Source organism: Nansenia antarctica, assembly GCF_963989245.1.
Source record: "Nansenia antarctica genome assembly, chromosome: 2".
Classification (NCBI taxonomy): Eukaryota; Metazoa; Chordata; class Actinopteri; order Argentiniformes; family Microstomatidae; genus Nansenia; species Nansenia antarctica.
Genome location: NC_137675.1, coordinates 41,138,686 through 41,282,864, shown reverse-complemented (window position 1 = coordinate 41,282,864; position 144,179 = coordinate 41,138,686). Strand labels below are relative to the sequence as shown.

The following is a 144,179-nucleotide window of genomic DNA, read 5'->3' as shown; positions in this document are numbered from 1 at the left end:
AAATGTCGTTGTTTGGTACCTGTACTATAGCAATGACAATAAAGACCATTCATTCATTCATTCATTCATTCATTCATTCATTCATTTGTCAACAGGTCCAGACGCACACATGTGGCTCCTTACATAGAGCTGGGGTGGGCGTGGCTACACACACTGCCACACTAATACGAATAATACCCCCCACCCGACTTTACTAACTAAATGTAGGTATTTAGTGAATGTAAAACTGTTGGATATGATATCGAGTGGGTTCTTCATCGCTTCGTTTGTCGTCCTATGCCAAAAACCGGAAAACAATTATTTTCACAACAAGACTTGTTTGGCTCGATTGTGAGGTTTCACAATTGCCGAGATGGGGACCTATTAATCAAACCCTGTCACATATACTATCAAGGGGGGAAATGTTACATGGAACTAGGTCAAAACGCGCGACTACCATCAGCCTAATTAGATAGATATCTTTACATTAAATATGTCTACCATCATCCGCAGTCAAATGCCACAGGTAATAATTTATTTCTAAATAAACAGGATTATACATCTCGGAAATGTGAATCGCGGTCCGATGACATGGTGTATTTCTATGGGGAGGTTGAACCTGATGCTTCCGTTGGACTGGGACGCCGGGCGCCCTGGGTGTCACCCTGTGACAAACGCGCAGATATGAGTGCTCCGGTGTCTTGCTTGCTAATGGAAGTGCCCAGGTAATAGTTTTGCTATTATTGTCTTCTACTGCTGAGCACCAAAACCCAACTTGGCTGAAGCGCGCTTGAACGGTGGAACGGTGTATTTCTATGTTAAGCATAGGCACAGCACATCGGCATAATAGCGATTTCTTTGTTCTGCTCGTTATAAAGAAAAGTTCTATAATGCATTGAAATGACATTAAACTAAGATAATAAGATGGTTATCATAATTTTCAAATCTTTATTAATAAGTAGTTACACAGAAAGTAAATGACATTTCCGCATTGAATAGAGCGACATAACATTTCTGTAGATGATTCACAATGCATGCTGAAATCAAGCCATATGGCTTTGAAGCTAGTCTGGTCCTGAAATCGCTCCAAACGAAGCCGTGGATAGCCCTTCCCCTTACCCCTAGCCCTCGATGAAATATGAATTGGGACACCCCTACCCTAAACGTGAACACGCAAAACGAAGCCATAGGGGTGAAAACTAAGCCGTAGGGGTGAATTGGGATTGGCCCTTTTGTGTACTGTCCAACTGTGGTTACAATCCTTATTGATATTAATCCTGCCAGTTTCATAATTTCAGCAGTTACTGCACTTTGGCTTGGTAGGGTTATGATTTGTTTGGTTATCAATAAACATTTGTTATCTTAAAACATGTTTATCTCTAGGTTATGGATGGTATTGTCTAGCCAATGGCCACAATAAAAAGTCTTGCTTAGGGCCACACATAAATCCACTGTGGCCTCTCCTGCTGCAGATTCCATTTAATACATCTACTTACAGTACATTTGAGTTTTAACCAAAACAGGCAGACGAGCTCATATAACTCCTATTTTAGAGTTAAGTTCAGAAGAGATTTCAAAATCCTTCTGCTTGTTTATAAAGCTCTCACTGGCATAGCACCAGAATATCTGAAAGATCTTTTTTGCTAGCATATCAGCCCAATTGAGCTCTCAGGTCTTCTGACGCTGGTTTTCTCTGTGTACCACATGTACAAAAGAAGAGATTTGGTGAGGCTGCATTCTCATTTTATGCACCCAAATTGTGGAATGCACTGCCAGTTTACATTAGGGATGCAACCTCAGTAAATATGTTCAAGTCAAGACTAAAAACCCATCTTTTTAATATTGCCTTTAAATGACTAAATAATTAAATTATGATTATATAATGATTGGAACACTTTGAGCTGCAACGTTTGCAGAAAAAGCTCTATACAAATAAAAAGTTATTATTATTATTATTATTTAATACATCTACTTACAGTACATTTAATAGACCTACATACAGTACAGTGAATGCATTACTGTTATGAGTATGGTGTAAGTGTTTCTAGCACCAAATGCTCCATCAAGACTGCAAAATGTTGGAGAGGAGAGAGAAAGAAAGATGCTCTTGGTCAGGTTTAGGTGATTTATTTGGAAACCAGACTGGAAAGGCCCAACAATGAGTCCCCGCCATTAACACAATCAGACAGTACTACAGGTTAACGATATGAGTGCTTCAGAATGTTGTATTAGATAAATCGCACACACACACACACCACTCAAACATCTGGATGACAGAAACAGTCTCCATAATAACCACTTGATACAGCCAGAGGAATGCCAAGCACTTAGAACAGTTACCCACAGTGGCTATACAGATATTTATATTTATTACTCACACTCACACACACACACTCTCTCTAACACACACACTCTCACTCACACACCTCCATAGACATTGGAAATAAGCATGTTGTCTTCTTTTAGCTCTATACTCCAACTGGTTGGATTTGAAATCAAACAATTACTATGAGATTAAAGTAAAGATCCTCAGCTTTGTAAAGTAAAGATCCTCAGATTGGTTTCACCATTTAAAAATGACAGGGATCCAGTAAAACATTGTCTTGACAGGTGTTTCCGGTTAGTCAGGGGTGTTCCGCCACATCATTTGTGCAGGTATAAGAGTAGTCAATGTCTAGTATTGATTCTAGCCTTTACGTTTTCCTTTGCTGCTATTGGTGTCTGTCAACATGAAGAACAAAAAGTTACTGCATGTCAAGGAATCTATTTTTGGCCTGAGAAATCAGAAGGAAACTATATATAATGTTTTCCAATCATTTTGGAGCATTGAAATAGAGGGAGTATTTGGATGCTGTATGTTCTAAACGGTGAAACCAATTTGAAAGAAAAAAAAACATTGAATTAAAGCTGAGAATCTCTACTTTGACCCCATAATAACGCTTTGATTTCAAATCCAAACTGTTGAGGTTAAAGAAGACATCTCCTCTTCACAATACCTTCTCAGATCAGCTTTCAAACATCAATGTTGCTTCTCACTCAATATGCTGCATATTTGTCCAACCTTTACTTTTTCATCTATCTGACCATCCCACCACCTTTCATCCACCAGAACTTTAATCATCCTTCAATCCATCTACCCCAACTCCTATGAATCCACCCAGAAATACTTCAATAATTAATAACAATGATCTCAGTAATTGTTTTATGTCAAATCCAACCTGTCTAGAGCTAAGAGACGACACAATTTTTCCTCTTTCCAATACTTATGTGTGTGTATCCTTTTAAGCAGTTTCATGAACAATTAAAAATCTTCATACATTTTTCATAAATAATTAGTTAAAATAAAAGATGTCTTCTTAACAGTAGGTACCCCGACGTTCCATGTAAAAATGGTCCCATAAAGAAGAACACTGATAACGCCAAAATAAACAAACATGATTCGTCCAACAGTCAGTTTCGGAACAAAAATAGAATAACTACAAATAGAATAACTACAAATAGAATAACTACAAATAAGAAAACAAACAGGACAAGCGGAGAGATTAAACCTTGATACTCCAACAACGTGCAGGACGGACAGGTACACTACATTTACAGACTACTGAACTCTGAACAACTGTACAGGAAAAAGGCGATCAGACTGGAATCAGGGAGACTCTTTGTTCACACACCATCCCAAAGATGACCATGAGACACCTCTTGAAGTCATATTCATATCTCTCAAAGAACTGGGTGGGCATGAGTAATATGGTGTACACCACCTAATGAAGTCTACCAGAGCTGGGTGCAGCTATGACCATATTACTGACACTTATCTGGTCCTCTCAGATCTACACAGGGGGGGAGGGGATATCAAGAAGGATCTACAGGGCTACAAGGGTTGATACGGAATGTGGTGAAAGTCTCACACGTTTGTTCTTGTTGTTTTATACATTTGGAATGGATGACATGGGCGTTCACATACACACATTTTATTTTGTGGAGAGGATGAGAGCGACGATGAGGCCGTAGAGACCCAGGACCTCGGCGAAGATCAGGATGAGGATCATGCCCACAAAGAGCCGGGGCTGCTGGGCCGTGCCTCGCACGCCAGCGTCTCCCACGATGCCGATGGCAAAGCCAGCCGCCAGGCCGCTCAGACCCACACTCAGGCCTGCGCCCAGGTGGAGGAAACTCCTACAGGAGAGAGAGGGGGGGGATTAACAACAGCATCTGGTTTAAAGACCCCCCCGCCTCCAGTCACAATCAAACATTTGAAAGGGTTAGTTTGATATTTTTCAATGAATAGTCAGATGGCTTCTTACTTTGAAAGCAGTCTATGGAAACTGTAATCCATGGCTCATGGAGTTGTTTAAAACAACCACTTAACATACTTAACTAACTTAACTTTGACGCTCATTTTAATATAGTATACTATACATTGATATGAGAAAGACGTGGTTTGGCATGTGCACGCACGACCTGCAAAGAAAGGTCTGCTCGCAAATTTACAGTAGCTTGTTACATTTGTTTCATTACAACACAAGTTAAATCTGTCAAAAACACGATTTTTAGGGTCTGCATTTTGAGTCAACACTGTTGGAGCTACTCTACCGCTCTGATTGCTGTTGTGTAGATGAACAACGTGTTTCCAAGTCTTCCATCACAAAAGGAATGCAATATTTGATCGCTTTCATTTTAAAAGCGTCATACAACAGCATTAGTGATGCTCCGATCTGATCGGCACTGATCGGTATCGGCCGATATGGCCTTGATCGGAGTTCTCAAAACGGCCGATCAAACACGACCGATCAGTTTACAAAATGGCGTCGCCAGTCTGGAAATATTACACAGTGTCGGAAAGAGACAACAAATATGCCGTTTGTAATGCCTGCTCAAAAGAAATACCTCGGGGAGGAACGCACGCAAGGTCTTTCAATACCACGAATATAATACGGCATTTGAAGGCTCGTCACACCAAGGAATATAACGAGTTTAATAAATTGGCGAGCACTAAGGCCAGAGAGAAAGAGTCGTCGAAAGAACGTTCGACGCCACTCACTCAGCTTACTGTTACCGAGACATTGCAACGACAGCAACCATACGGCAACGACCACAAGAAACGAAAGGAAATAAATGCGAAAGTAATAGAATTCATATGCCTTGATCAGCAGCCCCTGTCTGTTGTGGAAGACGCCGGGTTCAAACGCCTTGTTTCCTGCCTGGATCCACGCTATACGCTGCCGGGGCGAAAATATTTCACTGATGTTTGCCTGCCGGAATTATATAAAACTGTCTACACATACATCGGGAGCCTAGTGAAGGACAACATCGCGTCAATCAGCTTCACGACTGACATTTGGAGTTCGAGTGTCAGTCCTGTGTCTATGCTGAGCCTGACTGCGCAGTTTATCAACGCAAACTTTGAGCTGACTAAAGTGGTGCTTCACTCTCAAGAATTCCCTGGGTCACACACCGCAGAGGCACTTGCTGCAGCTTTCACAGACATGCTCAACGCCTGGGAAATCCCAAAGGGAAAGGTGCACGTTATCCTACGGGATAATGCCAAGAACATGGAGAAGGCTATGAGGGACGCGCGTTTACCAAACCTACCGTGCATGGCTCACACACTCCGGCTCGCTGTGCATGAGGGGGTTTTGGCACAGCGTGCCGTCATGTCATCGCAAATGGAAGACGGATCGTCGGTCATTTCAAGCATTCCCAGCTAGCTTACTCCCGACTGTTCAGTATTCAAAAACAAATGAACCCGAACCAGCCACCCAAAAGGCTACAACAGGATGTACCAACCCGCTGGAACAGTACGGTTGCCATGCTAAAAAGTTTACTGGAACAGAAACGTGCCCTATGTGCTTATGCAGCTGATTTTGAATTGCCTTCCACGTTGGCCGTCCATGAGTGGAAATTGGTGGAAAATCTGATTTCAGTGCTAGACCCCTTTGACGAGCTCACAAAAACGATAAGTTCATCAACTGCATCAGCTGCAGATGTTATACCATCCATCAGAGCTTTAACTCGTCTTCTTGAGAAAACAACAGAGAGTGACCACGGTGTGAAGACAGCCAAAGCCACGCTCCTGGAAGCTGTCAAGAGGAGATTCAGTGACATTGAATCTGAGCGCCTGTACACCATCGCTACACTCCTTGATCCAAGGTGAGAACTCCACAGGGAGAGATTCTTATGCGTATTAGCTTTGGCCTAAACATTATTGATAAAAGGGGCTATGCTTAAGTTAAAGGTAAAATATAAATACTGTGTTGTGTTATCCTGTAGTGTACGATGGTTTGCATTTAAAAAGCAGTTAATCTTAACTATAAATAAATAAATAGAATGCTATGGGGCCAAGCCCATGCCTAATTAATTCATAAATAGAATAAAAATGCTATGGGGCCCCGCCCAGGCCTAATTAATAATAAAATAGTTAAGCATAACCTACAAAATGCATTAAATACATTAATTAATGTTGCCTTTTATTTCTCTCATAATAAAAAATAGGTATAAAGACAGATATTTCCCCATCGCACTCAAGCCACAGATGCGCAGGCTGCTTTCTGATGTCCTGGCTGCTGCAGCAGAGCAAGAGACGGACAGTTTGGCAGTGAGTGAGCCCCCACAGAAGGTACATTTACATTTACATTTTTGGCATTTAGCAGACGCCTTATTCCAAAGCGACTTACAATCAATACATTTGAATACTAAGCATGTGAATCAGCAGTCCACCATTCGTTGCAGGAAGAGTACTCTAGCTCGGGCCCGGGGCCACTGATAGAAGGAAAAACCTTCTCCCTATTATCGCCTTCTACTAAAACTTTTTTTTTTATTACTTTTTTTTTTAGGTACCACGAGCTGGCTCCTTGCATGCTATGCATGCTGAACTGTTGGCTGAAGAAGATGGGCAACAGCATGTGTGCGGCAGTGGTGACATCAACCCAAGAGCATCACAGGTTAATCTCTACCTATCAGAGGCAGTTATCCCAGACGGTAATGGACAGCCTCTTGCTTTTTGGAAGGCCAACGAAGGCCGCTTTCCTGCTCTTGCACAAGCAGCACGAGTCTTCCTCTGTGCACCTTGCACAAGTGTAGATAGCGAGCGACTTTTCAGCATAGCAGGACATATTTTAGACGATAAGAGGAACAGGCTGAGTGGCAAAAATGCTGAGATGCTTGTATTTCTCAAGGCTAATCTGCCAGTGATGCTGCTTAATCAGAAGTAAGGTTTGAGTCTGAAATCTCCTTAGGTGCAATGTTTTGTTTTTTTGTTTTATTGATTATTGCTGACTTGCTGTCTTATCTCCTCCTATATGACTTGAAACTGACTGACTTGAAACAGTATTTATTTTATATTTGGCTATAGCCTGTTTATGTTGCAGTTTAGTTTGGGTATGTTTATTGTTCCTCAGGAAATGTTTATTGTTTATTGTTCCTCAGGAAAGCTACAGTATAAGCTCCAAGTTCTCCAAGAGCCCCTAGTTCCTCTCATTCGAGTGGAATGTTGCACATTTGATGTGACGGTGTACATTTTATTTATTATGATTTTTATTTTCACATTTTATTTATTATGATTTTTATTTTCACATTTTATTTGTTTTTCCTGAAGTAAGCTACAGGTGGTTGTGAATTCAATAAAACAGATGGTTGTCAATTCATGATACTTTCTCATCTCCTAATTTCATTTGAATACTTAATATACAATGTCAATGGTGTTAAGAATAATTAAAAACATAAATAATGCTACACAATAAATAGAATGAATGAATGAATGGTCTTTATCAGGGGCGGACTGGGATCAAAAAACAGCCCTGGCATTTGCGACACAACAGCCCTATTTTCAAACGCAACACGCAACACGGATTGTTAACATAAAAAGTCAGAGGACAGATGCCAAACTACCGACATGTTTGCTGTAATTATATGTATTATCAGTAGGCAGTCATCAGTCAATATCTCTTTCAATAGCCTTTTCACACCGAATGTACTTTTTTGTGCTATTTTCGGCCCAATACATGCGAATTTCGGTGCATTCCTACTAGGGGTGCAACGGTTCAGTTGGCCCACGGTTCGGTACGGTTCGGTATTTTGGGTCACGGTTTTCGGTACGGTTCGGTTCAGAAACAAATGCTACTATTTATTTACAAACTGTTACTTTACTTTATTTTGCTTATACATAATATGGAACTTTAACATACACATGTATATGTTATGTATATAATGTATATATAATTGTATATAAACAAAAAACACTTTCAAATGTCCAAAAATAAATAAACACTTTCGAAAGTAAAAGTGCACTTTAGCCTTGACAGCTGGTAGCCCGTATACAAACAGGAGGAAAACAAATTCACACTACAAAAGTAACACTTTCCACATAGCGTTCCAACATGTCATGTGTTGTATTCCAATAGAGTTGCGACATCGTGGATTAATTTGTGTTTTGGTCTAACATATCTTGTTTAATTGTCAGAATATGGTGGGCTGTGGTGCTTTTGTGGAAGAAAGTGACTGCATGTCTGATCTTACCCAGGAGGCGGGACACCGGGGTTATTGCCACTGCCTTCTTGGCGGCGAGATTTACGACGTGCGCAAAGCAGCCGATCTGTGGCCCCAGTCCACCAGCTTCATGGATCGCATTTACGATATTTGCTGCGTTGTCTGTTGTTACGGGAATTGTTATGTTTGGCCTCTCCAACTTCCACTCAGTCACTGCATTTGTTAGTTCCTCTGCCAGGTGCGCGCTGGTATGGCTTTCGTATAGTGGACGAGTTTGCAGTACTGCGCTCTTCATCTCCCAATCCGGTGACATGTAGTGGACCGTGACAGTGAGGTAACTCTCCGTTGCCCGGGAGGTCCAACCCTCCGTAGTCAGTGCAAAGCTCTGTGTTTTTGCCAAATCGTCTTCAATGCCTCTGCGCGTTGTTTGGTAAATACCGGGGATTATTTTGGTGCTGAATGATGTACGGGAGGGGACACTGTAACGGGGCTCGAGAGTTTTTATCAGATTTCGAAAACCCAAATCTCCAACCACCGAAAAGGGCTGCAAATCCTTTGCAATGAACATCCCCACTGCATTGGTTATTTTTTTGTGTTTCTCTGAAGTGGTAGTGTACGTCTGTCCGAACGCATCAGAGAGAGACTGCTGTCTGCTCACTGACGCTACCTGACTGGCTTTCCTGCTCCCAGTCAGTGTTATCGTTGAGTGGTAGCGGCGAATATGCTGGTTCATGTCAAGAGGTGCAACCATTTGCATATGGCACACGCTTTAAGCAGAGCTTGCAGACAGTAATATTTCTGTCCACTGTTTCCCCCCCCTTATTGTCGTATTCAACGGGAAAAGCGAAATGACCCCACACCGCAGACTCGTAGGAATCCGGGGCTTCCTCAAACTGTTGCGGCGCTCTCAGAGCTAATTTACGAACGCAGCCAAATCGCAGCATAAACCGAAAACCGTCACGGTTCACTAGTGAATTGAGCCGTGGAACGCAAACCGTACCGTCCGTAAAAAAAACGAGAACCGTTGCACCCCTAATTCCTACTTCCAACTACACTTGCTCCCTGCATCCAGTTGTTGCACGTTAACTGCATCGCTCTCATCAAATTCCCCCATTCTGAAAATGAAAGCAGTGTAACGTTAACTGCTGTTATAAACGGAATGATGACATGAGGTGCGTGTCCACTGGCGATACAGAGCTGACTACGATAGTTATGGAGGTATACTCCAGTTCTATGAGTGGAGCTCCGCCCCATAGGGGAGCTCTGCTCCTATTGGTTTACCCCGCTACCTAAAGCTCTGCTCCTATTGGTTTACCCCGCTACCTAAAGCTCTGCTCCTATTGGTTTAGGGCCCTGGGCATCCGCGATGCAGAACTGCGTGGATGGCCCGGCCGATATAAAATGTTTTGGGCCGCGGTCTGCTGAAATAAGTTATTTTCAATGAAAATCACCAGAGACAAAATAACAAATATATATATTTTTTTTATATAATACATTCTGAGCGGCCCAGAGTCTCGCGGCCCTCCTGGCATTTGCCAGGCTTGCCCGGTGGCCAGTCCGCCACTGGTCTTTATTGTCATTGCTATAGTACAGGTACCAAACGACGAAATTTAGGAGGGGTGGCTCCCCTGGTGCTAGGAAAGAAAAAAAAAAAAAAGAAAAAAAAAAGCTTCAATTGCCATTTTCGACGCTGTGATCAGTGATCGGTGATATCGGATCGGCAGATCACTGATTCCAGTGATCGGTGATCGGTGATCGGCACCAAAAACCCTGATCGGAGCATCTCTAAACAGCATTCAGCATCTTAAATAGCAAGTGTGATAATAATTGTATACTACATAACTACACCATAAATCGGCTTCCAATGTTATCTGTGATGTACTGTGGCATTAAATCCAGCAACAACATAGGAATGCTCACCTTCTTCTGACATATTTTGGAATAATAACAGATGTCTGCATGAACCCTGTGCATCAGAGGGTACAGCCTTGCATGTATCTCAATGGTAAGTTAAGGCTAATTAGTGGGCTTGCTTCAGCAAGTCCAACTATAGTTAATCAAATATATATATATTTAAAAATATATATTATATTATAATTATAGCAAGCATGCAAAATCAATTTCTGTTCCGATAATGAGCTTACTAACTAACCAGTCAGAACTATGAATGATGTATTGATGCATGTTTACTTTTAGTGCATATCCTCCCTGTTGCTAAAAACACAACGGCTAACAGTGATTGTCTATTCAAATGAAGCCTCATTGTGACATCAGAGTGGGGCCAATGACACACCTAACAGGAATGTCTTAAAAAAGGGAAACCGTTTTGTAAGTACGTTTTGTAAAACAACACAAAACCTACGTTTCACGGTGTCTATTCAATATCCTATAGTACACATACCATACAAAAGCCAGGGAAAGTAGCATTTACACTGGAGGGGGCCTTGCAGTGTTTAATGTTAGGGCTCAGGGCTCATCTTTTCCTGTTAAGTTCAGAATAGATTTCAAGATCCTTCTGCTTGTTTATAAAGCTCTCACTGGCACAGCACCAGTATATCTGAAAGACCTTTTGCTAGAATATCAGCCCAATAGAGCTCTCAGGTCTTGTGACGCTGGTTTTCTCTGTGTACCACATGTACAAAAGAAGAGATTTGGTGAGGCTGCATTCTAATTTAATGCACCCAGATTGTGGAATGCACTGCCAGTTTACATTAGGGATGCAACCTCAGCAAATATGTGACGCGATCTGGTGGTTTTGCAAAACGGGCGCAAAGTGCAAAGGCTTCAAATTTGCGTTCAAAGTTTTTCTGACCAAAAAAAAATCTGATTTCGTTTTTTTGTCATCAGACACAAGTTAAGGTTTTAAACTACCCACTCGTTATTTTTTCGAGCATTTTTACGATAGTTAAATACGTGTACTTAATCAACAAAATAAGCTTATTTTTAGCCTGAGAAATCTTCCCTTGTGGGAGGGGAGGAACTGGATCCAGGTTGTTTCTCATTGGTCGATCGATTTGGCTACGAGAGGAGTCAGGAAGCAGCGCTGCTTTGTTTACACCAGAATGTGTTCGACCAGACTCTAAGGTAAGATCTTCTATGTATGTACATGCCTTTGTTAGTTAAGTTAGTTGTTAGTTACTAGTTGAAACCAGTGTGTTCGTGTATTTAGACATTTCTTTATTATTACCCACTAGCAACTAACTGAAAGCACATTGTTCAGTCTGCAAGCTGAAGCTTTGTTGTTAGCATGCTAGCATTGTAGCTCGGTATTCTGTCTACGTTGTAAGTACGGTTAGTATGTCTACGTTGTACAAGTTGTAAGACTCATGTTCAGTGTGTAATACTGGAATACTGTAACATGTCAAGTGTAATAGATTACAGAAATGTTAAAAGTTTAAAAACATGTGTTCCTGTCTTTGTTCTGAACGAGCTAGCCGCTAGCCGCTAACACTACTCTGAGCACTTTAGGTAATTATCATTGTCATGTATTAGGCTAGCTATTTTATGAACATGGTATGGTAGTATTTTATGAATATGGAGTGCCAGTAACTGTAGGCAATATTTTAATGTACTATCTTCTTTCTGTTGCAGCTTTGAAGACCTCCACCCCACCAGACACAGCAGCTCAACAACTCACTGGCAATATTGTGTTGAATAACAAGAACAGTTGGGCATAGATACAGCATTTTGAACTGTGTCATGATTTAGTATCTATTGATAGTCAATTCACAGACCTTGCATGCTTACCTGTGTATAGTCTGTTGTATGTTCTCAGTTGTTGCCCTCAGTTCCCACTATACTTGTACTTGAAACTTGAAACTGAACTATAAGGCTGGACATTGACTACTGAGCACTACACTATTTCCAGCACAAGACATCAGCAAATTACTCTTAACTCCTCCATAATAATAAGCTGGCTAATTAGCTACAGTAATAACATTGCTAGGTGATCGTTCGATTCTGTATCCCCACCGAACGGGGTGCCAAGAGATCAAACGTTGGAATAACTCAATTTGGTAATTTGTGGTTTATTGCAGTACCGTATAAAATGTTCACCACAGTCAGTAGAAGTAGCAGTAGCATTTGCAGTAGCAGGTTATAAACCTAAATGTAAAACGAAATATAAATGTAGATAACAGTCATGCAATGTAGCCACTGAACTCCTTACGGCTGCTGTCAAACTCCTGGCTCAACCTGCTGTTCTCCTCCTGCAGGGACACCAGAGACTGGGAGTTCACAGAAGCAACTTCCTTCAGCTCCTCAATCTCCTGGCACAGGCTACTGATCTTCAGGTTCTCTGAGCTGAGCTGCTCCTTGGACTTGCTGAGCTCTTCCTGGTACCTGGAATTCTGCTGATTCAGGGACTCCAACTGACTTTGCATCTCCTGTTTGGCACTGCGGAACTCCTCCAGCAGGGCCTCGCTCTTCTCCTGCTGCAGACGGCATTTCTCTTGTGTCAGCTGTTCCAGGGCCTCTGAAGTCTTCCCTGAGGTCTCGGCTGCTTCAAGCTGCTTGGAAAGAGCATTTTTGAGTTGGGCCTCAAGCTGGGTAAGTATATTTTTCTCCTCCGCTTGAGCCAGGACAGTCTCTTTGTATGCCATTGATGCTGATCTCATGCTCCTTGCCAGGTGAGTGTCAGAGCGGTGGACAGCCAGGTCGACTACCTCAATGAGGTTGGGATGGGTTCCACCAACGGTTTTGCCCAGTGGGCCGTCCCAGAGGACGAGGTCTCCCACAATCTTGGTTGGCTGGGGAACAAGACGACCTTCACGGTGACTGATAAGGAGGTCTATCTTCTCAGGACGGACCAGTTCGTCAGTGGCAACGTCAGGGAAGAATTTCTGCAATTGCCTGGGCGAGACCGGCTGGTTCACCTCTGCGATGCTCTCCAGTCCGTAGCAGAGGATTTTATGCTCTGCCACCTTTCCTTTGGGGGTTTTCATCCTCAGTCGCAGAGGGTACCTTTTTGTCACAATCGTCTTCCTCATACCCCCGATACCATGAATAATCAGCTTGATATCCTCGCCGCATAGACCAAGACGACCGGCTGCTTCGTTGGTAATGTAGTTCGTGTCGGAGGCGAGGTCGATCAGAGTGCCGATGAGGCAGCCAGAATTTGTTGTCGCATTCAGCAGCATCATCACTACAGGGTGTTCCTTCTGTCCAACTCCATCTCCAGCATTGGTGCATACAGTCGACGAGACTTTGTTCGAAAATACTTTCTTGTATTTGTCTCTTTGTTCTGGAGTAAGCTCTGCCAGGAATTCCTCCTGCTTGTCGGTTAGGCCAAGCTCCTTCCCTCCAACCTTTGTACTGCTGTCCACCTCACTGCTGTAATCCTTCTTCGTGGTAGGTGGCTTAGGACAGAGAAGATAATTATGGTCTTCTTCTTTCGTGTAACGTCAGAGGTCCAACTCGGTGTCGCGTAGCCATGCCCGCATCTCTGGTTCTAGGTCGAAGAGGCTGGCTTCTGAGGGTGGTCTATATAAGGGGCAGATGGTGATTATGTGGTCGGCGGTCTGCTCTGGGTCACCGCACTCGCATGCAATTATGGTCTGAAATCCCTCCTCTCCGACAGTCTACTTTTGTGCAAAGGTATCTTGGAGTACACACGTTGCCATCCTTAGCGTGAGCCTGCAAGCACTTGAAGCATGACCCAATCTTCTTCAGATGGGCTCTTTTGTCTGCAAGATCTTGACCCTTGAAGGCTCTGCATGCAAATAGTCTGTCGGCGTGAGCGTCGTCTCCACACACAGTGCAGCTTGGATGATCGTCCTCCTGGCCCGTTGTAGACCTTGTGGAAGCCTTCCTCAGGTAATCCTTGAAATGGTCACCTCTCGTGTCTGATGAGCTTTTCTCCACGACATCTTTCTCCATGGGGCTTGGCTCCAACTGGTCCAATTCCTCCAGAATTTCCTCCTGCCTCTTCAGGAATTCCAGGAGGCAGTCAAAGTGGTTTAGTGGAGAGAACATGTTTACAGGGTTGGTTTTGTGCACGATCCACTCTTTTTTAAGTGAACTTGGAAGCTTGCTCTCCAGAGACTGGCAGACCACACGGTTCTTTACGGCGTCTTCTTCTCCAAGTATCTGAAGGTTACACAGCGCTCTCTCCACAGCCTGAATCAGTTCAATAGTTCTTCTGGGATTGTTCCCTTTGATGGAAGGAAGTGCCTGGACCTCGTTGGTGATCAGCCAGACTATCTTCGCCTTGTTCCCATGTTCCCATACTTGTTGTCCAGCAGCCTGAACACATCGTCAGCGGAACCGCAACTGGATAGTACGAGATCCCTTTTGACCCTTTCATTTAGGCTGCTTAGTAGATGGAACTTTCTCACACTTTCTGCTCCCTGTGGGTTACCTAATTGCTGCAAGTCCTCCCATTCGGTTTTCCACCGGTAGTAGTCTCTCATGTCACCGGAGAAAGTGGGTAGCCGTGCCCTTTCAAGGCTGATGTAAGGCTTGGAGTCAAAGGCTTTCCTGACGTTGGGTTCTGGCTTGGGGTCGACAGGCTCGTCAGGGAGAGAGTGGGGAGCTGGTTTTCTTGGAGCCTCCGTTGGGTCAGCCTTGCTGCCCTTTGCTGCACCATCTAATAGCTCCTCTTCCAGCTTGTCAGACAATGCCAGGACCCTCTTCCTTACTTTCTCGTAGTACATTTTCAGCTCCACCACCCTAGAGCTAGGAATCAACCCTTTCCATTCCACCAACATGTCTCCGAGGTCAGTGACCTCTCTGTCCAGTTTTTTATTTCTCACCCTACGGTTCTTGATTGGTTGCTGAGGGTCGGTCTCGTCTTCCTCAGCCTGAAAAATGTCAGACTCAGTGATTTTGGCCTGGGCATGAAACATGTCATTGGCGTAGCCATCCCAAAAGGCATCTTGGGTGGCTCGTTTCACTTCGAGGTATCTTTCCTCACACTCAGCTGTCTGCTTATCGACTTCAACTGCAGACGATTTGATCGTCGCCTCGGTCGATTCCCTCAGAGCTTGGGCATACTCGAGCCCCGCATCGATTACTTTAGAGAAGTCTGCCCTAAAGCACTTCCATTCATTTAGAATTTCGTTTGGTTCCAAGAGTCCACTTTTAGTGAGAGCATTTCCCCTTTTAGTAAATGACATTTGTGATCTTGATCGCACACTCTTGAGTTTTTTCAAGTCCTCCATCTCAATTCCTTTTCCGTTGGCTGGACAAACGACCGTTACTACCAATGGGGTCCTTTAATGGGGACTTTGTTCCACTTTGTTGGTGTTGGTCCTTATCCTAGTTCAACAGGATTTTTTTTTTTTTGGGGTTGACTCGGGTAAGCTCCTGGTCGAAATGATCGGCCATTTGAGTTGATTGTTTGTTTGATGGGGCTTAAGCTTAGCCCAGTGGTTCCAGTTTTAGGTTGGCCGGGCCTGGGTTGGCTGTGCCTCCTTGGTGAGACTGAGAGCCGCGGTTTGCTAGTCCGTGGCTGCTCTTTGCTGCACTAATCCAGTGCAGTGGGCCTCGGTTTATAACTGTTCGGTTCTGTATCCCCACCGAACGGGGTGCCAAGAGATCAAACGTTGGAATAACTCAATTTGGTAATTTGTGGTTTATTGCAGTATAACATGTTCACCACAGTCAGTAGAAGTAGCAGTAGCATTTGCACTAGCAGGTTATAAACCTAAATGTAAAACGAAATATAAATGTAGATAACAGTCATGCAATGTATCAAGTCATTTAGAAACATTCTCTTAATATTACAGAACAACATAACCCAGCAGAGCAGTAAATACATTCGTTTTGTCATTTAGAAACATTCTCTTAATATTACAGAACAACATAACCCAGCAGAGCAGTAAATACATTTGTTTTGTCTTACCGGTAGCGTGTCCCTCTTGACTACTATGATAAACACAAGGCAGTTTCCGCCATTTTATCCCCGAAGCCCCTCCCACATTGTGGATATCCGGGTTTGGAAGTTAACCCCTTACAGTCACCCTAGTGAACGCAACAGTGATAATGTTAGCAATATCTAGCTAAGTACTGTAAACTTCTCTTTGAAAAGTCTATCTGTCCCAGTGACTAACACTAATGTTTTCACACTGATTGTACTTTGCACAGCTTGTCGCACCATTGTTCTGCTGTAGTGCGACTACCATCACTTATACTTATCACTTTATTACTTATTATTGTGACTATGTACCTTGTTGAAGAACCAAAGCAAAATATTTTTATTCTTGTGTACTGAAAAATAAATTCTGATTCTGATTGAAGACTTTTTTGTATCATTAAAAGACTAACAATAACAGTTACAACAACCATAAATAATAATAAGCTGGGTAATTAGCTTAGGTAATACCTTGCTAGGTAATAATGTTATAGCTGTATAACTATAGCTGTCTGACCCAGTGACCAATACTGACAGGTATTGACAGCTGATAGCTGTCAATCTAGAGGGGGAGTGGTTGGGGGTGGGGTTGACCAGCTATTGTTACCGCCCATTACCTGCCTGTGTGAAGGTGTGAAAAAGTCCCAAATCTTTGAACGCCGTTTTCTCAGGAATTAGTTTTCAGGGTTAACAAGTTTCAAATACTCTGATCGTCTTACATTTTTTCCCGATGTCTATGTATGACACATCATTTGTGACATGACGTCATCGAACTGCGAAACGGGCGCAAAGTGCAAAGGCTTCAAATTTGCGTTTTTGCACAAAAAAAAAAAAAATCTGATTTCGTTTTTTTGTCACCAGACACAAGTTAAGTTTTTGAACTACCCACTCGTTATTTTTTCGAGCAGTTTTACGATAGTTAAATACGTGTACTTAGTCAACAAAATAAGCTTATTTTTCACCGGATTTCTCCCGGGAAATCCCCCCTTGTGGGAGGGGAGGAACTGGATCCAGGTTGTTTCTCATTGGTCGATCGATTTGGTTACGCGAAGAGTCAGGAAGTAGAGTGCTGCTGTGAGAAGAGTCAGGAAGCAGCGCGCTGGTTTGTTTACTCCACTAAGACTCGTAAGGTAAGATCTATTATGAGCCAGATCTATTTATGTACATAGCGAATTTGTTAGTTAAGTTAGTTACTAGTTGAAACCAGTGTGTTCGTGTATTTAGACATTTCTTTATTATTACCCACTAGCAACTAACTGAAAGCACATTGTTCCTGGCTGGTTCCATTGTTGTTAGCATTCTAGCATTGTAGCTTGGAAATGTCTGTCTAAGTTGAAAGTACGGTTAGTATGTCTACGTTGTAAAAGTTGTAAGACTCATGTTCAGTGTGTAATACTGGAATACTGTAACATGTCAAGTGTAATAGATTACAGAAATGTTAAAAGTTTAAAAACATGTGTTCCTTTGTTTGTTATGAACGAGCTAGCCGCTAGCCGCTAACACTACTCTGAATACTAGCCTAGTGACTAGGTAATTATCATTGTCATGTATTAGGCTAGCTATTTTATGAACATGGTATGGTAGTATTTTATGAACATGGAGTGCCAGTAACTGTAGGCAATATTTTAATGTACTATCTTCCTTTTGTTGCAGCTTTGATGCCCCCCACCAGACACAGCAGCTCAACAACTCAGAGCCGAGTGGTCATTGTACCTGTCTCTCTCCACAGTGTTATAGTACCTGTCTCTCTCCACAGTGTTACAATACCTGTCTCTACCTGTCTCTCTACCTGTCTCTCTCCTCTCAGCTCTTTAAACACAGAGTACCTGTCTCTCTCCACAGATATATATACACACACACACACACACACACACACACACACACACACACAGATATAAACACACACACACACACACACAGATATAAACACACACACACACACACACACAGATATACACACACACACACACACACACACACACACAGGGTATGGATTAGACACTGACTGTTCTGTCGAAGATGTGACAGCAGCAGTGAAACCAGACAGACCCATGGTGTGTGTTTTCCCTGAGGACATGGTGTATGTTATACCTGAGGACATGGTGTGTGTTATACCTGAGGAGGGACATGGTGTGTGTTATACCTGAGGACATGTTGTGTGTTATACCTGAGGACATGGTGTGTGTTATACCTGAGGACATGGTGTGTGTTATACCTGAGGACATGGTGTGTGTTATACCTGAGGACATGGTGTATGTTATACCTGAGGACATGGTGTGTGTTATACCTGAGGACATGGTGTGTGTTATACCTGAGGACATGGTGTGTGTTATACCTGAGGACATGGTGTGTGTTATACCTGAGGACATGGTGTGTGTTATACCTGAGGACATGGTGTGTGTTATACCTGAACCACACACTCTGGCAATATTTTGTTGAATAACAAGAACAGTTGGGCATAGATACAGCATTTTGAACTGTGTCATGATTTATTATCTATTGATAGTCAATTCACAGACCTTGCATGCTTACCTGTGTATAGTCTGTTGTATGTTGAACTATAAGGCTGGACATTGACTACTGAGCACTACACTATTTCCAGCACAAGACATCAGCAAATTACTCTTAATGCCTCCATAATAATAAGCTGGCTAATTAGCTACAGTAATAACATTGATAGGTGATAATGTTAGCAATATCTAGCTAAGTACTGTAAACTTCTCTTTGAAAAGTCTATCTGACCCAGTGACTAACACTAATGTTTGCACACTGATTGTACTTTGCACAGCTTGTCGCACCATTGTTCTGCTGTAGTGCGACTACCATCACTTATACTTATCACTTTATTACTTATTATTGTGACTATGTACCTTGTTGAAGAACCAAAGCGAAATATTTTTATTCTTGTGTACTGTAAAATAAATTCTGATTCTGATTGAAGACTTTTTTGTATCATTAAAAGACTAACAATAACAGTTACAACAACCATAAATAATAATAAGCTGGGTAATTAGCTTAGGTAATACCTTGCTAGGTAATAATGTTATAGCTGTATAACTATAGCTGTCTGACCCAGTGACCAGTATTGACAGCTGATAGCTGTCAATCTAGAGGGGGAGTGGTTGGGGGTGGGGTTGACCAGCTATTGTTACCGCCCATTACCTGCCGGTGTGAAGGTGTGAAAAAGTCCCAAATCTTTGAAAGCCGTTTCCTCAGGATTTAGTTTTCAGGGTTAACACGTTTCAAATACTCATGTTGTCTTACATTTTTTGCCGATGTCTATGTATGACACATCATTTGAAAGCTTACAATCTGTAGTTTAAGCATATGTAAAAAACAGAAAAATGACTTTGCCCCCTCTTTGGTCATTCCACCAGATCGCGTCACATTTGAAAGCTTACAATCTGTAGTTTAAGCATATGTAAAAAACAGAAAAATGACTTTGCCCCCTCCTTGATCATTCCACCAGATCGCGTCACATATGTTCAAGTCAAGACTAAAAACCCATCTTTTTAATATTGCCTTTAAATGACTAAATAATTAAATTATGATTATATAACGAGGGCAGGAAGCGCTATACAAATAAAAAGTTATTATTATTATTATTATTATCTTACTTGTAGAGGGTGACTTTCTCAGAGATGTTGTTGGCGATCAGCACCGCCACCACCAGGCCGTAGATGGCAATGATACCAGCCATGACCACGGGGATGATGGACTTCATGATGAGCTCTGGCCGCATCACAGACATGGCGGCAATGCCGGTGCCACTCTTAGCCGTGCCGTAGGCCGCCCCCAACGCTAGGAGAGAGGGAGAGAGAGAGTCTTGAATTTCAGGGACTTTTCAGTCAATGTGTTAAAAACGCCTTTTCTTGGCATCAAGAAGGTTGAACTACTTCAACTTAGACGCCCTTCATGCAGTACTTGAGTGTAGTGTTAGAAGATAGCGAGCCCAAAAAGATCGGCTTAGGAATGCTAACAGTCAGAGAAAAAGCGTATTGTAAGGCATAGTACACTAGTTTTCTATCAAGACCATGGCCCCAAGTCAGGGTAGCTCTACCAAGACCATGGCCCCAAGTGAGGGTAGCTCTACCAAGACCATGGCCCCAAGTCAGGGTAGGTCTACCAAGACCATGGCCCCAAGTCAGGGTAGCTCTACCAAGACCATGGGCCCAAATCAGGGTAGCTCTACCAAGACCATGGCCCCAAGTCAGGGTAGGTCCACTGAGGCAATGGCCCTGGACCTTTTTGGGCCCATCAGAGTCAAAAGTACAGTGGAAATGTGCCAAATGTACCACCACCAGTTCAGAGACTTGTGCCTGTTCTGGTCCATAAATAATGTGTGTTTCCTGGGAGCTACCATGGGGACAGTTGAAGGTGTGATGCACTTTTATGACAAACATTAGACCCATCACATTAGACTTAGCCTATTTCCATATCCAGCCCCCACTATTATCCTATCTTATAAAATCCTGAGTCTTGTCTTTGAAGGGTGCATTATTGTAGCTCAACCACCATGCGTCAAATTCAGGTTGCCAGATTGTTGGGAGTTACAGCCTCAAGAAACAAGATGGCCAATAGTCACCTCCTAGCACAGTGGCGCACTAGTTATTGCCAGTGAGCCACATTGGCAGACTCACTGAGAGCCACCAGCTAGCACTGTAGTTAGAAACTTAAGTTTAGTATTCCTGCATAATTATTTTGTAGAACATAGTTTAATCCCTGAAATAAGCTAATTGATTTGCTGCCAAATTGAACATTGTGTGGGATTCATATTGTTGTCCGCCATGTTTACAATTAGTTTGTAAAGTCTTTTAACTGACCGTTCGTAAATTAGTTAACTAACTGATTTCAGAGCACTCTATGACATTGAAACCAGAGCACTCTGAAACCGGAGCAGACTTCCATAGCCTATTTACGAACGCACCCAATGTTAGTGTTAGCTAGCTAGCTATTATAATCAGCTAGCTAGATGATTGTCTAGCTAGCTAATGAGACATATCTCAAGTAAAATGCATCCACAGTAGCCTATATAGAGGTGTAAGCAGGGGTGAAAGTGGTTTGAGTTTCTTACAGGAACTATAGGCTACTACCCCAACCTTCATCGTTTCATATTGTTCTCCTCCTTCCCCCAGCTTCATGCATCCCTGAACACACACATCGTGGTGTTGGTGTCGAAATTAGAAACACTTTAGGGCTGCCAAGTTTCACCAAAAGTTTGGAGTGAGAGTTTTTGGTGGTGGAGCGACCCAAAACTGTGCACGTTTTGGTAGCGGCGGCCCCTCTCTCCCACACAATTATTTGTGCTAGTTTCCTGCAATTTTAAACCAGCACAAGAAATGAAAATAATTGGAACATTTGATCAAACAAGAGAAATTCAGATAATATATCTTAAGTCTTAATAAACAAATACCTACAGAGTCTAAAACAAAATTGGGCCTCATCAAGTGAACTCAACCCCTTGGTCAGCAGCAGAAAGACCCGTGGTCATCATCTTATATACAGTGCATTGCTCATAGATGGCTATCATGTTATACAGTACATACCAGGGTTTTTCCTGGGTCAGAATCAAGCCTTGGAGGTTGATGTTGTGCGCGCGCAGTGCGCCCACATTTTCTTTGAGGGACCCCCAATTGTTGTATTTGTATTGTAAATTGTAATTATTATTATTATTAATAATAATAATAATACGATGCGATTTGAAAGTACCAGTAGGCTACCAGATACGTATGCACATATTTTGCTACCAGGGTTGCCAGATGGAATTGACAATTTCCAGCCCAACCAGTCTAAAAGCTGCCGAATCCACCCGTCCAGTGTGACCAAAAGTAGCCCAATCTGGCAACACGGCTTGCTTATGGAAGCATATAGTGGACTAAATTCAAATGTTAATGCAATTTGAGATTGCATTTGCATGTTCCACTTTTGCATGCATTCTTTCAGACACTATTCAAATTCAAATGCAATTCTAATGAGCGGATGTGTTTCCTAGAACATATAAATGCAATTGCTAATCACATTATTGCATTACAATTTGAATATTGACTCAAATAACGCAGGCAAAAATGGCAAATGAATATGCTATTTTGGGATTGCATAGTCATTTTCACATTAGAATGAAAATTTGAATTTTGTCAGCTACAAAGCGGATGTGTTTACTAGAACATGTAAATGCAATTGCGTATCACATTATTGCATTACAATTTGAATATTGACTCAAATAACGCAGGCAAAAGTGGCAAATGAATATGCTATTTTGGGATTGCATAGTCATTTTCACATTAGAATGAACTTTTGAATTTTGTCAGCTACAAAGCAGCGCATGACTTTGAAAATTAAATGTCAAATGGCTTTGCATTATCATTTTAATATTGACAGCGAATGTGCACATCAGGTACATGAAAATGCAAATCATTAGAATTGCATTTGAATTTGAATATTGTCTGAAAGAATGCATGCAAAAGTGGAACATACAAATGCAATCTCAAATTGCATTAACATTTGAATAAAGTCCACTATATGCTTCCATACGGCGCGACTGTAATCCCGGTCAGACTGTCTCAGTGCCCAGTGCTGCCCACCCAACCACGTCGCGTCGCGTCGGGTCTACTGTAAAGCGGGTTAACATGTCCTTTTCAAAGGTATTAAAATAGACGCAACGAAACATAACGTCAGCCATGTGTTTCCTTGTTGGAAATTATGGATTGTGATTGCTTCTGCACTCTGCAGCAATCGGATTTTGATTGACAGGCAGCTGCATCTCTTCCCCCAACGGCGTTCCGGCACAGAAAGTCTTGCCGGAACGCAGCACCGGACCGTTCCGGCCCACTTTCACCTTTGGGTGTAAGTAGCCCATCTATTGAAATTGATTACTTGGAGTGAGTGTGTGTGCATTTTAAATGGCCCCTCAGTATGTCTGTTACTGTAGCATTAGTTGGTCCCCATTTCTGTTTACCTAGGTAAGCAAATCATATGATGAGATCCTAACTTTTTATTTTTATTTGCCATGCAAATCAACATGCATCACTGTGTCAATAAATTGTTGGAATGTGGTATTTTTTGCTCTAGGCACAAGGTCAGACTCAGACATCGTCAGCGACCCACCCTGGAGCAATTAGGGGTTAAGTGCCTTGCTCAAGGGTACATGCAGCTCCCTCCTGAGGCGGCGATCGAACCAGCGACCTTCCGACGGCTAGCCGGTCTCAAACTCTAGGCTACCGCCTATTTCAGCGCACAAAAAGTACTGGGCCAGATTCGTATAATGTCCAAATTAAGCACTGACTCATATTTAGTAATTTGGTCGACAAACGCTCTTGTATTGTTTCTGCACACATAAAACCCGTGCACTTGGCGTGCGTTAGGCCGAGGTCATACGCAGATTTCGGGGTCCCGTTTTTGGCTCCCCAGCGCCAGAAAAAACAACTACAGGTAAGAATTATTGAAATGTTCCGTTGTCCAATTACATTTTCAACATCGACATGTATTTTTCACGTTTATGATGATCAAACACATTGTGTTGCCTGGATCTCGCTGCTCGGTGACAGTAGGGAGACCTCCCTCCCTACTCCACATCCCTTCCCCCTCCGCCGTTGACAGGTGTGACAGCCAGCAGCATCTCCTACCTTATCAGCATTTATCATTGTGCACCTATTTCAATACAAGACTTGCCGAAGTCTGGATTTTACATTTCTATACGTATATCCGACATCTGTATCCATGTAGATTTCTAAATCTGACATTTGTATCCCTGTAGATCTACAAAAGCCTGGAGGCGACTTCGGTTAACACAAGACCCATTGGGACGACTAGTTTGCAGCAGTGCAGTTTGACCATCTAGCAGCAGTGCGGTTTGATGATAATTACCACTGAACACCATCGCCGCAGAGGCTCCCATCACTGCGAAGAACGGAGAGTATTCAGGGCTTTCTGACATTGTTCCACGCTCTCAGCGAAAAGCTACTAAAAGTAAAAAGTAGTGACTGGATATTTCCTCTCCCTTTATTCAAGTTTCCAGTTACAAATGTCCAACAGAGATAGACACAGGCCTTCAATTCAACCCAATAACGAAACACGAAGCCACTGTAATGTGGATCACGGGTGTAGAGAAGAAAATGGCGATATGGAAAATGTCACATGATCACCCATTTGGTTCAGGTCCATTGTGCTTGCATAGGGGTGTTCCATTACCACACAGACAACTGTCTTCTTTCATGGACATCTGAAATGTGTGTATAAATCACAATATTATTTATATAAGGCACGTGTGATAGGCTTGCAGGAAAACACGACAACGTTTGTAAATATTTCAGTCTACAAACATTTTTGGAACACCTCATTTCGCATTGAACGTGGTATTCCCTTCGGGCTCTCAGGATGTGCTAGTTCTGGCTGTGCGTTCAGACAAAGATGGCTGACGGACAGTAATGGGCGCGTTCAGAGAGACATTTTTTAACAGTCCAAATTACATAGATAAATTAACGCTGCCTAATCTGGTATTAGTCTAGGACCTGGTTTTGACATGTATGCACTTAATTTAGCGGAGAATATTTTAACTGTTCCTGGCTACATAGTGTACAGGTTTTTACTTTTGCCTGCTTGCGGCTCTGTCAGTATTGATTGATTGATTGACTGATTGACTGAGAATGTTTATTATGTGAAGCGCATTTAGTTGCATCTTGTAAGAAATGCGCTATACGAATCAAATTTTATTTGATTTGATTTAATATGATGATCCCAAGGAACAACTTGGGGTCCGTGCGATATTCTCTGTCTGGGGTGAAAACCCCCAAAATGGCCACGCCCTTTTTATCCTACAGGTGAATAGGGCAACATTTTTAGATATCACAATGAAACTTCACAAGTTGATTAGTTACATTAATACAAATATTGTATTGTCATGAATTTTATGTTTTAAGTGTGCAAATGAGGCATTGTCTGATTAAACATGCGCTAAGCCAGGTTAAAGATTATTGTTTCATGAGAATTTTGGATATCACTTTAATATCCTATCAATTCTTTAATCAGAAAATACTGTTAGAAGAAATATTAATAAAATAAAATAAATTGTATTTTTAATTACACACAGTCAACAATACAACATTTGACTGACATTAGTACTGTTTTTATTTTTTTTATTTTTTTACAACAATCCCCTCCCTTGCATTTGCAGTACTTGCAACAGTGTATCCCAGCTACTCGGCAGGGACAGCCATTCTTGCGTGCACATTTGCCAAATTTGCAGGGGTCTGGTTGGCCTTTGGGTTTTGAGATCACAATCTCAGGGACTAAGAAGCTACCGCTTCTTACAAAACCATAGGGCTCAGCATTCAGAATCAGAATCTCTGCTAAATTAAGTACATACATGCCTAAGATATGGCTGTGTTCGAAATGGCATACTAGTATACTACATACTAGCATACTCATTGAGTATATACTGCATACTGCCTACTAAGTTCATAATAAGTATGCCAATACCAGCCGACCATTTACACTGCAGTATGCATACGGCATCCCAGAATGCATTTCGCACCGGCCGGCAGCAGGGATTTTAAATCCTCCATTTTAAACTCTATTGGCTAAAAGCTGTAATTTTGACTCTACAAGTGTTAACATGTCATTTTATGAAGCTTTAATATGTTTTCAGGTGAGAAAGTAACCATATATATATTCCCAAAATGTGTCCAGTTTATCAAAATTACCCGTTTATATATCTGATCTGACGTTTTTTCCCCACTTATGTTCGCTAGCTACACTTAAGGCCGATTTAGACTTCTGCGTAAAATCAACGCCGTAGCCTTGCGTAGTCTTGCCTATGGCGTAGGTTGACGTGCACATCTCCAAAAATTTAAGAACGCTTCAGTTTCTACGCAACCGTAAGCTCTGTGATTGGTCCGCTTGGTAGCACATGATTCCGACTCTCTCGTAGACCAAAATGCGGAAGCCATGACAGAAATGTCATTTACCTTTTCTGTAATTACTCATTAATAAAGATTTGAAAAATTATGATAACCATCGTATTATCTTAGTTTAATGTCATTTCAATGCATCATAGAACTTTTATTTACAACAAGCATAACAACAAAAAGATCGCTATTATGCCGCTTTGTGTACACCGTTCCAACGGAGCCATAGCCGTGCTGTGCATTCCTTATAGCGCGATTCACATTTACGAAATGTACAATCCTGTTTATTTAGAAATAAATGATTAGTTACAGGGAGCCCCATGGCTGTTCGTTGGGTTTAAATTATATTTATGATAGACATATTTAATGTAAAGTTATCTATAAGAACTGTGATTGGTCCGCTTGGTAGCGTCACATTCCGACTCTCTCGTAAATGCGGAAGTCATGACAGAAATGTCATTTACCTTTTCTGTAATTACTTATTAATAAAGATTTGAAAATGTATGATAACCATCTTATTAATCATCTTATTGCAATATGACAACCCTAGTCGTCTTATCTGTACAGTATAGTATAGTGGATAGTGTACATAGCCTTTATTTATGTAAACCAGCTCCTTTCCCTTCTTGTTTTTTTTTCTTGTTTTTTCTTTCCTAGCACCAGGGGAGCCCCCCCTCCCAAATTTCGTTGTTTGGTACCTGTACTATAGCAATTCATTCATTCATTCATTCATTCATTCATTCATTCATTATTATCTTAGTTTACTGTCATTTCAATGCATTATAGACATTTTCTTTACAACAAGCATAACAAAAATACGTTTTTTGATCGCCATTATGCCGCTATGAGTACACCGACCAACGCGACGCGGTCCGCGGACCAACGTAGAACTATAAACTTGGAGAGACCTCGCGTAGGCTACGGCGTAGCCGCACGTAAATTCGACGCAGGAGTATAAATCAGGCAATCTACGTTGCTTAGATATCTTCGCTGGGGAGTTCGACAGAAACATCAAATCAAATCAAATCAAATTTTATTTGTATAGCGCATTTCTTACAAGATGCAACTCAATGCGCTTCACACAATGAACATTTTCAGTCAATCAGTCAATCAATCAATCAATACTGACAGAGCCGCGAGCAGGCAAAAGTAAAAACCTGTACACTATGTAGCCAGGAAAAAATTCCCTTGCAGCCCTCTACACATAGAGCTACTACTAGCCAGTTTGCCTACCAGTACCCAGCGGTGGGCCCCCACACCCCCCCCCCGGGGAGCCCCCGCCGCCCCACGCACCCAGCCCGCCCCACCACCAGCACACCCGGCCCAGCCAAGCAAGCACAGACCAAAGAGGCCCCGCACAAGGACGGCCAAGCAGGTGCCCCGGCGGCGGAACAGACCAGGCACACGGGGAAGCCGGGGGGCCCCAAGGGGAGGCCAAGGACCACCGGCACAAAGCAAGCAAGCAAGGGCAAAAACCTGTACACCATGTATCCAGGAAATATTCCTTGCATATTATCGGCGTACACACTGTCCATAAATTTAGTGTTATATCTGCATCGTTCTGCATCCAGCATGGTCACAGGTCCTGCCAAAAGAGAATCTTAAGCACAGTTATGATGCAACAACACAATAAAGACAATAAAGATGACAGCAATACAACCTGATGGTGGTCCTGGTACACCCTTGTACCGGTTCCAATACTGCTCTAGGTGCTACTGGGAGCTGACAGTGCCTCATCAGCACCCGGGTCCATTTTCCTGTCAACACAAATCTCAAAACACGAGTATGGTGTAATGGCCTAGTGATCCTAGTTCTATAATGTCCAATGTCTCCCTTAGTATCAAAAGGCGACATTGAATAAGTAGGTTTTGAGCTCACGCTTAAAAATGTCTTGAGTTTTAGACAACCTCAGGCCCTCAGGTAGGGTGTTCCACAATCTAGGAGCATATATGCTAAAAGCTGATCCTCCAAATCTCTTTGTCCTAGCCTCTGGCACTATTAAAAGTTCCGTGCCACTAGACTGTAGGGGTCTAGCTGGTGTGTATCTTATGAGCATGTCCACCATGTAATTGGGTGCATCACAATGGAGTGATTTATAGACTAGTAAAAGGATCTTAAAGTCTATTCTATGACTGACAGGGAGCCAGTGTAGTGATCTCAAGACAGGTGTGATGTGCGCTCTTCGTTTGGTCCTAGTAAGGACACGAGCAGCAGCATTTTGAACCATTTGTAGTCTATTAATCATTTTTTGGGGGAGACCTGTCAGGAGAGCATTACAGTAATCTAGCCTACTAGTAACAAACGCATGCATTAATTTTTCAGTGTCTGCCTGGGAGAGAAATTATTGTACCTTAGTGATGTTTCTTAGATGGTAGAAGGATGTTTTAATAGTATTATTAATATGGGTTTCAAAATGTAGATCTGGGTCAATTATGACACCAAGATTCCTAGCCTGACACTTAGTGTTAAGAGCTAGTGTTTTCAAGTGTGCAGATAATTTCTCTCTCCCAGTTTTCTCGCCAATGATCAATACCTCTGTTTTTTCTTGATTGAGTTGGAGAAAGTTTTGTGTCATCCAAATATTAATATCGGCAATACAATCTATCAGGTGGTCGATCATCTTGTAGTCGTTGGGAGTTACTGAGATATAAAGCTGAGTGTCGTCAGCATAGCTGTGGTAGTTAACGCTATGCCTCTCGTACATACATCGTAACATAATACCTAAACAAGTTGTAAAATTATTAGGGGGCCAATATCTTTAGCTAGCTAAAGTAACTAGCTTAATTTATTGTTGTTTTAGCAGTTGGTAAAAGAACAGGATTAAAATAAATATATGAGCAATAACATACCGTGAGCTTGCTACAGCAAGCACAATAACAACCAACTTGTTCCGTCTGAAGCTACAATACTTGGGACCATTCATGACTAGGCTACAGGCAGTCAAATATTAGGCAAACGTATGTATTGTATTAGCATTTTATGCATTTCAAGTGTAATCATGATGACGTAGACATCGAAGAATGCATTTCACCATGTAAATTCCCAATATAGTGAAAATACCTCAGCTCATCCGTGATCAGACTTAGCTGAGGTGCTGCAGCTGAAGAGTATCAAATAGAGTGCAAAAAAGCAGCATCCGCACACTCAAATCTGTAAAACATTTTTTTTAATGTTTTCTGTTTCCAGGCTCTCGGACCATGTAAACAACAGCTGTATGACGAGTTTGTATGACGCAGGTTTACGAGACTGAAGAGACATGCAATGCATTTTGGGGAAGTTGAGTGGAAATAGTATGGTCTCGATCTGTACTTGTGGGCGAATCTAGTATACATACTAGATTTCTTGCATACTCAAATTTCACATACTATACAGTGTGAACGCACTGCATACTCAAAATCTACGTCATATCTAGTATGAATAGTATGCTAGTATGCCATTCCAAACACAGCCACTGAGAGATTTAAGGCTCAGGAAACCTTTGCAGGAGTTTTGAGTTAATTATCTGATTAGAGCTCTCCTCAGGACTGTGTGAGTCTCAGGTCATGTTCTCACAGGAAAATATGAATCAGGAGCCGGAGCAAGTGGATGAGTTTGCAACATTCTTGCATAAATTATTTCTCTGATTTGCGTTCTCACAGCCCTTCATGTAAACAAAGTAACATACGCAATCGAAGCAACAGACGTAGTTGATTGGTCTGAAAAAAAAACTGGCAACCTTTTTATTTTTACGGCAGTCAGCAGTTTTAAACCAACACCTTTTGTTAACGCTGTGTGTCCCGTCTCTTGCATGGTCTCTGTAAAGCTTACATATGTCACACACACATCTCTCACACCACTGGGACCATTTCGATGAAACTTGAAGGTGAATGATGTGTCTTGACATTGAGATCTGTATGGAGTTTTGAAGGTGACACCAATTCATCTTATGACGAATGATTCAAACTTCTTCCAGTACTGAACTACTTCAGCTCTGCCTTCATTCACTCACCAACCAATAAATGGAGTGCAACAGCCACGCGGCCGGGTGCTGGTCGAGAAATCGAGGTGCGTGACAACCTGTGCAACCCCCCTCTGCAACAGTTGGCCAACCTACGCAGACCCCTGGTTGCGTTGTTGTGGAAGAAGGATGAATAAAGCCAGACTGGAGAGCCTCATGAAGCTGGTTAACACTGAGATGTGAGTGGAGCTGAGTTGCCCCTATCTTCTCCAGGACCATAGATACAAATGGGAGGTTGGAAGTTATGGCGCTTTTCCATTACAGGGCCAGCCCGGGCCAGCCCGGGCTGGCCTGCTTCTTTGGCGCTTTTCCATATGTCGGCCCAGGTCGCGTCAGGTCGGGTCGGGTCGCTTCTTTAGCTCCCCTTCGATACCAGGGTCTACATTTTTAGATCCGGATCTTTTTGCCAGGCTGCGTGTGACGTGTGACGCTGCACACCGTTGATTGGTCAATGGAAATCGTCATCCCATGTTCATAGATTTCTTCACTAACCGCCATCTTGAAATACCACATTCGCTCTTGGAAAATGTCACTACAGTTTCTGTAATAGCTTATTAATAAAGATTCAAAATTATGCTGACCATCGTATTATCTTAGTTTAATGTCATTTCAATGGATCATAGAACTTTTATTTACAACAAGCATTACACAAAAATCGCTATTATGCACCGTCTTTGCCCGTGAATAACACCGGCTGTGGAGGTGGTACAAACACAATACTCCTTTGCTAACTTCACCATCGGTCTACGGTCATTTTGAGCCACCGCGCTGACACCCCGAGAAGTTATGCTTTTAACCGTAAACTCGATGAACCGGGAGTTCACCCGGCCGCTGCTGCTTGCAGCACCGCTTGCTGCTGTTTGAAAGTTGACAGCGGGGGCAGAGAAACGTTTTAACAGGGAATTCGCTCCGCGCTGTCGACGTTGATAGGAGTGTAGGATCTACACCATTCAAATGGTTTTGGATTCCCTGTCCTCTCCCCTATCCGGACACGTTTGAATTGTTATCCTAACCCACGGTAAACCGAAGTTATTAACCCGCAAAGGGCACCGTGTTTGTCCGTGAATAACCCGGCACACAATGATACTACAGTTCATAAAGCACCGCATGATACTCGCGAGTTCATCTCGCTTTTCCCCCCGTTGATGTATTAAACAATCTAAGCAATCTAATCAGAGCAGTTGTTATTATGTCATATTATTGATGGATGTGCCATTTTTGATGGACAGCAGTGAACGGATGACTGGATGTCAACTTCAACAATGGAATCCCAAGCTGTGCCGTCCAGCCATTTTCGCCGTTCACTCATGAGTCAAATGCCGGTAGATTCGCGTCTTGTCGGCGTTTCCCTGGTTGCGAGATCTAAACTACTAGAACTGAAATCGGCAGGTAACAGGCACGTAACATCCATATGCTGAATATATAAATACATATATTTGACTACCAGCAAGACACCGGAGCACTCTATAAACGCGGAGATTGGAGCCCCGGGTCAGTCAGCCTTTTCGTAGAAATACATCGCTTCCCAATCCCTGGTTGCGAGATCTAAACTACAAATCTACTAGAACTGAAAGCGGCAAGTAGGCTAACAGGCACGTAACATCCATATGCTGTATAAATAAATATATTTGACTACCAGCAAGACAGCGCTGCACTCGTATCTATCAGCCTGTCTGTATAATGATGTCGTTGAATGCCGATGCTGAGATACAATGATGCTACAGTTCATAAAGCAGACAAGTGAAGGCAGTGGTTTTAAGGGTTCAAAAAACATGACTTTATTATGTGTAGAACAACATATGTGCAGAACAAAATCCAATAGAAATGATTCAAACATGCAGACGATCAGGCAGTAGCCATCTCCTGAACATAACAATGATGCTACAGTGAGGTAAAGTAGTAGCCATCTCCTTACGATAGCCCACATAAGTTTCTTTCTCTTTTCAGCATTCCTCTTTCGAGTATCCTTCCTTCTGTCTTCGCTCTTCTGTCTTCTCTCTTTTCTCTCCAAAAAACCACGGTTAATATTATACCACATGCCGAGGGAAAGGCATAGGATAGCTGCAAGTTCCTCCATTCTGCTATTGTTGCTGTGTTGTGTCTTGTGAAAATATACGTCACCACCATGGCGCGCTGTTATGACGCGTAACTCAGCCTACTATCGCCTACTCCTCCTACTAGTCTGGGTCGGTTGTGTATAATGGAAAACCAGAACTGATCAAAAGCGTGCCAAAGCGGGCTGAACCGACCTGAGCCGAACCGGGCTCGGCTGCTGATGGAAAAGCGCCATTAGTGTACTTTGAGAGAAGGTCTTGATCAAGGGTTGGTTGAACAGGCTGGTAACAAACGGGACGAGAGCAGCTTAGCACTTGGTCGCTTTCATTTTTATTTGTTTTCATGTTTCTAACACGGCAGCAGGTGAGACCTGAGCAAAGTCACTGAGGGGTGGGGGGGGGGGGGAAGATATGGGTGTTGGGGTAAGAACCAGAGCGGGATTGGAAGATTCAATGTTCTGTTGGATGGTGGTGATTTAAGTCTTGAAGAACTCAGTGAATCTGTTACCATACTGTACATAGCTACCGTAACTGTACAGCTCATAACTGTACCTCTAACTACCGTACTTGCCATACTGTACCTATCACCATCACTGTCATGTTTTCTATCATGTTTTTATATCACTATTTGCACTTCTGGTTAGATGCTTAACTGCATTTAATTTCTGGTACTTGTACTCTGCAATGACAATACAATTGTTGAATCTAATGCATTGTTCAAGAGTTGCTGTGGGAGGGCCAGAATCTAGTTAGGTGGAGAAAAACCAGATCCTAGGATTTCCTCTGCCATTGTGTCTATCATGGTAGAGAGGAAGGTGGAGCGGGCTGCTTTCACTGCTTTTAAATAACAAGCCTGGTGGTCTTTATAGGCCAATGAGTGGACAGTTAGGCCAGAACCTTTCACTTGTTAACCATGGGGAGGGCCGTTGGAAGGATACTGGACATATTTCAGTTTGTGTCTGACAGTGTTAACATTATGGTTTAGTTTTAGTTGATGTTATAGTTTTAACAGTGGTACTATTCTTTGGAGGTCACTCAGTCTTGGTGTCATTGTTGACTGAATTTCAAATTAATACCAACTAGCTTTTATACCATTTCTAAAGCCAAATTGTCCCTCCCAAATAAGATACATTTTGGAGGGACTCAGATTTGTTTCTTTAATGTGTTAACTACCACAATTATTTTTACAACATAACTTTTTACAATATCGTAAAATGAATAGGAGGCATGCTTATACTGTATATGATTTATGTCATGATATATAGTACATCACTGATATAAGCCTAGCTGGATGTTATTATTACAGTGATTTTAATTAAGCGCATTTAAATGATCATTATAAGAAATCTTAATCTAGTAAAAGATACCCTCTGTCAAATAGGCATAACTATAATAGGGCTATGCCTTAGACTGAGTGGATGATTAGTCTGGAGCTTGTAAACGTTACACACATTATTTTTGGATGTTAACGTTTTTCTTGTTGCTAAAGACGTAGTTGAATGATACAAAACTGCAAAACGTCAATTAGGATGATTTTATTTTTTTGTAGGAAAAAACTCCAACGCGTGTGACAGCGAGCACAACGCAGCCTACTACCGCCACGTGCACATAGACTGCGACAAAATGATTGCGATCCGGCAACAACGGATTGTTTCCCCCTGCTAGCATGGTGTGGTGATTGGGAGCTCCAGCGGGCGAGAAACAACGTTAGCTTTTATTCAAACCGTATGTTGTACTTTTAGATGCAGCCAGTCAATTGTTTGTTTGAATGACTGTGCAGGTCGTAGGAAACAATCCGTCCATTGAAATGAAGGGACTTCCACCGTATCGCAGTCTATGTGCACGCAGAGGGTCCGTGTTGTGATCAGCTGACTACAGCATCACATGATCACATCCTCTTCCTCTGCTGTTGATTCTCCCTGGCAGCGACTGACTGGGATATAGGTGGCGTTCTTCTATGGGGTAAGTATACAGTACGAATTATAATAAAAATGACTGTTAACTTCTTTGGCAGCACTTCAAATGTTTCACGACAAATGTATATTCCAGCTACCTCTATCAGTTCGTTGGTTTTGTTTAGGTATGTTCTAGGAGTAATGTCCCAATTAAAAGTTTGTTAAGACTTTCAGAATGTATTTGTGTACGTATGAAAAACGTGTAGCCTACGACATACAAATACATATTTTGGAAATAGGCCCGTAAATTGCAAAGCAAAGGGACAGATTAACTCCAGGTTAATTATAGCAAAAATAGTGTGAACCTAATTGATAGATAGGCCTGTGCATTGTATAGACACGGTCTTATTTTTCACATCTTCATGGAGAACATCAGATATTATCTAGAATGAAATAGGCCTAACTAGGGGTCAAAGTCAAATAGGTGTGGAATTATGGTTTCTCATAGTGGTGTGTCTGATAGGGACTGATTGTTCTAGGTCCAAACGTGCCTGTCTTTGATATCCAGATTTATGACAATGTGCCATTTTTACTGATCAGTAAGTGACATTGCTATCTGTAAAAATGCCAGGGCTCTTCCAAGGCTCTGGGTCTGTTCATTCCAGATCGGCTGTGCCTGTGTCTTCACTCCAGGAGAGGTGACGTGGTGTCCTGGGGAAGATGCCGTCCAATAAGTCTGTTTCTGAGGGGCCAATCACACAGTTTATCAACTGCAAAATACTGAGAGACCACAAGCTGCAGAGGTACAGTACACACACACACACACACACACACACACACACACACACACACACACACACACACACACACACACACACACACACACACACACACACACACAGCTGTACATCTTCTCATTCATGGAGATGGTGTGGGTCTGAATCCAATAGAACACCTTTCACAGCTAGAAAGTGCACCTAAAAAATCTGTCATCATCGACCAGAATCTCAAAGGAATGTTTCCAACATCTTGTGGAATCAATGCCACAAAGAATTGAGGCGGTTTTGAGAGCAAAGGGAGGCCCTACCCAGTATTAGTATAGTGTTCCTAATAAAGGGAAGCCCTACCCAGTATTAGTAGTGTTCCTAATAAAGGGAGGCCCTACCCAGTATTAGTATAATGTTCCTAATAAAGGTAAACCCTACCCAGTATTAGTATAGTGTTCCTAATAAAGGGAGGCCCTACCCAGTATTAGTACAGTGTTCCTAATAAAGGGAGACCCTACCCAGTATTAGTATAGTGTTCCTAATAAAGGGAGACCCTACCCAGTATTAGTATAGAGTTCCTAATAAAGGGAGACCCTACCCAGTATTAGTACAGTGTTCCTAATAAAGGGATACCCTACCCAGTATTAGTATAGTGTTAATAAAGGGAGACCCTACCCAGTATTAGTATAGTGTTCCTAATAAAGGGAATCCCTACCCAGTTTTAGTATAGTGTTACTAATAAAGGGATACCCTACCCAGTATTAGTATAGTGTTAATAAAGGGTGACCCTACCCAGTATTAGTATAGTGTTCCTAATAAAGGGAGGCCCTACCCAGTTTTAGTATAGTGTTCCTAATAAAGGGAGGCCCTACCCAGTATTAGTACAGTGTTCCTAATAAAGGGAGACCCTACCCAGTATTATGGCGCTTTTCCACTACCGGGCCAACTCGAGCCGTGCCGGCCCGGTTTATTATCCTTTCTCCATTGCCAACCGAGCTGGCCCAAAGTGAGCCGAACCGGGCCGTTTTAGCTACCCTTCGCGAGCAGGAACTACAGGAGCGAAATGTACTTTTTTGCCAGGCTGCGTGTGACGTGTGACGCTGCACACCGTTGATTGGTCAATGGAAATCGTCATCCCATGTTCATAGATTTCATCGCTAACCGCCATTTTTAAATACCACAACAGATTTCACTCTCGGAAAATGTCACTTACTATTTCTGTAATAACTAAAAAAATATGATAACCATCGTATTATCTTAGTTTAATGTCATTTCAATGCATCATAGAACTTTTATTTACAACAAGCATAACAAACAAATCGCTATTATGGCGATGTGCTGTGCCTATAGATGCTGTTCCTCAGTCCAGCGCGCTTCATCATCCCCCTTCTAAAACTGCCATCTCCCCTTTCCATCCCTTATGTCATTTTATCAATGAACATTGTAACTTCAATGGAATCCCAAGCTGTGCCTTCCAGCCATTTTCGCCGTTCACTCATGAGTCAAATGCCGGTAGATTCGCGTCTTGCTCCCTTTAACACATGTCGGCGTTTCCCTGGTTGCGAGATCTAAACTACTAGAACTGAAAGCGGCAGGTAACAGGCATGTAACATCCATATGCTGTATATATAAATAAATATATTTGACTACCAGCAAGACACCGGAGCACTCGTATCTATAACAAACGCGGAGATTGTATGAGCCCCGCGTCAGTCAGCCTTTCCGTAGAAATACATCGCTCCGTTATATATCTAACGTTACGTGTTTTATGGCTGATCTGTGCATGATAGTGCTGCATTATGTTGATCTATTTATATCGATCTATTCTTGCCAATTCCTTATTACCAGTGGAAAGGGGGAAGGCTAAAACACTTTGAATGGAATAGACAGGACTTTCCGTTCAATGGAGGAAGCATGATACTCGCGCAGAGTTCATCTCGCTTTCCCCCCCGTTGATGTATTAAACAATCTAAGCAATCTAATCAGAGCAGTTGTTATTATGTAATATTATTGATGGATGTGACATTTTTGATGGAGAGCAGCGAGCGGATCACTGGATGTGAGCATGTATTTGACTAATGCCGATAGATTCGCGTCTTGCTCCGAAACCGGAGCTGTCGGCGCCGACAGGATTTTACAGCGTTCCTTCAAACTATCGTAATTCATGAACTATATGCCCAATCTAAAAAATTAAAACAGTTTCTGAAAGCAGAGAAGTTGCATCTTTTGAACAGTTGAACTTTTTTTAGGCTTATTACGGTAGTTCACCAACAAAAAAAAGCACAGTGCTCACAACGTGTCAGGAGAAATAAAAATAGAATCGGGGCTTTAATACATGTCGGCATTTCCCTGGTTGCGAGATCTAAACTAGTCTACTAGAACTGAAAGCGGCAAGTAACAGGCACTTAACGTTACATGTTGTAAGGCTGATCTGTGCACGATAGTGCTGCATTTTGACATAATTCTTATCGCATTTCCCCCCGCTGAGCTGTATAGCGGGGGTAATCTTATGACACGTAACTCCTCCTACAGTCCCGGGCAGTGGCGTTCCGCAAAATCCCGAGGCCCACCCGCAAGGTGGCGGCGGGGGCTCTTTCGCAACGGAGGTTAACTCAAACGGATGTAGCGGTACATTTATTTTAAGGCTGCATAGCCTACAGCATAGACAGTTAGTTAACCCTAACCCTACTACAGCATAGACCGTATGGTTGGCCTGGACAGCTATCAGCTACAGCGCGCTGGCCGTTTGCTCAGAATGACACCGTGTGTGTGACTGCGGACATATCCATACACAAACGGCAACAAGAACAGACCGACAGGCTACACACCACCCCGAGTTAATTTGATTAATAGATTAATACATATCTCTAATAATATCAAATAATAGGCTATTCTAACAATGACCAAAACGTCCTCTCCTCCTGGCATTAGTTTGTGTGAAGTCCTTCACTATGTAACATAGTATGTTTGTTAACCCTCTATGGCACGCATTATGAAGACAGTAGGGGAAAAAAATGTGGAGTGTTTTTTTGTCTTAGAATAGACCAAATAAACATAATCTAAAGACATTTTAAATAAATATTTTTTGGGGGGTACTTTTTGGGGTGCGTTGCCTTGAGGCAACACTGTGCCATAATGGTAAGTAATGAAAAGTAATGACTCATTGTTTCAAATTTGAAGAACATTTATTAAAAACACATGGAAAATACTCAATAGCCTCAACAAGTTAAAATGCATGCCATTTACAATTATACAATTTTTAAAAAGAACTCTTTTTGTAAGATGACATGTCTGAATGTTGCCTGAAGGCAACATTGTACCATTGTGGAACTACCATTGGAACTGCAAACCAAAAACATCACTGCTCAATGCTTATGAAAACTAACGAAGCAGTTCTTCTCTGAGGTGAAGCATAAGTAAGTGCCACACTTACTGCACTGCACTTTCACTATGCCCTTACATCCAGGGTATTTGCACCGGCCCTTTTTTTCCACCCACACAGGCCAGTGGTCAATGCTGTCGTGCCGCACGGGTGCTGGAGGCACTGATGAGGCAGGACATCTCCGCATCTTCTGAGCCAGCTCTTCCTCGACATTCAGTGATGGTCTCCCCCTCTTCTTCCCGACTTTCCTCCCATTTCAAAGGCAATTTGCAATCTCTGCTTTAAAACTCAGCAAGCTGTTCACCTCTTTCTTGGGGATGCCGCAGTCCTTGCAGTCCCTGCGGTACAACAGCCATGCATTCACCAGAGTGAAATCCATCATGTGGAACACGATCTTATGATACCACTTCCTTGACCTGACCTTGGTCCTGTAGAGAGCAATCAGCGAGTCTAGAAGATCCACTCCTCCCATACTCTTATTGTATGCCTGCACAACACTTGGGCAGGTAACCTGCACTGCTTCTTTTTTTTTTTTTATCCCATCTTTGCACAGAGATTGTTGGGTTGGCTGAGGCAAAGGTTGAGAGGAGATGGACAGCACGGTTGTCATGCCATTTCACAGCCCTGAGTTGGACTCCATCATGGCTTGTGGCTTTCTCTTCAAAGGCTCCCCTGCCCTTGTTCTTCATGGCTTCATCCTCGGAGAAGCTGCACCCTGCCAGCCTATTCTGCCGCACTGTTCCAACACAGTGGATCTTTCTCTTTTGGAGAAGGATCTGGAGATCCACACTGGTGAACCAGTTATCAAAAAACAACTTGTGGGATTGGTTGTCTGGGATTATGCTTGCAAGTCGCAGAACGATATTGCCACTTGCCCCAATATCTGGCATGCCATCCATTGGTAAGATTGGGCCTGTGTGCATTTCAAAATTGTAGGCGATCCCGTGGCTGTCTGTCAAGACATATATTTTGTACCCCCAGCGCTTTGGGTTTTTGGGGTTGTACTGCTTCAGGCCACTCTTCCCCTTAAATGGCACAAATTGCTCATCAACACAGAGCTTCTCATCCATTGGAATTGCTTGGAAGCTTTCAAGGAGTGATGTCAGAAGAGGACGCACCTTGTGAAGCTGGTCATGGCCAGGCTGTCCACGTGGAATTTGCTGTGTGTTATCTGCAAAATGGATTTAGCTTTTTATAGCCTCCCAACGAATCAATGCCATGGTATTGGCCACACAGTCAACCCTTGTGGTTGAATTCCAATACATACGGGATCGTGGCAGCCCATAAATGGACATATAGAAACTAGGGCTGTTACGATTCGTCGACGTCGTCGACGTAATCGACTATGTCAATACGTCGACTTGCGTAATGTGCGTCGGTGCGTCGTTTTAAAGCAAAAAAATAAGCAAAAAAAAATAAGCAAAAATGAAATGGCCCATCACAGCAGTACGTCTGCAATGAACGAGCACCTCAAGCGAAAGCATCCTGGAGCTCTTTGTGAAGACAGCCGCAAGATAGCACCACCGTAAGTCACCGTTGTATTTCTGTTCACTTTTCCGGTCGTGTATGAGTGAAAAATGGATAGCTACTAGCTAATGTTACACAAGCAATGTAGCTCACCACAGTTTGTATGTCTTGTCTTCTGGTGTTAGTAACGTTAGCTATGTAGCTGGCTAGCTACGGTAGCCTATTGTCATTGTGGTGCTCGCACCTACTGTACGTTATCTAGCTCGTAGCTCGCATGCTACGTTAGCATCAATTTAGCTAATCATAACATAGCAACGAGAGTAACGTTAGCTAGCTATGTAGCTACTAGCTAGCTATGTGTTGTGGTGATGGACAGACTTCTAAATGGCCATGTTGGCATTCAAGTTGGCTAAACATAGCAGTGAGGTGGAAATTAAGGGGCCTACACATGATAATATAAAAAAAAAAAATTCGAACAGTAAACAAAAAAACGTTAAATTAGTCGTTAGACTAATCGACTAACCGAAAAAATAATCGCTAGATTAATCGTTAGAAAAATAGTCGTTTGGGACAGCCCTAATAGAAACAGATGCCAATAAACTGCTCGATTTCATAGCAGGTAACATTGAGTGGCTTTTCTGGATCACATTGGACAGCGTAGAGGTTTGTCTGGTCCACCATGTTCTCAATGCAGGTTTTAGTTAGCAGGTTGTCCCTGAAGTATTCAATTGGAGACTTCATTTCTGTGGCTTTTGGGAGACTGCCTTTCCATTGTGGGACTGGAAGGATGTTCCTGCAATTTTTCCACTGCAGTCCCTTGACCTTTTTTGGTGCATGTTGAAGAGGAACTGAAAATGAAACACATTTGCTAAGCATGGTATGAAAATAACAGAATTATCAATGCATTTTACATCCTATCTTATACTGGCAATACCTGTCGCTGCACTTCCACTCTCACTGTCCTCATCCTCATTCTCATCCTCATCCTGATCTACGTTCTCATCCTCATTCTCATCCTCATCCTGATCTTCATTCTCATCCTCGTTCTCAGGCTCATAGTCTTCATCACTCTCACTTTCTTCTTGCAAGTTTGCCTGCAGCTCGTCTTCATCACTACTAAATTGTAATTCATCCTCACTAACATCAACTGGGAGTGCTACTCGAACCTTCTTTTTCCTTGAAGAGCCATAGAACATTGTGACATTCATTCTGTAAATGTAGGAAAAATGTGTGGAAAATATAAGCATGTGCTCTGCAAATAAGACTCTGTAATTCACTGTAATAGTACACTACAGTGTACAGTAATAGCCTTAACTTTACTTTACTACAACTAACATCAAATGTATCCAGGTTAAATTGTAGAGATCAAAAGAAAACTGATGACTGTACAGTATATATATACAGTATATATGAACAGTATATATACCTAAATATATATATTACCAGTATATATACTTAAATATATATATTACCAGTATATATACTTAAATACACAATACCACAATGTCATGGTGAATCCATAATGGTACGGTGTTGCCTGAAGGCAACATTAGCAATTTACCATAATGGTACGGTGTTGCCTCAAGGTTTCCATTACTTAATTAGCAAATAAAGTAAATTAAACTATTAGAAAGTAAGCTTTACTTACCTATTATTGTGAATATATATTTTTCAAGGTTGAAAAAGGCCAGGAAAATATGTTTTTAATCGATTTTTGTGGACAGAAATGTCTAAGCTAATCCTTGTGGGAAGGTCTGGAAAAAAGGGATGCTGCATGGCCTTCAGAGAGACATGTGACAAATTCAAACACTGCTATTGGTTCCTTATGACCCTGCCTCTTTTTCCAAGTATTGCATCATAACTGGGGATGCATTGTGTGAATGTAAAAGGCCAAGAATGGGTATGTTGCCTAGAGGCAACAAGGTGCCATAGAGGGCACCATCCATTTGACGTGCGCGCTGGCTTTCAATGCTGAGAATCGCTAGTCTGGAGAGTCTGTCCTGGGACATGGTGCTTCTCAGATAGCTTTTGATAATTTTGAGTTTTGAAAACGATCTCTCGGCCGGGTCAGCCTGCGCCATGCCAGCTGCAGTAACACTGACCTCCACAGCGGTGCAACAGGTGCATCCACGACGTTCGTCCCTGACCCAGTGCTAATTGCATCCCTGCCCGCGTTAGTCGCAGAACCTGCATTGTGTCGGTTTGTGAGAAAATATGAAAAAATGCTATACATTTGGGGAAGTTTCGCTGCATTTTGTTACATTTTATACAGTATTGCTCTTGCCGTTTTTTTGCAGGGTCTTGTGTCTCGCTGCGTAAAAATAATTCAAATAAAAAAGTTTGTATTGTAGTGCCGAGAGACGGGAGTTGTAGGCGGCGTATCAAATGACAAAGCTAAACGTTTAATGAAGGACATGAACGATTGTCAACAACACACTCAAGTGCTAGGCTACTCCTTTGTGTGAGGCCCCCCCCCCCTTTTTTTTCTTTTTTTTCTTTCTTTCCTAACACCAGGGGAGCCACCCCTCCTAAATTTCGTTGTTTGGTACCTGTACTGTAGCAATGACAATAAAGTCCATTCATTCATTCATTCATTCATTCATTCATACACGAGCCTCCCCCTCCCCAAAATACACAACTCACGAGCACCCTGCACACACAGACCACTCATAATGCTTTACCATAAAACACATTGTGCTTTAATAACATAATGCAAACAATAAAAAATGCACTGAAAAGGTTGTTATCATCCTGAACTATCTCTGTTGCTCACCTCACCTCAGTTCTGTCTCTATTGCTCTCCTCTCCTGTTGTCTGTCTCTCTGTTGCTGTCCTGTTGTCTGTCTCTCTGTTACCCTCTTCTCCTGTTGTCTGTCTCTCTGTTGCTGTCCTGTTGTCTGTCTCTCTGTTGCTCTCCTCTCCTGTTGTCTGTCTCTCTGTTGCTCTCCTGTTGTCTGACTCTCTGTTGCTGTCCTGTTGTCTGTCTCTTTGTTGCTGTCCTGTTGTCTGTCTCTTTGTTGCTGTCCTGTTGTCTGTCTCTCTGTTGCTGTCCTCTCCTGCTGTCTGTCTCTCTGTTGCTCTCCTGTTGTCTGAGAGAGAGAGAGAGAGAGAGAGAGAGAGAGAGAGAGAGAGAGAGAGAGAGAGAGAGAGAGAGAGAGAGAGAGAGAGAGAGAGACACACACAAAATCAATACAGCAACAGTCCAAATTACATCCACAAAATAAGAGATAGATGCCCAGATTAAGGCAACACAATCATAAATGGTCCTACCCTTAGAAGGTCTTTTTCCTTGATTTTCTGGCAGCAAAGTCCTTAATGAGTGTAATCCAATGTGCGCAGAATGTCAGACTCAATTGACATCAGGCACAGGTGATTTAGCCTCTCTTGGCCCATTGTGGATCTTAGTTTGTTTTTGACAAGTGCCAGTTTAGAAAAAGACCGCTCCCCGCTGGCATTCGTTCCAGGCAGAGTCATAAACAGTCGGAGTGCAACATCAACATTGGGAAACACTGCCTGTATTTTCCTTCCTCTTATAAGTTTCAGCAGTGACCTCGCTGAGGTGTCCTCATTTTCTTTAATGAATTCCCTGAATTGTCTGATTTCCTCCAAAAAATCTTCCTCCAGATCACCTGCATATTTCTTCTGCAGATTAGCCGCTCTTGTGCGAAGATCTAGCATGGAGATGGATGGAATATTGTTCAAAAAACCAAATGTCTGCTGAATATCTTTGTATGAGTGATACCTCCTCTCTAGTTCCATGACGAGTCGATCTATGACAGTGATATAAACCGTTACTTTAAAGTTGTCTCGGCCTGATCGCTCACAGTCAGGTTCAGTGGATTCATCTGCCTGTTTTTTTCGTCTTCTCTGCCTCTGTGTGTCTGCTTTGTAGTATTGGGACAACGGGGACATGTTTTTTGCAGCACTCTCAAACTTGTCAAAATCGTCCCGAAGACTGGCCACGTAATCCCTCAATGAGTAGACTAAATCAACAGCATTACATAAATCCAGCTCTACTGCCTGTAGAGCTTCGCTAGTTTTGTGAAAGCGCTGCAGTATGGTGTTCCACATAGAACACAGAAAGGCGTTCTCTAATTTTTCCATCTTTGTGTAAAGTGTCGTGGCTTCATCCCGAGTAGTGCCATTTTGGATCGGGTCATTGCTCATCTTCTTCAGTGACTCTTGGATGTTGGCATAGTTCTGGTGTAGTGCTTTTGTTGCTTGCGCATGTGCTGACCATCTAGTATCTGACAAACTTTTCAATGTCTCCAGCCTCTTGTTGTCAATAACATTTAGCCCCGCAGTTATTATCTGCCAACGCGCCGTGGATTTGGAACAAAAATTATAAAGTGTCTGTACAAAATTTAAAAATTCCATTGTCACAGGGCAACAATCTACACCGGCAACTCCCACTAAATTGAGTGTATGCGCTGCGCAGGGTACCCACTCGGCCAAATTATTTATCTTCTTAATGCGTGCTTGCAAACCACTGTAATTGCCGGACATGTTGGCTGCATTGTCATAACATTGGCCTCGGCAGTTATTGATGTCAATGCCCATTTCTTCCAAAACGCCAAGAACAGACTGATAAAGTGACTCCCCTGAATGACTCTGAATTGGCAAAAATTTGAGAAAACGCTCCTCCACGCATCCATCTGGTGACACATATCGTATGATGAATGTGAGCTGGTCTGTGTGTGCAACATCTGGTGTAGAGTCGACACTGATTTAAAAATACTTTGCTATTTTTACCTGACTGATTATCTCAGCTAGGACATGCTCTCCCATCAATTCAATACATTCTAAGCATGTTGTTGATGAGTGGTAAGATGTGGTTCCCTTGCCAGCATTTCCATATTTGTCTATGTGCGCTTTCAAGAATGGATCAAACACACTGATCGCTTCCAACACACCCATAAAATTCCCATTATCAGGCTGGCCAAAGGTTTCACAGTGTCCCCTCAATGGTAATCCTCGCTCTGCAAGAAACTTCACCACTACAACCACTCGCTTTAACACATCTGTCCAATAAGCACACTCGTTGTTAAACTGCTTTTTTAGTTCTGAGTCAATACAGCCAGCAGCAGCGCTGCGCATCACATAGGAAAGCCTGTGGCTTTCGGAACCTTCATGCTCAGCCAGACACACTGCTGCGTTTTTCCAGTCATTGTAGCCTGTTTTGAGTCCTGATTTATGAGCACCGTCTGCAAATAATTTACATGCGAAACAAAATACTTTTCCTTTTGCAGGTGAATAAATTAACCATTCTCGAGGCACGGTTTCGCCATTTGGCTTTTTTCTTTTAAATAGTGTTTTTGAAAAATACCTCTTCTGATGCTTGTGCTGTGTTTCTGAAGCGGCGACATTAGCATCTTCATTTTGACAACATTGTGGCCCCATCTTAATCCAATATGTTCTCATGTCTTCACCAACTGTATCCCACAATCCAGGATCCGAGCTGTAAGTGGTGGTAGGATTTGTGTCTGGACCTGGTGGTCCACGTGTTGCCTCCTCTTCTTGATTGTCCTGCTCGATATCAGTGTCACTGTCAGCTGGTGGTGGTACTGGTAACGTTAGTGCCTCTTCTCCGCGCTCAGCCTCGACAGCCTGCATCTCCCCCCCCATGTTCGCCTCAGCGCTGCTTGTGCTAGCGACACCCGACCCAGAGCTAACCGTTTCGTGGAGAATCTTGGGCAACTTTGCTATATTTAGTTATTTTTTCATTAGTTCTTTTCGTTTTTTGGCCCCACTCATGTGCGTCCGCTTCATTTTTGCAACTTTTGAATTTCTGGTTTGGTTTGGTTTGGTTTCCAAAACGGAAATGGCTAAACGTCACTTTTGAACTTCAGACTTAACAAGCGGATAGAAAATATAGGGGGGCCTCAGGATAGAAAATATAGGGGGGCCTCGCCGCCTCAGGATAGAAAATAATATGTTATTTTATTATTATTATTATATATATATTTTTATTTTTATATTTTTTTATCCAATGTTAGGTGGCCCCCTAGTGGTGGTGGCCCTAGGCTGCAGCCTAGTAAGCCTATGCGTTAATCCGCCACTGGTCCCGGGCCGTTCCTGTATAGTGGAGAACGATTCCTATATGGAACTTTTCAAAAGCGTGCCGAGCCGAACCAGTCTGGTCAATGGAAAAAGCGCCACTAGTATAGTGTTCCTAATAAAGGGAGGCCCTACCCAGTATTAGTATAGTGTTCCTAATGAAGGGAGACCCTACCCAGTATTAGTATAGTGTTAATAAAGGGAGACCCTACCCAGTATTAGTATAGTCTTCCTAAAGTGTTCAGTGAGTGTATTTACACAAGTAAAAAGGGATCTCTCTCAGTATGGCCTTTACAAACAATGTGACATGAACACACCTGACTAAACAGAAACACCTATCAAGCCAATTGTCCAAATAACATTTTGCCCTAAAATAGGGGGTCTACTGTGTCTATAAATGCAAAATTTGTTTTTATTGTTTCTAAATGGTGAAACCAATATTTATACAAATACCCTCAAATAAAAACAATCTGTGCTTTATTTTTATTTTAAGAATGTTTTTTTCACTTTCCAAAGGCCACTGTTTGCGTCTGTATATGAGTCTGACCTTCCTGCCTTTGCTGCAGAGAGGACCTGTGGGTCCGTGAGGGGAGAATCCTCGACCCAGAGAAGCTGTTCTTCGATGAGGAGGGTTATGCAGACGAGAGTGTGGACTGTGGAGGCTGCATCATTGCTCCTGGCTTCATTGATGTTCAGATCAATGGTAAGGCCAAAGACTCAGAGATGAAGTATAGTAGGGCTGCTGCAGGGGCGTGTCCAGGGGGTGGCCTGGGGTAGCACGTGCCACCCCTGAAATCTGATTGGCCACCCCAGGTGCCACCCCCCTGATTGATTGGCACACAGCTGACATGATGTATATAGTTTGATGTAAAGAACTCTCGCAAAAAACACATACGAAATATTGTTTTAAGTACAATAAAGCTTTATTTCTTTTAAGAACGTGCGGTGTGCATCTCCAGCAGTGCGATATCTGTAAACATACTATCTGTAGACTCTCCGCTCAGGGTTGCCAGATGGGATTGACAATTTCGAGCCTAACCAGTCTAAAAACAGCTAAATCCACCAAAACCCAGCCCATCTGGCAACCCTGTCTCCGCTGCTTCAAACTCTTCTACTTGTTGCGCAAAATGGGCCAGAGTTTGTCAAATCCAATGTTGGGCATCTCGTTTCTTAAGTCCTGGTATAGACCCTTTTACAGGCGACGTCATCAAAATATGTGCGCGCATTTAGGCAACGGAAGCGTGGACAAAAACAACATTCTTGATCCAGAGTTAGGTACGCTTAAAATAGCTTACAACGGCTACTAGCATAAAGAAATGGGGGGGCGGGTGTTGTGTTGTTGTTGTTACGGTAGAGGAGAGGAGAGCTCCGGTGAACTGACAGTTTTGTATGTGGAAGTTTGCAATTAAACGCACGGATTGTAAGACAACCTATCTCTTATTATTTCACCACTGTCCAAGTCGGGACGTTACAGTATCTCTAAAATCTATAGCTAATCTATTCTCTGATTTCAATGGAAAACCTATTGTTTACATGAACAATTGTCTAATATGTAGCTAGACTAACATCTAGCTAAGGCAGGCCTAGCCAAAGTAACCAGCGCTTGCTGGTGTTCTATCTGTCTGGTGTTCTATCTGTCTGGTGTTCTATCTGTCTAGTAAACACATGTGTGTGTGTGTGTGATGTGTGTGTGTGTGTGTGTGTGTGTGTGTGTGTGTGTGTGTGTGTGTGTGTCTGTGCGTTATACATAGTCGTCTTGTGTCCTTGTCTTTGGCTTGGGAGGACTTCTGATTTCAAGACACAAACGTCTGAATCTATGTCATGGTATTTGATGTACTGTACATGACCACAGATTGCGTAGTTGTAGGCATCTAGTGATTTATATGCTCTCAATTCCTCACGGGCCTACACGCTAGGCTTCTCCACCGAATAATAATAATACGTTAGACTTATAAAGCGCTTTTCTAGACACTCAAAGACGCTTTACAAACTGAAAAGATTGAGTAGTAAAATAAAAAGAAGATTACTAAATCTAAATCTAAGTGTCTTTGTAGGACAATCTACTCTGTATATTGCAAGTATATCTAGATTTCGGGCGGAGAAGTGGCGAACAAGCAACGCCAGCATCCTCTCTCGACCGGCATGTTTTGAAAAGTGAAAAGTCTTACGAGTATGATCAATGTAATGTTAGCTAGCTACCTCTAAACATGGATTTGGCTGGGCATAAATTAATTAATTTGCGGTGGTAAACACAGTCTGGCTATCTTATCTGTCTGGTTAACTTATCCTGTGTCGTTCTGAGTTATAGGTGTATATATATCTGGCCATTGAATATTAGGCCACTTGCTAATGTCATCTACCCACTCAGTAATAGCACACGGATCTGGGAGTCGCCGACCATTTGACAGAGTTAGTTTGTTTAAGTAGCATTCCCAACTTTGTGCGACTGCGAATTAGAGGTGATTCGCATCGAGTTTATGTGAATCAAGCTGTTTCCATTAAATTTCTCATGCGAATCAGAATGTTTTATGGAAACGCACCTGTTGATATCTGAAAAGTTGAAGAAGATATGCATATTTCAATGTTGGTACATTCCAAATCAACTAACAGAGAAAATGCCTTTCAAACTTTTCATACTTTTCACAGGTAGGTAATGGCCAGGTAATGGATTGGAACAATATATTGTTAACTCCGACCACTCCCCCAGATTTGTTTGTTTAAAGAAAAAAATATGGGAGTTTAATATTACATTTGTATGGTGCCACTCTGTTGTGTTGTGATTGGTAGCACTGGGACTTTTAAACAGGGATTGTAATGTTAGTAGCCTAATTAAAGTATACAATGTGTAGTGGAGACAGAAATGGTAATAAAAAGCACAAAATGGTGCATACATATTGACCAGAATGCAGGGAATTAAGTGTTAAATTCTCAAAATTGTGCCACCCATGCATAACTAGGTGCCACCACTGGGCCACCCCAGTGAAAAAGGTCTGGACACGCCACTGGGCTGCTGCCCTGCACACTCCTAACGCATACCTTTATTCATAGTATATGACTTGAAATTAATAGACAGCCTTACTATGTGCAGGCTGATGAATGCTTCGCTTTTGACTCCCGTGCCATACAAATGTTTTATTATTTATTTTAGTTTTATTACCATGCTCAGCAACATTTGTATTTGCACCAAAATAATGTATTATTGCCTTAATGTTTGTATATTTGAATTTTCTTCAAATAAAAGTCAGGACATCAATGACTGAACAAGGAAGCTCTCACATGTTGCTAAAGGAGAATAGTTTATCAACCTCAATCATTGTCTCTATCCCACAGGAGGGTATGGCATCGACTTCTCACAAGCAACAGATGATGTCAGTGGAGGCGTGGCCTTAGTGGCAAAAAAGATCCTGGAGCATGGTGTCACTTCCTTCTGTCCCACCTTGGTCACCTCCCCTCCCAACATCTACCATAAGGTACCGTCTTTCCCCAATGTCTCCCATCTGTCACATACAGTACCAGTGAAAAGTTTGAACTCATTCAATTTAATGAGAATGTGTGTCCAAACTTTTTTGTTTTTTAAGTTGTTTTTTCTGAGTGGGGTTTCATTTTTATTGTGACAGAGACAGTAGAGATTTGACAGGAAGGATGGGTGAGAGAGAGAGAAGGGATGACATGCAGGATATGTCCGCGGCCGGAATCGAACCGGGAACCCTGCGGTTACATGGTCAGCGCTTAGACCGCTACACCACCTAAGCGCCCCTGTGTCCAAACTTTTGACTGGTACTGTATACAGTATGTCACCAACATAATATGTTTGACTGAAGCTGGTGGCTCTGTTTTCCAGGTCTTACCCGAGGTCCGAGTTCACAATGGAGGAGTGGAAGGAGCTGGGGTGCTGGGTAAGGATCGACAGATCTAGTATCTGACTACCCTACCATAGTGCTTATCTTACCTTATCATTAGAGAGATAAAGAGACAAAAATAATGACCCAACGTCAGCCTACTGTATGTTTTGCTCAAACAATTTACTTTAGGACTTGTTGAGCATAAAGCCTGAGTAGCCAGGAGAAATATGGCTCCCAAACACTTTCATCAGATTTCACATTCTGACGAGTTACAGCCTACTTTTTGATCAATCTATTTGATCAAAAACAGTTTGACAGCATTCTATTACACTTCTATTACACTTAGGCAGGAAAAACTAAGAGCGACAAAACACTGTCCACAGCCTCAGCTAGCACTTCACCTAGCTGCCCAACGATGGAGACTCAGCTAGCCCTTCACCTAGCTGCCCAACTATGGAGACTCAGCTAGCCCTTCACCTAGCTGCCCAACGATGTGTGGCTCAGCTAGCCCTTCACCTAGCTGCCCAACGATGGAGACTCAGCTAGTCCTTCACCTAGCTGCCCAACGATGGAGACTCAGCTAGCCCTTCACCTAGCTGCCCAACGATGGAGACTCAGCTAGTCCTTCACCTAGCTGCCCAACGATGGAGACTCAGCTAGCCCTTCACCTAGCTGCCCAACGATGGAGACTCAGCTAGTCCTTCACCTAGCTGCCCAACGATGGAGACTCAGCTAACCCTTCACCTAGCTGCCCAACGATGTGTGGCTCAGCTAGCACCATCAAACTACCGACTGACCTGGCTCCGACCTCGAGGTCTGAGAGTAGAACGGAGCGGAGGTTTTCCAGGTCAGTCTGTAGTTTGAGGCTTTGGCTCCGATCAACGCATCCCTCGGCTCAATACAATCTACCATGGACTTGCATGCCCGACGAATTGACGAGGTGGAGACCGGCTTATCCAGCTACAGTGACAGGGTCGTACACATGGAGAACGTATATACGCTGTGTTGAAAGTTGAACACGGAGTATTGATTGACAAGGTAGACGACCTGGAAAATCGCTCACGCAGGTCCAATCTGAAGGTGGTCGGTATCCCAGAGCTGATAGAAGGCACCGACCCGGTCAGGTTTATAACTTTTCACCGACACTCTCGGCGCTGATCTCTTACCCACACCGTTGAAACTGGACCGCGCACACAGACTGGGGAGAGCAAACGCTGCAGGAGGGAACAACACTAAACCCAGAGCCTTCATCGTGCCTTTTCACAATTTTATTCTCTCCTCTTTTTTTTTCTTTTTTTTCTTTATCTTACTATTATCTCTGGCTATTTCACCTGTGTATTCATAGGGACCGCACAGCTTTACACCGTTCTATGCTATTTCCTACACCGCCTTTATGTCGACCCATACAACCCCAATTTAAATAATGACCTCCATACCCATTAACTCTGGCAGTTTGAGGGACCATTCAGTTAGATTGATCTCCTGGAATGTTAAATCCATGAATGGGCCAGTCAAACGCTCTAAGATTTTTACTGACCTTAAACATTTGAAAGCTGATATTACGGTATCAGCGGATCAGAGTAGACTACACAAACCCTGGATCAGTCAGGGGTTTCATTCAAAATTCAATACAAGAGCCAGATACTTTACGCCCTCGAACACTATTGCCGATCAAAACAGCAGATGGGTCAAAGATGAATAAGGATTAAAAAAATTGAAATAAATGAAATTGGCTAAAAATGCCAATTTCAGCACTTTCTATCTCTATTTGAGTGCTCTGTATACAACTCAACAACGGAGACTCATTGTAAGAATGCAATTAAACATTTTCAATGAATCGATACCATTGTTGGCATATGAAAGTTTATAGATAGCCATAGTTAGAGCTCAACAAACAATTACTACTCAGAAAAATACCTTTTCATCACAATTAATGTAATATATTTGGGTATTTATACTGAAACGTGCTCATTAGGTGCTGTTGATCACACAATATTCCATGCCAAAAAGAGAAAATAGCTGAAAAATGTCTTAAAATGCTTTACAGTAAAGGTAAAAAGGTTGTTATTGTATCCTAAACTTAGGTCTAGTCTCGTAGTCTAGTCTAGTATCTAGTTTTATACAGTTTTATACAGTTCTGGGGAAGGGTCTGTGGCATATTTAAGCAATATCACACTTGAGGTCGTGCTGTTATACTGAATATCGGTACTCGGCCTGCGGCCTCGTACCTACGACCGAATCACAGCCGTGCTGATATTCAATATAACAGCACTCCCTCTCATGTGATATTGCTTAAATATGCCACAGACCCTTCCCCAGAACTGTATAAAAAGAGACTAGATCTATAGTCTGAATTTAACCTATTATCGACCAAAACGTCTGAGCGCTTGCTTTTGCACTCCTGTGGTCTGTCATACGAGGCATTCTCCCTCTGATTATCTCCGAGGATCAGACTGGCCTCATCAGGGGCCGTTACTCATTTTCCAATATCCGAAGACTCTTGGATGTGATCTTCACTTCAGGCTCCTCTCTCCCTCCTGAGGCCTGTAGGGATTTTATCAAAAGTGATGGTCTTGAAGATACAGATGACAAACGACAGACTCAGAGATCTCTTTCTTAGTTTAATGAATACGACCGGTCGGGAAGAGTAGGGTACAGTCTTCAAAGTATTGGTTCACATACATGAGTTTATATAGTCTTCAGAGACAAAGAACTGTTATTCAGCCTATAGGATTTGTACACGCTCAATTACATAAGCATCCTATATGAATATTAAGCAGTATGGTTCGAGTCCATTAGGTAACACACAGAAACTGGACACTGAGACACATTAGGTCAAAGCTCATCTTTAGAGTGGTCGTAACTCTCTAGTAAAGTCACGGTCTCTTACTAACAACAGATGATAGAGGCCCAAGAAGAAGTCCAACCACAGTTCAACGACATAAATAAAGCTTGTCAACTTGCTAGGGAGAGTTAACATGTGAAACCACTTAGTGACTTAGGACTACTCATTATACAAAATACACTATTTAGTGTTTAGTGAAATATAACAAAACTAAAACTAGATGAATACATAGCTTCACTTTCAGCCATTACCCATCATTCCCTCCTTTTAAACCAAAATTCTGAGATATCAGACATTTTACTTTACTTCAGGAAAACCAAAATAGGGGAAGGGATGGTCCGTCTTCACTGAGTACCTCACAGGTCAATCAGCATCTTTGTGAATGCAAACATTCCTGAGACTCATATGCAAGTGTCCCCAAGAACCCTTTCATTCCCAAAGACACCCCCGTCAGTCCCTCAGCAGGGGAATAGTTAGTTTTCCTTCAGTAATCTTTCTATCTAGGAGGAGAGCTGATGAATTCTAGCTGAACAGTCAAACATATCAAACAGATAAAAACATGACCAAAATGAATCAGGCACACAAAACTTAAATTCCTTTATGTTCGTCTTCGTTACCAAACGTTTACAAGATAGATATGCAGGTAAATATGTTTTAAATCTAAATATGCATATACTGTCTCATACTAATCATTCTCATGTCTGCAACTAACTTCTTAAGTTTATGGTACATATAACAAGTCATAATAAGAGTCACAATGGAGGAGGCCCAAATGATCTGAGCCACCGTAACCCACATTTTTCCAAATGGAATTCCGCTTCCAATGATAGCATGACCCGCTTGGAATGTCTTAATGACAGCATAATGTTTCTTGGCTGTTTGCACATAACCTTTAGCGTCATTAAAGCCTTTTTCAGCTGTTCCAATTTCAACTTTAGCTTTAGCAATTGTAACTCCAGTCAGCAATACATGATTCTTAATATTATCACTTAGAGTTAACAGTATGTCCTCCATTTCATATGTTGTGCCTACTGTCCAATTATGCGGTTCCAAGCGGATGTTAGGAATATGCAAGGTCTGCAAAAGAGATTGTCCCATATATGTTAAAGAACGAGGGTTTGGGGAAACACAAACAGGCCCTATAGAGCAATAATTATCATTAATAATTACTTCACCTGTCCCGCACCAGTGAGTGTGTGATATCTGAACTGGCCGAATGTTTGGGAGATCTTTGGTCACTTCAAAACCAGTGGAGAAATCAGAAATATTAATTTTGGAAACATAGGCGCCATTACAAAACACATTTAGGCCTACTTGTTGACAATGTTTTCTGTCAAACAGGTTATCGCTCTCATCTACATAAGCTTCCATAAGCCATCTACACCAGTGTTGATAGTGGTCCCCACAGGGAAATGGGAGAGCAGTTACACGGCGTACTGTGTATCCAGGGCCGCGGACTAGAGGAAATGTAATAACACCCCTCAGAGTATGTTCTGAGTCAGCACAAACTCTTGATACCGGCAGAACCTCCCCCACAATGTGCCATGGAGCCGGAAGTGTTATTGCAGCCAGGAGTTGGCCTGCGATTTCCGACGGGATATACCCATCTTTCAGATCTGTAATCATAGAGTTCCATTCGGCAATAGTGGCCTGTCCCGCTCGGTAACACTGCTGCTCTCGCTCTGCTCTCTCCAACATCCTGCTGAACGCAATTCTGAAAACATCAACACTCCTGCTGATAACCTTTACAGTCTCACCAAGCATGCCCAAATTGTATCGTGCTGCATTAGCCAAACTCGAGGCGCCATTTGTATTTGCACTGGCCGCCCGATTCACCCACTCACCAGCAAGGACAAGTTCACTTTCTACCCAATTGTGATTGTATTCAGATATAGCTTGAGCAAATGTGTTATAAGTTCCTAGTCCTGCCCCCACCCAACCCTCGACTGATCTTTTCCTTCTCTTGCTTGAGCAGCGAGGAAGACGGGTGAGCAATTTCTCATAAAGATTGTGAATCTCATCAGTTAGACTAGAGAATTCCTTACAAATGTTTAGCCAAGGTGAAAGGTCCATATCTAGTTTTGCCTCAAACACATGTAATATGCTAAGAGGGTACATAGTGTACCATCTAGAGTGTTTAACTAAGCCAGGTGCTGTAATAGGTTTAACTTCTGGACAATACTCAACCCAATCAGGATTGGGCATTTTAGCACTAGCATTTTTAGCCCTAATATCTTTTGGAACTATCCCCGAGGGTCCTATCATATGACATTTCCTTGGAGACTGACCATAGTACACATGGTACAATATTGTTTCCCATTCTGGGGCTTTTTCCCATCTGGAGCTCTCAATCAAAAGATGAACTACAGATGAACCTAGGAAACAACCTTCTAATGGTACTGTATCATTACCCCAAGTAGAGTTATCTGGACCTACGAAGATATAGATAGGCTCTTTATAAATCAAATGGACTACCAAAGTATATCTGGCTTCCTTTACAATTACCCCATATGTGAGTACTGCATCGCTAACATCATGATTAAAATGCCACTCCTTTAATGTAGGGTCACAGTATGTTGAGGGGAGTTTTCTAGTGAGTATATCTTTAAACACATAATTTGGTCTCTCTTTTCTACACCACATTTCTTCTTCCATTAACGGTATACTTGCTTGACGCTTGACACTGTTACTCTGTATCTTAACAGCTGTGTTAACTGTAGTTGGTACCATAACTTCAGCCTGGATATTTGTCTCTAGAGGGTCTAATGTAGTCAATTGTAGGTCTTCTACTGTCGTGTCGTCACTAGTCTCTTTCATTGTCAGATTAGTTTGTTCAGTCAGGTTAGTTTTTAGTAGATTAAACATTCCTAACAGGAGGATAGCCTCCAGCCACCATAAAAGTTTCATTTTCTTGGCTTTCGATCTTCGCAAACTTGTCCAATAGAGGTTTCCCTCCTTTTGCGAAGAGAGGAAGTCAAGACACGCCACACAATTTGTGCGGTACGTATCCAAATCTCGGTCGGAGAGAGTGGGGGGGCCTGTGCTTCTCCGCTGAGAAGCAGGTATTGTGAACGCTCTATATTTCCAAATGGGTGTAATGGCATCAAAAGCACCCAAATTACCAAATGGTTACACAATGGTAAAACAAGTAGAAAGAGTTATAAAACGTATACAAATTATTAGTTAGTTCAAAAGAAAAATCTAAATTAAATTAATTTATTTTTATTAATAAAAAAAACCGTTTTAAAGGCCCCCCAATAGGATTATAGTAGAGCTAAATTTTCCTCAACTAATGTCACCAAAAAGGTATCTAATCTTCCTCCCCACTGCCCTGACCAGACGAAATTTCAAATTTAGGTTCGTCTAGAGGCAGAGGATCGGGCGCTGCGCTTGCAGTTTGTGCAGAAGGAGCTAACTTGATCTGACTTTTGTGGATCCAACTTCTAATTCCCTGTAGTTTCACTGCTGATGGTACTACTAACAGAACTAAGTATGGTCCTGACCATATGGGTTTGAAAGGTCCTTTCTTAACCATTCGTTTCACAAAAACCTCATCCCTAATATTAACGTCGGGGCCCGTTGCAGCTGGAGCCTGGAGGTCGTCGTTGCAGGGGGACCTGGGAAGAGATTGAGAAAGAGTCTTGCAGTACATTAGCAATCTAGATCTCCAGGTGTCCTCATCGGCCGACCTGTCAACATTTCAAAGGGAGAGAGATCAGATTTTCGGTTACACATTGCTCTCATTGACATCAATACAGATGGAAGAGCATCCACCCAAGATAACCCCGGAGACGCAAAGAGGGCCTTCGTGATTTTGTTTTTGATCGAGCGATTGCAGCGTTCTACTAGGCCACTGCTCTGGGGGTGCCATGGGCAATGCAGCCGTTGTTTGATGCCTAACGCTTTGAGTACAGTTTTGAAGATTTTACCAGTAAAATGGGTTCCCTGATCAGAATCCACAGAACATGGAAGGCCAAATCTTGGTATGATTTCAGTCAGTAGAATTTTGGCAACTGTTTTTGCATCGTTAGCCGCAGTCGCAAAGGCTTCTGTCCATCTGGTAAAGTGGTCGATCACTACCAACAGATAGCTTTTCCCTTGTGACCTTTGGAAAGGTCCACAAAAGTCTAACTGAATCTTAGCGAATGGAGCATGAGCTTTTGGCTGTTGTCTCAAAGGGACCTTCAATGTAGGCCCTGTATTACAAGTCAAACATGTGACACATCGTTTCACGTGATCATTAATGTTCCCTCGCAACTTGGGATGCCACCAGGTTTTACTCATTTTCTCAAATGTCCTGCGTGATCCATCATGAGCTAAACCATGATACAATTGAATCATAATGGGCATAAGGGAGTTAGGCAGGACATATTGGTTCTCTGGTCCTCGCCAGATGTCCTCGTCATCTAGTCTACCCTCATTTTCCATCCATTTCCATTTCTCCAGCCTTGGAGCTGAACCTTGGATGTGTTTGAGGTCCTCCAGAGATGTGAGACTCTGGGTCGGCTGGGACGGTTGCTCATCTGTAACTGCTATCTCACAAAAATCCACATCTGCATCTACAGCAGCTTCTCTCGCTAATCCGTCTGCATGTGCATTTCCAATTCTGTGTTCATCCTGATTCTTAGTGTGAGCCTTTACTTTTAGAACTGCAACTTCTTCTGGTTGGCGTATGGCTCTGTGGAGATCCAAAACAATTTCTCCGTGACGAATGGGTGAACCTTCACTAGTAAGAAAACCTCTAGTTGCCCATAGGCTAAGATAATCATGAACAACTCCAAAAGCATATCGGGAATCTGTGTATATATTCACCTTGCAGCCTGCAGCGACATTACAGGCTGCTGTCAATGCTCTAAGTTCAGCAACTTGTGCTGATGCTCCAGGGAGTGAGCCGCATTTTACTAGACGGCCGTCTGCTGTACAGACTGCCCATCCAGTATGGCGACGACTATCCACATAATAGGATGATCCATCCACATAAAGGTTTAAAGCACCTTCAATAGGGACCTCTTTGACACCAGATTGTGGGAGGGAGATATTTACAGTGTCACATTTGTGAGGATCACCCTCATCTGGTGTTGGCATCAAGGATGCTGGGTTTAGACTATTGACTCTCTTCAGTGTGACCAGGGGTGAAAGTGGTTTGAGTTTCTTACAGGAACTATAGGCTACTACCCCAACCTTCATCGTTTCATATTGTTCTCCTCCTGCCCCCAGCTTCATGCATCCCTGAACACACACATCGTGGTGTTGGTGTCGAAATTAGAAACACTTTAGGGCTGCCAAGTTTCACCAAAAGTTTGGAGTGAGAGTTTTTGGTGGTGGAGCGACCCAAAACTGTGCACGTTTTGGTAGCGGCGGCCCCTCTCTCCCACACAATTATTTGTGCTAGTTTCCTGCAATTTTAAACCAGCACAAGAAATGAAAATAATTGGAACATTTGATCAAACAAGAGAAATTCAGATAATATATCTTAAGTCTTAATAAACAAATACAGTAGCCTACAGAGTCTAAAACTAAATTGGGCCTCATCAAGTGAACTCAACCCCTTGGTCAGCAGCAGAAAGACCCTTGGTCATCATCTTATATACAGTGCATTGCTCATAGATGGCTATCATGTTATACAGTACATACCAGGTTTTTTTCCTGGGTCAGAATCAAGCCTTGGAGGTTGATGTTGTGCGCGCGCAGTGCGCCCAAATTTTCTTTGAGGGACCCCCAATTGTTGTATTTGTATTGTAAATTGTAATTATTAATAATAATAATAATAATAATAATACGATGCGATTTGAAAGTACCAGTAGGCTACCAGATACGTATGCACATATTTTGCTACCAGGGTTGCCAGATGGAATTGACCATTTCCAGCCCAACCAGTCTAAAAGCTGTCGAATCCACCCGTCCAGTGTGACCAAAAGTAGCCCAACCTGGCAACACGGCTTGCTTATGGAAACATATAGTGGACTAAATTCAAATGTTAATGCAATTTGAGATTGCATTTGCATGTTCCACTTTTGCATGGATTCTTTCAGACAATATTCAAATTCAAATGCAATTCTAATGAGCGGATGTGTTTCCACCTAGAACATATAAATGCAATTGCTAATCACATTATTGCATTACAATTTGAATATTGACTCAAATAACGCAGGCAAAAGTGGCAAATGAATATGCTATTTTGGGATTGCATAGTCATTTTCACATTAGAATGAAAATGTGAATTTTGTCAACTACAAAGCGGATGTGTTTACTAGAACATGTAAATGCAATTGCGTATCACATTATTGCATTAGTTTATTCTAATGTGAAAATGACTATGCAATCCCAAAATAGCATATTCATTTGCCACTTTTGCCTGCGTTATTTAACAGGCACTTCAGTCCAGGCAAAAGTGGCAAATGAATATGCTATTTTGGGATTGCATAGTCATTTTCACATTAGAATAAACTTTTGAATTTTGTCAGCTACAAAGCAGCACATGACTTTGAACATTAAATGTCAAATGGCTTTGCATTATCATTTTAATATTGACAGCGAATGTGCACATCAGGTACATGAAAATGAAAATCATTAGAATTGCATTTGAATTTGAATATTGTCTGAAAGAATGCATGCAAAAGTGGAACATGCAAATGCAATCTCAAATTGCATTAACATTTGAATAAAGTCCACTATATGCTTCCATACGGCGCGACTGTAATCCCGGTCGGACTGTCTCAGTGCCCAGTGCTGCCCACCCAACCACGTCGCGTCGCGTCGGGTCTACTGTAAAGCGGGTTAACATGTCCTTTTCAAACGTTGTTGTTTGGTACCTGTACTATAGCAATGACAATAAAGACCATTCATTCATTCATTCATTCAAAATAGACGCAAGGAAACATAACGTCAGCCATGTGTTTCCTTGTTGGAAATTATGGATCGTGAATCGTGATTGCTTCTGCACTCTGCAGCAATCGGATTTTGATTGACAGGCAGCTGCATCTCTTCCCCCAACGGCGTTCCGGCACAGAAAGTCTTGCCGGAACGCAGCACCGGACCGTTCCGGCCCACTTTCACCTATGAGTGTGACTGATGGGAGTGTGAGGTGTGTCTCCCAGCGAGTCCATCTTGATATATGGACTGCAGAGGATTTGGGACCCGAGAGGATCAACATCACATCATGGGGCACGTGTATGGTCACATCCATTACTCCCAGAATCCCCTCACTTCGCTTTAGAGCCAGAGATGTAGCTTCAACAGCTCGCAGGCAGGCTGGCATTGCTGCTGCTACTGCATCTAACTTCCCTGAGTAGTAGGCAACCGGCCGGTGCCTACCCCCATGTTCCTGTGTTAGTACTGCTGACATATGCCCGTCATTCTCATGAACATACAAATGAAATGGCAAGTCTGAGTTAGGGAGACCCAGAGCTGGGGCTGAACACAAGGTCTCTTTCAACCTTTCAAAGGCCTGTTCACAGTCATTCCCCCAATAAATCTTATCGTTAGCGTGTAAGGGGCCCTTTAACAGGTCTGTGATAGGTTGTGAGATCTGACTGAAATTAGGAATGTGTGCTCGACTGTAGTTGAAAAGTCCTAAGACCTTCCTGACACCCCTTACAGTATTTGGACGTACACATTCTCTGATCGCCTTCAGCTTATCTACTGTAAGCTGATGCTGGCCTTGAGATATCTCATGGCCCAGGTAAGTGACAGCCGTTTGGCAAATCTGGGCCTTTGAAGGATTGCACTTCTGTCCACTGTCTGCCAGATGTTGCAAAATCACCTCCATGTCTTTTCTGTGTGTTTCCTCATCCGAGGTTGAGATCAATAGATCATCAACATACTGTACTATGTGAGACTCAAGATCAGGTCGTTTTCAGAGTATTTTTGCCAAGGCTAAATGAAACAATGTTGGCGAATTATGCCAACCTTGAGCTAAACGAGTTAGCGTCAAACACCTACCTAGAAAGAAGAAAGCATAAAAAAACTGTGAATCCTCATGAACAGGAACTGAAAAAAATCCTTGACAAATATCTAAAACAGAAAAGTATTTGTGCTCCTTTGGTATAGTAGTCAAGGGGAGCTAGCTTGGTTGTACACTTGTTGATCTCTCTATAATCAATAACCAACCTGTAAGAACCATCCGGTTTACGAACAGGGAGTAAAGGTGATGAACAAGGAGATGTGGTTTCTTTAACGATACCACGTTCTTCTAAAATGTCAATGGTCTTCTTTATTTCTGCTATTGCTTCAGGTTTAATAGGATATTGGGCTTTGGGAGGAGGGGGTGTACCTGTTATATGCACAGGTTCCATGTCTATCAATCCACAGTCCCACTTATCCTTTGCCCAGGCCGCCTCTGGGCCAGGCAATCCCTGACAGGAATAAATCTGATTGGGAGAGGTGTCACATTCCAGAGGCAAGCATGCCTTTTTTTTACCGCTCACTACAGAGAGTGAGGCTTCATTATCAAACACCACATGGGCTTTTAGCTGTTTGAGAATATCCATTCCCAAAATAGTTCCTTCGGTACTGTGGGGACTATAGTAAAACTGAGCTATAAAGAAAAAAATATCTGTTTCTACTAAAACAGGTTCTGTTTTGGTTGCATTGGTGATGGCTCCACCAAGGCCTTGTAACATAATCCGCTGTTTAGTGAGGGGTAGATTAACAATGTTAGTCACACTAACTGAAGCTCCAGTATCTACGAGGGCTCTACACGTCTTGCCCCCGACCTTAGCCCGTAGATATGGTCGTTTGGCTCCTACCAGGGGAGCCATGGGGGCCGAAAAATCCTATTTGCTAAAATTCTCCAGGAGGCGGATGAGCTCATCTTTCGACATCTCAGTCAGTTTCCTTTTCTGGGAGGAGTTTGAGTTGGGCCTCCCCTCCCTGTTGGTGGGACAGGATTCTTAATAGGACTGGTTGTTAAAATCCCTAAATATTCAGCACAACAATTGAGTGGAGTGGGTGGAGTGGAATTTGGCAATGATCACGTGGTGCCACCAGTACGACACATCTTCAGTTGTGGTCCCCGACCTCATTGGGTGTTTCGGCCAGTTATCACAAGACACCCTCTGCCGAGGTTGGCCCACCACAGGCTGATCAGGCCTGGGTGTGTGTCGCACGGTGGCACCACGTGGTCATTTGGGAGCCCATGTTGGGTCCCTACGTTTCAGCCACAGCCAGTGACTGCTCCGTTCTGCTGCAGTGGACAGTTCTCTGATTGCCTTCCGTTGGGCCTGTCCTCTGATCCCTACTGCCCTCAGGAGCCTTGTGGTGGAGCTGGCTACAAAGCCTCTGCAGCCCACCTCCACTGGCCACACCTTCACGTTCCAGCCCCGCCCCTCTGCTTCGACTGCTAAGTTGGCATACCGCAGCCTCTTCCGTTCGAATGCCTCATCGATGGCCTCCTCCCATGGGACCGTCAGTTCTACGATGAAGACACGCCGGCAGGACTTGGACCAGAGGACTAGGTCTGGGCGCAGGTTGGTCGCTGCAATTTCGGGTGGGAAGGTGAGCCTCTGGCTGAGGTCTACCCGCATTTCCCAATCCCGGGCTGCGTTCAGTGGGCCTGAGTCTGGAGGTGATGGCTTGGTCCGCTGTTTCTCCCCTTCCCGGATGAAGGTTGTTTTCCGTGGAAAGGTAGTCTGGGCATTTAGAGGCATGGCGTTGGTGGTTACCCTCTTGTGCTCAAGTTCGGCAGCCAAGCACTTTAGCACTTGGTTGTGGCGCCAGGTGTATCTTCCTTGAGTTAGACTGGTCTTGCAACCCACCAAGATGTGTTTGAGGGTTGCTGGGGCTGCACACTGGAGACAGGCTGGGTCCTCTCCATACCAGAGATGTAGGTTGGTAGGAGAGGGCAGGACATCATATGTGGCTCTGATGATGAAACTTAGCCTATTAGACTCCATGCTCCACAGCTCGTTCCACGTGATTTTCCTCCTCTCCACGCTCTCCCACTTCATCCAGCGGCCTTGCTGGGCTTGGGAGACTGCCTTGGTGCACCTGGCTGCTTCCTCCTGGTGGCGCACCTCCTCAACCACCATCTTCCGCCGTTCGGTTGGAGTAGCCTTTTGCCATGTGGGTGTTGTTGTTTCCAAGCCAAGGCCCCCTCTGCCATGTTGGACATGCCCCACTATATCCCGGTGTCTGAGGGCGGTCTTTGCCACCGCAACTGCTGCAGATGGCTTCCATTTCCTCCCCGTTGCTAGGATTGGAGCAGCACCTCTGACGAATGGATCCCGGGATTCTGTTAGAGTCATTTCCAGCCTTGATTTGGCACATTTGTACTCCTCCACCAGGCTTGAGATTGGTAGGGAGAGGGCTCCGTTGCCATACAGGCCTATGCTGCTAAGGCCTCTCGGCAGTCCAAGCCACTTCCTCACTTGTGCATTCACCAGTCTCTCCAGCCGGTTGGCATGGGATAGTGTGACCTCGTAGATGGAAATTGGCCACATGAGACGGGGCAGCAGTCCAAACTGAAAGCACCACAGCTTCAGCTTCCCAGGGAGAGCAGTGTTGTTGATCTGCTTGAGGCCACTGATTGTATCCTGCTTGAGTTGTTCCACCTGCTTCGAGTCTTTGAGTTCTGCGCTATACCAGCGGCCAAGGCTTTTGATGGGCTTCTCCAGAACTGTTGGTATTGGCTCGTTGTTGACGTGGAACCTCTCATTGGCAAGCTTGCCTTTGACAATGGAGATACTGCGGGACTTACTGGGTTTAATCTCCATTCGTGCCCATTTGATGTTTCCCTGGAGTTTATCCAGCAGGCGTTTGGTGCATGCGTTTGTTGTTGTTATTGTCGTCATGTCATCCATGTACGCCCTGATTGGTGGAAGACGCAGCCCGCTCTTCAACCGTTCCCCTCCAACAACCCATCGGGATGCTCGAATAATGAGCTCCATTGCCATGGTAAACGCCAGTGGAGAGATGGTGCAGCCCGCCATTATGCCTATCTCGAGGTGCTGCCAAGCAGTTCTACCGGCTTGTGCTGTAACACAGAACTGGAGGTCCTGGAAGTAGGCTTTGACCAGCCTTGTGATGCCCTCTGGGACTTGGAAGAAGTTGAACGCTGTCCACAAAATCTCATGAGGCACTGACCCGAAGGCATTGGCAAGATCTAAGAAAACCACATGCAGGTCTTTCTTCTCCTTCTTGGCCGTTTGTATCTGGTGCCAGATGACATTTGTGTGTTCCAGGCATCCTGAGAATCCACTTATCCCTGCCTTCTGCACTGAGGTGTCGACAAAGTTGTTCTTCTGCAAGAATACTGAGAGCCTCTGGGCCACAACACTGAAGAAAATCTTTCCTTCCACATTCAGTAAACTGATCTGGCGGAACTGGTCGATGGTTGAGGAATTCTTCTCTTTGGGAATCAGAATCCCTCCTGCCCTTCGCCATGCCTTTGGTATGATTCCCTTTTCCCATGCCACTTTCATTAGCTTCCAGAGGTACTTCAAGACGCTTGGACTGTTCTTATATAGCTTGTATGGAACGCCGTTGGGCCCAGGGGCTGAGGCTGTTCTTGCCCGTTTTACTGTGCTCTCAACTTCGCTCCATGTAGGGGGCCTTGTTTCCATCTGGTGCTCAGGTGGTTGGATTGGTGGCATGTCATCCGGAATGCTGGCTGGCACATGCCTCTGGTTGTCAGAGTAGGTCTTCCTCAGGTGCTCCTCTAGTTCCCTTATGGGTACTTTGAGGGTCCCCGTTTTCTCCTTGACAAAGAGGTCTTTGACGAACTTGTAGGGATCTCTGTAGAAGGCAGTCCTCGTTCGCTCTTTCTTCTTGTGTTGCTTTCTCAAGCATTCTGCTCTTCGCAGTGTTGCAAGACGCTGCTTGATGTCGGCCTGTAGTGCCTCAAGTCCTTTCCTTTCCACTTCTGTGGCCTTCTTCCACTGTTTTCTCAGGCACCTTCTTTCTTTCACAAGTCTTTCAATCTCTTGTTGTCTCCTGGACTTGAGATGGGCTGATGGTTCCTTCTGTGTCCCATGGTTCTTACTTTTCACCCCAAATCTCTCTGCTCCATAGCTGTAAATGATATCTCCAATCTTGTCCAGTTTTCTTTCCACGCCCCCTTTCAGACCTTCTAGAAGATGGACAAGGTCTGTGTCTGTGTTTTCCCACTCCTTTTTCTGGCAGGCTTTAGGCCACAAGATTTGAGGCTTTCATCCATTCATCTTCCTCTCAACTGCTGTCTGTGGCTGGATAGGCTCTGGACTCATGTCCGTTGATGGATCTGTGCTTGGTTGAGCTTCGTCTGGGGTTCTGATACCCTGTGGACTGTGGTGAATATCCTGCCACTGGGCTTCACTCGACTGATTTGCCCTACCTCTGAGGAAGTAGCGGTCAATGCGAGGCACCTCGCTAAGCTCTCTTAGGCACTTTTTCCTGCCCTGGTGGATCTTGAGACCCTTCTCTGATGTTATCTTTTTCCAGCCACAGATGCAGCTTTGTAGCTTGTGTCCTGCCAGTGTTGTTACTCCGTCAACTACCGTGCTGATCATTTGCTTCGTTGTCATTTCCGTTCCAGGGTCTGTTACCGTGTGATCCGCCGATGAGTCATCTTCCGCCCCCGCTCTCGCAGACTCTAGGGGTGTTTTTCCTTTTGCATTTTTCGTAGCCATGGTTTGGTGGAACCAAGTCACTGTGTAGTGAAAGGCTCCTGCCAATACGGGTAGCTAACCCATGCCAGCCCCGTTGGGGTCTGTTCCCTCCTGTCAGCTGTCTCTTCAGGCCGTCACCAGGTCTTTCCCAGGTTGTCAGCTGCCCTTTCGCAGCGGTCACTGGTTTTGACACCAGACATCAGGATTCTTTATCCAATGGTCACTGCTCCCGCATTTAAAGCAATTCCCCTTACCCATGGGCTCACCCCTCCCACTTCTGCAATTGGATCTTGTGTGTCCTTCACGACCACAATTTCCACACTGAATGCTAGTTTTGGGCTGTGTTACCATATTTGGCTTTGAGACATATTGGATGGAGAGCATTGAGGCAGAGGGAATTGGGGTTTTTGTGCGCTGACGAGTCACGTAATCTCTGTGCTCGCTCGACCCACCCTCTTTCTCAACGTTACTAGCCCATGTTAGGCATTGTGAGTAAGTCAACAGAAGAGCCCGCATAGTATGCAACGATTTGAGTAAATTGGGTGAGGTAACACCAGTAAGCAGCATGTCTAAAAATGCTCTATCATCCTCAGCAGGATTTGCCACTCCACTATGCTCTTTATAGAGTTTGAATTTCTCCTCGGCATACTCCTGGAACGACTCATCACGTTTCTGTTGTCTATCTGCATACAGACCATACAGATTGTAACCAGTTCCGAGAGCAGCCTTCAGAGCAGTTGTAAATCTTTCAACTTCATCTTTCATAGCAGTCAGAGTACGATATGGTTGAACCGCCCAAGTACCGTTCCTGAAAGCATCAGCCAGCCCTGCCCACACTGTCTGTGGGCATTTTGCTTTACACACTGTATATATGTCATAAGCATGCAGTTGAGATACCAATTCCCACTCTGTCATTTTGTGCCAAAACACTGTGTTAGGAGAGTCTCGCCTCAATAGAGGCATTGAGCTCAACAGTCCTCGCATATCTGTAGTGGACATAGCTTTATACTGAATCTGAGTAATGTGTTGTGGACCAAGGGGGGGAGCTCCACCATCTGCAGCCGCTGGCTGAGCAGCACGGGGAGCAGTAAACATTTGAACTTGGATTGGAGCTACCTGTTCCTCAATGCTACACACATCCAGCCTAGATATATTCTCGGGACACTTAATGTAGAGTTTGCAGTTGTGGGCCTTTGATTTACAACCCCTTCCTCTCTGTGCGACTGCAAACTCTCTACCTGTTTTTTCAACAAGGAAATCTCCTCTTTCATCTCCTTACATTGAGTCCGCATGCCACTATTTTGCTGCAGTACCTTTTCGTGATTCAAAACTACAATACTAACAGCCAGGTTATTTTTGATCTTGTCTTTTTCCCCAATCTCATCAAACCATTTAACTTGCTTAGCAATTAGAGAATGGGGCTCCAGACCCTTCTTTATCATTTTACAGATATTATCACAACATGCCGTTAGTGCTGCTTCTCTGATGTTTTGAGGCAACAACTCTTTACCTTCAGTATCGACTTCTTTAATGAAGTCTGCGGAAGAATATTTCTTAGGTTTTTCTTTTTTCTCTTTAACTTTAAGCATGGTGAATTTTAAGATTTTGCTAATAAAATGTTACGGATATGTTATATAGTGGGTTTTACTGTGACTACCTATTTTCACACACTATAATTATATTAATTATCTTTTAGAATAAACTAGCACAGACAATTAGCCTGCCAATAGGACTTAGCGCAATATAGCCTGCCTATCAGTCTTCCTGCCAAAACAGTGCTCTTGGCCTGCCTTAGGTCTTAACGCTTTTAGCCTGCCTGAGGTCTTACTACCGAAACCTTATCTATATAATACTAGCACAGATAATTAGCCTACCAATAGGACTTAACGCAATGCAGCCTGCCTATCAGTCTTCCTGCTAAAACAGTGCTCTTGGCCTGCCTTAGGTCTTAACGCTTTTAGCCTGCCTAAGGTCTTACTACCGTAACCACAGACAGCCAGAACCCTGGACTTATGCCCTTAACCTGCCTATAGGTCTTTTATCAGAACAAACGTGCACAATAATTAGTCGTGTATCTTATATCAACAAACCATCAATATAATGCAAGTATGTCCAAAAAGGGTTATTGGGTCACTTCCATATTAACAACAGAATAAGAAGAATCTCCATAAACTATTGAGGGTGGTGTTTTAAATTCAACTCACCTGTTACGCTTGCCTGGCTCAGGACAAGGTGACAAAAAGGGAGACGACACATGGGTAACAATAATAGGAGATTTATTAAAGAATAAGATGTTAAATGGAAATAATGTTTAAAGTAAATAGTAACAACAACCAAAAAGGCTGCTGGTTGACCAGGAAGAGACCGAGTCCATCAATTTGACCCCCTCTTAAAGTTCCTGGGACAATCAGGATGATCACCCCCACCTGTGCCCATCTGGAACCAAAAGAGAAGGTCAACAGGACAACAGATGTATGGCGCCCACTGGTGGTACCAGTGTGGATCGTCACACCCCCCCCCCTTAAAACAGAGGCCTACTAAAAAGGTCTCTGTAAATTTGTTTCCCAGATTACAAAAAAAACGGGGATCTCTGCCACACAGCCTAATCGTCCAATCCCAACCTCCCCTACAACCTGCCCACCCTCCAGCAATTCCTGGTACCTGGAAAAGCTCTATTTAAGGAGGGAGGAGCAAGAGAAAGAGAGATTTAGGACAAGATTTTTAGACCGGTAGCAAGGATTCACCTGGTAAGGCGCTGGCTCGGACTCTGCAAAGAATGCAAAAAGGTCAGGGGGTTATGATCTGAACAAACGACCATTGGATGGGACCCCCCCTCCCACATAAACATCAACGTGCTGCAGAGCCCAAACCAGTGCCAAACAGAAACCAAACAGTACTCAAACAATAACACATAAATCAGCCAATGTCTCATGGTCTTGAGCCGAGGACGCAAAACACCGTCTCCAGGCCCACTCACATCCTCCTCCCACCCTGCTGCCACCACAGGAGTGGATGGAGATGGAGACACCCCATTCACTGTGGTCTGTGTAGACTTACTACGGTTAGGGGTATCGATCAAATAATTCTGTTCGGACACCTGCGTACAACAGAGTAGGGACCAGTAAATTTTTCCTGGAAAACTGGGTCACTCACAGAACAATCATTATGAGGAAGCCATTGACGAACCAACACATCCTCCAAGAGAAAACAACCACCTTCAGGGCTCTCCAGCTCATCCTTAGGCTGAATCCCACTGAGCAGCAGCTTCAGCTCAGGATCCTCCTGTTGGGCTAAAATCAACTCACTCCGAGACAAAGACGGCGGCAGATCTGGTAACTGAAAAACAGAATTGTCAGTAGTGAACTTATCAGACTCTTTACCATCATCAATTTTAGGGTCCATGCAACTCATAGCACGAGTCATGGCGCAGGCAGTAAAAACCTCAGGAAACTCCTTCACACTTAGGTCGGGTCCTGTTGGTCGTGTAAACCCAGAACTAACTACCAGAGGTGGGGGCACATCACTCCACACTCTTCCTCCAGCCAGGTTATTTCCCAAGATGACGGTCACACCCACCACAGGCAGAGAGGGTCGAACACCAATAGTTACTACCCCCTGGACCAGATCAGAGTAAAGCTCAATTTCATGCAAGGGGACAGACAAAGTCTGCATCCCCATCCCTCTAATCAAAACGCTGGTCCCCACACTTGACTCCTGAGAGAATGTTAAAACCGATTCCAATATAAAAGATTCTGAAGCCCCCGTATCACGAAGTATCTGGACAGGCACTTTCTGTGGGCTACCCACCAGAGAAACGAAACCTGTAGTGATAAACGGACCAAAATCAGGATCCTCCTCGCTAATCTGTATGGAGGCAGAGCCCTGTAGTGCCACCGCCAACTCAGTAGCCGCAGGTGGGCTGGATACTGAGGATGCCATCACCCCTGGTTTAAAGGGAGACCCCTCGGCAACCCCAGACACTCTTACTCCTGCCCCACAAGCATGCACTGCAAGAGCCAACGGTCTAACAGAGCCCCCCTTCCCACTGTAGGTTTTCTTTCCTTTTAGGACAGGACACTCCTGTTTCCAGTGACCCTTCTCAAGGCAATAATTGCATGTCGAGTTATGATCTACTCTACTCTGACTGCCATGCTCCGACTTTGAAAAGGGGACAGAATAACCAGGACCTTCGTTAGGGAATTGTGTACGATTTACCAATAGGTCAGTCACGGTCGGATTTTGTCTACGGCTCCCCTCGCTACGAAAACGATGTTCACCAAACTGACTCTTATTAGTCAGTACAAATTCATCTGCCAACACCGCGGCTTGACCTGCTGTTTTCACCTTGTGTTCGTTAACGTAAGTGGCAATGCGATCAGGGACAATGGTTTTAAACTGTTCCAGAATAATCAAATTTGACAGATCCTCCAGAGTATTCACCTCTACCGCCACGCACCAACGATTGAAATGGCTGGTTAGTTCTCTTACAACCTCAACATGAGTTTGTTTGTCATGTTTCTTCCATTGTCTAAACCGCTGTCTGTAAGCTTCAGGAACAAGTTCATAAGCCCTAAGGATAGCGGCCTTAACTGTATCATAATCTTTCCTCTCTCTACCATTAAGAGCAATATAAGCTTCCTGAGCTCGGCCAATAAGCACACTCTGTAGTAATGCGGTGCGGTCTGAAGTAGACCAGTCCCTATCGTCGGCAACACTCTCAAACAGTGAAAAGAATACATCAGGATCTTTTTCATTAAACTTTGGCAACAGTCTAACCATGACAGACATATTATCCCTCTTAGAATTACTCGAATCGCCACCTCCACCGTCAGATAACTTTCCCTCAGCAATCAACCTAAGGCGCTCCCGTTCAAGAGCCAATTTATCCAACTCCAATTCCCTGTCCCTCGCACGCTCTTGTGCCTGAAACTCACGCTCTCGCGTCTGCTCTCGCGTCTGAAATTCACGCTCTTGCATCTGAAATTCACGCTCTCTCGTCTGAAATTCACGCTCTCGCGTCTGTGATTCCATCTGTAATGCTAACAATTCCTTCTGTTGATCAAATGTTAACTCAGTGGACCCAGATGCAACCCCAACGGGTATTTTAGGGACAGACAATTTACCCTTTAGTATGCCCCTATTAATTAACGTAGTCTGTAAAGCCTCCACTACGTCCTGTTTCTTTGCTCGGCCTTTCACCACCTCAAGCTTAACCTCATAATGTTCCACAACCTTCCACAGTTGTTCCTTCGTTAACTGTAACAAGCCATCGACCGACGGAGCTGCCACAAACTCCTCAAAAATATCCATAACTCAATATAATCAAATAACCAATATTAACCAACCCTAACAAACGGGAATCTCCCCTCCTATTACAAACTCCTCCTATAAACTACTCCCATATCAGCCATAATCTTCAGCCCATTTAAAGCGAGTAACTGTGCACACATACAAAACAGAAAAGTAACTAACATACTTCGTAAGAGCTGCCCCTCATCTAACTCAGTAATGACTGACTAACCACTCAGCTAGTCTTCAGTGCGTTCACATGCAACTCTTCCACCAAGCAAATGCCTGGTGGCGCCCCCGCGTTCAACACACCAAAAATAACAAACGAAAACAATAAACAAGCGTTAAGCGCTTCTACTCCTAGCACGGGGGTTCACGTATAGCTTTGATGGTATCTAAACCACCCGCCCTACCTATCCTTCTCTGCTTTGCATAGAACACAGCACTCACCAAACTCCAGCCGAAGATCACAGCCAATACCAAGAGTTACGTCCTTGTCAGCACAGTCGGACGGCCAGCTCCCCCTCGTCACCAGCACCCAAACCAACGTACCAAATATACTAAACAATACATTACATCCAATCCAACCAAATCCCAATAACTATAAACAATAACCATGCGGGTCTCCCAATATAGAGTTGGACAAATCCAACAATCCAATCCCGAATATCAACTATGAAAAGGGAGAGAATATTGCTCTCACCAAATTCAATCCCGGACGAGCACCCAATTTGTTACGCTTGCCTGGCTCAGGACAAGGTGACAAAAAGGGAGACGACACATGGGTAACAATAATAGGAGATTTATTAAAGAATAAGATGTTAAATGGAAATAATGTTTAAAGTAAATAGTAACAACAACCAAAAAGGCTGCTGGTTGACCAGGAAGAGACCGAGTCCATCAATTTGACCCCCTCTTAAAGTTCCTGGGACAATCAGGATGATCACCCCCACCTGTGCCCATCTGGAACCAAAAGAGAAGGTCAACAGGACAACAGATGTATGGCGCCCACTGGTGGTACCTATCTATCATCCTCAGCAGGATTTGCCACTCCACTATGCTCTTTATAGAGTTTGAATTTCTCCTCGGCATACTCCTGGAACGACTCATCACGTTTCTGTTGTCTATCTGCATACAGACCATACAGATTGTAACCAGTTCCGAGAGCAGCCTTCAGAGCAGTTGTAAATCTTTCAACTTCATCTTTCATAGCAGTCAGAGTACGATATGGTTGAACCGCCCAAGTACCGTTCCTGAAAGCATCAGCCAGCCCTGCCCACACTGTCTGTGGGCATTTTGCTTTACACACTGTATATATGTCATAAGCATGCAGTTGAGATACCAATTCCCACTCTGTCATTTTGTGCCAAAACACTGTGTTAGGAGAGTCTCGCCTCAATAGAGGCATTGAGCTCAACAGTCCTCGCATATCTGTAGTGGACATAGCTTTATACTGAATCTGAGTAATTTGTTGTGGACCAAGGGGGGGAGCTCCACCATCTGCAGCTGCTGGCTGAGCAGCACGGGGAGCAGTAAACATTTGAACTTGGATTGGAGCTACCTGTTCCTCAATGCTACACACATCCAGCCTAGGATATATTCTCGGGACACTTAATGTAGAGTTTGCAGTTGTGGGCCTTTGATTTACAACCCCTTCCTCTCTGTGCGACTGCAAACTCTCTACCTGTTTTTTCAACAAGGAAATCTCCTCTTTCATCTCCTTACATTGAGTCCGCATGCCACTATTTTGCTGCAGTACCTTTTCGTGATTCAAAACTACAATACTAACAGCCAGGTTATTTTTGATCTTGTCTTTTTCCCCAATCTCATCAAACCATTTAACTTGCTTAGCAATTAGAGAATGGGGCTCCAGACCCTTCTTTATCATTTTACAGATATTATCACAACATGCCGTTAGTGCTGCTTCTCTGATGTTTTGAGGCAACAACTCTTTACCTTCAGTATCGACTTCTTTAATGAAGTCTGCGGAAGAATATTTCTTAGGTTTTTCTTTTTTCTCTTTAACTTTAAGCATGGTGAATTTTAAGATTTTGCTAATAAAATGTTACGGATATGTTATATAGTGGGTTTTACTGTGACTACCTATTTTCACACACTATAATTATATTAATTATCTTTTAGAATAAACTAGCACAGACAATTAGCCTGCCAATAGGACTTCCTGCTAAAACAGTGCTCTTGGCCTGCCTTAGGTCTTAACGCTTTTAGCCTGCCTAAGGTCTTACTACCGTAACCACAGACAGCCAGAACCCTGGACTTATGCCCTTAACCTGCCTATAGGTCTTTTATCAGAACAAACGTGCACAATAATTATTTTTAGTCGTGTATCTTATATCAACAAACCATCAATATAATGCAAGTATGTCCAAAAAGGGTTATTGGGTCACTTCCATATTAACAACAGAATAAGAAGAATCTCCATAAACTATTGAGGGTGGTGTTTTAAATTCAACTCACCTCTCTTTGGAGTCCTCCGGTTCGGTAGTCAAAATTAGAGATTGTTTCCAATCCCACCGCTGCCACCAAAGTACTGTAGGGATTTTATCAAAAGTGATGGTCTTGAAGATACAGATGACAAACGACAGACTCAGAGATCTCTTTCTTAGTTTAATGAATACGACCGGTCGGGAAGAGTGGGGTACAGTCTTCAAAGTATTGGTTCACATACATGAGTTTATATAGTCTTCAGAGACAAAGAACTGTTATTCAGCCTATAGGATTTGTACACGCTCAATTACATAAGCATCCTATATGAATATTAAGCAGTATGGTTCGAGTCCATTAGGTAACACACAGAAACTGGACACTGAGACACATTAGGTCAAAGCTCATCTTTAGAGTGGTCGTAACTCTCTAGTAAAGTCACGGTCTCTTACTAACAACAGATGATAGAGGCCCAAGAAGAAGTCCAACCACAGTTCAACGACATAAATAAAGCTTGTCAACTTGCTAGGGAGAGTTAACATGTGAAACCACTTAGTGACTTAGGACTACTCATTATACAAAATACACTATTTAGTGTTTAGTGAAATATAACAAAACTAAAACTAGATGAATACATAGCTTCACTTTCAGCCATTACCCCTCAGGCCATTGTCTCCTTAGATGCAGAAAAGGCCTTCGATCGTGTAGAGTGGAGTAGGTTTCTTGGATTAAACTACTTTACTCTTCTCCCTTGGCCTGTGTCACTACCAATTCTATACACTCCCCATACTTTCCACTATCTAGAAGGACATGCCGTTGCTCTTTGCCATAGCAATTGAACCGCTCTCTATTGCACTCAAAGCCTCAGTCCATTTCCAAGGCAACACGCATTATGGTGTTGAACATAAGGTATCCCTTTACACAGATGATCTCTTGCTCTATATAACAAATCCAGTGTCTTCCATCCCCATAATTGAATCTATTCTTAGAGACTTTAGATCATTTTCAGGATACAAACAACATTTTCAGAAAAGTTAATGTTTTCCAATTAATGCTTTGGCCCCAAAAAAATCTAACAGTCTTCAATTCCCTTTCGTCTGTCTAATCTGGCTTTAAATATCTGGGAATCAAGATTACCCGCACACTACCCTCCCTCTTTGAATCCAACCTTGCCCCACTAGTAACCAACATGAAGTCAGACTTTCAGAGTTGGAGCAGTCTACCCCTTTCACTCTCAGGAAAAGTGACCATCAAGATGACCATTTTACCCAAGTTTTTGTATGTTTTTCAATGCCTTCCTCTATTTTTACCTAAGTCTTTTTTTCACACTTTAGATCAGGCAATCGTTACATTTCAGGGTTCGACAGTAACACCGTTTTACTTGCCCGGACCAAGTAAAACATTCGCCGGGGTTGTTTGCGTGAGCCTGACGACGCTGCTAGATCCTGGATATAGGAAGAACAACAGACGACGCAGGCGCGAGACTAGACTAGATGATCGTGAGTGAAGATCACCCGTACGCTTTGATAATATCTTCTAATATCCTCTATCTCACGATCATCTAGTCTAGGATCCAGGATCTAGCAGCGTCGTCGGGCTTGCGCAAACAACCCCGGCGAATGTTTTACTTGGTCCGGGCAAGTAAAACGGCGTTACTGTCGAACCCTGCTTTGGGGAGGAAAGGTTCCTAGAATCAGAAAACTTATTTTGCAGAGACCAAGGCACTGTGGCGGCCTTGCACTTCCTAATTGTATGCACTACTACTGGGCTGCCAACATTAAAACAATTATTTGCTGGTTTAAAACCCCTGAGAACATTTGGTGTAGCCTAGAGGAGCAGTCATGGTACTCATCCTGCTTGTCTGCACTGGTTTACTCCTCTCTTCCTCTATCTCCCTCCCGCCACTCCTCAAACCCTCTGGTGCTGTCCACTCTAAAGATCTGGATACAGTTCTCCTCAAACCCTCTGGTGCTGTCCACTCTAAAGATCTGGATACAGTTCTCCTCAAACCCTCTGGTGCTGTCCACTCTAAAGATCTGGATACAGTTCTCCTCAAACCCTCTGGTGCTGTCCACTCTAAAGATCTGGATACAGTTCTCCTCAAACCCTCTGGTGCTGTCCACTCTAAAGATCTGGATACAGTTCTCCTCAAACCCTCTGGTGCTGTCCACTCTAAAGATCTGGATACAGTTCTCCTCAAACCCTCTGGTGCTGTCCACTCTAAAGATCTGGATACAGTTCTCCTCAAACCCTCTGGTGCTGTCCACTCTAAAGATCTGGATACAGTTCTCCTCAAACCCTCTGGTGCTGTCCACTCTAAAGATCTGGATACAGTTCTCCTCAAACCCTCTGGTGCTGTCCACTCTAAAGATCTGGATACAGTTCTCCTCAAACCCTCTGGTGCTGTCCACTCTAAAGATCTGGATACAGTTCTCCTCAAACCCTCTGGTGCTGTCCACTCTAAAGATATGGATACAGTTCTCCTCAAACCCTTACATTTGGGAACGTAGCAGTGAACTCACCTCTCTACATTCTGAGTAAGTAAGACTATCTAGTTAAGCTTGGACTACTGATACGTGGATACCTGTCTTGTTTATTAGTAATAGTGTGATAGCTGTGTGTTTTAAAAACAAGTAATTCTAGTGAAACCACTAGTCTCTGGACCTAAGTAGGTGCTAATTTGTAGTAGGAGGAGACTTCTATCTGCCCTATATAGTGGATTGACCAGGGGCCAGCGGGCTCATACATGCGACTAGTGAGAACTCAGTCGTCCTCATTAGTGCTCGTTAGTGGGGAGGGGCTACAAGCCTGCTAGTGTCCATTAATATCTGGCCTGTCTGAGAGCGACAGCCTCTGCGACAGCCTCCTGACAACAAGACAAGGGAGTCTATCTGTGGGAGTCCATCAAGGAAGGCCTGAGAGGAAGCCAGGGTACTAAGTATCTTCTCTTCCAGTTGTTTGTAGTGCTGCTGTCTTCTCTTGTCACATCGGTCTACTGAGTGCGCTTAGCTACTCCTAGTTCTGTTGGTTCATTAGCCCTCTTCCCCTCTACGGACTTATATCACAATGTGCTTTCTCCCTATTCCTGTTCTTCTGACACTCAGGAGGACACCTAGACGCTACTTCCACCCTCACAACCCTTCCAATCTCATCTACCCACCTTCTTCTACTGACCATGACTTTATCGCCGCAGGCGGTCTCTGGAATTGCCAGTCAGCGGTCCGGAAAGCTGAGGCTATCTCAGCTTATGCATCTCTCATGGCCCTCAATTTCCTCGCTCTCACTGAAACCTGGATCACACCTGAAAACACAGCTACACCAGCAGCCCTCTCTGGCGCCTACTCCTTTTCTCATTCCCCTAGACCCTCTGGTCGAGGGGGAGGCACAGGTCTCCTCATCTCGCCCAAGTGGTCACATACTGTCCTTCCCCTGGCACACCTGTCTATATCCTCCTTTGAATTTCATGCTGTTTTTGTCTCCTCCCCGGTCAAACTCCACATTGTTGTCATCTATCGCCCCCCAGGCCAGCTCGGTGACTTCCTAGGCGAGATGGATGGCCTTCTCAGCTCCTTCCCTGATGATGGCACTCCGCTCGTACTACTAGGTGACTTCAATTTCCAATCAAAGAAGCTTCTCTCATCCGGAGTACTTGACCTTCTCCTCTCCTTCAGCCTTACCCTGTCCCCCTCTCCTCCGAATCATAAGGCAGGCAATCAGCTCGACCTTGTCTTCACCAGATCTTCCCACACTTCCAACCTTACTGTTACCCCTCTTCCAGTTTCTGATCACCACTTTATATCCTTCTCCCTTCCCCTCAAAACCTCCTCTTCCCTGTCAGCCTCTAACCACTTAAGACCCTCTCGTCGTAACCTACGTACCCTGTCCCCATCACCCTCTCTTCTTCGGTCCTATCCTCCCTACCCTCTGTTGAATCCTTCTCCCTTCTATCCACTGATGCAGCATCCTCAACCCTCCTGTCCGCTCTCACCTCATCCTTCGACACCCTCTGTCCACTAACCTTGAAGCCAGCTCGATCCTCTCCTCGAGCTCCCTGGCTCTCTGAAACGCTACATGCTTGTAGACTAGAGCTCAGAGCAGCTGAGAGGAAATGGAGAAAAACTGGCCTTTCTGTTGACCTTAACCTCTATCACTCTCTCGTTTCCAACTACGCCTCCTCGGCATCAGCTGCTAAAGCATCCTACTATCATTCCAAAATACATTCTTCTGCCTCTAATCCTAGAAAACTGTTCTCCACTTTCTCCTCACTCCTTAATCCACCTCCTCCTTCTGCTCCTTCCTCCCTGTCTGCCGATGACTTTGTCACCTACTTTGAAAAAAAGGTGGACGACATCAGCAGCACCTTTTCCCCTCCTCCTACTAACGATGCTAACACCCCTTCCAAACTCTCTCCTCGACACTCAGTCTCTGGCTTGTCATCTTTTTCCCCCCTCTCCCCCGATGAGATTCTCACACTTATCACATCAAAGCGGGCAACCACATGCCCTCTCGATCCCATCCCCTCCCCTCTTCTCCAATCCATTTCCACCGACATCCTTCCTTACCGTACCACCCTAATCAACTCCTCCCTATCCACAGGATCTGTCCCAGCGGCCTTCAAAATAGCCAGAGTCAAGCCTCTCCTCAAGAAACCTACCCTTGACCCATCAGCTGTCCACAATTACAGACCTGTATCCCTTCTCTCCTTCCCTCCCAAAACCCTTGAACGCTCGGCATCTAAACAACTGACTAACTATCTCCGGAAGATGGAACACTTAGACCCCCACCAATCCGGCTTCAAGGCTGGGCACTCCACTGAGACTGCGCTCCTTGCTGTCACGGAAGCCCTCCACTCTGCTCAAGCTTCCTCCCTCTCCTCCGTTCTCATTCTCCTTGACCTGTCTGCTGCCTTCGACACAGTCAATCACCAGATCCTTCTCTCCATCCTCTCAGAACTGGGCATCTCTGGCACCGCACACTCCTGGTTTTTTTCCTACCTGGCGGGCCGCTCCTACCAGGTGACCTGGAGAGAATCGCTGTCTTCTCCACGAACCCTCTCCACTGGGGTACCCCAGGGCTCCGTCCTAGGGCCCCTACTTTTCTCTCTCTACACCAAGTCTCTTGGCTCGGTAATCTCCTCACATGGGCTCTCCTACCACAGCTACGCAGACGACACTCAACTCTTCCTGTCCTTCCCCCCGTCTGATCTACACGTGGCAACCCGTATCTCTGCATGTCTCGCTGACATTTCAACATGGATGGCTGACCACCATCTCAAGCTCAATCTTAACAAGACCGAGCTCCTCTTCATTCCCGGGAAAGCCTGCCCTCTCCAAGACTTCTCTATCACAGTGGAGAACTCTACTGTAACCCCCTCCCTGACAGCCAAGAACCTTGGTGTGATCCTGGACAACCGACTATCCTGTGCGGAGAACATTGCAGCAACGGCTCGCTCCTGCAGATTCTTCCTCTACAACATCAGAAGGATACGACCATTCCTTACCAGAGAGGCAGCGCAACTCTTGACCCAGGCACTGGTCATCTCCCGCCTGGATTACTGTAATGTACTCCTGGCTGGGCTCCCCGCCTCCGCCATTAGACCTCTGCAGCTCATCCAGAATGCTGCTGCCCGGCTGGTATTCAACCTCCCCAAAAACTCTCATGTCACCCCTCTCCTTCGCACCCTGCACTGGCTCCCGGTAGCAGCTCGCATCAGATTCAAGACCCTGGTGCTTGCATACCAGGCAGCTAAAGGGACAGCCCCTGCCTACCTGAAGGAAATGGTAACCCCCCAAACCCCTGCCCGCTCACTCCGCTCCTCCTCCTCTGCTGGCCGACTGGCCCCACGACCTCTTCACAGCAGTCGTGCTGCCCGATCACGTCTTTTCACAACACTGGCTCCCCGCTGGTGGAATGAGCTCCCCACGGCTGTCAGAACGGCAGAGTCACTACCCATCTTCCGTCGTAGACTGAATGAATGAATGAATGAATGGTCTTTATTGTCATTGATATAGTACAGGTACCATACAACGAAATTTGGGAGGGGGGGCTCCCCTGGTGCTAGGAAAAAAACTAAAAACCAGAAGGGAAAGAGCTGGTTTACATAAATAAAGGCTATGTACACTATCCACTATACTATACTATACAAATAAAACACTGTGCTGTACTCTATGCTATGCTATACCTATTCTAACATTTCCTATCTCTGAACCTTATGTACCCGAGGGTTGTCATATTGCACATAGTGTTATTGCACATTCATTTAAAGTGTCGCAGTTTGCAGGTTTGAAATGTTCACAGTTGTGTTTCAGTATTGCACTTGAAGACCCATCTCTTCAGGTTACACCTTAACTGCTCCTCCTGAGACATCTTCTGCCCCTCACCACTACGTCTCCTAAAGACACCCGCTCTCCCCTCTACTGTGTCCCTAAGAACTTCTATTGCCCCCCTTGTACTGTTTCTCTGTTTCTCCAGTGTAAATAAATGTTAAAAAGCCTGAGCTAGATTACTCTTCCTGCTACGAATGGTGGACTGATGATTCTCATGCTTAGTATTCAAATGTATTGATTGTAAGTCGCTTTGGAATAAGGCGTCTGCTAAATGCCAAAAATGTAAATGTAAATTTAAACCCTCTGGTGCTGTCCACTCTAAAGATATGGATACAGTTCCGCCGTCACTTGAAGTTTTTCTCTGGGGTCTATTAGTAGTAACCATTTAAAGAAAATGTGGAAAAAATTGTGAATGCAAACCTGGTAAATGTTAACTTTTTTCTTTGTTCATGCTTCTCATCAAATAAAATTGTTTATAAAGTAAATAACATTTTACTTTAAACTGCAGATCATATTTGGTTATAAAATACGGTACTAAGCCATACGACAGTTTTGTCCCCACAAAATAATGCACCATTTTCAACCTCTTATGCGATGGTAGATCCAAATGATGTTAGTGTTTCGTCTCTGCTTTTTAACTATTATCTTAACATCTTTCTGTTGCACCTCTTCCCTCATCTTTCTTAATCTCTTCATTTCCTCCCACTCTGTCTCCAGGTGTTCACTTAGAGGGTCCCTTCATCAGTCTGGAGAAGAAGGGGGCACACCCAGAGAAGTATCTACGCACGTTCCAGTCAGGCGGTATAGCAGACCTGCTCGACACTTATGGGTCGCTTGACAATGTTGCCATGGTGACACTGGCCCCAGAGCTAGCCAACAGTCATGCAGTGATCCAAGAGTTGGCACAGAGGGGCATCACTGTGTCTTTAGGTGGGCACCGGGAAGGGTATTATTGGGAGACAACAAAAAATGTGGGCTTTCTGCCATATACTGTATAATTGGTCCAGTTTGTATGAGGCTGGAACGTATCCAATGTATGTTGCTGTCATTCTGAATTTATTTCATTTCAGTCAGGAGAAATATTTTTTGGTAAGCATTGGCAACTATTTATTGAACATGTAAATAGCTACACATTTTCTCTTAGGGCAATGCAATCTAACAATCCCCTCACAGATACAGTAGAAAAGCAGAACCAGGTGGAGACAGGTGGAGGTGGGTGGACAAAACAGCATATTGCAGCAGCCATTAGCAAGCAGGTAGCAGCAGATAGCGTAGCAATGTCACGCAAGCAAAACAAAAAGCAACAAGAAATACACAGGCAGCAAGGACATCTGGGGGGTATTCCATCAACGTCGCTAAAAGAAAATCCAGGCTTATTTTGATAAGTCTCTGGAGTATAGAGCTAAAAGAAGACACAATGCTTAGTCTTTCCAATAATGGACTATAGTCTATTCCAATGGATGGACTGAAATGAAAGAGCATCAATCCTAACCACACAAATGTCTCCCCTGTCTCATGTTCAGGACACTCAGTGGCCAATCTGTCCCAAGCAGAGGAGGCGGTACAGCATGGAGCCTCCTTTATCACACACCTCTTCAATGCCATGCTGCCTGTGAGTGTTGTCCAGTCCTCTACTATTCCCACCAGCTGTTTTTGGCTTTACTTTTACTTTGCTACAGTACACTTAACATGCAATTTTACAGAATCACACAGTAAACTTCAGATGACAACTGACAAAAAGAAATTAGGAGATAAAGGGCTCAGACCAATTTAGGGCAAGGCACACTACTACAAGTCAACTTTGTCAACACCTCTGTAATGTCATGAATGTGTTTCAAATGATTAGACTGCTGCTAGTTTAAAGGGATGGTTTAAAGGGAGTGTGTACTTGTATGCCATGTTTAGGCATTTTTGCCTAATGTTAACATCCTTATCCATTCAATATTTCAATACACAATATTTCACGTCTCTCTTTGTTGCCATGGGGATTAGTTCCACCATCGAGACCCGGGCATCGTAGGACTGCTGACCAGCGACCAGGTACCCCGGGACAGGACGGTGTTCTATGGCATGATCGCTGACGGCATCCACACTAACCCCGCAGCCCTGCGCATCGCTCACAGAGCGCACCCTACAGGTCTGCATGCAGAGAGACCAGTGGGCTGTTAGGGTCTTGAAACATTGGGGGTGTACCTCTGCAGGCCCATTAGCCCTGGGGTGGGGGGTTGGTTGGTTAAGGGGTGCACTAAATCAACAGCTATAAAAACCAGCCCTAAGGAGTTTGGTCACGTCAGATTCCAGTTTATCCTTCAAGCGAGCTGATGGATGAGCCAGATGGAAAAAAATATATAAATAAATAAATAAAGGCAAACACATAAAATAACAGTTCTGATATGTCCATTGAGTAGCCAACAGATAGGGCTATGAGTGGAGGGCACTGTATGTTCATGCACATGTGAACAGAAATTGGCCAAGTATGAAAATACTTTTAAACAAGACGTTGTATCTTGAGTGCTATAATTATAGCTCATCTCATTTCAAAATGAATGCTCTTGGTTTTTGTGAATCCTTGTTTGTGGCCCACTCTTTGACTGCATGCTGAAACGTGGAGTGTGGCTTTACTTAAACTGTGTACTGGTTGTGGTTCCCCAGGTCTGGTGTTGGTGACTGATGCTATCGCGGCCATGGGCCTGTCTCCGGGACACCACACCTTGGGACAGCAGGTCATCGAGATTGACGGGCTTCATGCATATGTGGCAGGTCAGACTCCATTTACATGACATTTTTTTAAATTTTTGGCATTAAGTTGCTTTGAGTTGCATTTCATGTACGAAAGGCGCTATATAAATAAAGCTTTACTTACTTACTTACTTACTTAAGCAGACGCCTTATTCCAAAGCGACTTACAATCAATACATTTGACTAAGCAAGTGAATCATCAATCCACCAGTCGTAGCAGGAAGAGTAATCTAGCTCAGGCCAGGGGCCATTGGCAGTCTCAGTGATAGAAGGAAAACCTTTAAAAAAGATATATATATAGACACTACAGAACAGAGAAACAGTACAAGGGGGGGCAGAAGTCATAGGGGACACAGTAAAGGGGAAAAGCGGGTGTCTCAGGAGAGGCAGTGCTAGGGGGTAGTAGATGTCTCAGGAGGAGCAGTTAAGGTGTAACCTAAAGAGATGGGTCTTCAGTCTCCGGCAGTTCTGACAGCCGTGGGAAGCTCATTCCATCAGCCAGTGTAGTGAAGAGACGTGATCGGGCAGTGCGACTGCCATGTAGGTGTAGAGTTGGTGGGGCCAGTCGGCCAGCAGAGGTGGAGGAGCGGAGGGAACAGGCTGAAGTTTGGGGGGTGACCATTGCCTGCAGGTAGGCAGGGGCTGTCCCTTTAGCTGCCTGGTAGGCAAGCACCAGGGTCTTGAATCTGATGCGAGCTGCTATCGGGAGCCAGTGCAGGGTGCAAAGGAGAGGGATGACATGAGAAAATTTGGGGAGGTTGAACACCAGACGGGTAGCAGCGTTCTGGATGAGCTGCAGAGGTCTGATGGCGGAGGCGGGGAGCCCGGCCAGGGGTACGTTGCAGTAATCAAGGCGGGAGATGACCAGTGACTGGGTCAAGAGTTGCGCTGCTTCTCTGATGAGGAATGGTCGTATCCTTCTGATGTTGTGTAGAGGAAGAATCCGCAGGAGCATGCCGTTGCTGCAATGTTCTCCGCACAGGATAGTCAGTTGTACAGGATCACTCCAAGGTTCTTGGCTGTCAGGGAGGGGGTTACAGTAGAGTTCTCCACTGTGATGGAGAAGTCTTGGAGAGGGCAGGCTTTCCCGGGGAAGAAGAGTATTTCAGTCTTGTTAAGGTCGAGCTTGAAATGGTGAGCTGACATCCATGTTGAGATGTCCGCGAGACATGCAGAGACACGTGTTGCCACGTGTAGGTCAGAGGGGGGGAAGGACAGGAAGAGCTGAGTGTCATCTGCGTAGCTGTGGTAGGAGAACCCATGTGAGGAGATGACCAAGCCAAGAGACTTGGTGTAGAGAGAGAACAGTAGGGGCCCTAGGACAGAGCCCTGGGGAACCCCAGTGGGGATAGGGTTCGTGGAGAAGACAGCGATTCTCTCCAGGTCACCTGGTAGGAGCGACCCGCCAGGTAGGAACCAAACCAGGAGTGTGCGCTGCCAGAGATGCCCAGTTCAGAGAGGGTGGAGAGAAGGATCTTGTGGTTTACTGTGTCGCAGGCAGCAGACAGGTCCAGGAGAATGAGAACAGAGAAGAGGGAGGAAGCTTGAGCAGAGTGGAGGGCTTCCGTGACAACAAGGAGAGCAGTCTCAGTCGAGTGCCCAGCCTTGAAGCCGGATTGGTGGGGGACTAGATGTTCCATCTTCCGGAGATAGTCAGTCAGTTGTTTAGATACAGCTCGTTCAAGGGTTTTGGAAGGGAAAGAGAGAAGGGATACCAGTCTGTAGTTGTGGAGAGATGATGGGTCAAGGGTAGGTTTCTTGAGGAGAGGCTTGACTCTGGCTATATTGAAGGCAGCCGGGACAGATCCTGTGGATAGGAGTTGATTTTAGTTGATTACGGTGAGTTGATTACGGTGGTAAGGTAAGGAAGGATGTCGGACTAAATGGATTGGAGAAGAGGGGAGGGGATGGGATTGAGACGGCATGTGGTTGCTCGCTTGGATGTGATAAGTGTGAAAATCTCATCAGGGGAGAGGGGGGAAAAAGATGATAAGCCAGAGACCGAGTGTCGAGCAGAGAGTTTGGAAGGGGTGTTAGCAGCGTTGGTAGGAGGAGGGATAAAGGTGCTGCTGATGTCGGCAGACAGGGAGGAAGGAGGAGGGGGAGGAGGTGGGTTAAGGAGTGTGGAAAAGGTGGAAAACAGTTTTCTAGGATAAGAGGCAGAAGAATGCATTTTGGAATGATAGTAGGATGCTTTAGCAGATGATGCAGAGGAGGCGTAGTTGGAGAGGAGAGAGTGATAGAGGTTAAGGTCATCGGAGATGCCAGTTTTTCTCCATTTCCTCTCACCTGCCCTGAGCTTTATTCTACAAGCATTTCAGAGAGCCACAGAGCACGAGGAGAGGATCGTGCTGGCTTCAAGGTTAGTGGACAGAGGGCATCGAAGGATGAGGTGAGAGTGGACAGGAGGGTGGAGGTTGCTGCATCAGGGGATAGAAGGGAGAAGGATTCAACAGAGGGTAGGGAGGATAAGACAGAAGAAGAGAGGGTGGTGGGGGACAGGGTACGTAGGTTGCGACGAGAGGGTCTAAAGTGGTTAGAGACTGACAGGGAGGAGGTGGTTTTGAGGGGAAGGGAGAAGGATACGAAGTGATGATCAGAAACTGGAAGAGGGGTAACAGTAAGGTTGGAAGTGTGGGAGGATCTGGTGAAGACGCCCCCGTTAAACTAGGCCAGTGTTTAAAAGGTTCATGCTGCCATGGCAACGCTGGTCTACTTCAATGCCACTGCTGCGGCAGACACGAGTTGTGTAGACGTGTGAAGCCGAAAGATTCATCCTTCTGTTGGTATTATTTACCAACGGTGCTGACGTTATTAGCGTTCCCTCCAAATATTCACTAAAATATGAACTGGGTCTGGATAGGCGCCAGACTGTGGGACGGATGGAGGGCCAATAGTTCCTTTGATTCCTTTGATGTTTATGCTTATTATTGATGCTTGCCAGAAATACTGTCCCTAGCTCCTAATGAATAAAATTAACACCACAACATCGCCCTCGCAAAGAAACAAACCCTAGATAGCGAGACACAGGACAGGACAGGAGGGAAAATGCCTCATAGGTGCTTTTTTGTTTTGTTTTCTGTAGGCACGTTTTCCCCATGGCACTGAGCAGTAGGTTCAACAGTATATGGGCTAGCTCACACAAACTATGTGCCTGTCATTCTCCTTCTTATCATGACTTCAACTGGCCCCCAGCAACCCAGATGTGACAGGGTCTGGTGAAAAAGTAGGGCACAGTTATTTTTATTTTTTTATTTTTTACAGATTATGAAAGTGCAGATTGTAAACTTTCAAATGATGTGTCATAGAAAATAGTTGAAGAAGATATGCTTATTTGAACGTTGGTACACCTCAAACCAAATACTGGAGAAAATCGCTCTGAATCAAAACAGACACGTTTCGCAAGCTTTTTGGACATTTGCGCAATTGTTGAAAAACAATGACACACTCATTAGTCAACTAGTCAACACAGCTTGTTTTGTGAGCCTGCTAACAATGTAAAGTAGTAGTCAGGGGTGCACATAACTTTTTGGGGCCAGTGCTCAGAGGAGCACCTAGGGATGCTGCTTGGTGCTCCCCGAGCTCGCGAGTCACGACCCGTCCCACAGGATGGATAAAAAAGGGATACATGGATAACTTATATTAGCAAAACGACATTTATTCATAAATAAAGATGAACGAACAAATGATTGTGTGCAAAACAAAATAAACAAATGCAAAATCAAATGACTGCTCTTTAAGCATGAAAGTCTGTCAGACTCCTTTAAACACAATGAACACAATTAAACTTTTCAACAAAAAGTTACAGCCTAAGCATTTATTTATGCTACAAGCTCATCATCATCACTGCTCTCTTGACTGCTGTTATCACTGCTCCCTTGACTGCTGTTATCACTGTCCTCTACCTGTACCATGGTAGAGGATGTTGTAGGCTTACTCCTCCCCCCCTGGTTGAGCCTCCTCCCCCCCTGGTTACTCCTCCCCCCCTGGTCAACAGCTGGCTTTGGGTCAAACATCTCTGTTGTCATCTCAGACAGGCAGATGTGCATCAGGGATGAGAGGCGAAAGTCTGACAGGCGGGATCTGTACTTGTTTTTTATGATATTGAGGTGTGAAAATCCCCTCTCACATGCAGCACTGCTCAAGGGCAGTGTAAGGGACAATAGAATGACTTTCCAAATGTTGGAGTAAGTCTCTGGGTTGCTTGTCTTCACTATGTTGACCAAGTCATACACTGAGGAGGCTGCTAACCGTTTTTCTGACTGCTTTAACCTCATCCATTCTCTTATAGTGGAGTCTTTGTCAACAAACATGCTGGCCTCATAATTCTGGAGGATGCCATCAAGTGTGGTGTTGCCAAAACTGTGGAGGCCTTTCATTTCCTGAGGCCAAGTTGAAGGATCAAAAATTTGAAATTGATCACATGACTTGAGGGATTCATATCGGGTTTCAAACTCTTCAATTAGACCTCTCAGTACATGAATCTTGTCCCTGTCAGCATCTGCATTTGCAACAGCCTCTTTCCTGTACTTGCCATCACTGTCAAGCAGAAGTGTCAGCTGTCCAATAGCTACCATGAGCTCATCTTTGTATTCACCAATACTCAACTTATTTTGCTGGAACTTGAGGGAGAGGAACTGTAAGATTCCTCCAGTGTCGAGCATGTTGGCTAGGAAACAGTGAAAGTGCTGAGTGCAGACATGTTTCAGGTCACTGTCATCACTTGTAGCCAGTTGAATTTTGATGGCAGGTAATAGTCTCCATATTTTCAAGAGAGTCTGTTGTCTCCATGCAGACCATCTAATATTGTGAAACTTTCCTAGTTTTAGGAAGGCAATGCCATTCTCATCACACAGTTTCTGTAGTTGTGCTGTTCTTTTTGCACCCCCCTTCTGCAAATAAAAGCTAAGCAACTTGACAACAGAACGATTGAATGACTCACAGTATGGTACCATGCGATCAGCTGACTTCGCGGTGTTCTCCAGGGTGTGGGCCGTGCACATTATGTGCACCAGGGAATCCCCGATGACCACGTTCTGACGTAATTTGGGAATGACGCCGTTGTATACTCCCACGTTGACAGCCGCTCCGTCGGTGCACACAGAGACTAACTTCGTCTGCCACTCCTCCGCGAGACCACATTCCTGGAATAGTTGCACAAGTCCATCTACTATGTCCTGTGCTGATCGCTTCACCCCCAGATTAATTAATCCAAGGAAATCTGAGCTAACCTCTCTGTTGCTCGACACCGACACAATGTACACGATTTCCCGCTCGGTTTTGTTGATGTCTTCTGATCCGTCAAAGAGCAGACCCCAGAATTCTGCTGCTTTTAATTTCTTAAACAGTTCCGAGCTGATTGTCTGTGCGATAGTCTGCACGATGCGGGACCCTGCTTCTCGTGTATGATATGCACTCCCGACATTAACTCCAAGCCTCTCGAATAGAGGAATGTCCTCTTCAAATGAACGCATTGGGCGTGCATGTTTCGCTTTGTGAAAGGCCAGGAGAAATATATTACACAGTCCTTGACGCTGTTCTTCACCAATGTTGTCCTGCCACCTGTCAAGCGGGTGACTGCGATCCTGGCTGCTCCTGTTATCAATAGTTTCAACTATCTTAACGTGCTCTTTGCTTTTCTCATGCTTATCAAACGGTGGATGACTGAAATTCTTTGTCCCCAAATAAAAAGCGTTGCTTTTATCGGCCAGATTGGGATGCTCACGGCATATTTTGCACCACATCACGGTGCGCTCATCATTATCCATTAGCCAGCAGACATCCTGCAGCCACTTTTCAACAAATGCACGTTTTCTGTGCGGCTCAGGTAATGGCTCAGTCTGGTGTTTTTTTTTAGGAGGTGGCGGAACACCAAAATAATTACTTAGTGGGGCTTGCTTCTTGGACATTTTGACGGCTCGTCGGGTGCCTCAGTGATGCAGCAGTCAGCAGTCAGCAGTCAGCAGTTGTATTTTGAGGAAGTACATTCCTCTCCCAGCGGTTCCAGCTGTTGGTGCGCAAGAGCGCCTTCATGCGGCTGATCTGCCGCGCAGCATGCATTTTGGCGACGCATGCGCACTTGCGCACCAGTTATGTGCACCCCTGGTTATAGTTAACTAGGTAGCAGTGGGGATTACACACCGAATCCATTGCATTGCAATATGAAATGTATTTCCCTTTTTCAAAATAAAAGTCTGAACATAGGGGGAACATTGGTTTCCCCTTTCACCACCCGCTGCTGTCCATTGTTCAATTTTAATACTGTATTGCGGGTTTCAATGAGCTGGGCTTCTGGTGTGAAATAGAAATTGAACTGTGTCTTGCAGGAACCAAGACCCTCAGCGGCAGCATTGCCACGATGGACATGTGTATCAGGCACTTCAAACAGGCCTCAGGTGGGTGTGTGTGTGTGTGTGTGTGTGTGTGTGTGTGTGTGTGTGTGTGTGTGTGTCTGCGTGCATGTGTGTTGTTCTGCGTTGTACAGACCCGTATTTGGAAGGCTCTGTCAGTTTCTTGTTAAATGTGAACTGAAAAACCTCACAATGTGTTAAATGAGATGGTGTGTGTGTGTGTGTGTGTGTGTGTGTGTTTTTTAACAGGCTGTAGCGTGGAAGAAGCCCTGGAGGCCGCATCGCTCCACCCAGCTCAACTCTTGGACATTAGCCAACACAAAGGAACATTAAACTACGGCTCAGACGCAGGTGGGGGTTAGGTGTTGGCCGAGTAGCAAATCACACAGAACTGCCTTATCTGAGTTCATTAGTGTGCTTGCAAAGTAAAGCTCAATTTATACTTCTGCGTAAAATCAAGCGCACCTCTCCAAAAATGTAACTACGCGGCATACCTACGCAGACCGTAAGAACTGTGATTGGTCCGCTTGGTAGCACATGATTCCGACATGATTCCGACTCTCTCGTAGGCCTAAATGCAGAAGCCATGACAGAAATGTCATTTACTTTTTCTGTAATGACTAATTAATAAAGATTTCTTGACGGCTGTCGACTCAGCCGTAAAAGACAGGAGCGCTGGGAGGAGGCTATTGATTCCATCGACTTCTCGCACTCCAGCCGTAAGGCATGGAGTATCATGAACAATCTCACTGGTAGGTCCAGACACTCCCCTCGTCACTGCCCCATTTCTGCAAATAAAATCGCATCACAATTTGTGAAAAGTGGGTCATACGAGGGCAAAGACTGCGAGTCGTCTCGACTTGTGGCAAAAGAAGTGTCAGACCTCTGGAGAGCCCTACAGGTGCAACTTAAAAAATTAGAATATCGTGCAAAAGTTCATTTATTTCAGTAATTCAACTTAAAGGGTTAAACTTAGATATTATATAGACTCATTGCATGCAAAGTGAGATATTTCAAGCCTTTATTTGTTATACATTTGATGATTATGTCTTACAGCTTATGAAAACCCCAAATTAAATATCTCAGAAAATTTGAATATTACATGAAATCAATAAGAAAATGATTTTAAATACAGAAATGTCAGCCCTCTGAAAAGTATAATCATGCATATGTACTCAGTACTTGGTTTGGGCCCCTTTTGCATGAATTACTGCCTCAATGCGGCGTGGCATGGATGCTATCAGCCTGTGGCACTGCTGATGTGTTATGGAAGACCAGGATGCTTCAGCTCTTTTGCATTGTTCGGCCTCATGTCTCTCATCTTTCTCTTGGCAATGCCCCAAAGGTTCTCTATGGGGTTCAGGTCAGGCGAGTTTGCTGGCCAATCAAGCACAGGAATCCCATTGTCATTTAACCTGGTTTTGGTACGTTTGGCAGTGTGGGCAGGTGCCAAGTCCTGCTGGAAAATTAAGTCAGCATCTCCATAAAGCTTGTCTGCTGAAGGAAGCATGAAATGCTCTAAAATATCCTGGTAGACGGCTGCATTGACTGTGGACTTAAATAAAGCACAGTGGACCAACACCAGCAGATCACATGGCTCCCCAAATCAACACAGACTGTGGAAATGTCACACTGGACTTCAAGTGTCTTGGGTTGTGTGCCTCTCCGTTCTTCCTCCAGACTCTGGGACCTTGGTTTCCAAATGAGAGGCAAAATTTGCTCTCATCAGAGAAGAGAACTTTGGACCACTGAGCAACAGACCAGTTCTTTTTTTCTTTAGCCCAGGTCAGACGCTTCTGACGTTGTTTGTTGTTCAGGAGCGGCTTTACAAGAGGAATCCTACATTTGAAGCCCATGTCCAGGATCCGTCTGTGTGTGGTGGCTCTTGATGCACTAACTCCAGCCTCAGTCCACTCCTTGTGAAGCTACCCCACACATTTGAATGGCCTTTTCCTGACAATCCTCTCCAGGCTGCGGTCATCCCTGTTATTTGTGCACCTTTTTCTTTCCACTTAATTTTTTATTAATGTGCTTTGATACAGCACTTTGCGAACATCCAACTTCTTTCGCAATTACCTTTTGAGGCTTTCCCTCCTTGTGGAGGGTGTCGATGATGGTTTTCTGCACAACTGTCAGGTCAGCAGCCTTCCCCATGATTGTGAATTCTACTGAACCAGACTGAGAGACCATTTAAAGGCTCAGGAACCCTTTGCAGATGTTTTGGATTAATTGGCTGATTAGAGTGTGACACTTGAGCCTACAATATTGAACCTTTTCACAATATTCAAATTTTCGGAGATATTTAATTTGGGGTTTTCATAAGCTGTAAGCCATAATCATCCAAATTATAACAAATGTGTGGTGGCCTGGGAAAACCCGTCGGATGTCGCTGGCGTTCGTTCGTGGCAAAGAGCAAATATAGATGGAAATCGCGATTTTGGCGATTTTGATATTATGTGGTATTCTAGTACTTTGAACTCCATACTACATTATGGTGAATAAACATTTTAAGAAAACAAAAGAGAAAGTACTTATTTTTATATTTTTGTGGCGGGTAGTTTGCTAGCGAAACAACATCACGTTGAACGTGTCTCATTCTCAGTTAAGCAACGCACGCACACATGAGCGAAAGGAGAGACGATACTTCCACCTGTGTTATTGCCAGTTTACTGATGCTCACAATAAGCATAAAGTAATAACATCTTAACTAGAAGACACACAAATGGATCTGTCCCTCGCATACCGACAAGGCAAGCAGACTACCACGAGACCGGCCGATCTGCATAGGCTCCTCCCCCGACCCGGAGGAGAAAGGGGAGGATTTCTCCCCTTTCACTTTTTTTGACATGCTACATTAAAATGCTCATAACTTTTTAATAAAGGGCTATCTCAGTCATTCAACCAGTTATGAATAGCTGAGAACTTCTAATTTATGGAAATATTAAAAAATGAAAATGTCAAAATGCCACCATGTGAAGGGTTTTCCCAGGCCACCACACAAATAAAGGCTTGAGATATCTCACTTTGCATGTAATGAGTCTATATAATATTTAAGTTTAACCCTTTAAGTTGAATTACTGAAATAAATGAACTTTTGCACGATATTCAATTTTTTTGAGTTGCACCTGTAGTTGTTGCGATCCCTAAACCGAATAAGCCTGAAGCCTGAAGCATCGAGCATCTCATCTACGCCCGCATCGAACCAATTGTCGATCCCGCTGCTCCCACGTGAGCAGGCCGGGTTCCGACGCGGGAGGTCGACCGTAGATCAAGTCACCCTGATGACTCAAGACATCGAGGATTGCTTTATAGATCTGACGGCTGCCTACGATACCGTATGGCATCGCGGCCTCACCTGCAAGCTGCTCCGCCTGCTGGCGGACAGGCACATGGTCAGAATGATCATGGAGCTCATCCGTAATCGCAGCTTTACCCTCACCACCGGTGGCGGACAACTAAGCAGGCTTCGACGCCTCAAGAACGGCGTCCCTCAGGGATCGGTCCTGGCCCCCCTCCTCTATAATATCTACACCTATGACCTGCCCAACACACTCTCGCAGAAGTACGCCTACGCAGACGACCTCGCAGTGGTGTACTTTGCTGGAAATTGGCAGTCTGTGGAGGGGATTCTGAGCCAGGACATGCAGACACTAGTGGCATATTTCCGGAAATGGAGATTGAAGCTTAGCGAGGCAAAGACGGTGTCGGCTGCCTTCCACCTTAACAACAGAGAGGCTAAACGTGAGCTTAGAGTACACCTAGACGGAACTCCCCTGCCATGTTCCGCTGAGCCAGTCTATCTCGGCGTGACAATGGACAGGACGCTCACATTTCGCCGGCACCTCGAGTCACTGCGCAAGATGCTAACAGCTCGTGTGGCGTTGATGAGGCGACTGGTTGGCTCGGGCTGGGGCGCCGGCGCAAGGACCTTGCGCATGGCAGCCCTAGCCCTCGTTTATTCAACCAGTGAATACTGCGCCCCAGTATGGTGTCGCAGTGCCCACACCCGCCTCATCGACTCGCCTATAAATGAAGCCTTGCGCATTGTGACAGCCCGCAGGCCTCCGCCGCATGGGAGCCACAGCACGTCTCGTCTGCCGGGCCGTGGAGCTTAATAACCATCTGCTCCATGATAGGCATATATATATATATATATATATATATATATGCCTAACAGCGGAGCCCTCCCGGTGTCTCAAGTCGAGACACCCATTTGTGCCTGCCGCACAGGATCACAGGCAGCAATGCAGAGATCTTAACATCAGTGTGGCAGGATGGGCGGATTATATGTGGCGCACGGAGTGGGAGGCAAACACCTCCAAACTCCGTGACCACATCCCAGTCGCCGGCCCTGAGCCCCTCGGGATGGACTTGCCAAGGCTATCCTGGCTGAGGCTCAATCGTCTCCGGACCGGCGTCGGGTGTTTCCGCTCATCAATGCACAGATGGGGCTTGGCCCCAAATGCGTCGTGCGAGTGTGGCGCAGAAGACCAAACCGCAGACCATGTTATCCTGGATTGCCCGGTGTACCACCCACCCAGCGGGATGCATGGTCTGTCGGCATTAGATGACGAGACGATGACGTGGCTTCTGGAGGGGTGTCCAGAAATATAGCCCGGGTGAGCCCCTCAACCAGGTCTCGGGGTGGTAAAAGGGTAGCCCCTCGGCCCGAGCCTGGTGGAGTGGAGAGGAAACAACAACCCATACGCCGAAGAAGAATAAAGATTTGAAAGATTATGATAACCATCTTATTATCTTAGTTTAATGTCATTTCAATGCATTATAGACATTTTCTTTACAACAAGCATAACAAAAAAATCGCTATTATGCCGCTATGAGTACACCGTTCCAACGGAGTGCCCCATGGAAGCGTCAAGCACAGCCTTCCCATAAGGAGCGCGATGTACAATCCTGTTTATTTAGAAATAAATTATTACCTGTGGTGTTTGACAGCGGATGATGATAGACATATTTAATGTTAAGTTATCTATAAGAGCTGTGATTGGTCCGCTTGGTAGCGTCACATTCCGACTCTATCGTAAATGCGGAAGCCATGACAGAAATGTCATTTACTTTTTCTGTAATTACTTATTAATAAAGATTAGAACAATTATGATAACCATCTTATTATCTTAGTTTAATGTCATTTCAATGCATTATAGATAGGGATGCTCCGATCTGGATTTTTGGGGGCCGATACCGATCACCGATTTTTTTCCTCAAGATCTACAGATACCGATCTTTTTAAAAATACATAACTGTAGGCCTACTGACTGGATAATAGCCTACATATTTTTTGCTTTTTAGACAAAAGTCTTGATCCATTAGGCACCAAGCAAACGCAGACCCATTTTTATGGCATAGTAAAAGTCTGGCCTATCACCCAGTTAGGGCCTGAAGCCCAAGTCAGTCGATATGGCTGTATAAAAGACATCATGAACGTGGCCTTCATGGTTTACATACGCAGGGGTGCAAACGGGCGATGGTCCAAAAAGGCGACACTTTTTTGGGGTCCGTAGATGGTTAGCTCTATCATTAACAGTCTAACAATGATGCGCGTGTAAGTAGCGATGGCCCTGACCGTAACACCCGCATAATTAATGTAAGCAACCTGTTCCTAAATTAATTATGCAGTTTCCTGCAGGTTTCAACAAGTTACATTTAAGACCTTTATAAGAACACTTTTAATAGATTTTAAGACCTATTGAGCAAGTATTGGTATTAGACTCATATTCATTGATTATTTTCATTAGCAATGCTGGGTGATCTGTTCTGTTGCATATAGAACAATGATAATGTAAGTTAGCCTACTTTATCAATTCTTGATTCATTTCCATTGCTTCTCAACACAATACTAGATATAATAGCATAAATAACAGAATAAACTCACACACTTACTTACACTCACTTACACTGCATAGCCTACATACTGAGATATGGCACACACACACACACACACCTCTCACAGGTACACACACACCTCTCACAGGAGGGCCACACACACACACACACACACACACACACACGTACAGGTACACACACGCTATATTTACTAAAACACACACACCGTTGTTACCACTGCAAGTTTTAAGAAATTATAACTTCACATGCCTACAGTCGAATCGCCTCCTACGGCGATTATCGTATCGTGGCCTCTTGTCTTATCATTTCACGTGGCAACATATCGGGGTTTTGGGCGCAGCTTAACCAATGGCACACGAGCAATAAGTGTGCAAGTTTTGATGTTGTCTCTCATCCGCACGCGTCGTATTCCCACGCAGTGGGTCTGGCAACAATAATACATTTTCTGGTCTGACTTTTTAAATAAAAATAAAATCGATTCTACGCAAGTCTAAAGCACACAGAAGCCATTAAAAATGTTTATTTTGAAAGTCTCGCCCTGTGTCTGATCCTGATGTTATAGAAGCAGCGTAGCAGCATGGTAGAAGCGAGGTAAAGGGGGACGCGAGACAGTCTAGGGCTGCGTTCGTAAATTCGCTCTGAGAGCGCCGGAGGGCACACTGGGCTCAACGTCATAAAGGGACCAAGTAATTTGATTGGACAAGAGGCATTCCATGACTACTGGTCAGATTTCCAGAGCGAATTTACGAACGCAGCCTAGAACTACACCACTTGCCGACTCGTTTTTTTTCATAACACGAAACTTGAAGTTGTAAATCAATCAATCAATCAATCAAATTTTATTTGTATAGCGCATTTCTTACAAGATGTAACTCAATGCGCTTCACACAATGAAAATGTTCAGTCAATCAGTCAATCAATCAATCAATACTGACAGAGCCGCGAGCAAGTACCCACTCGATATAATAAACAACAGTTTAACGATCACTAAATACTTTATGGATTGGATTCACTATTCTCGTTTGCCATAGACTACTGGTAAGGCTTTTGTAAATACTTTTGTTTTGGGACGTGTTTGTGTTAGGGGCTGTATGATCATCTAATGAATTGTAGTTATGTGTTTCAAGCATGTCGATGTTCTATCAGGTAAATTAGCTAGAACTAACCTCCATACCCTGATTCAGAAGAAGAAATCAGTCCTTTGTCACTTACATCGTCGTCCTCGATGAAACTTTAAGGTGGATTGGTTACCCTAGAAAAGTGGTTCTCAACCTTTTTTGGGCCAGCGCCCCCCTGTCCATTATCCAGGTCTCTTACCGCCCCCCATCAAAAAAAGGAGGCTTATTTTCTTCCCTGAATATTAATGTTGACTAATATTCTGTGTTATATCACAGAACAACAATAACACAGCAGCGATTTCACACATGTCCGGTGCAGAACAAACAGTAGGCTACAAAACTGTATATTACAACTAACATTGTTTGTTTTTTAAGTGTGCTGGTGTTGCATTTCGCCAAATTGCTGTTTTATGATGCTAATATTTATTCATTTTTGATTGGACTTTGGGGGGGGTGGTGTCACAATATGGCGGCAAACGCTAGGGGGCTATTATTTAAATATTTTATTTAGTATTCTATGGTATTATTTTCATAAACTGACCACTTAGTTCGAATTTCTCATATCAAAACATAACAAAGTTCCAAAGTTCAGAGCTCTGCGCTCTGGGAGCGCTCAGAGATGGGTGCTCTGACTGAAAACACGGTTTTGCCCGAGCAAACTGACCGTTCGTGCATTTACGAACGTACCCGTAATAACACTGCTGACAGCTGATCAATCGCAAGCAGAGTAGTGGTTTCCGAGAGCAACAAAAGACGCTGACAGCTGTTCGGAGTGCTTATGTGTTCGTTTCCAGGACATCAGAGGAGCAACACAAAAAAGCGATCGTATATTTTAGTTTGTAAACGTTAAGACGAACACATCGCAATGCTAACCTCAGAATGGCACTAGGGATAACATCCACAACAACACTTAACAGTAATATATTTATGTAATATACTGTAATGAACCTGCGAGGGGAGGGGACATTCGTAGCTGATTTCTCTAGGTTCGATTATTGGTAAGCGACAGAGAGCTTTCCGGACTGGTTACAATACGATCGCTTTTTTGAGATAGGTTGTTCCTGCTGTGATGTTCTGGTATGGTGGTATGGTATAAGGCAGGGGTGCCCACACTTTTTTGAACCAAGATCTACTTTTCAAGTAGCCAGTCTGCCAAGATCTACCAGTCTAGTTTAAACATCGCAAACGTACACGCACGTACTACAAACACACACACACACACACACACACACACACACACACAGTTCCCAGCCTGCATAGTACAATACACTTTCTCTCTCTCTGTCACACAGCCACACAGGAGAAGACCATCACAAACCCTCCCTCTTTGCTATTCTCACTCACACACACACACACACACACACACACACACACACACACACACACACACACACATTCACACACACACACACACACACACACACATTTGCCAGTCTGCATAGGGAGCCATTGCACAAACCCTCCCTCTCTCTCTCCCCCCCCCTCTCTCTCTCTCTCTCTCTTACACACACACACACACACACACACAGTCACTTTTTCTCACTCACACACTGACAGCCAGTCTGCAGTACCATAGCCAACTACTGATCCAACAAACAGAAAAGTAAACCAGATACAAAACAGGTAGTTCCCTAGTTTGAAAGGAGGAAATAAATGCATTTCTCTACCTTAGTGGGAGACCTGGCACTGGGAGGAGGCAGCTAGTTTGTAGTAGTCAGGGCTGTAGGAGCTGGTTGCAAGGTGTCATCAGCCACTGTGGATCTGTCATCGAAAAGGCAATCTGCAGCCTCGAGAAATGCTTTTTTCACAATTTCGCTGTCTTTGTTTTCTTCTTGTGTTTAACAAGAACGTGACTGACGCGATAAGAAGCTATCGTTGCAGCCGTACGTTTTCACTCTTTTGCCACATTTCCCTTCTTCGAAACAGCCATCATAGAAACAGCCATCGTAGATTTGCAGATCAGACAGACGCACTTCCAATATCACATTGTGTAAAAAAGTCCTCCTCCCATTCTGGATGGAAGTTGTACGTTATTGGTTTCTTACTTGGTCCAGCTTCCCCACTCATTTGTATACCCTTTCTTTAGTATTATATAGTAAATAGTAGAAATTGGAAGGCTAACTAGTTAATTCGTCTCGCCGGTATTTAGTATTTTGTAGTTGGCGCTGTTGACTGCGCATGCGTGGTGAACCGTGTGTTAGGTGAAAAGATCAGATCGCAGACTGGCTTACCTGTATGTCAATCAAGTGGCAAAAGCCATAGTGAGGATGGATGATAGGCGATTTTTTTTTTTTTCTCCTTTTGGGTTTTGTTCAATGCCATGCGATCTACCCATACTACCTTTGAAAAGACGGTTTGTCCGAGCGAACTGACCGTTCGTGCATTTACGAACGTACCCGTAATAACACTGCTGACAGCTGTTTTTCATGAGAAAAATACTTTATGCGTGACCGCCCCCCAAGAACACCTCAACGCCCCCCTTTAAAAAATATTTGTTCCAGCGCCCCCCGATGTTGTCTGAACGCCCCCTGGGGGGTGGTACCTCCCCCGTTGAGAAACGATGCCCTAGATGGTCTTCATGACATTTCACAATCACAAACATATAATATATGTTTGTGATTGTGAAATGTCATGAAGACCATCTAGGGCATCGTTTCTCAACGGGGGCGGTACCGCTTTAGTGAGTTTCTGTACATATTATGTACATATTATGTACAGAAACTCACTAAAGTATAAAACACAGCTAAAATACCGCTTCTCTTGAAATCACTCTCCAGCTCCTATGACGCTTTGAGGTCAATGCATTTGTTTTTTTGGTGAACTACCGTAATAACCCTAAATGAGAGTGCAACTTATCTGCTTTCAGAAACTGTTGGATTTATTTCGATTGCACATATACTGTAGTTCAAGAATTACGATAGTTTGAACGAACCCTGTAAAATCCTGTTGAGAAATAACGTTTTCCCACAATAAAATAACTTAAAAGATCGGCTTTTGCGATCGGCCATTTTTGCCGATCACCGATCGAGTCATTTGGAGTGAAATCGACCGATTTAAATCGGTGGCCGATAAATCGGAGCATCCCTAATTATAGACATTTTCTTTACTTACTTACTTACTTACGCCTATCGCTCCTTTTGGAGGAGCATAGGCCGTCGACAACAGTTCGCCAGGGTCCTCTGTCCTGTGCTTTGCTTTCCAGCTGTTTCCATGTCAGTCCACTCTGTGTGATGTCTGTCTCCAAGTCCCTGCGCCAGGTGTTCTTGGGCCGGCCTCTCTTCCTTTTGCCTTGGGGGTTCCATCTAAGGGCCTGTCTGGTGGTGCTGGTGTTTGGTTTGCGTAGTGTGTGGCCGATCCATCCCCACCTTCTTCTCTTGATTTGTTCTTCCACTGGTTGTTTGCCCGTTCTCTGCCAGAGATCGTTGTTACTGATGGTATCTGGCCAGTGGATGTTCAGGATCCGCCTCAGGCATCTGTTGATGAATGACTGCACTCTAGTCATTGTGATCTTGGTTGTCCTCCACGTCTGATCCGTATAGGAGTACTGGCTTGATGTTGGATTTGAAGAGTCTGATCTTTGTCCGCTGACTGATTACCTTGGAGCTCCAGATGTTCTTTAGTTGGATGTATGAGGCCCTTGCCTTGCTGATTCTTGCTCTGACATCTGCCTCCGTGCCACCATTCTTGTCTATGATGCTACCTAGGTAGGTGAAGGATTCTACTTCCTCAAGTCCTGTTCCCTCCAGGTTTACTGGGTCTTCGTTGTTTGTGTTGATCTTTAGTATTTTGGTCTTTGCTTGGTGGATGTTGAGGCCTAGTTGTGTTGAGGTGTCTGCCAGTATGTTCGTCTTCTCCTGCATCTGTTGTCGACTGTGGGATAGTAGGGCAAGGTCGTCTGCGAAGTCTAGGTCGTCCAGTTGTGTTGTGAGTGTCCACTGGATCCCGTTTCTCCTCTGTGCCGTTGTGGTCTTCAATATCCATTCGATGGCCAGGAGGAAGAGGAAGGGGGACAGTATACCGCCTTGCCTTACTCCGGTCTTCACTTGGAAGCTTCGTGTGAGCTGCCCGCTGTGTATGACTCTGCAGGTCATTCCTTCATAGGAGTTCCTCATAATGTTGACAAGCTTTTCTGGTATGCCGTAGTGTCGAAGCAATTTCCAGAGGGTGTTTCTGTGGAGACTGTCAAATGCCTTCTCGTAGTCTACAAGACATTTTCTTTACAACAAGCATTAAAAAAAATCGCTATTATGCCGCTATGAGTACACCGACCAACGCGACGCAGACCGACCAACGCAGAAGTATACATTGGGAGAACCCTTGCGTAGGCTACGGCGTAGGCTACGGCGTAGGCGCGCGTAAATTCGACGCAGAAGTATAAATTGGGCTTAACACACAACTCTTGTTCGTCATACCTAATGTTCTTCTTCTTACTATTATTAGTATTATTATTATTACTATTATAATTATTATTATTATCATTATTATTATATTATTACTATTATTATTATTATTATTACTATTATTATTATTATTATTACATGTTCTACTCATTGCTACTCTTCCTACACCTTTATACAGAACAGACCATGTCAGTGTTATCACATGTAGAGAGGTCTAACAGTGTTATCACATGTAGAGAGGTCTGGCAGTGTTATCACATGTAGAGAGGTCTGACAGTGTTATCACATGTAGAGAGGTCTGACAGTGTTATCACATGCAGAGAGATCTGACGGTGTTATCACATGCAGAGGTCTGACAGTGTTATCACATGCAGAGAGGTCTGACAGTGTTATCACATGTAGAGAGGTCTGGCAGTGTTATCACATGTAGAGAGGTCTGACAGTGTTATCACATGTAGAGAGGTCTGACACTGTTATCACATGCATAGAGGTCTGACAGTGTTATCACATGTAGAGAGGTCTGACAGTGTTATCACATGCAGAGAGATCTGACAGTGTTATCACATGCAGAGAGATCTGACAGTGATATCACATGTAGAGAGGTCTGACAGTGTTATCACAAGTAGAGAGGTCTGACAGTGTTATCACATGTAGAGAGGTCTGACCGTGTTATCACATGTAGAGAGGTCTGACAGTGTTATCACATGTAGAGAGGTCTGACAGTGTTATCACATGTAGAGAGGTCTGACAGTGTTATCACATGAAGAGAGGTCTGACAGTGTTATCACATGTAGAGAGGTCTGACAGTGTTATCACATGAAGAGAGGTCTGACAGTGTTATCACATGTAGAGAGGTCTGACAGTGTTGTCACATGTAGAGAGGTCTGACAGTGTTATCACATGCAGAGAGGTCTAACTTGAGTTAGAGTTACACTAGAGTGTGTATTCCACTTTTTGACAGTGATCAAAAGATGCAATTGCTTTTATATTGCTGTTCATATACCTTTTAAGCGACACACTCCTAACCAACTTTGAAATGTGCAGAAAACGGAAAATTATGAACTCAGTAAACAGTCATGGAGCTGCTGCAGATATCACTGGAAAAATACTGCCCTTCACCCGATCTTCTTTTAACTTATTATACATATTATTATTATAGGCAATGTGGAATTTCTGCTATGACTATCATATACATAGTAAATGTTGTGTAGTATAATAGTATACTGTATGTAGTTTAATAATAATACAAATAATATGGTTATTATTATTATTACTACTATAGAGTGTATTATGGACTGAAATCTTTTGTCTCAGTGTTCATCCGGTGTTTGTACACCGTTTCAGATAACATAATAATGTGTGTGTGTATGTGTATAAGGTTATGGTTATGTAGCTCCATAATGTTTGCCCCTCTATCCCCTTACAGACCTCGTTCTTCTAGACGACGCCCTCAACGTCAGAGCCACCTATCTCGCCGGGCAGGAGGTCTGGAAGAAATGACGCGTCATCATCCTGAACAGTTGTACCATCCACCTGGATTCAACGCCTGCCACTGTCGTTTCTGTCTACAGCCGCTGTGTCTAGCCGCACAATTAATTCAACTTAGTTGAGGAAATGGCTGAAACGTGACTGACTCCAACCCTGAAACTGGGAGGCTTCAGTCAGTGGTCTCTGAGCCAAAGGAAAGTCCCACTTCCACTCACAAGTTTTTCAACATCATCTGGTTGGTTCTACAACATGTCATTTTGAACATCGAATGGCTGTCCACATTTGGCAGCGGTTGGCCCCACAGTCTGTTTGACTCATAGCCAGACAGTGTTGTTTGATTTATATATCCCAGGGGTGCTTCCCAATTCATTTATCTATTGCTCGTTCCCTATGCTTGTAGACTTCCACTTTTATTCTACCCCGTAAATAATGTGAAGGAGACAAGGGAGAGATTATTGGCTAAGTAGTGTTGAAAATGGGAACATCGCGTCCGCTCTAGCATCATATGTGGTGACGACAATTACTGATGACCTCAACCAATCAGAGAGCGTACATGGAGCCATGTTCACTGAGTCGGACAATGGGAGCATTTAGACAACAATGGAGGTAAATATCTCAGTGATTATCTGCATTCAAAGCAACAAGGTGAATTGTGTCATTTTTGTTTGCTGGAATAAACATATTTTGTTATTGAGAAACAATAGCATTTTTTGGTTGTGGTTATTATTATCTGACTACACCGATCTAGCTTGACCCATGACAAGCTGTTACCATTACATACTGTACCCTCTGTAAATATTTGAACAGTGAAACATTTCTTGTTTTGGCTCTATACTCCAAAAGTTTGGATTTGGTTTGGAGAAAAAAGTTGGAGTTTAAATCAAACAATTAATATGAGGTTAAAGTACAGATTGTCAGGTTTTATTTGAGATAGGCCTATTTGCACATAAACAATATACAACAATATATAAGCAAAAATAATTTAGACAATGGCAAAAAGAGCAATTTAGAAACAACAAAATGTTCTATATATACACAGTCCTTCTATACTTTTCTATGCCATTTAGCTGACGCCTTTATCCAAAGCGACTTACATTGCAGAGTGCATACAGTTTTCAGTATGGTCCCAGTGGGAATCAAACCCACAACATAAGCGTTGTTAGCGCCATGCTCTACCAACTGAGCCACAGAGGACCACAAGTCCTCTATTTCAGGCACCAGAATTATTCAGACAGATTAATATTATGTCAAAATTAAGCACTAATGTTCAGTATTTTGTTGCATATACTTTGCATGCAATAACTGCCTGAAGTGTGCGACCAATCGACCACACCAGACACTGGGTATATTCTCTGGTGATGCTCTGCCAGGCCTGTACTGAATGAATGAATGAATGAATGAATGGTCTTTATTGTCATTTATACAGTACAGGTACCATACAACGAAATTTAGGAGGGGGGGCTCCCATGGTGCTTGGAAAAAAGACTAAAAACAAGAGAGCCAAGGGTAAAACAAAAAAGAGAAAAGAGCTGATTAACATAAATAAAGGCTATGTACACTATCTACTATACAATAAAACACTGTGCTGTACACTATGCTATACTATAAATATCCTAACTTTTTCCTATATCTGAACCTTATGTACACATGGGTTGTCATATTGCACCTAATATTTGTTGCACATTCATTAAAGTGTCGCAGTAGCAGATTTAGAATGTTCACAGTTGTATTACAATATTGCACTTATGTTTACAATCTAGTAGCTGCCATCAAATTGTCTAGATTGTCCAGAGCCTACAACCTAGGTCTTTGGGGTGTTCAGGATGGCCCTAGGGTAGAAGCTAAGCTTCAGTCTGTTTCTCCGTGCGAACATGGTCCTGAACCGCCTGCCTGAGCGCAGCCGAACAAAGTGTTCGTTCCCAGGGTGGGATGGGTCCCTGGAGATCTTGGAGGCCTTCCTGAGGCAGCGTGTGTTGTATAGCTCTTCCAGAGAGGGGAGGGGGGCGCCGATGATCTTCTGGGCCGATCTCACGACTCTCTGTAGCGCTTTCCTCTCTGCGGCTGTGCAGCTGAAGAACCACACGCAAATGCAGTAGGTGAGGATGCTCTCCACTGTGCAGCGGTAGAAAGTCACAAGCAGCTCCTGTCTGAGGTGGTAGTTCCTGAGGACTCTCAGGAAGTAGAGCCCCTGTTGTGCCTTCTTGATGATGGCTGCTGTGTTGGTCCTCCAGGACAGGTCATCCTGTATGTGCACCCCCAGGAATCGGAGAGTTGAGACTCTCTCCACGCTCCCTCCATCGATGAGCAGGGGCTGGACCTCAGATTTTTTTGTTTTTCTCCTGAAGTCCACAATGATTTCCTGGGTCTTTAACTGGTTCAGCAGCAGGTTGTTGACCTTGCACAGCTTGCCCAGCTGCTCCACCTCATCCCTGTACGCCGTCTCATCTCGTGGGATGCAGCCATCTTCAGTTGGTGTTTGTTTTGAGGTGATGATCCTTCACTATAAGACATGTGATCGACTGCTGGAAAGGTGTGAACCTACTTGCTCCTGGAGCAGAGCCTTGGTCTGAGTCGTGGCTTTGCCTGGACTTTAACTAGACCACAGGTGGGTACGTAGGTGGGTTTCTTTGTGAATTTCTTTTCACACTTTATGAGTACTACTATTATGTGATTTCTAGCTTGCCTTGCAGATCTTTGCCATATTTTAGCCATTGAACTATCAAATGGCTAATGTGATTAGCCTATTATGTGAAATTTAGTTGGACGTATTGTAATAAACCTCCTTGGTGGGGTAGACCAAATCGTTCTACTGTCAGACCACAAGCACAGAGGACACAGACAATGACTTTAAATACAAAAGGGCCTAGGATCTATTTTCTCATATTAAATCACATGTATATCCACGGCAGGTGGGCGGAGTTCCACTATTGTTCAGGAACGCATCGTTGATACCACCAAAACATTACATCTTGCGCAATATTGCTAGCTAATAAGCCAATTACAACAACTATAAATGATATATCAAATAACAGCAATACGATCTGCTACATAGTAGGTTATCCGTAGCTACCTTTATATCCAATATACATATACAATGTTAAAACGGCGATAATAACAGGCCAAATTAAAGACCTCGTCTTTCCCCAAGAAGAGAGCACCAAAGGTGGGCAACAAAACGGTAAGTTAGATTCTAGAAAACGAATGAGCTGTTTGTAATGTTAACTAGCTGGCTAACTTGCCTCTCGTTTGCAATGCAAATGCGTTCTCTGCCTTAGCTGTCAAGGCTAACACACACACACACACACACGACAACATACAAACACACCGCTGCACTAGATGTCCTCCTTGTGTTGTTAAGTCTAAATACTGTGATGTTTGATCCTGTGGCGGTGGTGTCAGTGGCGTAGGGGACGGGCCCGCAAGCGACGCACCGCGGGGGGGCCCCCAGCCTCTAGGTGGCCCCCTAACATTGGATACTGTGGTGGGTTGACATAATTCACCCACGGTGGGTTGGGAGTATTGTTCCGCACGGACAGTTAAGTGCATGGTACCCGAGTTGTTTATTCAGTTACTGCTTGAGTGTGTTGTTGACAATCGTTCATGTCCTTCATTAAACGTTTAGCTTTGTAATTTGATACGCCGCCTCCGACTCCCGTCTCTCGGCACTACGATACAAACCTTTTTTCTTTCTTTTTTTTTAGGTAGCGAGACACAAGACCCTGCAGAAAAATGAGCAAGCGAAAGTACCTCAGTGGTGCACAAAAACGGCAAGAGCAATATAAAATGTAACAAAATGCAGCGAAACGTCCCAAAATGTCATATTTTCTCACAAACCGACCCAAAGCAGCTTCTGCGACTGACGCGGGTAGGGATGCAATTAGCACTGGGTCAGGGACGAACGTCGTGGATGCACCTGTTGCACCGCTGTGGAGGACAGTGTTACTGCAGCTGGCATGGCCGAGAGATCGTTTTCAAAACTCAAAATTATCAAAAGCTATCTGAGAAGCACCATGTCCCAGGACAGACTCTCCAGACTAGCAATTCTCAGCATTGAAAGCCAGCGCGCACGTCAAATGGATTTAACAAACAACTATGTTACATAGTGAAGGACTTCGCACAGACTAATGCCAGGAGGAGAGGACGTTTTGGTCATTGTTAAAGGTAAGAATAGCCTATTATTTTATATTATTCGAGATATTTATTAATCTATTAATCAAATTAACTCAGGGTGGTTATGTTCCCCGGGTCCTATGTTCCCCGGGTTCTATGTTCCCCGGTTCCCCACTTCCGAAAAAGGGTTCTATGTTCCCCGCTTCCGAAAAAGGGTTCTATGTTCCCCGCTTCCGAAAAAGGGTCCTATGTTCCCCGCCTGCCGTTGTGTCAAGCGACCCCATGTGTCGTTATGTGGTACTGCATGAGAGTTTGACTCTTTTCTTTTTTTTTTCTTTTTTTTTTGGGGGGGGGGGGGGGGGTCTTAAGATGACTTGGAAATAATGAAGAACACAATGAATGTCATAGTATTGTCTCAGCATTTTATATAACTCCCTAGATAGATCATTTTCGAGATGGAATTGAAGAGATATATATATATACACATTATGAAATATTTTTTCTATATTTTTGTCAAACGAAATCAAATAAATACAGTAGAGATATCAATCCAAAATATAGGCTTTTATTGCAACCAACTAATTAAACTATGTTTGTGCATACATAATAACAATAATAACAATAACAATAATAATTAAATTAGGCCAATAACAATAATAATAACTAACTTGCGTCACCGGGGTAGAGGGAGAAGAACCGTGGTGTTCACGATGGTCTTTAGTCCGTAGATGGTGCTCTGTAAGCGGCCGTCATGAGAGAGCGTTAGTGATTTCTCGAAAAATCTCAAAAATCAATGAAAACCGTTAAGGATTTCCCCAAATCATATTCATAAGCATTATTAATTCATAACTCGGTAACGGTATAACCTACAGACTCCATTTAAAGATTACTATGTTGTCCTTGTGATTTTGATCACTTCACTCGTGGACTATTATTATCGAAATCAAAGTTAAAAATAGTTATTGATTTAAGAAAGGCGGGTCCCCCCCCCCTGCTGTGCGGTTTTGAGCGACATTGAAAAATATGCTTTTCGTATTATATCTCGTTAACGGTACATGACTATGACTCCATTCAAAGTGCAGTTTGTTTAGCATGCTATTGTGATCATGGGAAAATTTAGTTTGGAATTATACCCCATTGTGACGCTGAGATATTCGTCCATAAGCGACGCCCCCCCCCCTGATGAGCGTTTTACGAGGTACCATAAATATGCTTTTCGTATTCTATCTCGTTAACAGTACATGACTGAGACTCCATTCAATTTTTAGAGTATTCAGCGTGCTATTGTGATCATGGAGGTCATGGAGAAAGCCTGATTAGTCACTTTTACAACGAGGTATGACTTGTAAGGATCATGCATTTGTGGAATGAGCAACACAGCTAAACGTGTGGTTTTGTACATATAATCATTTTGTTCGTATAATAGTTCCTGCAATTTCCTGTAAATGTCTTTATCAATTAGTAAATGTCTTTATCAATTAGTAATCCACAGTATGATTATGTATTTGTGTACATGATGATGTTACAATTTATTTTATTTGTGTGTGTGTGTGTGTGCGTGTGCGTGTTAGTCCCTCACTCCGCAGCTCGTTCTCTCCCTCCCAACGTCTACGCCCTAGGCCTACTTCCCAGGTCGGTCTCATGACCAACATATATTTGTTTTCTCTGTACTATTGAGTCAGCAAAAGGAATAAAGATAGTTCATATCAATATTAGGAGTCTTGCTCCGAAAATTGATTTACTTAGAGCATGGGTGGCTCTTTATAAACCCCATGTTATTTCTTTATCTGAAACCTGGTTGCATAATAATATTACTAATGATGAAATTAAAATTGATAACTATATTATTTACAGATCTGATAGACCTTCGAGAGGAGGTGGGGTGGCAACTTATGTTTCTGATAAATTTACCTCAGAGTGTACCACTCCTACTGTTGACCCAATTCATTTTGAAAGCCTTCTCATCAACATCATGTTTCATGATAATAAACATTTAACAATTGGGACCATTTATAGACCACCTCCAGTTCTATCAGATTCAGCTAACTGCATCTTATCTACAATAAACTCCTTAAAGAAGCATAATGAACTGATCATTCTGGGCGACTTTAATATAAATTGGCTTGATAAGTCTTCTATTGATGAGAGAACATTATTTTCCAGTGTTAATTTATCTCAGTTGATCAGTGAGCCAACTCGTGTGCACCATCACCATGGATCCTCATCTTTAATAGATTGGATTCTGGTCACCAATCCTGAGAGAATAACCGCATCTGGTGTTTTGTCTGATTGTTTTAGTGATCATTGTGTTATATTTTGTGTTTGGAAAATTAGAATACCTTCCTCCCCACCTAAATATATTAATTTGAGGCAATATAAAAAAATGAATGTTGATTCATTTATTAACGATATAACTGCAATTAACTGGGATAGATTCCAATTGATACCCTTTCCGGAGGATGCATGGAGTTTCTTATGTTTAGAATTTAAAATAGTTATTGATAAACATGCACCTCTAAAGACATTTAGGGTTAAAGGCAGGCATCTACCCTGGATCAGTACTGAACTATTCAATCTTTTTAAACAGAGAGATAAAGCCTGGGCCAAACATCGTTTGTCAAATGATCCTGCTGACTGGGATATGTATTAAGGTTTGAGGAACTCTTGCAAAACTAAAACGCTTAATGCAAAATCCAGTTACTTCCGTGATAGTCTTTCTCAAGACTTTAATAACCCTCGACAATTTTGGAAACAGTTGAACCGAGCTCTCAATAAAACTAACAACGGCCTCATATCTCAAATAAAAATGTACGATGATATAATTTCTGACCCCCTACATATTTCACAGGCCTTTAACCAACATTTTACTTCTATCGGTGATGTTATAAATACTAAATACTCGGATCTTGCAGATTCCTCAAACCCCACAACACATAGGCCTACTACTACTTTCTCCTTTAATAAAATCATGCCTATGGATGTTTATAATGCAATCTTTGATTTCAAAGGTGGTGGTGCTGGTCCAGACGGTATTGAAGATAAATTTGTTAAACTAGCAGCACATGTGTTAATGTATCCTCTTGCAGATTTATTTAATATGTCAATTTCTACCTGCTCAATTCCCTCAATGTGGAAATATGCCCGTGTTACCCCTATTTTCAAGAATGGAAATGTAACTGACATGAATAATTATCGCCCAATTTCCATTATTTGTTTCACTGCAAATGTTTTTGAGAAACTGATTTACAATCAACTACCTTAATTTATTTGATATTCTTTCACCATTTCAATCTGGGTTTAGACCCAACTTCTCGACTACTTCTGCTCTCCTCAAGTTTACTAGTGATGTTTTCTCATTCTGTGACAAAGACCAACTGACTGGTGCCATCTTCATCGATCTATCTAAAGCTTTTGATTTGATTGATCATTATCTTCTTCTTGATAAGTTGTACTCCATTGGTTTTTCTCAGAAGGCTCTTTTTTGGTTTAATGCATATTTGCATAATCGCCGTCAATATGTTTCTTTACAGGGTTCTCAGTCCGATTACTTAATTGTGGACACGGGTATTCCTCAGGGTTCTACTCTGGGACCACTCCTCTTTTCTATATTTATTAATGATCTCCCTAAGTCTTGTTCTAACTCTGCTATTCATCTTTATGCAGACGATACGGTTATCTATACCTCTCACAGAGATCTAACACAAATTCAAAGCTCCTTGCAATCAGATTTTGCATCTGTTCAGAACTGGTTCTTTAATAATAACCTTGTTCTGAATATGAACAAATCCTGTTGTATGGTGTTTGGTGCACATTATCGGAGTCCCCATCTCTTAGATTTAAATATTGTTTATGATGATGGTTCACCCCTAGAAAATGCTACATTATTTAAATATCTTGGTCTCTGGGTTGACCCTGAACTCTGTTTCAAGCCACATATTGATAATCTTGTTTAAAAAGCCTATGGTTGCCTTGGTTCTTTATATCGTTCTATTGATTGCTTTACTTTTGAAATCAGGAAAAGATTAGTTTCTCAGCTTATTTTACCAATTATTGATTATGCTGATATTGTGTACCAGGGTACCTCTGAAACCTGTCTTCGTCCCCTAAATGTCTTGTTCAACTCCCTCTGTTGTTTTGTTCTCAGATGTCATTATTTTACACACCACTGTCTAATGTATGATTTACTCAACTGGTTTTCACTTGAAGACAGAAGGCAATCTCATTGGTTACAATTTATTTTTAAATGTATTTACTTTAAGTATCCCATGTATTTAAAAGTTTACTTGGTCCCCCGTAGTTCTCCCTATCCACTCAGACAACATCAAAACCTTTTTTTCTGTGTTCCCAGATACCGTAAAAAAATTGGTCGTAAATCATTTGCCTACAAGGCCCCTAGTGATTGGAACAATCTCCCTTCCCCTTTAAGGTCCATCACATCCTTTCACTCCTTTAAATCATCTTTACTTTCCTATTTAAAAAAGCCCTGCTCATGTTATTAATTATGTGGGGGGTTTGGACCGGCTAGTTTTCAGGTTGTTTGTATTTGTATTTTCCTTTAATGTGCTCTCTGTTGTTGCTCAATTCGACTACTTTCTGATGTCTTCTAATAATTATATTATGTATGTATCTGACTGTTGCATCTATATATTGCGGTTGGGTTGTAGTGGTGGGTTGTGGAGTGATGACGGGCTGTGTGTGTGAGTGTGTGTGTAGGTGCTTTGTATTGTTATGTGTTATGCGTTACTATTATGTTTGAATTGTTATATGTGAGGACCCCCTCGAAAATGAGAAGATTCTTCTCAAGGGGCTTACCTTAATAAACAATCTCAATCAATGTTGTTTAAAAAAATAAAAATAAAAATAAAAACAGTATGATTATGTATTTGTGTATGTTGTTTTTTAAATAATAAAAAAAATTAAAAATAAAACAACAACAACAACTCTCATGCAGTACTACATAACGACACCTGGGGTCGCTTGACACAACGGCAGGCGGGGAACATACGGAAGCGGGGAACATAGAACCCTTTTTTGGAAGCGGGGAACATAGAACCCTTTTTCGGAAGCGGGGAACATAGAACCCTTTTTTTTTTTTTTGCTAAGAAATCGGGGAACATAGGACCCGGGGAACATAGGACCCGGGGAACATAGGGATGACCCCACAGCAAGCTGCTGCAGATGAGCATCAAAGAAGAGGAGGAAGATCCTGACGATTCACTTGATCAGAGTAAGTTGGTGGAGGCACATGTCAATAACTGTTGAGTGTGTTATTATGTTACACAATGAGGAACCACAACAGAATAATGAAGATACATTTCACTGTGTGTTTTTACTTGCTCCAAAGTGTAATCAGAATGTACAGAGAGACCCATATTATCATCTGATATCGGCCTTTTACACAAATATCTGTGTTGGCTCACATTCCTCTGGTAATACACAGATACATCACCAAATATGTGTGTCAGCCTGTCAAGGACCCTGTCAAGGACCCCAATTGAAATAAGCCAGTGGCTTTCTTGGGTTTTTATCCTGTTAGTTGACCTTGTATGTAATATGTACTGTCATGTACCTACTTCTGCAAATCTTCTAATAAAGTTTTCAATCAATCAATCAAAGCCTTACATTCCATATATATTGTCTATTGGTGTTTGCTGTCCACTGAAGTGATTGAATTATGCCACATAAGATATTATTTACCAATCATTTATTCAACCAGTTAACATGGCTAGCTTGTATCCATGCAGAAATTGTTTATTCTTTATATAAATGATATTTGCAAGGTATCAAAAACATTACAATTAGTACTATTCGCAGATGATACAACATGTTTTGTTCTGGGGGGAATCTAAAGGAGCTACTGGAGATGATTACTTCAGAAATGTGCAAATTAAAAAGATGGTTTGACATAAACAAATTATCATTAAACCTAAGCAAAATTAATAATAACTAATGTTATTTGGTAATTATAAAATGAATACTCAAGTACAGATACAGGTAGATGGTGTAGACCAGTGGTCACCAACCTTTTTAAGCCCAAGATCCCTGACCTCGGCCTTGGTGAAGGCAAGATCTACCTATTGAAGCGTTGAGAGAAAAAGACAGCCAAGATAGTACTTTAAACGTAATGACGTTTATTTGCCTGTATTTTAATTAGATGCAATGCATTGGTCCAACATTAAAATTGATGCAACAACAAAAAAAAAGACTGTATCAAGCATATCAGGCAGCTGTCTTGCTTTAAGAATTGTACATAACTGAAATTCAATTCAAAGTTTGATTATGTCATTTCATTACAACACAAAAAAATAAAGGCATGGAATGATGGAATGGAAGAATGTATGATAAAATCATTTTGTTCATAGTAACGTTAGCTGACATTCTTGACATTTTGACACTTGACTGACTTAATTATTATTCTTACTTATTAACATTGACAAACATATTTACAATTAGCATTTTATAAAGTAGAACTGTAATGTGTACTTTCTCAGTCAGTGCTAAGTGCAGTCATCTTATGCAGCATCACTTTTCACATCAAAACAAAAGTAAAACTAATGTGTACTTTCTCATATTATTAACATTGACAAACATATGTACAAGTATAGCATTTTATAAAGTAGAACTGTAATGTGTACTTGTGTCTCAGTCAGTGCTAAGTGCAGTCATCTTATGCAGCATTACTTTTCACATCGAAACAGTCATGTTACTCACTCAAGTCAGTGTGATGGTTGTGACTGGATACTGTCTACAAGTGCTTTGTAGTTTGGCTCATAGCTACTGACTGCCAGTCTGAGACAGTCTGTGAGGTGTCTGTCAGTAAGGCGGCTCCTGTACTTTGATTTGATTATTTTCATCTGTGAAAATGACATTTCACAGAGATATGTGGATCCAAAGTAGGCACTCACTCTTAGTGCACATGCAGTGAGAAGAGGAAACTTCTCTCTGCTGACAAGTCCCCAAAAGTCACTGTCCCTTGACCTGGCTTTCAGCTCTATGTCATTTTGTAAATCAACCATCTCCATGTCAACTCCACTTGGCAAAGTAAATACTTGCTGGAATTTGGCTGCTACCTGCTCTATATCAATGGGCACAAATGGGTTTGAGACAAATGCAGCAATATCTCCCATGACATCTAACTCACCAAAACGCCGATTGAACTCTGTTGCCAGTTTGTCCAGGGGAGCACAGTACTGCTCAGGGTGAAAAGCATCATTGTCTTCCAAGGCCTGTGCCATTTTCTCCAGGTTGGGAAAGTGTGTCAGCCTCCCATTCTTTAGGTGTGTGTGGTCCAAACACCGAGCTTGGCCTTGAACCCATTTACTGTGCTTATCATGTGGGGAAGGTGTCGGTCTTTTCCCTGCAGCTCGTAGTTGAGTGCGTTCAGTTTTGCGGTTATGTCTGTCAGGAACCCCAGGTCCAGTAGCCACGCATCGTCTGCCAGTTCCTTGTGCTCCTCGTTCCTTGTAAGTAAGTAGGCCTAAGTAAGTAAAGCTTTATTTATATAGCACCTTTCATACAAGAAATGCAGCTCAAAGTGCTTTACAACAGGAATAAGAACTTAAAGTGAATAAAAACATATATAAAAACATATACATGCATAGAATGATTATAAAAGCAGGGGGAAACAGTAAAAAGAAAAGGTAAAGATCTGACTTTCCACACCAATTTAAGTCCTTTGCCTATGAAAATATTTACTACCACTTGCCTTGTCGACAGGAACGTCTTGATCTCGGGCAGCAAGTCGACAAATCGCTGCAGCACTTTGCCGCGACTCAACCACCGCACATCAGCATGGAGAAGCAGGTCTCCGTAAGCAGCGTCGAGCTCGTCCAATAACGCTTTGAATAAGCGGTGCTGAAGCGCTTTCGCTCGAATCGAGTTGACTAGTTTCACCACCAGTGTCATTACATGGGAAAAGTCCAACACCTTACCAGCCAAGGCCTGCTGATGGATCACACAGTGATAATTGACGAAGGAGGGAAAATCAGGGTCATTACGACACAGTCCAATAAATCCATTGCGCATTGCTGGGGCCCCGTCAGTAGTAATCGCCACTAGTTTATGAATGGGTATGTCATTTTCACCGACATATTTTTTTAACTCATTGTAAATATCCACACCCCTCGTTTTCTCCTTTAAGTGCAAAAGAGTGAAGAAATCCACCTTTGTTGTAGAATCCTGGAAAACCATTTTGACAAATGTTTTTTTTGCGAGTCACGTAACCTTTGGAAGCTACTTAATAGCCAACTAGGTTGCAGTCAAAAACTCAAAACCAGGTCTACAAACATCAGCATAAAATCTGGTGATTCTCTCCTTACAGACAAGCTGGATGTGGCTAAGTGCTTAAACACTTTCTTTACAACCATAGCCACTAAATTAGTTAACAATCTACCACCCCACTCAGGGCGTTATGGTGTAGAGCACATCCGTGCGTTCTACAATAAACTGGGTGTACGCAATGATGATTTTAAACTCTCCATGGTGTCAAACGATGAGGTGTTTAAAAAGCTGGGCGCTCTACACTCAGAAAAGGCCACGGGCCATGACAATATTCCAGCCAGATTTCTAAAAGACTCAGCTGCCTCCATTACCCCAATCATCACCCACATAATAAACCTCTCCATCAAACAGGGACACGTCCCCCTTGACTTTAAAATAGCAAGGGTAACCCCACTGTATAAAAAAGGAAGCAAATTAGACCCAGGCAACTATCGACCTGTTTCTATTCTTAATTCCATCTCGAAACTTATGGAAAAAATAGTTTATGAACAGGTTGATAGGTACCTTACCGAAAAAAATCTGATGTATGAATTTCAATCAGGATTCAGAACATCCCATTCCACTGACACATGCCTTCTCTATTTGAACGACCACATCAACCATGAGGTTGACTCGGGCAAGTACTGCGGCATGGTCATGCTGGACCTCCAGAAGGCCTTCGACACAGTAGATCACCACATATTGTTAGATAAACTGAAAGCAATTGGGTTCGATAGAACATCGGTGAGCTGGATGCAATCCTACTTAGAGGGGAGGGAACAGGTGGTTAGTGTGAACGGAACACTGTCCCCCCCCCTCCCGGTGACCTGCGGCGTTCCACAAGGAAGCATATTGGGACCTTTACTGTTCCTAATATATGTGAATGACATGTCATCAGCATGTAATTGCAATTTGTTCCTGTTCGCGGATGACTCGGCTCTGCTGGTCTCTGACAGGGACATATTGCAGGTGGAAAAAGCGCTAAGCACTGAACTGAGTAGAATCTGCATCTGGCTAGCTGACAATAAACTATCAATACACCTAGGTAAAACTGAAACCATCCTATACGGATCCCCATCTAAACTCAGAAAGGCTGAAAATTTTAAAATAAAAGTGGGTAACATTAATATCACAAGAAAAGAGGATATTACATACCTGGGCTCCATCTTAGAGGCAAATCTTTCCGGAGATAAAATGGCAGCAAAAGTAATCAAAAAAGTGAACCATAGAACTAGATTCTTGTACAGGATATCCTCACTTGTCAGTAAAAACACACTGAGGACCCTATCAGGAGCTCTCATTCAATGTCACTTCGACTATGCCGTAACATCATGGTACTATAGAACCACAAAGGCCCATAAAACAAGACTCCAGACAGCCCAAAATAAACTGGTTAGGCTTCTGCTAGGCCTCAACCCTAGGACACATCTAACCGCTGCTCATTTTTTGAGCCTTGATTGGCTACGAGTAGTTGACAGAGTGCAGCAACTTGCACTGGGCCTGGTCTTCAAGATACGCTACACCACAAAGACACCCAAGTACCTGTCAACCTACTTCCAAAAAGTGAACAACGTCCACACATACAACACCAGAGGAAGCTCCACGAACCACGTTCAACCGCGTTGCACCACAAACAAGGGGTTAAACTCGTTTGCAAACTATGCAGTAAAAATGTGGAACGCCCTTCCTATAATCTTAAAGGAGTGCAAAACACTGCCCACCTTCAAAACCACTCTCAAAAAACATTTACAGGAGGCTGCAATCCGTAACTGGACCCTCTAAAACAAAAATCAGATTAAAGACCCGAACTACCCACTGTACATACTTTGTGTTTTGTCCCCCGCCCCCACCTGTGGTGTATGTCCCCACCTGTCCTACCCGCTGTACATACCTTATGTTTTGTTGTATTGTTCTTCCCATGATGGATGTACGTTTATCTTGTAGATAATAATAGTTATTTGTCTGTATTATCTTGTAGATAGTACTAGTTTTTTTTTCTTATGTCTGTCTTACATGTAACGATGAATTGAAAATCAAGGACCCCAATTGAAATAAGCCAGTGGCTTTCTTGGGTTTTTATCCTTTTAGTTGACTTTGTATGTAATATGTACTTTCATGTACCTACTTCTGCAAACCTTCTAATAAAGTTTTCAATCAATCAATCAATCAATCAATCAATCAAAGTACTATTCTCTTATCTGATTGGTCACTTTCATGCAGCATTTGCGACACAACAGTTTGCTAGAGAGAGAGAGAGAGAGAGAGAGAGAGAGAGAGAGAGAGGCGCGTGCAAAACATAGGCTCTTTGTGTATTTATTTTATTTAAAAAAGTAAAATGTATTTTTTTTTTTTTTTTTTTTTTTTTTTTTTTATCAATCAAAGATCTACAGGGAAAGTCTCAAAGATCTACCAGTCGATCGCGATCGACGGGTTGGTGACCACTAGTGTAGACATTGAAAGAGTTCATGTTCATAAGTTTCTTGGTGTGATAATTGATGATAGAATAAGCTGGACATCTCATAAAAAATGTCCGAAATAAACTGTCAAGAAGCATTTCAGTACTGAGTAAGGCAAGACACGTTCTGGACCATAAATCACTCCACACTCTCTACTGTTCACTGCTTTTACCATATTTAAATGATTGTGCGGAGGTTTGGGGCAATACTTATAAATGTAGACTACAATCACTATTAATATTGCAAAAAAGAGCCATAAGGTTAATTCATAATTCCAGTTATAGAGATCACACAAAATCATTATTCTTAAAATCAAAAACATTAAAATTCACGGATCTGGTCCACCTTCTAACAGCACAAATAATGTATAAAGCAAATAACAACCTACTCCCTGGGAATATTCAAAAATTGTTTGAGGGGGGAGTTAAATTTAAATAATCTTTGTGTACGTACAACGTTAAAAAGTTTTTGTATTTCTATATGTGGAGTGAAGCTGTGGAACGGATTGAGTGTGGAGCTAAAGCGGTGTCCAAGCATGACCCAGTTCAAAAAGCGGTATAAAAACATGGTTTTCACCAGGTATGAGGAGGAAGAAGGGCTTTGACAGTCACCAGGGGCCCGTTCCACTAAGCGAGATTATCTTCTAATCGGCGATAATGTTCTAATCAGCGATAATTTAATTTTGCGTTCGGTTCCATCAATGTGGCTCAAATAATTCGCTGTTTGGTTGCTATGCAACCAGTCCTTTTGAGTTATTCTGGTCGCGAGCAGGTTTAGAGGTTGGTTTAGGTAATATGTGCGTCAAAATTGTCTCACAGGCGGAAACTATATCCCGAACGACAGTTCCGTCAAGTGTCTTTTAGGAAATATTAGTTCCCACTTTTTACGAGATAGATAGATAGATAGATAGTTTGACTGTGTGATAGATAGATAATTTGATATTTTGAAAGTGTGATCGATCGATAGATAGATAGTTTGATTGTGTGATAGATAACTTGATATTTTGAAAGTGTGATATATAGATAGATAGATCGATAGATACATAAAAAAGTGTAAAAAATATAATAAAATAAATAGGTATGTCTATCAACTTGCATTGCTATCATCACAGCGGTCTTGCTGGCACAGGGGTTAAGACAGCCAGCTAGAGTTCCGAAGGTTGCGAGTTTGATACTTGATTTAAGTGAAGTTTTTTTTTTTTTTTTTTTTACATTTAACCGAAGCCTTCATGCAAATCGATTTACAATAGATATATCTGTCTAAGTGAATCATCTATCCATCAGTAATCATAAGAAAAAAATATGTATGCCAAATCCAGGGTTCAGTTAGAAGAACATAATTTACTACTCAGAAAGGCTTCAAACACCATTGTAATCGTGTCAGTTCTTGTAAATTAGCCTGCACCATCATTTTATAGCCTACATACTTTTTTAGATGAGATTTTAGATTAGATTCAGACAACGAAATGCAGTAAAAAGTGTGTCAGAAGAGGGATTTGAACCACCGTCTTAAAATGACGAATAAATACTATGGCAGCGGTCGATACCACTATGCCATCATGACGATATGACGGTTTGTAGCCTGCTGCTCATATCACCACAGTAGTAAATATTCAATTATTAAAATATGAACATATAACAATAACTGGGGCTAGTATGACCTACGCATTTAATCGGTCAGCAATTTCTTGCCAAAACATTTCCCTTGCCTTGTTAATTGCGGCAGTATTGCACTATTTTACATCTTATTTTTCCGTCTTCATGAAGATCAATACATCGGAATGCTGCGCAAAAGTAGGACCCCTGCAGAGTGGAGTATCTTCATTTCGACAGATCGACTCTTCGGGGCTCTTTATGTCTGCGTGCACGCGCCCATATCGAGGATTTCTAAGCCCGTGTTCTGTGAAAACTCATGACACAAGCCTGATTCTCGTTCGAGGAATCACCTGAGGCTTGAATTCCAATCCCGAGTTGCCTGATCGCCTGATTTATTTTAATCGCCGATATACTAATCAACGTTAGTGGAACGGCCCCCAGGTGTTTTCACAGATTATTTGTTTATTTACATGACTTGTTTTCTATTGTTGGTAAATATGTAAATTAAAAAAAATAAAAAATAAATGGCTTCTTCCTACTACTTTTTATTTTATTTTTTATAACTATTTTCTTTTTGATTTTCGATTTTGTCTTTGCTATTTTAATTTTTTCACATGTTCGAAATAAAGCTTTCATATCATATCATAATTTCAGAGTCAGATGGAAAAGTCCATCATGGAATAGATTTGCTCGACCACAAGCCGCTGCAGATGATCACCAAGCAAGAGAAGCAGGAGGAGGACCATGGTGATTTCATTGATGGAGGTAAGAGGGTGGGGCCATGTGATGATTCCTGTTGTGTGTGATATGATACAGAAGGGATGATGAAAGGCTAATTCAGATAAACATTCCACAAAGCTCTTTTTCGTTCTACAGTATTGATGACATCATACTGGACACTGTACTACATACAGATAGCAGCTAGTAATAATAATAATAATAATAATAATAATAATAATAATAATAATGCATTTTATTTATAAAAGCACTTTACATATAAAATCTCAGAGTGCTTACAACACAGTAGATAAAGCAATAAAAACATTCAATTAAAAGGCTAAAAAAAGGCTCTATTAAAAAGGTGGGTTTTAAGGCCCCGTTTAAAAGCATCCACAGACTGTGGTGCCCTTAGGTGGTCAGGGAGAGCATTCCACAGCCTGGGAGCAGCCGAGCAGAAGGCCCGATTGTTGTGTCCTGCCCTTTAAGACGGAATCACGTGTTAGACTAAGGAGGAAGTTGAAGTGTATGCTGGGTAGTTGGCTGCCATACTCATTCATGCTGAGAAGTTATGTTGAGTAGTTTGCTGATATACTCATGCTGTAAAGAATAAACCTGCGTTTGATGGACCACGTTCTCGATCTACTATTATTACTTACAAGTCCAGTCCGGACATCACAATTGGCGACGAGTAATCGGAGTTTACTAGTTTTTTTACAATGGCTGTAAACGTGCCGTTTCCCTGTTTTTTCCTGCCTGCGCCTGGTGAGCCCACCATTCCATTCAAGACATGGCGGAACATTTTTGAGAACTATTTGCTGGTCATCAATGCTAGCGGTAATGCTTGGCCTGCTGCACGGCGTAGAGCCGTCTTACTACACTGCCTGGGCACCGAGGGACAGCGTCTCTTCTACTCGCTCCCGAACACAGGTGCAGACTACGATACTGCAATGACTGCGTTGGAGGAGTACTTTGTGCCCAAGACAAACACTGTTGCTGAACGCCATGCTTTCCGTAAGAGAGTACAGATGCAGAATGAAACGGTCCTTCAGTATGTGATTGCACTACGTGAACTGGCAGCTACGTGCGACTATGGCGATCGTGCGGATGAGGCGATCCGTGATCAGCTAGTTGAACATCTACACAACCCGCGGATCCGTGAAAGACTTTTGATGGACAATAAACTTACACTGGAAAGGGCCATGACAACTGCTACACAGATTGAGGCTGCTACGGAGCAAGCTAAGGCCTTCTGTGAGCCGCGGGCTGCATCTGTGCAGGCGGTGCAGCACACTCCACAACGAAAAGGGGGACAGTGGGGTAAGCGTACAAAGCCTGGGGAGGCTTCACAGCGGAAAACATGTTACCGCTGTGGATCAGATGGACATTTAGCTAATGCAACTAACTGCCCAGCTGCATCAGTTACATGCAGACAATGCAACAGAGTGGGTCACTTTGCCAAGGTGTGTCGCAGTACACAGACACACACCAAGGAGGTACGTGAGGTTGATCTCCCTGAATTTACAGTGTTATATACTGAACATTCTGCACGTAATAGTGATAAGATCACATGCACTGTGGAGATTATTTCAGAACACTCACAGTCCAGTAAAGTGGAATTGCTGGTTGACACTGGTTCATCTGTCTCTATACTGCCACAGAGCATCTACGCACAGTACTTTAAAAACATTCCACTTACTGAACCGACTGCCAGGCTGGTGTCTTACTCTAAAACCAGCATTCCAGTGCTGGGGTGCATGTCTGCTGATGTTTCTCTCCATGGCCGCACTGCTCCAGGTACCTTCTTCATTGTGGAGAGGGGGACCTCACTGATGGGGAGGGACCTAATGACTGTGTTAAGTGTGCATATTGCAAACAACAAAGTGGTGCCTCCTAATGACTCTGCATCTCTGCCTACTCCTGTGCTCCAGTGCACTACTGCATCTGCTCCCGCTGCTGTAGGGTGTGCAGAAAACTTTGTGCACCGCGTGAAGGTCGATTCCTCTGTCACACCGGTACGCCAAAAGCTGCGCCGGCTACCGCTGTCTGTCAGAGACGCAGTTTCTGATGAACTGAAGCGCTTACTCGCTGCTGGAGTGATCGAACCTGTCGACGCCTCTGCTTGGGTGTCCCCCATTGTCGTCATACAAAAGAAGACTGGAAAAATAAGGATGTGTGTCGACCTGCGTGAGCCCAATAAGGCGGTCATTATTGACGCCTTTCCACTGCCTCATATGGATGAGCTCCTTTCCAGCCTGAAAGGCTCCACCATCTTCTCATCCATTGACCTGGCTAACGCCTACTACCAGGTGCCTCTTGCTGAGGAGTCACGCGACCTAACGGCATTCATCACCCATGATGGACTGTATCGGTTCTGCCGTGTGCCATATGGACTGGCATCAGCGCCAGCTGCCTTTCAGAAGATGATGAGCATCATTCTCGCTGACCTGCCGGGTGTGGAGTACTACATTGATGATGTCATCATACATGGCAGTGACAGGCACACACATGACGAGGCTCTTAAAGTTACCCTGCAATGTCTGAAATCTGCTGGCTTGCAGCTTAATAACGACAAATGCCGTTTCCGTGAGCCCAGTCTACCATTCCTGGGTCACACTGTCTCTGCTGATGGTCTGCTTCCAGACACTGTACGCATACAGGCCATCGCTGAGGCTCCAGCACCCACTGACGCTACTACACTGCGTTCCTTCCTCGGCTTGCTCTCCTGGTACTCTAAGTTCCTGCCCAACCATGCCACTGTGGTGGAACCTATGCGAGCATGCCTGAGACAGACGGACAGTGCATTTCAGTGGACTGACGAAGCACAAGCCAGTTATGAAAGGGTCAAGCAACTGCTGGTAAAGAGCCAAGCCCTAGCATTGTTTGATCCTGCACTGCACACTATCATATCTACAGATGCATCTGACTACGGGTTGGGTGCTGTGATGTCACAAGTGGGCCCTGACAACGTTGAGAGAACTGTTGCGTTTGCATCTCGAACTCTCTCTGCTGCTGAGCGCAAATATGCTGTTGTGGAAAAGGAAGCCCTGGCCTGCGTCTGGGCTGTGGAGCGGTGGCGCACTTACTTGTGGGGACGCCGTTTCACTCTGAAGACGGACCACCAAGCGCTCACGACACTGATGACTACAAAGGGTGTCGGTCGCGCTGGTCTACGTGTTGCAAGATGGTCTGCCCGTCTCATGTCCTACAACTACGATGTCACCTACCGTCCAGGCTCTGACAACGCACCTGCCGACTGCATGTCTCGCTTACCTCTGCCTGCTGCATCTGCTCCGGCTGACGACGACACGGAGTACGTTGCTCTTCTCACCTCTACTAGTGAGTCTCTCTCTGCTGCTGACCTGGACTCTGCCTGTGCCTCATGTCCCGAGCTCACAATGCTCCGCGTCATCATCTCAAGTGGTTGGCCTCCTTCCTCTAAAGGTCTCGACCCTGTCTTGCTACCATACTACCCACTCCGCCATGAACTGTCTGTGAAGGACAGCTTCATATTTCGAGGCTCCAGAGTGCTTGTCCCTGACGCTCTCCGCCCTGCACTGATCTCCATTGCTCACGAGTCCCACCAAGGAGTGGTGCGGACCAAACAGAGACTTCGTGAACTGTACTGGTGGCCTAAAATGGATGATCAGGTGCTCAGTGCTATCCGTGCCTGCCACTTGTGCCAGTCAAATGACAAGACAGCAAAGCCACGTCCAGGTCCACTGCAACCTGTACCACTTCCTGATGGGCCATGGCAAAAGGTTGCCATGGATATAGTCGGCCCATTCGAAACAGCTGCTCCAGACTGCAGATACGCTGTTACAATGACTGACTACTTTAGTAAATGGCCTGAGGTAGCCTTCACCCGAGACATCACTACTAACACTGTGCTTGCCTTTATGTCATCTGTGTTCAGCCGGCATGGGAACCCGCTGAACATTGTCACTGACAACGGTGTGCAGTTTACGTCTGCATCATTCACATCCTTCCTGAAAGACAGACAAATCTCACACAGCCGATCTTCTCTCTACTACCCTGCTGCTAATGGGGCCATAGAAAGGTTCAATCGGGTGCTGAAACAAACCATCCAGCTGGCCATTCAGCAACATCAGCCTTGGAAACCAGCTGTGGTAGACTTTCTCCAGGTCTACCGTGCCACTCCTCATGCCACTACTGGTTCATCTCCTTTTGAACTGCTCCACGGTCGGCCCATGCGAACCAAGCTGACTCTGTTACCTCCTGCTCCTGAGTGTACTCCGGCGACGATGAACATTCGCCACAGAGTCAGTGAACGACAGCGCAAGATGAAGGCCTACACTGATGCCAAACGTGGTGCACGTCCTCCTGCTTTTCAAAAAGGGGACAAAGTGCGGGTTAAGAATCCTCTGCATGTGATGAAAGGTCACAGAAGGTACAGTGATCCTCTCACCATAAGCAAGAAGGTGGGGGACAGCACATACATTCTGAGTGATGGAAAGACTTGGAATGCCTCTCATCTCACTGCTTTCCCAGACACTGCCGCAACCACAGACGGAGACACTGTAGAGCCTGTGGTTGATCATTCACCCAGGCCTAGACGTAATATCCAGAGGTCTGGATGGCTAAAGGACTATGTCTCTTGAATAGCCTAATAATGGGTCACTGACAGTTGTTGAATTGTATTCCTGTTGTATGGGGATTGTTGCACTTATACTGTTTGCACTACTTTGGTCTATTGTTATTGTATTAGACTGTCATTACCTAGATTAATAATATTTAAGTTTCCTTATGTGATATTGATTGGGTAATGTGATATTGTTTTGTTTATACATGCTGAATCTACCATTTCATTTTTTTGCTTGCCTTGTTGTTAGTACAAGTAACTCTTTTCCAGAAAGGGGGAAATGTTGTGTCCTGCCCTTTAAGACGGAATCACGTGTTAGACTAAGGAGGAAGTTGAAGTGTATGCTGGGTAGTTGGCTGCCATACTCATTCATGCTGAGAAGTTATGTTGAGTAGTTTGCTGATATACTCATGCTGTAAAGAATAAACCTGCGTTTGATGGACCACGTTCTCGATCTACTATTATTACTTACAAGTCCAGTCCGGACATCACACCGATCTCCCATCGTGCGGAGCTTGGTCCTGGGGGTCTTGAGGAGGTTGGTGGCAGTAGAACGGAGGGTGCGTGAGGAGGTCTGAGGGGTATGGAGGAGTTCCTTGAGGTAGGGGGGGGCAGTTCCATGGATGCACTGGTGGGTGAGGAGGGAGACCTTGAATTCAATTCTGAGGGAGACGGGGAGCCAGTGAAGTGATTTGAGGATGGGGGTGATGTGATCATATTTGCGCACCCTCATCAGGATCCTAGCAGCGCTGTTCTGGATGTATTGAAGTTTCTGGAGGCAGCTGCTAGGAATCCCGATGAGGAGTGCGTTGCAGTAGTCCAGTCTGGAGGAGACAAAGGCGTGGATGAGCTTCTCTGCATCTGCCAGAGTGAGTGCAGGACGGAGTTTGGCAATGTTCCTTAAGTGAAAAAAAGCTGTTTTGGAAATATGTTTAATGTGGGTCTCGTAGGTGAGGTGAGGGTCCATTTTGACACCCAGGTTGGTAACAGATGAGGAGAGGGGAATGTTCTGGCCAGAGAAGGTGATGCTGGTGATGGTGGATGACCGGACCTGGTGTGGTGTGCCGACTAGGATGGCTTCGGTCTTGGAGCTGTTTAGTTGTAGGAAGTTGAGCTTCATCCACGCCTCTATCTCCTCCAGGCAGGTGGTTAGTGTGGATAGTGGCAGGGGTACAGAGGAGGTGGGGTTGACTCTGAGGTAGAGCTGTGTGTCATCCGCATAGCAATGAAATGACATTCCATGCCTGCGGATGACACAGCCAAGGGGGAGCATGTATAATGTGAACAGGGTGGGGCCCAGCACCGAGCCTTGGGGGACACCGCAGGTGACGTTGTGGGTGTGGGATTTCGCCTTTCCCAGGGTGACGTGCTCAGTTCTGCCAGTGAGGTATGAGGTGAACCAGTTGTGGACAGTGTCAGAGAGGCCAATGGTGGAGTGCAGACGGTGAAGGAGGATGTTGTGGTCCACGGTGTCGAAAGCTGCTGTTAAATCCAGGAGAATGAGGAGGGATGGGGAGCCAGTATCTGCTGTCATCAGGCGGTCGTTGGTGACCCTGACCAGAGCCGTTTCCGTGCTGTGGCCAGGGCGGAAGCCGGACTGAAAGAACTCAAGGAGGTGGTTTTGATTGAGGTGATCCTTAAGTTGAGCAGCAACTACTCTCTCTAGTACCTTGGATAAAAAAGGAAGGTTGGAGATGGGCCTGTGGTTGGCGAGGACTTCTGGGTCTAAGGTGGGTTTCTTGAGAAGTGGTCTGATGACAGCAGTTTTCAGCGCAGATGGGACATGGCCGGTCTGGAGGGAGTGGTTGATGATCTTGGTGATGAGAGGACTTATTGCGGAGAGATTGGACTTCACCAGGGCTGTGGGGAAGGGGTCCAGGGCGCAGGTGGAAGGCTTCATCGTCCTAATGATGTCCTCAACCTCTCGCTGTGTGATGGCCGAAAAACAGGAGAGAGGTTGGGCAATCCCAGGCTGTGGGTCGGCAGTCGGGACATGTAGTATATGTTAATACAGGAGGATATAGTCAGTGGTGATTTCCTGTGTGTCTGACGCTGCGTGCACACCAGGGACCGTGACCCACCGTTCTGGCGCAACCTGGTGGGATGGGCTTGACGTACTTCAAAGTGCGATGCAGACGCAACAACACAGCGGGGGAATTTTGAACAAAAAAAAAAGAAATTTGTGATAGCAAAGATGGCGGCCGTTAGCATCACAAACACTATGATAACATCCTCCGTAGTATCTAGTCTATCTCAGTCACAGACATGTTCAACAACAACACGTTTTACAACAAGGAAGGGATACAACTAATAAACATGTTAACTCACTATTCACCTTGTTATACAACAACTACTACTACTACTACTACAAGTGTCTATGACTACTGTTCATGTTAAATCCGTGTGGAGCTAATGCTATCGTGTCTCCACAGGCTAAAGTACAACTACACTAATATCCTTAACTTATGTCCTAATCACACTACTGTCATACAAGTCGTACCTTCTCCTTGACATGGACATAAACACCTGCTACCTTCTTTGAAAGAAATCGCGATTTATTCAGTGAAAACTAGTACACACAATCAACTAGCACATGATAGCACAACAATAGCATAGCATTCGCGAACACAGTCAGTCAATGTACCTAGCACAACAACTAGCGCCGTAGCTAAAGGCTACTATCATGTACTACTAAACCAACGCATCATTTCTACTAACACAGTAATATGACTACATGATCACACTAGTCTAGTCGTGTTTAAGCCCAGGAGGATGATAAAGATGATGATAGATGATAGATGAGGATCTTCTTCTCCTGGGTTGATGACCGGAGGAGATAGCAAAGATGGCGCCGTTCCGTTAGCATCACAAACACTATGCTAACAACACTATGATAACATCCTCCGTAGTATCTAGGATAAACGGGTTATTTTGATAAACTGGACACATTTTGTGAATATATATGGTTACTTTCTCGCCTGAAAACATATAAAAACTTCATAAAATGACACTTGTAGAGCCAAATTACAGATTGTAGCCAATGGCGGCCAAAATTTAGGATTTTACATCTGAGGCGAAAGCTCTGGGCAAGAAACTACTTCCGGTTTACTTCCGGTTGTTTTAACGGATCCAACGCAACGCAAAAGCTGACATTTTTTGACTGATTAGCGCACCCTGACGCTTCGTGCACACCGCGGACCGTGACCCACCGTTCTGGCGCAACCTGGTGGGATGGGCTTGAAGTACGTCAACGTGCGATGCAGACGCAACAACACAGCGGTAATATATGTCCGGAGGAGATAGCAAAGATGGCGCCGTTAGCATCACAAACACTATGCCATACAAGTTAGCATCAGAGGTAGACTAATATCCTCAACTTATGTCCTAATCACACTACTGTCATACAAGTCGTACCTTCTCCTTGACATGGACATAAACACACCTGCTACCTTCTTTGAAAGAAATCGCGATTTATTCAGTGAAAACTAGTACACCATTCAGATAGCATAACAATAGCATAGCATTCGCGGACACAGTCAGTATGTTAACATCAGATATATAAACGGGTTATTTTGATAAACTGGACACATTTTGTGAATATATATGGTTACTTTCTCGCCTGAAAACATATAAAAACTTCATAAAATGACATATTAACACTTGTAGAGCCAAATTAAAGATTTTCGTCAATGGCGGATTTTACATCTGAGGCGAAAGCTCTGGTCAAGAAACTACTTCCGGTTTACTTCCGGTTGTTTTGACGGATCCAACGCAACGCAAAAGCTGAAATATTTTGACTGATTACCGCACCCTGACGGACAAGAAACGCAATGCAGAGCAACGCAACGGATCAACGCAACTGCCCCATTGAGATGAATGACTTCCGGTGCAACGCAATGGCCTGGTGTGCACGCAGCTTGACGGTCAAGAAACGCAATGCAGAGCAAGGCAACTGATCAACGCAACTGCCCCATTGAGATGAATGACTTCCGGTGCAACGCAATGGCCTGGTGTGCACGCAGCTTGAGGAAGCGAAACCAGCACTGGACCAGAACACCTGGCTAACGCTTCGTGCACACCGCGGACCGTGACCCACCGTTCTGGCGCAACCTGGTGGGATGGGCTTGACGTACGTCAACGTGCGATGCAGACGCAACAACACAGCGGTAATATATATGTCCGGAGGAGATAGCAAAGATGGCGCCGTTAGCATCACAAACACTATGCCATACAAGTTAGCATCAGAGGTAGACTAATATCCTCAACTTATGTCCTAATCACACTACTGTCATACAAGTCGTACCTTCTCCTTGACATGGACATAAACACCTGCTACCTTCTTTGAAAGAAATCGCGATTTATTCAGTGAAAACTAGTACACCATTCAGATAGCATAACAATAGCATAGCATTCGCGGACAGTCAGTCAATGCACCTAGCACAACAATAGCATAGCATTCGCGGACACAGTCAGTATGTTAACATCAGATATATAAACGGGTTATTTTGATAAACTGGACACATTTTGTGAATATATATGGTTACTTTCTCGCCTGAAAACATATAAAAACTTCATAAAATGACATATTAACACTTGTAGAGCCAAATTAAAGATTTTCGCCAATGGCGGATTTTACATCTGTGGCGAAAGCTCTGGTCAAGAAACTACTTCCGGTTTACTTCCGGTTGTTTTGACGGATCCAACGCAACGCAAAAGCTGAAATATTTTGACTGATTACCGCACCCTGCCGGACAAGAAACGCAATGCAGAGCAACGCAACGGATCAACGCAACTGCCCCATTGAGATGAATGACTTCCGGTGCAACGCAATGACCTGGTGTGCATGCAGCTTAAGGGTTAGGTTGGAGTCACAACCTACCTGCAAGCACACCTTTGTCAGAGTACATAATGTTCCCTTATGAGCACAGCATATGCTGTATGTTGCAATTTCACTATTCTGATTCATCAGTGGTCATCTCTAACCCAGCTCAACATTTGTGACTGCTCCTGGTGTTTCTGGACACCTCTCGGAAATGAGAAAGACGTCAAATTCGTCTTTAAAGTTTTTTTTTTTTTTTTTTCAAATTTTCGTTTTTTTAGCTAACATTCAACTCGAAGATGTGAAGTACCCACTCGTTATTGTTCCGAACAGTTTTACGTTCATTAAATAAGTGTAATCTATAACACAATGACTTCGTTTCTTGTTGTTTGATGGGAATTCATTATCTTTGATGGGGATTTTCTGTGCTTAGTGATTTCCGGTGTAGCAACTTTCAAATACTCATGTCGTCTTCAATTTGTTTCCGATTTCAATGTATGATGCATCATTTGAAAGCTTACAATCTGTAGTTTAAGCACATGTAAAAAACTTAAAAATGATTTCGCCTACAGGTAGCCCTTTTCATTGGGCTGTGTCACATTTGATAGAAGCATGCACTAATATTTGTTGAAAGCATTTTATCTGCACCAATATGTGGGTCAATTGGCCACAGTCCAGAAGGACTACCTTCAAAAATAAAGGTGTTATGAGACATTATGAATTCCTCAGGCAAATGTGTCTCGAAATGAACTCATAGATGATTTCTCTTGACCACCAGAGGGGTGTGATTTTGAGGCAGAGGGTGTGATATGTGATTTGTCAAGTGCGTAGGCATCAGAGGTTCTCACCATATTTCTATGTGATGCTGTCTTAGCTCTTTGTTAGGTCAATTAGTTTAATAATATGTTTAATTAAATATATTATGTTTCTTGCAGGAGAGAGTCCACACGTGTGCTGCTCTGACAGTGGGAACAGTCCTTCTGAGTCAGGGGGACCAGACCTGCAGACGCCCAAAGCAAAGAGACCGTTTAACTGCCTTCTGTGTGGACGCAGATTTACCACAGCACAAAATCTGAAAGTCCATCATAGAATCCATACAGGAGAAAAGCCTTTCAACTGTTCTGAATGTGGGAAAGGTTTCAGTACTTCTAGCAATCTATGTGAACATATGCGGGTGCACACTGGAGAGAAACCACACCTGTGCTTAGAATGTGGTAAGAGTTTTTCCAAATCTCAACATCTCAAAATCCATCAGAGGATCCATACAGAAGAAAAGCCTTACAACTGTTCTGAATGTGGGAAATGTTTCAGTACGTCTAGCGAGCTATGTGTACATATGCCGGTTCACACTGGAGAGAAACCACACCTGTGCATAGAATGTGGTAAGAGTTTTTCCAAATCTCAAAGTCTCATAATCCATCAGAGAATCCATACAGGAGAAAAGCCTTACAACTGCTCTGACTGTGATGAAAGCTTCAGAACGTTGTCTGCTCTAAGAACACACCAGAGAAAACACCATGGTGTATAAACAGGACCCCTGTGCTGCTTCCAACACCCTCCCCCACTCTGACTAGGACACTGAATGACCAGACTAACCACCCTCCCCCACCCTGACCAGGAGACTGAATGACCAGACTAACCACCCTCCCCCACCCTGACCAGGAGACCTAATGACCAGACTAACCACCCTCCCCCACCCTGACCAGGAGACCTAATGACCAGACTAACCACCCTCCCCCACCCTGACCAGGAGACTGAATGACCAGACTAACCACCCTCCCCCACCCTGACCAGGAGACTGAATGACCAGACTAACCACCCTCCCCCACCCTGACCAGGAGACCTAATGACCAGACTAATCACCCTCCCCCACCCTGACCAGGAGACCGAATGACCAGACTAATCACCCTCCCCCACCCTGACCAGGAGACCTAATGACCAGACTAATCACCCTCCCCCACCCTGACCAGGAGACCTAATGACCAGACTAACCACCCTCCCCCACCCTGACCAGGAGACCTAATGACCAGACTAACCACCCTCCCCCACCCTGACCAGGAGACTGAATGACCAGACTAACCACCCTCCCCCACCCTGACCAGGAGACTGAATGACCAGACTAACCACCCTCCCCCACCCTGACCAGGACACTGAATGACCAGACTAATCACCCTCCCCCACCCTGACCAGGAGACCTAATGACCAGACTAACCACCCTCCCCCACCCTGACCAGGAGACTGAATGACCAGACTAACCACCCTCCCCCACCCTGACCAGGAGACTGAATGACCAGACTAAACACCCTCCCCCACCCTGACCAGGAGACTGAATGACCAGACTAACCACCCTCCCCCACCCTGACCAGGAGACCTAATGACCAGACTAACCACCCTCCCCCACCCTGACCAGGAGACTGAATGACCAGACTAACCACCCTCCCCCACCCTGACCAGGAGACCTAATGACCAGACTAACCACCCTCCCCCACCCTGACCAGGAGACTGAATGACCAGACTAACCACCCTCCCCCACCCTGACCAGGAGACCTAATGACCAGACTAACCACCCTCCCCCACCCTGACCAGGAGACCTAATGACCAGACTAACCACCCTCCCCCACCCTGACCAGGAGACTGAATGACCAGACTAACCACCCTCCCCCACCCTGACCAGGAGACTGAATGACCAGACTAACCACCCTCCCCCACCCTGACCAGGAGACCTAATGACCAGACTAATCACCCTCCCCCACCCTGACCAGGAGACCTAATGACCAGACTAATCACCCTCCCCCACCCTGACCAGGAGACCTAATGACCAGACTAATCACCCTCCCCCACCCTGACCAGGAGACCTAATGACCAGACTAGCCACCCTCCCCCACCCTGACCAGGAGACCTAATGACCAGACTAACCACCCTCCCCCACCCAGACCAGGAGACTGAATGACCAGACTAACCACCCTCCCCCACCCTGACCAGGAGACTGAATGACCAGACTAACCACCCTCCCCCACCCTGACCAGGACACTGAATGACCAGACTAATCACCCTCCCCCACCCTGACCAGGAGACCTAATGACCAGACTAACCACCCTCCCCCACCCTGACCAGGAGACTGAATGACCAGACTAACCACCCTCCCCCACCCTGACCAGGAGACTGAATGACCAGACTAAACACCCTCCCCCACCCTGACCAGGAGACTGAATGACCAGACTAACCACCCTCCCCCACCCTGACCAGGAGACCTAATGACCAGACTAACCACCCTCCCCCACCCTGACCAGGAGACTGAATGACCAGACTAACCACCCTCCCCCACCCTGACCAGGAGACCTAATGACCAGACTAACCACCCTCCCCCACCCTGACCAGGAGACTGAATGACCAGACTAATCACCCTCCCCCACCCTGACCAGGAGACCTAATGACCAGACCATCATGCAGATCTGATGCCTTCCACCTGCCAGGCCTACTAGAGCTACCTTGATAAGGACTGTTCACAGTCCACACCAGCCCACCTTTTTAGTGAAATGGCTGATTTTAAAGTTTGGAGATCTTTTTTAAATCCCTTCTCTGCAGACTCAAAAGCAAACCTAACTAAATGTCTAATGTTTAAATAAGACAGGCTCCGTCGAAATCCTCTCCAACAATGTTCTAATCATTTGCAGCTGATGTGGTGCTCTTGATTCAATGTTTTTTTCGGTTTTATTTGTTTAGATATATTAGAGATTTCTCAATATTGTTAAAAATGAAGATCAAATGTTCATATGTTGAAATATGTTGAAAAATACAAATGTTTTCATGGGGTGCCCTATCTTTTTCACATGACTGTATGTAACTGTAACATACAGCCTATGTCTGTTTGTAATTAAATATGATTACGTCATCTAAATGATCAATGAGTGATATGCTGATATGGGTATTTTCATGTATTGCTTATTTCATCAAGAATTAGTTCTTATTGGCCTGCCTGTTTAAATAAAAGTTAAATAAAATAAAATAAATTCATCAAAGAAGGTTCATGTTGTATTTACTAGTAATCATGTCTTACCTACCATACCCACTTCTGAAGAGGATATAACATCACTATGGAGCAAATATTTTGGTTATATCTATAAATATGCTCTTTTCGGTTTAGAGACAGGTGGTCATGAACGTCTATGATTAACCCCATATGATACAACTCTTACTGGTCAGTAGACACATACAGGTGCTGGGGCCTCATTTATAAAAAAGTACTTGAACGTCATCTTTGACTTTCACGTAAGCACATTTTTTTAAACGGACGTAAGCATTATTTATAAAACGGGCTGCGATGGTTTAAAATTGCGTAAGTTTTTCCTTCTATAAATACCAACGCAGGTAAAATGAACTCAGGTGAATGAGGTTTGTATTAACGCCCTGTGATAGCGGCTCAATTATAGCGGCTCAATTAAGACAAGTGCTATAATATAGGGTAGTGTAGTGACTAGTAAGTATAGGGTAGCCAAGTGATACGTTTGATCATGACAACTAACCAGGCAAATGCTTATACTCAGTAGGCTACTCAAGTTGTAAAAGAAAATCAGGGGAGGTGGTGGATTTTATCATATGTTAATAATATATATAATAATATGACAATTTTAGCATCCCCTCAGCGTCAGTGACTTCAGTGTCAGTAACTTGGTAAAAATGTCATTGCATGTGTGCGTGCCCCCCTCGCACCTTGAAATAGCAGTAATACCACGTTCATTGATAAAATGACATAAAGTATGGAAAGAGGGGATGGCCGTTTTAGAAGGGGGACGATTTTGACTGTTTTTATTTTAGGGGGGATGCCATCCCCCCTCATCTCGAGTGCTGCTTATACTGTAATAATATAATGGTCTTATTCTTATCAGGTGACATTGAAAACATGACTCCCTTTGCGAACTCCCAGACACCGGAGAAAATCCAGCATCATTTAGCGCGTGGCCGGGCAAGGTCCGGTGTGGAATGCACTAATTTAATTTTAATTTAATTAATTTAATTGTAATTAATTTTGCCATTTAGCAGACGCTTTTATCCAAAGCGACTTACAATTACGAATTACAGGGACATTCCCCCTGGAGTAACTGAGGGCTAAGTGCCTTACCCAAGGGCACACTAGTAGTGGTGTGGCTTCAGGCGGGATTTGAACTCACAACCTTCCGATCCCAAGTCCAACTCACTATCCACTAGACCACCACTACCCCTGTTGTCACCACTACCCCTAGGCATGTTGAAGGGGAGATAGACAGCTCCGGAGGGAGCCACTTGCATGAATTACACTAGGCAGTGCGGCTCACATGCCTGTAATAACTCCGCATAACCAGTAGGTAATGTGCGTACGCAAGGTCAATACACGACGTAGAGCTAGGATCGTTTCCACGGTCAAATCGACTCACGTTGGAATTGTATAAATCACTACGTTGACGTGGTTTTCTATGTACGACACGGGTAAGATCAAAAGTTGATGCCATCCCCCCTCAACTCGAGTGCTGCTTGTACTGTAATAATATAATGGTCTTATTCTTATCAGGTGGTCTTATTCTTATATGGCTGCTCACTCCCTGACACCGGAGAAAATCCAGTATAATTTAGCGCATGGCCGGGCAAGGTCCGTTGTGGAACGCACTAGGCATGTTGAAGGGGAGATAGACAGCTACGGAGGGATATAAAGGAAGACTGAAATACAATCATAAACATCAGTTCCTTTTAAATCTTGAATTAAACAATTTTTCTCGGCTGATAACAACATCGTTAATTTTATTACGAGCCACTTGCATGAATTACACTAGGCAGTGCGGCTCACATGCCTGTAATAACTCCGCATAACCAGTAGGTAATGTGCGTAAGCAAGTTGAATACTCGACGCCGAGCTACGATCGTTTCCACGGTCAAATTGACTCACGTTGAAATGTTATAAATCACTACGTTGACGTGGTTTTCTACGTACGACAAGGGTAAGATCAAAATTTGATCTAAGCACGTTCTATAAATGAGGCCCCAGGGTTTTGCAAGATGACACATGACCTTTACAAGGTCAACGCATGTATGTTTCACCATGGTGATCATATATTCATTCAATGTACAAAAGGTACAAATAAGTTTGTATAATAAATGTTTTGTCTAAGAACAGATAATGAGTACCTGTCAAATCATATATGTTTGCATAAATATACCCCTCCAGCTCGTATCACGAAACCCAAAGACTGACAGATTGATTGTGAATGAAACAGAAAGACATGACCACCAGTATGTCAGATGACATACTCTTGATAGATAGAGAGATACATAGATAGATAGACAGATAGACAGATAGATAGACCTCTCCTTCCTGTCCTCTATTGGACACTGCTCTACCTCTCTTTCCTGTCCTCTTATAGGACACTGCTCTACCTCTCTTTCCTGTCCTCTTATATGACACTGCTCTACCTCTCCTTCCTGTCCTCTTATTGGACACTGCTCTACCTCTCCTTCCTGTCCTCTTATTGGACACTGCTCTACCTCTCTTTCCTGTCCTCTTATAGGACACTGCTCTACCTCTCTTTCATTTATTTATTTTTACTTTCTTTTTATTGAGATGTTGCAGACATACAAAAACAATACTTTTCAGTTTTGTTTAGTTTTTTCACAAAACACGAACATGTCCCAACCCCCCCCCCCCCCACACACACACACACACAAAATCCCAAGTGGTGCATCCCAGGATGAAGGATATAAATAAATAACAATAAATAATAATAATAATAATAACAGTGGTGATAGGTAATGAAGACAGTATAAGTAAACAAAGAAATAAAGAAAAATAAAGTGCAATTCATTTGTAAGTGAGGATAGATGAGATGGTCGTGTTGGTCTATGATATCATGTCTGTTATGATTGTAATATTATGTCCCTCTCTAGAACGAGATGATGTATCTCTAGGGGTTCATCCTGATAAATAAATTCACAACATATGTCATCACTCAGCATCCAGCGCACTTGCATTGTCAGGGAGGGTTTTTAGTTTGTTGAAATAGGATATTATTGGGTTCCAGGAGAAATAAAAGCGGTCTTTGGACCCCCTAAGTGTGTATTTAATCTTTTCAAGTTTCAAGTGAAGCATAAGGTCAGTCAACCATAAGGAGGAATTCGGTGGTTTGGGGGATTTCAAACAAAGCAAAATCCTCCTACGAGCAAGTAGAGTGGCAAATGCCACAATGTCTTAATGCTTGTTAATAATCTGTTGGTCAGTTGGCGCTATGCCAAAGATAGCTGAGTAGGCGTTAGGTTGCAGGTTCAGATCTAGTGCCTGTGAGAGGGTCCTGAAAACTGCTGACCAATAATCAAATAATAAGGGACATGACCAAAACATGTGTGTTAGCGTTGCCGGAGCGTTATGACATCTGCTACAATTCTCATCTACGTTAGGATAGATTCTGGCTAGCCTAGATTTGGAAAGGTGAATTCGATGCAAGACCTTAAATTGGATTACGCCTAGTATAGCACATGATGTGCTCCCGTTAACTCTCGTCAGAGCCTCAGTCCAGGAGTCATCGGGTATTACGCCCCCTAGCTCCTCCTGCCATTTCTCTTTAATTTTGTGGAGGGAAGTGTCTCCGAGGGATGATATGCTAGAATAAATACTTGAAATTAGGCCTTTTAGATTGGGAGGAATTTGGAGGATATCATCTATAGCAGAAGGTTGTGGTGCATTTGGGAAGTTTGGATCCACATTTTTGATCTAAGCACGTTCTATAAATGAGGCCCCAGGGTTTTGCAAGATGACACATGACCTTTACAAGGTCAACACATGTATGTTTCACCATGGTGATCATATATTCATTCAATGTACAAAAGGTACAAATAAGTTTGTATAATAAATGTTTTGTCTAAGAACAGATAATGAGTACCTGTCAAATCATATATGTTTACATAAATATACCCCTCCAGCTCGTATCACGAAACCCAAAGACTGACAGATTGATTGTGAATGAAACAGAAAGACATGACCACCAGTATGTCAGATGACATACTCTTGATAGATAGATAGATAGATAGAGAGATACATAGATAGATAGAGAGATAGACATATAGATAGATAGATAGATAGAGAGATAAATAAACAGATAGATAGAGAGATAAATAGATAGATAGATAGATAGATAGATAGAGAGATAAATAGATAGATAGAGAGATAAATTGATAGATAGATAGAGAGAGATAAATAGATAGATAGATAGATAGATAGATAGATAGAGAGATAAATGGATAGATAGATCGATAGATAGATAGATAGATAGATAGATAGATAGATAGATAGATAGATAGATAGATAGATCGATAGATCGATAGATAGAGAGATAGAGAGATAAATAGATAGATGGATGGATGGATGGATAGACGGATGGATGGTGTCACAGTTCCGCCCCCAGCTCCGCTCCCTGCTCATCAGCCGGCTATCAGTGGCGCCAGGTGTGGCCGATTAAGACCGTGACTGGTTCCTGTCATAGTATTGACGTGACATTACGACAGACGTAAACCGATATGCGTGAGTTACGACAGTAGAGGATATATAAGGGATGCTACTGTGTTTGTATGCCATGTGTCTGTGAGCCGGGAGTACTCAATATTTAAAGTTAACGAACCCTTGAGTTGTGTCCTCCGTGATTTATTACATGGTGTCAGCAGCGGACCATTTTGCTAAAGTCAGTAAATCATGGCGAAATTTAACCCACCGGATAGTTTTTCTTTTGATAAACCGACGGAGTGGACCGACTGGAAAAGGCGTTTTGAGAGATTTCGAGTAGCTACCGAGCTCAACAAGAAGACGGGAGAAATACAAGTATGTTCCTTGATATATGCAATGGGGAGTGAAGCGGATAACATCTTCAAATCGTTCACGTTTACCGAAGCAAGTCATGAAAAAAGTTACAACGTTGTGATGAAAACATTTGATGAGTATTTTTTCCCAAGACGGAACATTATCCACGAGCGCTCTGTCTTTTACCAGAGAGTGCAGCGGCATGGTGAGCAAGCAGAGACATTTATCAGAGCTCTTTATGACCTATCAGAACACTGTGAGTTCGGCGAAGTAAGGGATGAGAACATTCGGGACCGGATCGTAGTGGGGATTGTGGATAAGGAGCAGTCTCGTAAATTGCAGCTCATGTCAGGTCTCACTTTGGCGCTAACCATACAGTCTGTTCGGCAGTCGGAGACCGTTAACATGCAAGTCAATGCACAGGAGGAGGCTAATGTAGCCACCGCAGCCGTACAAGAAGTGCGGGGAGCGCGAACTAAAAATCTAAAATGGCGGCGAAATGACCAGAGAGGAGGAAGAGCCGCGGAGCGTGGAGGGAAGTGCGGCCGGTGTGGGAAAACGGAGCACATTGACCCAGAGAGGTGCCCAGCTCGAAATACGACATGCAATAAATGCAACAGGACAGGACACTGGCAGAGCCAGTGCAAAACCAAAGCGGTGAGTTAAGTAACGGATAGGACAGATGAGCAGGAAGAATACTACATGGGATCAGTGAATGCAAAAACGAGTGTTGAGCAGTGGAATGTGCAGCTTCTCATTGGTGCAACATCAGTGAAGTTTAAAATTGATACAGGAGCTGATGCCAGTGTTATGTGTGAAAAGACTTTTAACATGCTTATTCCAGAGAGGGAACTGAAACAGACCAGTGTATCACTCACCAGCCCAGGGGGTCAATTAGACTGTCAAGGACAATTCCAAGCTAGCACTACATACAAGAGCAAGTCATACTCGTTCCCAGTGTTCGTCATCAGAGGACAGTCTGTCAACAACTTACTCAGCAGGTCCACAGCAGCAGAGATGGGCCTTGTGAAACGTATCGAGGAGGTCCATAGTGCCTTCGGTGAGCATGGCACACTCAAGACGGAGCCTGTGAAGATACAGCTCAAGGACAACGCCACTCCATATGCGGTGCACACAGCGCACCGGGTCCCAATACCGCTGAGGCCCAAGGTCAGAGAGGAGCTACGCCGCATGGAGGAGAATGGTATCATAGAGGAGGTGACCGAGCCAACTGACTGGTGTGCCCCTATGGTGCCTGTGCTCAAGAAGAATGGAAAGGTGCGTATATGTGTTGATCTCAAGAAACTGAACGAACAGGTCAAGAGAGAGAGATTCATCCTACCTACACCAGAAGAGATCATAGCCGAGCTGAGTGGAGCAACGGTGTTCTCCAGCCTGGATGCAGCCTCGGGGTTCTTCCAGATACCTCTGCACAGCGAGAGTAGCCGGCTCACCACATTCATCACTCCTTTCGCAAGGTACTGTTTCCGGCGCCTGCCGTTCGGAATAACGAGCGCCCCAGAGATATTCCAAAGGAAGATGACTGAGACACTCCAAGGCCTGCAAGGCGTCGCAGTCTATATGGACGATATAGTCGTGTACGGAAAGGACATGGAAGAACATGATCTCCGTCTCCAGAAGGTCCTGGAGAGAGTCGAATCTTCTGGGCTCAAGCTCAACAAGGAGAAGTGTAAGCTAAGGCAGACACAGCTCAGCTTTCTGGGACAGGTGGTCGACGCCACAGGGGTGCGGCCTGATCCAGCAAAAGTGCAAGCCATCCGGGAGCTCGCAGCACCAGAGAACGTGCATGAGCTCAAACGTGTCCTTGGCATGGTAAACTATCTCGGTAAATATGTGCCGAACCTGTCCACAGTGGGCCAGCCACTGTACGAGCTGCTCAAGTCCAAGACAGCCTGGACCTGGGGCCCAGCACAACACACAGCCTTTGAGAAGGTGAAAGAGCTCCTGATGACATCACCAGTATTGGTATTCTACGACGCCAACCGACCCACTGCAGTCTCAGCTGATGCAAGCAGCTACGGGCTCGGCGGTGTGCTGCTGCAGCTCCATGGAAAGGATTGGAAGCCAGTCGCATACTGTTCCAGGAGGCTGACGGATGCGGAAACCAGATACGCTCAGATCGAGAAAGAATGTCTGGCGAGTGTCTGGGCCTGTGAGAGGTTTGAGAAATACCTCTACGGCCTCGAGACCTTCGATCTAGTGACCGACCACAAGCCCCTGGTCCCACTAATGAACAGTAAGGACTTGGACAACGTCCCACTAAGGTGCCAGAGACTTCTCATGCGGCTCATGCGCTTTAAGCCAGTATCTAGTTATGCGCCTGGGAAGACCCTTGTAGTGGCAGACACACTGTCAAGGAGCCCTCTGAGCCACGCTGAGAACGGGAGAGACACACACTCTGAGGTGGAGTGTTACATCGCAGCTGTCATGGACAGTGTGCCAGCTAGCCCACGAAAGATGGACAGCATACGAGCAGCTACTGCGGCCGACGAGAGGCTGCAAACGGTGATCAGGTACATCAGGTCAGGATGGCCTGAGCACGCATACCAAGTACCAAGTGACATACGTGAGTACTTCGCTACACGAGATGAACTTTCAGAGTGCGACAGGCTCGTCGTCAGAGGAAGCCGCATAGTGATACCAGCGACAATGAGAGCAGACATCCTCGATAGAATCCACGATGGACATCAAGGACTCTCAAAGTGTAGGGACAGGGCGAACGCCTCGGTCTGGTGGCCCGGCATTTCCACACAGCTCAAGAACATTGTCTATTCGTGTCAGTCCTGTTGTGAGTTGAGAAGAGCACAGCAGAAGGAGCCGTTGATATCTACTCCGCTCCCCGACAGACCATGGCAGCGTATAGCTCTAGACCTCTGTGAGCACAACAAGCAGAACTACCTAGTCATCTCAGACTACTACTCAAGGTATATTGAGATACTGCACATGACGACGACAACCAGTACTCAAGTTGCTTTGAAGCTCAAAGGAACATGCGCCCGCTACGGCATCCCAGATGTGGTTGTCAGCGACAATGGACCTCAATTCTCGAGCACTGAGTTTCGAAACCTGGCACGTAAGCTCGACTTCGAACACATTACTTCGAGCCCACACAACGCACAGGGGAACGGTCATGCAGAAAGGGCGGTCCAGGTTGCTAAGCGAATCCTGAAACAGAAAGACCCTCTCATCGCACTCATGTGCTACAGGTCGACGCCCTGCAGTACAACGGGGGCCAGCCCAGCTGAACTTCTAATGGGCCGGAAGATCCGGACGACTCTACCGACCATCGAGGGGAACCTGCAACCCTCATGGCCTGACAAACAGCAGATCAAGCAGAAGGACGAGGCTGAAAAGAGGAAGCAAGCCTTCTACTACAACCGACGACATGGGGCGAGACCCCTACCTCCGCTACAGCCTGGTGGTAAGGTCCTCACAAAACTGGACCACCAGAAAACCTGGACAGCTCCTGCAGTCGTGACCAGCGAGAGTGTCACGCCACGCTCTTATCTCATCGAGACACAGCAGGGGGTGTCACACCGCCGCAACCGACGCCACCTCCAGGCAGTTCCTGCTCCACAGCCAGCTGGGGACACAGCACCTGCCTCACCTGTTCGTGAGGACACCAGTCAGGAGCCAGGTGACGCCAGTATCAGCATACCTGCTGGTGCCGAAGGACTGTCACAGACCAGGTCTGGACGGATCTCCAGACCGGTTGTCAGACTGGACTTGTGAGTCCTCTCATGACTTTTTTTTTTTTGGGGGGGGGGGAAGTGAAGGAAAAAGAGTTCCTGGTGGTAAAACCACAATACTGAATGTCAAAAGAGTTCCAGAATATGAACCGTTCATTTGATAATTATTTGCTAATCCGAATGTTGATTGATTTATTGTGTATTATCGTTTATTGAGGCTATAGGAGAATAGCACTGTTTACCTTTGACAGGATGTTAAAGTATTCCTGACTGATTGATTGCTATAGAATAACATTGTTTTACAGAATGTTCATCTGTTGTTTACTTTAAAGAAAGAAACGAAAAGGGGGAGATGTCATAGTATTGACGTGACATTACGACAGATGTAAACCGATATGCGTGAGTTACGACAGTAGAGGATATATAAGGGATGCTACTGTGTTTGTATGCCATGTGTCTGTGAGCCGGGAGTACTCAATATATAAAGTTAACGAACCCTTGAGTTGTGTCCTCCGTGATTTATTACAGTTCCTACTTAAGCCCTGCTCCTGCTTCCAGTCAACGCCAGATCGTAGCCACTTAATGGTTGGTCCCAGTGTTCGTTCCCTCTACTCTATACGTTACCCGTTACCCTAGCCTAACCCTATTCTCCCTGTTCCCCGTTAAAGGATTCCCTGCCTGCCGACCTCCTGCCTGTCTGACTACCCGCCTACCTGCCTGACCTCCTGCCTGTCTGACTACCTGCCTACCTGCCTGACCCCCTGCCTGTCTGCCGACCACTCTACCTGCCTGACCCCCTGCCTGTCTGCCGACCACTCCGCCTGCCTAATCCCCTGCCTGTCTGCCGACCCCTCCGCCTGCCTGACCCCAGCCTGTCTGACTACCTGCCTACCTGCCTGACCTCCTGCCTGTCCGACTACCTGACTACCTGCCTGACCCCCTGCCGGTTCTACCTACCTCCAGCCTGATTCCCCTAACACCCCAACCCTACAATAAATATCTATTATTGTTGCACTACCTGTTCTCCGTTGTCTGCTTCTGGGTTCCGCCCTCTGGTCGTGACAGTACGATCTGGCCATGTCGAACCCAGCAGACATCGAGACAGTCCGTCGGGACCGGTCCCCCTCGTACTCGAAGCACCGAAGCAGATCTGGATCCCAAGCACACTCAAGGTCCAGAAGCCCAGTGCGCAGGTCCAGTAATTACACCGCGTTGGAGAGACACGACTCCCTCCTACAGGAGATTGTGGGGAGGCTCCGTGACTTTAACACAACTCTGACCAGTTTCCAGGACACGGGAGTAGCCGCCGTTGCTAATGCTACACCGACCGCCCCCCAGCCCCTGCCCGCTCCTGTGATCCGAGAGCCCCGGGTCCCCATGCCGGATCGTTACGACGGCAAACAGGGTTGCTGCCGTTCGTTCCTCATGCAGTGTGAGCTAGTGATAGAACAACAGCCTACGTCCTTCTCCACAGACCGGGGTCGGGTTTACCTGGTAATCGATCTCCTCCGTGGGGCCGCTCTGGAGTGGGCGTCGGCGCTGTGGGAGAAACGGGACCCGCTCATTGCTTCCTACGCAGCCTTCTCCGGTGAGATGAGGAAAATATTTTATCATCCGATCCGGGGACAGGACGCTTCCAAACGCCTTCTCGCCCTCCGTCAGGACACTCGGAGTGTAGCTGACTATTCTATTAGTTTCCGCACCCTGGCAGCTGAGAGTGGGTGGAACGATGCAGCCCTCATCGCGGCGTTCACCGGTGGACTCGCGGAGACCATCAAGGACGAGCTGGTGTCACATCCGGAGTCCTCCGATCTGGATGGATTAATCTCCCTGGCTATCAGAGTGGATAATCGCCTAACAGAACGGAGACGGGAACGCGGAAGTCGTTCCCCCGTTAACTTCGTCACCCGGCGTGCTTCGTTTTCTCTAGACCCAATTAATTATTCTCGCCCTTTTCAGCCCGACGTCACTCCTAGAGAGGAGATGTCCTCTGTCTCCGAACCTATGCAGCTTGGTCGGATGCGTCTCAGCCAGGAGGAGCGCCGCCGGCGTTTGGAGAACAACAGCTGCCTTTACTGTGGGGAGCTTGGACATTACCTCTCCACCTGTCCCACTCGGCCGTTAAACCGGCAGGCTCGTTAGGAGAGGGGAGGACCCTAACGAGCCGTTCTGCTATCTCTGCCTCTCCCCGCACCCGGACCCAGCTCAACGCCACTATCACCGTTAAGGGTCAGTCCACTGTGTTCCCTGCTCTCATTGACTCTGGTGCTGATGGCAATTTTATGGATGTGTCTCTGGTAGAGCAGTTAGGTCTCTCCACCAGTCCCCTAGATGCGCCCCTAGAGGCCATCGCATTGGATGGCAGACTCCTCGCCAAGGTTACGGATAGGACGGAGCCTGTGTCAATGTTACTGTCCTGCAACCACCAGGAGGAGGTGAGTTTTTTCATCACATGCACTCCCCATGCTCCCATTGTTCTGGGTCACCCCTGGCTGGCTAGACATAACCCTAATATCAACTGGGCCCATGCCAGGGTAGATAGTTGGAGCCTCGAGTGTCATGCCACCTGCCTCCGGTCCGCTGTGTCAACTTCTGTTTCCTCCCAGGCACCCAGACCAGAGGTCCCTGACCTGTCTTCTATTCCGCCGGAGTATCGGGACCTCCAACAGGTGTTTTGTAAACAGCTAGCCCTTTCCCTACCCCCTCATCGGCCCTATGATTGCGCCATTGACTTACTGCCCGGAGCACCCCTTCCTAGCAGCCGCCTGTACAGCATCTCGAAACCCGAACGGGAGGCCATGGAGTGTTACATCAATGACTCCCTGGCTGCTGGCCTCATCCGTCCCTCCTCCTCACCCGTGGGCGCTGGTTTCTTTTTTATTGCAAAGAAGGACAAGACTCTGCGCCCCTGCATAGATTACAGGGGGCTTAATAACATTACCATCAAGAACTCTTACCCTTTACCCCTCATGCTTTCGACTCTCTCCAGGGAGCCACAGTGTTCACGAAGCTCGACCTCCGCAACGCCTACCACCTGGTTCGGATACGAGAAGGGGATGAGTGGAAAACAGGGTTCAACACTCCCTTAGGCCATTTTGAATACCTGGTTATGCCTTTTGGCCTCACTAATGCCCCTGCTGTGTTTCAGGCCTTAGTGAACGATGTCCTCAGGGACATGATAGGCCTTTTTGTCTTTGTGTACCTCGATGACATTTTGATTTTTTCTAGGGACCCAGTCACCCATGTCCAGCATGTAATTTAATTTTAATTTTTAATTTTAATAATTTATAATTTAATAATTTTAATTTTGTCATTTAGCAGACGCTTTTATCCAAAGCAACTTACAATTACGAATTACAGGGACATTCCCCCTGGAGTAACTGAGGGCTAAGTGCCTTACCCAAGGGCACACTAGTAGTGGTGTGGCTTCAGGCGGGATTTGAACTCACAACCTTCCGATCCCAAGTCCAACTCACTATCCACTAGACCACCACTACCCCCCTATGTCCATCGGGTACTCCAGCGTCTCCTCGAGAACCGGCTGTTTGTCAAAAGGGAGAAGTGCGAATTCCATGTCCCGTCGGTATCATTCCTGGGTTACATCGTCGCGAATGGTCAGGTGAGGATGGACCCCGCTAAGGTGAGAGCAGTCCTGGAGTGGCCCGACCCCAGTAACTGTAAGCAGCTCCAGAGATTTTTAGGGTTTGCCAATTTTTATAGGCGGTTCATCCGCAACTATAGCCGTGTCGCAGTCCCACTCACTGCTCTCACTTCCACTTCCTGCCAGTTCCGATGGACCCCCGAGGCCGAGAAGGCCTTCCTCGACCTCAAGAACCGCTTTACCTCAGCACCCATCCTCATTCAGCCGGATCCCTCCAGGCAGTTCGTGGTGGAGGTGGATGCCTCGGACATCGGGGTGGGGGCTGTCCTCTCCCAACGCTCTACGGACGGTAAGGTCCATCCCTGCGCCTTCC

The 144,179-nt window shown here is 44.1% G+C and overlaps 2 protein-coding genes across 5 annotated transcripts in view; one reads left to right on the top strand and one right to left on the bottom strand.

The window, feature by feature from the left end:
• The window catches only part of LOC308151974 (V-type proton ATPase 16 kDa proteolipid subunit c), a 26,464-nt gene extending 2,075 nt beyond the window's left edge, over positions 1-24,389 (bottom strand). The window contains exons 1-4 of one of the 3 annotated variants that reach the window (XR_013937320.1): positions 24,179-24,389; positions 19,933-20,116; positions 3,092-4,155; positions 2,097-3,045 (exon numbers count right to left, since the gene is read on the bottom strand). Coding sequence is in view for 1 of the 3 variants with exons in the window: in XM_080524878.1 (XP_080381004.1) it covers positions 3,951-4,155; positions 19,933-20,116; positions 24,179-24,248 (459 nt within the window). In the remaining 2 variants the exon portion in view is untranslated. Of the gene's footprint in view, positions 1-2,096; positions 4,156-19,932; positions 20,117-24,178 lie in introns of those variants that run through there. The other 2 variants (XR_013937319.1, XM_080524878.1) reach the window with 2 other exon arrangements.
• A 9,803-nt stretch (positions 24,390-34,192) lies between these two features.
• On the top strand, positions 34,193-101,742 carry amdhd2 (amidohydrolase domain containing 2). 2 transcript variants are annotated; one of them, XM_080524559.1, is made up of 12 exons: positions 34,193-34,230; positions 34,795-34,966; positions 46,403-46,539; positions 49,167-49,306; positions 49,678-49,732; positions 79,885-80,097; positions 80,691-80,779; positions 81,160-81,304; positions 81,820-81,927; positions 88,233-88,301; positions 88,506-88,607; positions 101,063-101,742. In XM_080524559.1, exons 2-12 carry the CDS (start codon positions 34,884-34,886, stop codon positions 101,134-101,136), a joined length of 1,215 nt encoding a protein of 404 aa, XP_080380685.1. In that variant the 5' UTR covers positions 34,193-34,230; positions 34,795-34,883; the 3' UTR covers positions 101,137-101,742. The 2 variants fall into 2 exon arrangements, with proteins under 2 accessions (XP_080380685.1, XP_080380686.1); XM_080524560.1 differs by lacking the exons at positions 88,233-88,301; positions 88,506-88,607.
• The last annotated feature ends 42,437 nt before the right edge of the window (positions 101,743-144,179 follow it).

Excerpts from the sequence above, each read along its gene's own strand:
- amdhd2 (XM_080524559.1), top strand. The coding sequence starts at position 34,884 with ATGCCGTCCAATAAGTCTGTTTCTGAGGGGCCAATCACACAGTTTATC. Across the intron at positions 34,967-46,402 it reads AGAGACCACAAGCTGCAGAG|AGAGGACCTGTGGGTCCGTG; the intron begins GTACAGTACACA and ends CCTTTGCTGCAG. Across the intron at positions 88,608-101,062 it reads AAACTACGGCTCAGACGCAG|ACCTCGTTCTTCTAGACGAC; the intron begins GTGGGGGTTAGG and ends ATCCCCTTACAG.